The 144,179-nt window shown below is 39.5% G+C and overlaps 6 protein-coding genes and 1 pseudogene across 9 annotated transcripts; 4 read left to right on the top strand and 3 right to left on the bottom strand.

Annotated features, from left to right (window-relative positions):
- Window positions 1-29,659: 29,659 nt before the first annotated feature.
- On the bottom strand, window positions 29,660-31,140 carry LOC131682411 (uncharacterized protein DDB_G0290685-like). The gene is made up of 2 exons (XM_058963855.1): window positions 30,265-31,140; window positions 29,660-30,204 (listed from the first exon to the last, which is right to left on the bottom strand). Exons 1-2 carry the CDS (start codon window positions 31,040-31,042, stop codon window positions 29,978-29,980), a joined length of 1,005 nt encoding a protein of 334 aa, XP_058819838.1. The 5' UTR covers window positions 31,043-31,140; the 3' UTR covers window positions 29,660-29,977.
- A 16,531-nt stretch (window positions 31,141-47,671) lies between these two features.
- Window positions 47,672-80,099, bottom strand: LOC131682408 (fibrous sheath CABYR-binding protein-like). Of its 3 annotated transcripts, none has more exons than XR_009304080.1 (3): window positions 79,823-80,099; window positions 48,178-49,855; window positions 47,672-48,029 (listed from the first exon to the last, which is right to left on the bottom strand). XR_009304080.1 is itself a non-coding variant. In XM_058963852.1 (3 exons), the coding sequence occupies exons 2-3, from the start codon at window positions 49,851-49,853 to the stop codon at window positions 48,026-48,028; spliced, it is 1,608 nt and encodes a 535-aa protein (XP_058819835.1). In that variant the 5' UTR covers window positions 49,854-49,855; window positions 79,823-80,099; the 3' UTR covers window positions 47,672-48,025. The 3 variants fall into 3 exon arrangements, 2 of the variants coding, with proteins under 2 accessions (XP_058819835.1, XP_058819833.1); XM_058963852.1 differs by having other exon boundaries at window positions 48,250-49,855; XM_058963850.1 differs by having other exon boundaries at window positions 48,275-49,855.
- Window positions 80,100-101,074: 20,975 nt separating this feature from the next.
- Window positions 101,075-102,299, top strand: LOC131679937 (putative nuclease HARBI1; annotated as a pseudogene).
- Window positions 102,300-104,656: 2,357 nt separating this feature from the next.
- On the bottom strand, window positions 104,657-109,142 carry LOC131682405 (SWI/SNF-related matrix-associated actin-dependent regulator of chromatin subfamily A containing DEAD/H box 1 homolog). The gene is made up of 8 exons (XM_058963847.1): window positions 108,701-109,142; window positions 106,906-108,413; window positions 106,711-106,842; window positions 106,494-106,651; window positions 105,947-106,094; window positions 105,559-105,873; window positions 105,311-105,494; window positions 104,657-105,252 (listed from the first exon to the last, which is right to left on the bottom strand). Exons 1-8 carry the CDS (start codon window positions 108,771-108,773, stop codon window positions 105,119-105,121), a joined length of 2,652 nt encoding a protein of 883 aa, XP_058819830.1. The 5' UTR covers window positions 108,774-109,142; the 3' UTR covers window positions 104,657-105,118.
- Window positions 109,143-118,529: 9,387 nt separating this feature from the next.
- On the top strand, window positions 118,530-122,664 carry LOC131679936 (uncharacterized). Its single transcript, XM_058960681.1, has 4 exons — window positions 118,530-119,309; window positions 119,453-120,707; window positions 120,754-121,681; window positions 121,749-122,664. The coding sequence occupies exons 1-4, from the start codon at window positions 118,530-118,532 to the stop codon at window positions 122,662-122,664; spliced, it is 3,879 nt and encodes a 1,292-aa protein (XP_058816664.1).
- A 106-nt stretch (window positions 122,665-122,770) lies between these two features.
- LOC131679935 (uncharacterized) lies at window positions 122,771-124,372 on the top strand. Its single transcript, XM_058960680.1, has one exon. It carries the CDS (start codon window positions 122,771-122,773, stop codon window positions 124,370-124,372), a length of 1,602 nt encoding a protein of 533 aa, XP_058816663.1.
- A 1,909-nt stretch (window positions 124,373-126,281) lies between these two features.
- On the top strand, window positions 126,282-143,638 carry LOC131682404 (glycoprotein-N-acetylgalactosamine 3-beta-galactosyltransferase 1-like). Of its 2 annotated transcripts, XM_058963846.1 has the most exons (8): window positions 126,282-126,611; window positions 126,860-126,988; window positions 127,321-128,170; window positions 141,785-142,186; window positions 142,246-142,384; window positions 142,565-142,785; window positions 142,845-143,002; window positions 143,066-143,638. In XM_058963846.1, the coding sequence occupies exons 3-8, from the start codon at window positions 128,152-128,154 to the stop codon at window positions 143,357-143,359; spliced, it is 1,233 nt and encodes a 410-aa protein (XP_058819829.1). In that variant the 5' UTR covers window positions 126,282-126,611; window positions 126,860-126,988; window positions 127,321-128,151; the 3' UTR covers window positions 143,360-143,638. The 2 variants fall into 2 exon arrangements, with proteins under 2 accessions (XP_058819829.1, XP_058819828.1); XM_058963845.1 differs by lacking the exon at window positions 126,860-126,988.
- Window positions 143,639-144,179: the final 541 nt, after the last annotated feature.

The raw sequence follows: 144,179 nt of genomic DNA, 5'->3' as shown, positions 1-144,179 counted from the left end.
TTTGGCTTCTCTGGGGTGTAATTCATCCCGCTCTGCTCTTGCTGTTGTTGCTGCTGCTTTTCTTTTCCTGCTCTTGCTGAATGACTTTCGCTGCTACTGGTGGACCTTACCAATCCACCTCTGGAGAACGGATTGTTTCTTGTTCTTTTTCCTATTCGAAACACCTGGCTGCTATCTACACTCGTTGTACTTAGTCGCCTCTCGTGATCCCGTGATTATCTATGAAGCAGGGAGGTCATACGAGGGTTGACACTATCATTCATGGGGAGTAGTGTTCAGAGCCGGATCGACATAAAATCGGGAATGCTCCAACCGAACCTAGTACTACCAACTAAACGGTGACAAGTTTTGAACATACCCGGAGACCTGCCAGGGTTTTGTCAAGACGGAGGCAGCCATGCTGTTAGCCCACTTGCCATTTCAAGTCGGAGTCATCCTTCATTACTCAGAGAGTAGAACAGCACGCCCGTCAGCAATTCAACCACCTACGTCATGAGATACTGATTATGTTCAAAAATGTTAGCCAAGCAGAATCATTTGCTTCGCAGAATAACTTAAAACACTTTGTTGAATGTAATGTCATTTATCCAGCATTCCAGCATACATAGACAATGACACTATTGAAGTTAAGCTACATGGCCTAGCACCGCGTACTACTGCTGGAATTATCAAGCAACACCGTTAAGAAATCTATCTATCTAAACAAAAAAGCACATTCGACCTTCAACAACGTGAATGCAGTACCGATGGCGACATGAACGTGAACGATACCTCGAGACAAAGCGGACTGAATGACCTCATAGTTGCGTCAGACAACACAGCCAATGTTTCACCGCCAAGTAAGAGGATCTCAACACGCAGCAACAAGCTGCTTCAACAAGCCGTGTTAAATGAACAACAGATGAAAAACCTGTTTTAATCCACCTAGTGGTGCAATTGTGCCTTTCTCATTTGTCCAAACTACGATTCCATGGCTGGTTATGTTTAATACAATGATGGAAATGTATCTTACATATTCAGTACGATTTGCACATACATACAATGGATCGACAGGCAAGATCTTGAGATACTATGTGTCGACAATGAAACATCGCTTAAAACCAGCGGCGGATCAATGAGGAAGATTCGGTGGTCCGGACCACGCCGAAAATTTTCAACTTGTTAAGAAATTTTAAACTAGTTTTAAATTTAAAGTAGCAACCCCTCATCGCATACTCCTACCTAAGCCTTTATAGGTCAAATTTTTTTTTGGCCCTTTGGCCGGGATTAGGTTGACGATTTTTAGAGTGATTGCATAATCTTTCTATATGAGAAAGGCATAAAATGCCAAAGTCCAAAAAAGTCAATTTTTGTAAAAAATTTTTTCGATATTTCATCAAATCTCAATGTTTCATGCATTTTTAAGTCATTTGGCATCAAAAATGCAAATTCGATTATGAAATTTTCCTTTACTCCCCCCTTTGAGAATTTTTCATTTCAGTTTATATGGGAATTAGCTGTGTGGATGCACTCTTCAACCCGTAACTCTGGAACCGGAAGTCCAATCAATAAAAAAAAAACCAATTACAGCCGATGGGAAGGTTGTACCTTTCATTTGAGACTAAGTTTGTGGTCCATCCATCTCTGAGAAACAGAGGTGACATTTTTTTTCCACATACACACATGCACACATACACACACAGACATTTTCCGATCTTGACGATCTGAATCGAATGGCATATCGTCGCTGTTGTGCTATCTTATGACAAACGCCATTTTGGGGTAAACTGAGTTAGATATGCCACATTACTTCACTAAAAAATCTCTACAAAGTGGCGTTTACAGAATTTTGACATTCTGCTTGGTTACTGAGATATAGCGAGAAACGTGCTGAGAATATTCTATTTTTTTTATCTTGATGTATAAGATGTTTTTATTTGTAAAACTATCTGAGAAAAACAATGGCATAATCATTTTTAAAACAAAAATATACGAATTGTGAGAAAAATACATTTTAATTTTTGAACTGGAAATATAGCATATTTGGCAACACTGTAACCAAAAATAACATCCTTCAAAATGCATCTCGCCGATTCTTTATAGACCAACTGAAGCCAAAGATATAAATAAAAGTTAATTATTGATGATTTATTTCTATGGAAAATTTCCCATGCACGATTATGGCACGCCATACAAATTTTGTCATCAATACACAGTATTACACACCTATGACACGTGTAAGTGCGACTTTTGTTTACATTTATTGTAAAAACTCGTAACATAATCAACTGATCCTCGTAATATTTGGGAAATTAATACAGAATAGATAGAAGCATCAATTGTCTTCTTTGAATTGTTTATACCATTTATAAGTTTCGAGATATTCATTATCAAACTTTAAAAATCGTTTTTCTCGTAATGTGCAAAATGGCGCTTGTCATAAGATAGCACAACAGCGACGATATGACATTCGGCCCTCCGGGCCTGGATTGCCGATTTTTAGAGTGATTGCATAACCTTTCTATATGAGAAAGGCAAAAACGAGCGGATCACAACTGTATACCAAATTTGCTGTCAGTTTATACCTGGTACATTCTCTATTCAATTATTTCAATATTCAAAGACTAATTATCATTTCTTAATTGGACAGCCTGAACATTTGATGAACTTATGAGTTTTCTCGGTGGTTTTTTGCGATGGATTAAGTAGGTTTAGTCCCAGATTTTCATAACTTTTACATAGTTGTTGCTAATCTAGGACGAGATGTCTCTTTATTAGATCTCAATATCGCTCGACAGGACGTTACTCCAGGCAGGCGCATATAGTCTCCATTCACTTTATACCTTCCCAAAACATTCTTGGCGTAGTTACACGATGACAAATCAGATCAGCACAGCGAATTTGTGAATAGTAACACACGTTTCTGCAGGCATTCTTTATGGTAAATTTCTTTCTTTACCATTCCCGTTCTTATGAAGCCTTTTATTGCTCGACCACAGCTGCATATAGCTTGCAGAACTAAATATTTTTGGGAAGCTTTTCCTCCGGCCTGAAGCGGTCTGCCATGTCATTCTGGTGATATTGTGAACTTTGCAAAACTTACAAGGTATCCGATTATATATAGTAGCAAAGTCTCGTTCGAATTGGAGATGGTTGAGTTTTATGGTTTTCTGCTTTTTGATGGAATCCCCAAATATTCCCATCAATTGTGTTACTAATGCAATGCAATGAGCAGAATTGAAAGGAATATCTCGTTGCAACTTAGAAACGTATGTATTTTTTAAACCAGAGAAATCATTCCCTTTTTATTACTTCGTTTATTTGACACGGCTCATAGCGGTAGCTTAACGGAGCCATGTTTACAATACCTGTAAAAATACCTGTAAAATAAAATCCAAACTAGAATTATTGTAGTATTATTGGATCTCGCGCGCGCAACTTTTTATTGCGAGCGGAGACCTTCTCTCGCGAGGTCTGTTGGCAAACAGCGTCAGGGGGGTCATTAAATTCTCTCTTGTTTTTCACGTCCCGGTCGAAGCTGGCTTGGTGTCCGGGATCAGATGTTCTCCCCTGCTTCTTGCACTTATTGTTGATCAGTTTAAATCCGTTGTCATTGTTACTATATTCGTTGCCGATGTTGCTTACAGTTGCTTTTGGGGCGCTGGATGCTTCTTTTGTGGTTGTCATTATGGTCTGTGCAACTGCTGCCACAAATTTGGCCACCGTTTGTGGTTCAGGCATTGGTATTGAAAACTCTGTTTTGGGTTGGTTTGCCGTAGATGAGTCGGCAGTCGGTTGAGATGCGTCTTCCTCTGCATCTTCCGCGCAAGGTTGTCCATGCTGAGCTGTCTGATTACAATACTTGCACGTAGGAGTTTGCCCCTCATGGGTGCATAGCGTAGTTTGCATAATTGTAGTTCCGTGAGTTTTGAGTTTTATTGTCAAGTAGGAGGGTATGGGCCTTTCAACCCGCATCACTACAAAAACGCTGTTAGGAGTACCCGGGAAGAAGTTTCTCCAAGTATCAGGTGTAACGGATTCTACTTCTCCGTATTGCGACATGCATTTTGCAATTGTCTCAGGAGGGGTACGAGGTGATAGGTCATATAACCTTACATCTATATAATCATTCTCAATATATACGGGAATCTTAATTCCAACGTTGTCACTTTCAACCACGTGTTTTAAGTTGTTCTTCAAAACGAAACGCTCGGCTTGTGCTAACGTGTTGAATGATATTAACACTGCGCTGCGAAGATGATGATACTGAAGGTCAGGCCCGTCGAAAGGGGGGGTTCAGGGGGGGCAACTACCCTGGGGCCCGGGTCTGTTTTGGGGGCCCGCATTTTTAACCGAATTAAATTTATTTTAATTTAAATGTTGAAGTTTATTGTTTCTGTTGACACTGCAAATATATTACAATCAAATACGTTCCAATGGTTTTCTGAAGTAGGTGAACGTAACCCAATCAGATTCATTTAACAGTGCAATTGAACCATTCTGGTTTCATTTATCGCAAGTGTTTTTCAAAGTGTGCAGTATGAAGTGGTATACAATTTATCATATTCCTAGCTAACTGTCACTAATAAAAGTTTGATATTCTCGGAATTGGATTGATGAGTAGATGACGAAAATCAATGTATTTTGAAAATCAAGATGGCGAATTCCAGTTAAGACATCATTATAACCTAAAATATTGACGTTTTCGAAATAAGATAATCATATAATCGATATAGGTATAGTGATTTGTGATGCGAATGATATGATTATAGAAAACTTTTCTCAACCAGAAGACGCTATATTGGCCTTCAAAAGGGCATCGCTCATCTACTCATCAAACCCGCTTAAAAATACCCTCATAGTTTATACAGATATTGTTCGAAATAGCTCCAAGCTACCGTTTCTATCATCTACTCGTCAAGCCCTTTTCAAAAATTCCCAAATTGTTAGGGTTTTCCGAGATTATTGTTCAATCGGAAGTCTCCATCCTGGATTTCAAAAAGGTGCCAAATATCCATTTTCATCATGTACTTGTCAAGCCCGTTCCGGAAATACCCATATTGTTAGGGTTATCGATAATATTGCTCAACCAACGAATTTTAATAAGAATGTGAAGCGAACTTTTTTTACGATCTAAATCCCAAAAAACGAACTAATTTAATTTACAAACCCTTGGCTTGATTCGTAAATGGAGGTTGCAGTGTACACATTTGATGCAGAAAATATGGGAATTTAACTAGATACTTATTCTACCCATTAGTTTCCACCAAAAGTTGAAATTCTTTCTCTCACAACTCTCTGTCTCAGTCTTTTAACAGCAGATTTCGCTGTTGGATCCCAGTCATCGCATTCGGAATGTTTTCTCTCTGAATGTCAGCGCAAATGTAACAACTGATTCCAAAACCGATTTCCAATGGGTGACATACAATTTCATCTCAGTCCAGATTATCGTACGAAAGTTAGCTTCAGGGCAAAAGAGATTATGCATAAAATTGCTGCCTTCACCACAGTCTGAAATATTTGAAAATATCCAGCCGGTTAATGCACCCATTGGAAAATCATTCAATATCAGTGTTAACCTTTCGGTAGACGCACTAGTACACAGAGTGCGCGTCACTCAGGAAATCAAGCGAAAGCGTCTTTGAACACCAGCGCCTACTCGTTCAGTGAGCCATGCACGCGACTTCAGGAAGGCCAGACATAAAGGAAGGCCAGACATAAAGTGTATAACTTTTGAACGGGTGCTTATGGACAAAGAATTTTACCTTTGTTTTGTAGGTGAAACCTAGTCCTATTAGAATAATTGATAGTATAATTACAATTTTTGCCGATAGTGAAGTCACACGGGTTCAAAAACAGGCCAAAATTAAATCAAAATCAGTTATAAGTCTTTACACAGCATTCACAGCTATCTAGTCTCTTCGGAAAAGTTGTGTGTTTTATGATGATAAAAAATACCTTAGAACATTGTTAATGCGAAAAATTAGAAATAAAAAAGTTATGAGTAAAAATAGGAAATGATAAGGAGTTCACCATAGAGAACTTCTCATAACTCGATTACTATGAGTGACAGAGACAACATGTCTTCTGCAAAATTTATGAAAATACTCTCCTCTTCAACTTTGTCGAAGACAGCCAAGTGCTATCTCTTTCGGTTCAAAAGTTAAATTTTCTATAGCCTACTATGATCATTTTTTTAAAAAGATAATATCACCAAAAGATGGCGCTTTTTACACACACAAACATAGTAGGATATGTGAAATCACTAATATGGACAGTTTTGACTCCAGTGAATTAAGTACCTCAAAACGCTGTTTTGAGCCACTGTGCAAAGTGGCGTTTACAGAATTTTGACAACCTGCTTGGTTACTGAGATATAGCGAGAAACGTGCTGAGAAATTTTTCATTTTTTACTTCAATTGACTGTGTCTAGGGATTGGCTCAAATTATCTTGATGTAAAAGATGTTTTTATATGTAAAACTATCTGAGAAACACAATGGCATACTCATTTTCAAAACAAAAATGCACGAATTGTGAGAAAAATGCAAGTTAAGTTTTAAACTGGAAATGTAGCATATTTGGCAACACTGTAACCAAAAATAACTATTTTTTCTAAATTCCCTCACTCATTTCCTTCAAAATGCATCTCATCGATTGTTCATAGACCAAATGAAGCCAAAGATATGAATAAAAGTTAATAATTGCTGATTTTTTTCTATGGAAAATTTTCCATGCACGATTATGACACCCTACAAATTTTGTTATCAATACACGCCTTGCCTATGGCACGTGTAAGTGTGACTTTTGTTCACATTTATAGTGAAAACTCGCAACATAGTCAACCGATCTTCGTAATATTTGAGAGATTAATACAGAATAGATAGAAGCATCAATTGCCTTCTTTGAATTGTTTGTGCAATTTCTAAGTTTCAAGATATTCAATCTCAAACTTTAAAAATCGTTTTTCTCGAAATGTGCTAAATGGCGCTTGTCATAAGATAGCACAACAGTGACGAGCTAGCATAGAAACAAGATTCAGTTTGCTCCTGAAACCGAACATATGCGAACATGAATGCGTTGTACCGAAAAGCAAAGGACGTGGGAAACAAACCAAACATTCGATTCATCGCGGCGGGCATGAATTGAATTTTGTTTCTCTTTCAAGCTCACGAAGGGATGTCAATTTTTCTAAGCTCTGATTCTGGGCAGCATTATTGTGCGTCAAGGGAGCATGAACAATGCCGATATGGACTGTATGGCAATGCCACAAAAAAGGTTTCCAATTGGAATGGTAAATCGGACGCAAGTCATTCTAATGGCCAGACACAAATATTCCTTTATTAATTTTTATTTTTTCCATCTATTACATGTTTAAAATACTGACGACTCTGTTAAGCTAACGCGTTGAATCGTGTCAAATAAACAATTTTCATAACAAATAGTTTAATTGAAACGGTTGCATCCGTATAGTTTCTCTAATCGATATTGAAATAAGAAGTCATATATGGTAGGGCCCGTCAGTACTTCAAACCCCGGAGCCCGGCGCGGCTCTCGACGGCCCTGCTGAAGGTACAACACTTCCGTAAGTCTAATTTGCATTTTTTTCCTTCAGAAGGTATTCCACTTCACTAAAACTCGGTCGTTTTAAACAAAATTTAAAGTCAACGACCGCAGCGTTGGGTCGGAGTAGAGCTTTTTCGTCAACTTTACTCATGATGACAAGAATAATCCGATGTTTCCTTTGTTCGCGAGACGATGTACACTAGATCGAGAGGCCTGTTGTTCACTTGGCTCGATTGTACGTCTGACTGCGGCAGAAGTAGAAAGTAGACTGAAAAATCATTCACTTCTTCATTTTAAAATTAGCAGAAATGCACTTTATAATATCTCATTCTTAAATAATTGAAAAATGAATTAGATTAGAAATTATAAAGACGGATTTTTTCTACAAACTAATGATTTATGCTTTAGTTAATTTCATCCAAGACTCAATCAATGAATCTACTGAAATTCGATTGAACCAAAATAGATTACAAGCGACGCTGTAGTTCGGCTGAGATCCAACCGGTCTGGGTGTAAGCGAAACATTTTAGTGGGTACATCCAAATCGAGCATTCCTGGGACTTACATCTTCCGGCATTGGCGGCACCAGTCCGGCAAATCACGATAATCGAGAACTACGCAATGTGTGCAACATCTGAATTTTTTCTTCCATTGCTGGTTTCCACTTTTCTGTTGTTTTCTTCTCACAATCTCCACTTTGGAAAAAGTAGGTGGTAAGCATCTTATTAAGCATATAGTCAGGTCATGGTTTTTACCTAGTCAACACACCTCGAGATATTCGTTGGAGAAGGTAAAATGTAGAGCTCATTTCAGCAATGCAGTTTTATTAATTCCAAAATGTTAGGTCAAATACGTTTTTAAGTATTTGTGTATTTATGTATTTATATATTTATGTATTTATGTATTTATGTATTTATGTATTTATGTATTTATGTATTTATGTATTTATGTATTTATGTATTTATGTATTTATGTATTTATGTATTTATGTATTTATGTATTTATGTATTTATGTATTTATGTATTTATGTATTTATGTATTTATGTATTTATGTATTTATGTATTTATGTATTTATGTATTTATGTATTTATGTATTTATGTATTTATGTATTTATGTATTTATGTATTTATGTATTTATGTATTTATGTATTTATGTATTTATTTATTTATGTATTTATCTATTTATGTATTTATGTATTTATGTCTTCATGTATTTGAACAATTTAAATCCAACTGACACTGATCCTTAATCAACTAAACTACATAAAAATAACCTACCTAAATGGGAACAGTGGTTCGGAAACTGTGCAGAACTAATGACGAAGTCGAAGATGTCGGTAAAATCGATGAAGCGACTGATCATTGCTAATATCGGACTGTTGGGTGCGTAGGAGTTAATTTGTGATTGGAGATCGGGACATCATATTCAGCCCGAAGAAGCTTAAACACGAAGGTAGCTTGCGACACGTGTCTACGATCTTCTAAAGTGTGTAGTCCTAATAATCTAAGCCGTGACACACTGAATAATCCAATGGATTAAAAAACGGGGCTAGGTGGTAACTACGTATTTTTGCGGATATTGCCAGATGATCTTGCCACCACATTTCGATTACGGTTCGAGGTGTGGCACGAGGACAATATTTTTAGTGATTAACCTTCCGGAAGTCGCGCTAGTGCACTGAGTGCACGCTGATCTGAAAATCTAGCGAAATCGTCTTAGCGCACCAGCGACTGCTCGTTCAGTAGGCCATTTGCGCGACTTCCAGTTTTACTAGATCCTCAGAGTATCGAAAAATCCTAAAACAGCTGTTGAAAGTTTCTTTAAAGAATTATGAAAAGTTGATGATATGCTAGTTTGACATAAACATTAATCACGAATGTTTTCTCGAGTTTTGAGGGTGTATTTATTTCTCAAACATGGTGCAAACATTATGACGCATACGATACCTACCATATCTATCGAATAAAATCGATAAACACATGAGAAACGATTGCACAAACGAACGACATCAAAACACAAAAACAACTGTACACATATTAATCAAACCGAAAGATCCCTCACACAAGGAAAAGCAGAACAATATCATTTAAAATGCACTGTGCTCAAACTGTGAAGGATGTTATGTTGGTATGACAACCAACAAATTGAAAACCAGAATCAGCGATCATCAAGCTTCAGGAATCAAGAATCAGTAGTGTCTGGCTCAAATGGCACGTTCCCCATGTTGATCGGAGATTTGTGCCTTGCCAAGAATCGTCTTTTCATCATTTTCCTGATGGGAAGGATTGGGGAAGTGGTAAGGTTAGGGGTAAGGAAAACAACGACACATAACAATTAAAACAGAACATTCTGCACCCCCGGAGTGATGCTGAACGATCTGCAGGTGCTACAACAGCAGGAATAAAACTTCCAACCCCCGGAGGGATTTAGAACCTCTACTCAAACAGTGAGCGGATATATCAACACCCTCGAGGGGATATTGAGATAACAGAACGACAACACCCCCGAAGAGATATTGTCATTCAAATACGGCTAAAAAACTATAGCTCTTTACCACACTGGGTTAGGAACAAAAGCATATCCTTAAATTTCAGCTCTCTGTACATAGGTTCATCTATGTATGGAGAACCAAAAATCCGGATGCGCAATTGCATTAATACAGGGCAATTGCATATCAACAGATTTCTACTACGAGTAACTTTTTGGGCTTGCTTTGGATTCTAGAACAACTGGTCAAAATCTAAGATCGATCGGTGAAACTATATTTTTGCACCCATGGTATAAACTTTACATGGGAAGTGGAAATTGACTTGCATAATTAATTCTCCAGGTGTCACCAATTGATCTCTAAAACTAAATCGACATGTGTTATTTATAGAAAATTTAATATAGCAATAAAGACCGCGAAACGATCCGATACTTGTAGAAAAAGTTATAAGAGCGAATGCAGCTTTGACGAATGGTAAAATATACAAATTTTCTAGCACCGCTACTGCTAGTGGTCAAAGTATATGCAAATTGTAGAACTTTCTCTTATTGTGTCCAAACTATTGATCGGTGCTCTTTTGTGTCTTTCCAAGTTTTTTTAGGGATAAGCTTCTAACGAAGTTTCGACCATATTCCAAACATCACTGCAAAGACGCTGTAAAACAAACTTTTTAATTAGAAGAAATACAAAGTTAACAAGAATTTCAAAAGAATTAATATTCAGCATCTTTCTTGTAAGGATCAAATTTTTATCGCTTATAGCTCAGAAGATGTGGTAGTTTTAAATTTTTGTGATTTATATTTCTTGTGGTAAAAAACATCAATTTTCTGACAATTGTCAACTCAACTTGATTGATTCTATTACCAGCGATGGGCAAAATTCCTACATCGTAAAAATAACTGCCACCCTACTCCTCACCCTATACCACGAATCGAATTAATCCTCAAAATTTGTAACACAGTAACGAGTTCATTTCCACGGTTCCTTTACTTTCAAGGCTTAATTACTTTATTCATGGTTCCGTACTTTCCCACAGTCTGTGCTGGAAGAAATCAACTTTGAATTGGGGTGCACCACCTTCAAGGCATTCCTTCCTTTTCGCTGTCTGGTGTTCGCTCCTTCATCTGTTACCGCCCGTTCGACGGCCTAGCTAAGAAATCCTTCGCACAGGTGGCTTGATCAACGAAATCCTCCTTTTATCTCACTCTTTGACTTCGGTTTCGGGTTGCAATGGTGCTGAGAATGGAAAAGCTAACAAAAGCAGGCTGCCTGAAAAGGTAAAATAATAAAAATAATAATATTAATAGTGAACGATTCACCACAGCAAACGTTATAGATTACACAAATCATAAAATTATACGGCAACGGTCCAAGTTTTGGGTCCAGCAAAATAAAAGGATCACAAGCTTTCTCACAGCGTTTGGCTTGGAGTTATGTCTTTTTTATTCCATCAAGTTTTTCGTAGAATAAGGTGAAATTAGTAATATTGTCAACGTACGTGAATTTGATAATTTTGAAAGATGACCACTTTTCTGGGGCACTTCCAGAACCGTCCATGGTGGGAAATGCGATCAACGAGACATCGGTTGACCGTCAGTAACCTAGAATTGCAAATGCAAGTTATTTGGCGACCATTTCAGAATTTTTTGTTGCCTTTTTCCATTCATCACTGTATGTGTTTGACACTCCACAACCCGTAGCTCCGGAGCCGGAAGTCAGATCGAGATGAAATTTATTATCAATTTCCGGGGACGCAGCACCTTTCATTTGAGACTAAGTTGATCAAATCACCATCTCCGTCAACTCCAAGAAGCCGATTTAACCGTTATCCTGAACTTGAATACTTCCGTCGGGGTTTCCTGATCCGTCGATGGTGGCCAATGTGGCCAAAGAGACTTTAAATGACTGTTAGTGACCTAGATTTACAAATCCAAGCAGTTGTGGTCACATTTTAAACAGAATTTTTTTATATATTCATCGCAGAATTCGTTAGAATCGTGATCGTACTTAACACCCTGTAATTCAGGAACTTGGATCCACACAAAGATCAATAGCAGCCGATGGAAACGTTTTATCTTTCATTTAAAACCAAGGTTACCAAAACCAGGCAAACCAGGGAGGAGGTGAAGATGTTGACGGCAGAGACAATAGACATCGTGGAAACCCGGATGGCTGAAGTCAAATTGCAGCTGGCTCATCACAAGACTGAGGTAGTGCTGGTCAGCAACTGTAAAAAAATCCAGCGCGTCGAGATCAGCGTCGGGGGACAGTCCATCCCATCGATGCGTGCGTTGAAGCAGCTAGGTGTTATGGTCGACGATCGATTAAATTACAACAGCCATGTCGACTATGTATGTGAGAAGGTTGCGAGGATAACTAACGCATTGGCAAGGATCATGCCGAATCACGGAGGAGCAAGAGGCAGCACGAGACGTCTCCTGGCGGGTGTCTCATCCTCAAAACTGAGGTATGGAGTACCGGCCTGGGCTGCTGCGCTGAGCTCAAAGCGGAACCGGACGAAGTCGACAAGTACGTTTCGCCTAATGGCTGTTCGTGTCGCGAGTACGTACAGAACGATATCGTCGGAGGCGGTATGCGTAATTGCTGGGACGATTCCCATCTGCATCACTCTGGCTGAGGACGTGGAATGCTACCAGCGGAGAAATGCACGTAATACAAAGAGACTGGTTCGAGTGGACTCGTTGGCTAAGTGGCAGCAAGAGTGGGATAACGTGGAGAAAGGAAGGTGGACCCACCGACTCATCCCAAATGTGTCTGCTTGGGTACATAGGAAGAATGAAGAGGTTAACTTCCATTTGACGCAGTTTTTGTCCGGGCATGGATGCTTCCGGAAATACCTACATTGGTTTGGACACGCTTCGTCACTTCTTTGCCCGGAGTGTGTGAACGTGCCAGAGACACCGGAACACGTGGTCTTCGAATACCCTAGATTCAAAGAAGTCCGAAGGGGTATGCCTGATATAACAATGGACAATATCGTCGAAGAGATGTGCCGCGACGAGCGTAGCTGGGATGCTGTCAACAGAGTGGTTAAGAGTATACTCTCCGATCTGCAAAGGAAGTGGCGAAGGGACCAACAAAGTAACGTCATTGGTTAGAACGCTGCCGTGGGACCACAAATTGGGTTTCGGGAGAAATTCCGCTGCCGGGAAACGCACTGACGGTGTAGACTGGGTCCACCGCCGGGGACCAGCTGAGTAGTACGCGATGTAGCATCGGGCTCGGGTCATCGTGGCGCGAGCGAACCGGACGTCAGGCTTCACCGGAATCGCCGGACCAACCTCGACACTCTACCGGGTAGCTCGTGAGTAGGCTAGATCCACCACCGGGGATTAGACCGAGTAGACCGCGTCGAATAGCCAGAAGTGGGTCGTTGGGGCGCCAGTGAACCAGAAACTACGCTCCACCCAGAATCGCTGGATAGACCTCAGCACCTACTGGCTGGCCCGTTAAGTAGGCTAGGTCCACCGCCGGGGACTAGACCGTGTAGACGAAGCGGTGAGCCTAATGGCTTACAGAAACGTAAATCAGTATCGAGAGCAATCTACCGCCGGGGAATTCACGATAGGGTAGATTCGGCAGTATCGTGATGAAAAGGGAAGCTAATTGGCTCACGAAACAAACACCGGGAACGAAAGAAATTCCGTTATCGGGGAACTCTCAGTCGGAGTAGTATAATATCTGAGTTAATTTCGGTAATGCTGGGAGCTAAATAGAAGCGGGTATCGGTGTCGTGGGAAATTCTTCCGTCGGGGAACTTTCGGTCGAAGTAGGGTAAGTTCACCGTTGAGCACTATCCAAGCAGGTCGTGATAGGGCCGGGAGCTGAATAACTCACAGAAACATGACCTAAATGGCTCAGGGAATCAGCACCTAAACGGCTCACCACGGGGACGAGAACTAAACGGCTACGTAATAGATGGAGACAAGAAGCAAGAGAAAAGTCGAGAGTTGAATCAAAGCTCATAGGTCGTGTCACTCCATGGTTCCGAGATAGAGCAGAAGAAAGAGGTGCTACGAAAACACAACGAACACCCCCACGAAGTAATACGATGACGTAGCTCCATGGGGAAGAAGGGCGTAAATAGTAAGGAATGACGACAGGAGGTAGGGGGTCATGTCATGCTACATACCTTTTTTAAAGGCGAATAGGAGTTGACCTGATGTCACGACAATCTTACCAGTTTCATTTAACTAAAATCGTTTTTTATTTTTTTTTTATTTTTTAACCTTACAAGGGGGGATGGTTACCGTCAAGCTACGTAATTACCAGGGGTATTTCGAGGTTTGTGTCGAAATGCTACGACTGGGGAGGGGGGTGTTGAAAATCACTCAAAAATGATACGTCATTTATGGATGTAGCCTTATACGTTTTTGAAATTGAAAAGTGTTGCATGTAACCCCGTTTGACGGTACCTTTTTACATAGGTAAGGCAAATTAAATGTATCATCGATGCTTATCAAAGAATGTGACAATCCTACAGGAATTTGGATCTGTGTGGTAACAATTGTCGAATTTACCTCACAGCCAAAGCAGACACGTTTTTTTTTTTAAATTCTGATTCAATCTTCCTTCTATGGATCATTCCGGGGCAACCAAGGCAAACCCTACCGAAATCTTGAACGCCCATCTGGCTGATGATCTCAATGGAGGGTTGAATTTTACCTCCGACATAATGCCAACCCTCTTATTCTGGTTCTGGTGATGCAATAACAATAACAAGTTAGAAAGAATTTCTCTGCAGCGCGAGAAGATCTTCATGATCGGGTGACCGGGAAACATATCCTAGCCTCGGACGAAGATCGGATCGGGGGTGCGAGAGAAAAAGTAGAGAGAAAAAACAGGATGAAATAAATAAACCACGTTGACGAGAATGAAAAAGTCCAATCGGATACGGTTAGCTGGAATCAAAAAGGCGATAAAATAAAGCTTGTATGGTGGTGATGATGTTTGATAAGTCTTACGTCGAAGCATTTGGTAGAGAAGTAAAATATATCAAGTGAAATTGGTATCTAAATATTATTGTAGGACACAGTTTTGCTTTCGCATCAACTTTTTTCGCTATAACTGATGAGTATAAATCGCATTTTCGATCTTAGGCCATGTCCATTTCGTTGTACTCCCAAAATTCTGGAATCTGTTAAAAATAACCTAACCTTCTAATTGATTGTGCAACCTTCCGTATTTTTTTGTTATTCACCTTCTAAGCTCCGCTAGTTTCCTTTCGGGATTCAAGCTCCCACAGTACGATAATCGGTCGTTCGGAAAGTTACACCTGCGCAAAGTTCTCATGCCATGCTGATTGATGAAGGAAAAAGAACACAACACAAATCTGAGAAGAATAGGTTGGGATAGAAAATATGTTCCCGTTTTGTTGTTCTTCGTCACTTTATTTCTTACTTGTTGGTTATTACCACACTGGTACTATAAGAAAAGGATTCCCTTTTGCTCATCAGGTGGCACGAATTTATTTCGGATCGGAATTGAATTATGTACAGCGCGTTCCCAACGGATGAGGGTGATGATTTCAATCGCAAGATGTTGCCGGAACGATTTCAGCGAATTTATGTATTTTAAATTCAACGGATTTTTAACGTTCACTACACTGTTTCCTGTAGAATCTTTTCACTAATGCAAAGAATAGTGATGACTGACGTCATGAACATCGATGTGGCCTTCTGCGTGCTCGAGATGATGATGGTGGGGAAAATGCGGAAGATACTCCTCGAGGTAATGCGGGTAATGCTCGTGGTGGTGATGATGCGGATAATGATGCTCATAATGATGCGGATAGTGATGCTCATGATGATGTGGATAGTGATGATGGTACGGGTGATGATGCTCATGGTGACCGTAGTGATGATGTCCAATTTCTAAAACTTACAATCAGATAGATTTATTTCCACTAATTAATTCTATTATAGGTTACTTACTGGCATCCAGCAAACTTCGAACTATTCGTTGACCTATGTGGGGAACTTCCGTGCGACTATGGTCATCGGTTTCAGCCTCATGAATGGCTCTTCGATTCATATAGCGAGATTCACTGAGCTGGAAGCGATGGACAAGACAAACAGCTACCAGTAAGATAGTAAATTTTGTCATTATTGTTAACACTGACTGTACTTTCATCTCAGCTAGATGAATACGACTGAAAAGTTGACCCTGAAAGTTATCACGCTTTTATAGACTTTGTTATATTGCAAACCATCGCACATTTTCAGTTATGGAGGGGTAGCAGCGAGCTTGCACTCCATGAGGCCGTGGTAAATTATGTGTTAATGTCGTGTGGAATAAACGCACGATACCCGGTAATCAGTTTACTTTGTGCAAGTTACCCATCAGTAAGACATTAAGATCCATTTATCATGTTTCCATTGTGATTTCTTTGTAGCGAAATCGGAATAGATGATAATTTTGAGATATCAATTTGTGCTATCGCATCGCAGGCTCCTTACTCACCTTTGGTGATGATATACAACTTTAATTTCAATCCTAATGCTTATGTTATAGTTATTACAGGCGGGTTGAAGTATCTCAGCCAAGAATGGATCCACTGGGTTTCTGTTCCCATGTCGTAAGAGGCGACTGAAAATATTAGTCCTCAAGTCAAGGTTTTCTCCGTACCGAGGATTGAACGACTACTGTGTCAAGCGAATCTCTAACACAGTGAACATTTATCTCTTCGCAAATCGTGGCTGGCGGATAGCATGGGTAGTATGGGTAGTACTAGCCACTCGAAAATAACCGTTGGACCTTTTCATAAATTTGCAATCTGTCACGTGTGAATCTCGGGCACACATTCCAAAATATCGATGTAAGACAATTCCATTTGCACAAACACACCGCAAGTGATTTAATGTAAATGTATCTATTGCGAAAATGAGACAAATCCCTATTCAATTACCCTCACCCTATGCTTACTACCCACTCGGGCTAAAAGTGCGACGCCGGCCCTGAATACAAGCGGCCCTTGGATGATCTTTTTTCCGGACCAAAGTAAGGCATTAACTAAATAACATTCGGGCGTACGAATAAGTATTTCCGCTCCGAGAAGAAATGCTAAAGAGCCTACCGGCCACGACTAGTATTTACGCTCAATTGTTCACTAAAGAGCGAGATTCTCACAATCCCATTGAGGGAACATCTTCTAATGTACCTATAAATTATCGAAAGAGGAGAATCAGCTTCTTCGTAAAGGCCTGAGAGAATCCCAAAGGTATCAACAAACCTTGGTTAAAGGGAATGGATGAAGGTCATGACTTCCTTCGGGTGTTATCTCTTGAGTCACGTTCAATCATTGTACGTTGAATGCACATTTTCGGCGTATTGGGGCCGTAGAGAACGGTATCTGCGCTTGTGGTGATAGTTATCACAAAATTAAACATGTTGTCTAGCCGCGTGTCAAGTGTTCTAGCGCCGGATTTTCGTTTCGTTGATGTTCTGACAGTGATCTTCCGTTTGTCATAGAGCTGCAAGTTTAATTTCATTTTTCCTGGTCATTGTTGTCTCTTCACTTTCCCTGATACGATCTCTGCTACTGATGTTGGAATCAATCCTTCTTGTGCATGTCTTTTATCTCCTGTTGCGTTGCGTTGTATTGTGACGATGATTTTGGCAGATTGCCCACTGACTCAATCATGTTTGATTGCTGATTGTCTAATAAGAGTTATTTAGGAAATGGTAAGTAGGAACTCATATCAATCCGACCCATATTAAAACCTCAACAGCATGCTAGCCATCACTGCCGGCGACCCCCATCTTCATCGTTCACGAGGAAGGATAAAAGATAGGGCAGACGGGAAGTGTTGATACTCCACCCACTTAACGGAAGGACGTCGACTCATCAGACTTTTCCATAGGCGTCGCGGAGTTGGAGATTTAGAAGGGTATATGGTCTACATCCGTTAGGTCAATTGGTTTCATTGAATTCATTTAATTTATTTCACTAAATTTTAATTTTTTTTGTAAGTTTTCACATTTAAAAAAAAACTTATTTTAGTATTTTCTCCATCCGCATTTTTTCCATATTTTTCATTATCTATCTCTCATTTTCTAAAAAAATCGTTTTTTTTTCGTTTTAATTTTTTATTTGGTTATGAATTTTTCTGTTCTCTATTTATCAGTTTTGAAATTTATGCTCTTCTTTTGCATGGATTTTTTTTTAATATTCGTCAATTTTTCTTTATTGTTCCAATACCTTTAGCACTTTCCTTTTTTCCCATTTAAACAATTTTGTATTTCATGTTTTTTATCTTGTTTATTTTCCTATTTAAACATTCTCCCAAATATTTTATTTTGATCTTTTGTTTTGTGTGTTTTCTGTTTTTCATTTGGTCGGTGTTAAGTCAGACCGGATTAAGTGACAAAATATTGATATCGAGAAAAACGAGTATAAAGTTTCAATCGCAGCATCCTTTACATTATGATTGAAAATTTATTTTTGCCATAATTCTTGTTTATTGTTACATATTTCAAATCTGGCAAAAGTCGAATGTAGCTGACGATATTCTTTATCCAGAGCTATCATTATCTCATTTTTTGATGTTTTGCGACTTAGTCCGGTCAGACTTAACACCGACCATTTCATCTAGTTTAAAGCTCTATGCTACATGAATTTATTTATTGTTTAAGCTATTTATTTTTTTAATTTTCTCTTATTTTTGCTTCTTTGTATTATTGCTGTTTTTCCCATTTCATCTAGCATTTACATTTTTGCTCATTCAAACCATTTTGATTTTTCATGTTTTCTATGATTTACTTTTGCCTGTTATGAGCTATTTCTACTTGTTTCTGTTTTATATTTTTTGTCTTAATCTATTCTGTCCAATTGTTGCTAATTATTTCTATTTCTATCATTCCATTACACTTATTCAGTTCCAAATTAGTTCATTTTAAAATAAAATTGGTAATTTTTTCTGTAGCTATTTCATTTTTATTTATTTATTTTTCCCATTTTCCTGCTTTTATTCTCTCCATTTTTTATCTTGTTACCAATTTTTATATTTGAAATATTTTATATTGTTGTTATTTTACTTACTGAGTTAAACTGGTGGATCCATTTTGTTCATTTCTTTATGTGATTACTTTTTACTATTTTTAATATATTCATTTTTCTTCCTTTTGTCGTTTTTTCCTGTTTTCCATGCTTATTTTTCATTTTATCGATTACCCGTTTTTCATTATTTGTATCATTTTGCAATATTTTTCTATTTCTTGAATTTAAGACCAATTTCTTTTTTTTTAAATTGATTGTTTCAATTATTCGATTTAATTTGTGCTGCTATTTATTCATTTTTTTCAACTTTTCAATTGTCTGAATTTTGTTTATTTTTTTTCTTTTAATTGAGTTCATGTATTTTCTAGGCACAATGCGTTAAATTGGCGATGACTTCATTTTCTGTTGTTTCTTCGCTTCGGATTTTTTAAATTTTGGATATTGATAGGTTTTTGACTGTTTGCATGTTTTAATCTTTTTCCATTATTTTAAATGCAGTGGAGACCCGATTTTATCAGCACGCGATTTTATCTGCTCCCGATTTTATCAGCTTTTTGACCCGATTTTATCAGATTCATATGAAATTTGATAGCTGGTAGATTGATGGGCTCTAGCAGACGAACCAAGTTGAATTCGAGTAAATGCTTTCTTGGACATATATTTCTTATCTTTGAGATCCCAAAAATGCAAAAATAAAAATATTATTTTTTTAATTTTGCGCTGTCAGACCCCCTTAAGGGGAACTTAAAGTAAATAATCAGAAAAGGTTGCATATATAAGGAACAAAGAAGAATATTTTAAGAGCTTCGGTTTATTAAAATAACAGAAAAATATATGTCCCGATTTTATCAATGTCTCTGTTTTATCAGCTTAAAGTTCGTCAAGGGGCGGATAAAAACGGGTCTTTACTGTTTAATTTTTCATCTTTCTCGTTTTGTTCCATATTATCTATTATTGTTTTCTTTATTTATTTTTTGTTTCTCTCTCTCTCTGCTTAAATTTTCCCTCCATTGAATGTTCTTTTGGCTTTTTTTAAATATTGCTTTTCTATTTTGCTACTATTTTTTCAAATTACACAAGTTTGCAAATTTGAGTATCTTAATAATATTGTACCAAGTATTTAAATGAAGGACACGCATAAATCAATTTTCCCCGAAACTAAAGAAAGTCAGCTACAATATCGAGCAAATGAGATGTCGTATTTTCAGCGCTGGCAATGCTGTACCGTACCGACCTGACCGAATGTGTTTTTTCTTTAACAAATTCTAGGTGAAACTGGCCAAAGATACGAAAAAATCCATGCAATACCGACAGCTGAATAAATATGAATTATTGATAAATCGGCTCCTTTCAAAACTACTAAAAATTTAGCAGATATTTAAAAGGTTTTGCGACTTAAACTTGACGCATTTCTTTGCGCGATATTCAAAAAGACTTGAAAAGCCACATTTGCCTGTGTGCAGAGAGATACCTGTTGTTTTTGTTTGATTTTGATATTTGCTCTTCAGCTATGTAAATATCGTCCAAGCAAGATGAGCAACACAGTGAAATTTTGCTCGCGTATCGCCTGAATCCGAACTACTTAGACGCCGATTTAGCGAAATCGTTAAAAGTAGCCAGATCAACTGCCATCAGCGTAATGTCAACCAGAAGGGAAAAGTGGACGATCTTATTAAACATTTGAAGCTATCAAAATCAGATATTTCTGTAGGAACTTCGGTTCATACAGAAATATCTGATTTTGCAGGCTTTCTGTATTTGTGGTTTGCAAAGTGACATTTTTATTGCAACCGAGACCTTCAATTAAGAAATTTACGCGAAAGAGTGCATGATAAAACGTTCGCTACCTTTCATGAAGCAACATGGTCGTTCTAAGCTATTTTGGCCGGATTTGGAATCCTTCCATTACGGAAAAAGGTGGCGTCCAAGGACAAGAATCCTCCCTACACACTAGAGTATGACCCAACCGCGGACTATTAGTCCATCGTCAAACGGAATCTGATGAAGACCCAAAACCGTTGAGTAAACTGCCTGTGGCGAACAAACTGGACGAGGTGGCTGTATAGAATTTGATGGCAGTAGTCGCTCAACCGACTACAGTAAAGACCCGTTTTATCAGCCCCTTGGCGAACTTTAAGCTGATAAAACAGGGTCATTGATAAAATCATATCTTTAAACCGAAGCTCTTAAAATATTCTTCTTTGTTCGTTATATATAACCTTGCAACTTTTTCTGATTATTTACTTTAAGTTCCCCTTAAGGGGGTCTGACAGCGAATCTCAAAGATAAGAAATATATGTCCAAGAAAGCATTTACTCGAATTCAAGTTGGTTCGTCTGCTAGAGCCCATCAAACTACCAACTATCAATTTTCATATGAAACTGATAAAATCGGGTCAAAAAGCTGATAAAATCGGGCGTGGATAAAATCGGGGGCTGATAAAATCGGGTGCTTATAAAATCGGGTCTCCACAGTATATATATATTTCAATAGTTTTCGAGCTTAACCATTTCTGTATTCGAAAAATCTACAATGCAGGACCCCCGGGCCCACAATTTCTCTCTACAGTCCTGGTCACAGATATCACTTTAAATCGCTTATTACCGTTGACACTTTATTATTTCGTTGAACGATAATGTAATACTACATTAACTTATCGATACTTCACAACGAACGCAATAAAAGACTGTGGCAACTCAAAATTCAAAAATGTTCAAGACACAGCGGATGCGAGCAGCAATCTCGTACAACGGTCAAACAGAAACTGTTCCTACAGAATGTCATTGAAATCGATATTAAATTTGCAAAAGGGCGAATAAGATTTGTAAAAAAAAAAAATTAATTTTGATGGTTTCTCTTAATTTACTATAATTTCAAAGCAGAAAACAATTGAAATTACATTTTTTTTCATAAACGATATAAACTACTGCAACAAAAAATGAACAAAGTGAAATCCCAGTGGAATCAAGTTCCTTTGAAGTGATTCACAAAGCTTATTTGAATTCTAAATACTAAATTTATAACTAAGTGATAACGTTTGTGGTTACGAACAAAGACGAAAATTAGAATAGGTTAAATAATATTAAAAGAATAAAAAGTAGGAAAAAACTAGCAGGAGCCAGAAAAACCTACACACTTCGATGGTTGACACACTTACAAGATATATTCGTTTACGTTTCGTATCATATGTTGCTTAAGCTTGCTTTTAAAGAGGATGTTATTTGTTGCGGTTTTCAAGGCAATAGGAAGTGCGTTAAATTTGGAAGGTCCGTGGATTGAGATGCGCGTTAAACCTATGTTTGTGCATGCACTGCTTCTCAGTAGCTCGTTTGCGCTTCTAGTATTCTGAAGGTTTACTCTAGCTGAGAATACAGTGTTGTGAAGAAATTTTGGGTTGTATAAAATATTGTGTACATATATAATAGTTTGAGTATCTCGTGAACCAACAACGGGGATAATTCTGTGGCGTAAACTGGTATATAACAAAACCGTTGAAAATAAGGGAGGCAAATTAAAGATTACTTTGATACATCTATTTTGCAATATTTGAATCCCTTTCAGATTCGATTTGGCAGCGTGATTAACATTAACGCATATTTTTCATGAAATTCCACTCTGCAGCGGACTAATGAACGAAACAAGTTTGTTTACAAAAAACTCTTTGGCTCTTTTGACGAATTAACATTGAAATGATATGCATAATAATAATAATGCATAATATAATGCACAACAGCTTTGATTAATTCGCTTCACCAAAATTTGTAAAAAAAAAATCGCAAAAAAGTGTTTTTTCTCACGCTGAAACTCTTATCCACCTCCCCCCACCATACTTACACGCTGCACAGAGGAGTAACTGGGGTCAAATCCTGGCAAAAATTATTTGTTGTTGATATTGCTTTTATTATGCCTTAATATGAACAAAAAATAGAAAAAAAAAACAAGTTTTATGAATAATTTGGCATCTATCCACCTACCAGTGCAGAGGTCAATTTTTTAAATCCTTTCGAATACTTGTAATGTCGAGGTGAGCTTTGTGAATACATTCGTTTTTCCAGTTGCACAAACAGTTGATTAGTGGAAAAGGGGGAAGAAAAGGGACGCTTGAGCATATTTTCATAGAGATACATTTTGAAAATCATAGTATTTGGCCCTACAGCATTTCGGTGTACCTCAATTTACTAAAAATTTCAATATTTTCAAATCGCTTGGAATTTGTGGATCGGACAAGATCGGCAGAGTTCTTATGTTTTTCGAATAGCTGGAATCTGGTTTTGTAATACTGCTTCAGCAACTTTGCCGGATCTCGCCGTATAATGTAACTTTTTCATCATACAAGTTTGGCATAAAATGTTTAAAAAACGTATTTTTTAAAGTTAGTGCAATGCACAGCAACACTAATACTTTCAGTTAGTTTTAGGCTGAAGTTATAGTTATGGTTGTGTTCAACTACGTTTGCAATAATATTGTCTTACTTAATACAGTCATCATTATTAGAAAGCGATATTGCTGGATATATAATTAAAATGATTAAAAAACTTTTAAAATATCACCATTTTACATCCATGCAAAAAATCTTTAACGATTTTTGCCACACTCCTAATTTTGCCACATTATTCAGCAGGTTTTTAGGTATGTAAAAAAAATATAACGAAATAGAAAACCATAAAAAATATTTTGGTTATTGGCCAGGAATTTATTCTAGTTACTCCTCTGTGCGCTGTCGTGGTATAGGAAAGCTAAATTGCTTTCCTACCACCTAAATCCTTTTTGGCCATTCAAACAGTGGCTTGTGATTATGGTCAGTGGGTATTACTTGATCAAATTGTAGTGAAAGGAATGCTCAGCGCTATGGGCGGTGGTTAGATAATAATATGCTAGTCTCATTACCTATCTAAATGTGCTACTAATCTAATTAGATTTTGTTGAATATTTCACTTCCATGCGACGGTTCTTTACACACCACTAGTCCCCGCTTTCTGTAACTAGTCTGACCAAAAGAACACGCCTTTATTTATGCAATTTGGAATCCACAACAAAAAAAATCTGAGGTGAATACAATTTTCTTATTGGCAGTATACCAATAGGCGTAAAATAGTAAAAAACGTGCGTTAGAAGCGTTAGTTGTATATCCAACCGTGTCTGCAGAAGCGTATATGTTGAAGAGCTTTATTGTGATTCGTTGTTACCATGCCAGTTCATTTCGCATGCATTCCAGTGAGATATTTTTACGTGGCTATCAATCGAGTACCAAAGTTAATGTTCGGCGGAACTGCAGTGGAATATACAGTGAAGAACCGATTTTATCTGCCCCTTTATGAGTTTTAGGCTGATAAATGATCAAATCGGGACATACATATTTCTCTCTTTTTGATAAACCGAAGCTCATATAATATTCTTCTTTAGGCCCTAGATATAGCCTCATAACCCTACTTGATTATTTAGTTTCCTTTAAGGGGGTTTGACAGAGCGAAATTAAAAAAAAATTAAGATTTTATTTTTGCATATTTCGGATCTCTAAGATAAGAAAAGTATGCCCAAGAAAGGATTTACTAGAATTCAACTTGGTTCATCTGCTAGAGCCCATCAAACTACCAACTATCAATTTTCAGATGAGGCTGACAAATTCGCGACAAAAGCTGACAAAATCGGAGGTAGACAAAATCGGGTCTTCACTGTATTTCGTTTTCTTCGCTATAAAACAGATAATTTGGAGTAACATTGTTGAAGATACTATTTACCTATAAATTCATACTTGCAATATACATCTATGATTTAGTGAGATGCATTAAGGAGGGAGAGGTTCCAGTGTAAAAAAAACTTTTTTTGCGATTTTTTTGATTTTTGGGTCAAGCGAATTGATTAAAACTTTTGTGCATTATACTGTATCATTTCAATAACATTCGGTAATTTTTCTATGGAAGCGACTGGGTGCCGAAGCTTTTCGTAGAACGTCACTGGACAAAACACGATTTGCGGTGTTAACTGTCATTAAAAAACTACTTAACCGATTTATTTCAAACTTTGCATACATATTCTATGTAAAAACAGATTTAATCCACCTAGCAGTGAGATAAGACATTTCTTACACATATCACTGTTGGATAATTCATTAGTTTGCAGAACTCTTGCGAAGCAGGTACCCAACTAGAGATGGGATGAAAACAGTTTCTAGTCCTGCACGAATAAAATCTCGAATTAACTAAATAAATGATAGCAAATCATTAAAACGAACGAAATAAAAAAATAAAGCAAAAAATGAAATAAAAGGTGTTCAAATTCATAAAATGAGTAGAGTGATTAATGTAAATTAATATTATAATACACACGAATTAAATTATATTAGCTTAATTGATGAAAATTTGGACTATATTTAAAAATAGTTATAAGAATTAATAGAATAAATTGACTCAAACTAACAAATTAAATGCAATAAGCAAAAGGAATGACTAAACATGAAATTAATAAAATTAAAGATATAAACCAAATGAATTGAATGAATCAAACGATTAAAATGAATCAGCTGAATCAAATGAATCACATGATTCAAAAGAATCAAATGAATCAAATGAATCAAATGAATCAAAAGAATCAAATGTATCAAATGAATCAAATGAATAAAAAAAATGGAATGCACAAAGAAAATAAAATGTATAAAAAATATATGAAATAAATAAATAAAACAAGCGAATCAAATAAACAAAATGAGCTGAATTGATAAAATGAATAAAAAAGAAGAAAATGAGCAGAATAAAATGCATTGATTGAAATGAAAAATTAATGGATGTTGAAAGGTTATAAATTAATAGAAAAAAATGAATTGTGTCCAATAAATTATTTGGATGAAATGAATAAAACTGAAAAAAATACTCAGATTAATAAAATGAAGAGAAAATGTATGAACTGGAAAAAATGAATAGAATGCATTGAATGAAAACAGGGAATAAAATAAGTTAAATGAATGATATGAGTAAAATGCACAAAAAGAATAAACTGATCAAAGTGAATCCAAATGATGAAAAGAATAAAGTAGATAAAATGAACGCAGATGAACAAAATGAATAAAAAGATGCTGAATGAAATAATTAATTAAAATGCAATGATCATTTAAAGTTTAAAATTAAAAAAAAATTTTTGAAGATAGATAATAAATCTTGAATTTAAGAACCATTGCATCAGAAAGTTTTGAAATGTTTTTGAAAATCTTATCTTCTGAGAAAAGGCCAATTAATATACAACGGGCTTTCGGGCTTCCATCCCTTTTTTGTTTTAGTCTTTTCGTTTTCACGCTTCTTTACTTGACGGCGTCGTTTTAAGATTATCTGGTGTTTCTAACTTATTGATGGACTTTCATTAATTATCAGGAACACGTAACGTTCAATTAGCTTTGGAATTCAAAGTTTACTTTTTGGTCACATATTCCCGAAAAAATTGTGCTGAATAGAATTTGCTGGTCCAGTATTTTAAGGCGCAATTGACTATAGTAAAGTGAGACCAGGTCACATGTGCTTTCAAGCCCCTTGAACAGAGAGCGAAAGAGGAAGAATGCGATTCGTGAAAGAGACAAGTAGATATTTCAAAGTTTTCATTTGTCCTATACAAACCAATACTGTGAAAAAGAAATGGATTAAACTATCAGGATGGCAAAAATTTAGTCAAATCAACTACTGTCCAATGCATAAACTCTGATTGTAATCCTTGCTAATTGACTTGTACAATATAAAAAACTCGAATGAAACGTGTGCTGAATTATCCAATGCCTTACTACTAATTGTGATTGCCATTGAAACATCAATTGAAGTGTACTCAGCATAGAGCAGATATGGACGACGATACGTTAGAAGATATATTGTACTTGCATCCCCTATCTAGAGTGGGGACTTTGGGAGACTTCTTTTCCCGGATCTAATTCGTGGATAGTTTTGCGCTTTGATCCGTTATTTTTCATGAAAGTTCATACCAATAAAACGTATGTGCATTTTCAATAATATCATCATGAAAAAGGTGCTCTTAGTTTTCACATGACATGTTTGAGCATATGTTTCATTCAAAATTCAATAGAGATACGAAGAGTTGAAATATCGCACGTGGAATGTTTCTTTTGAAAAATTTCATCGTCAAACATCCATATTACCCAGTTAAGCCACATATTTTTCTGAGAAAGCCATGAATTTCCTTAATTATAGTGTATATACAAGCTTTGAATAGAACGGAATTAAATTTGAGTTGAGGTAGTTTTTGATGGTCACCTGTCTACCCATAGTGCAACGTTTCTCAGGACTGCAAATATTTTATTTGCCATTTAGGATGTATTACTAGACTTGTTTCCGCGAGTCTCTTTTACACTAAAATGCAAAGAAAATAATGGGTTAACAGCAGACAAAAAATAGTTTTGTTTTCTCAAACCTTCACAATTACATCGCAGACTTCATGTTTAGCTAGAATATTAATTAAGATTAGCAGAGGATCTTATCACACAAGAGAAATAGCAAGATAGATGTGAGTCGTGACAGTTGCCCCGAACACGAAGAGAGAGAGAGAGAAAGAGAGATAGAGAGAGAGAGAAAGGGAGAGAGAGAGAGAGAGAGAGAGAGAGAGAGAGTGATAGTGTGATAGAAATGGGAGGGGGGGCATGTGAGGAATAGCAAATGATGGTTCATGCCGAGACCTTATTTTTATAGGTATATTATGCGATATATTGATTCCTTACATCCTTATTATACATAATATAAGTAGTAATTTTTGCGTCATAACCAATATAACCTTGCAAAGACTCAAATTTTCGCCAGAGTTTTTGGGATTCAGATATCAGAAATCTTTTATGTCACTACTAGGTGAATTACTTGATAATCTGTTTATTAATATACCATCCAACATTTATTTCACGATTGAACGCAACGCCTAATTCAAGGGATAAATACATGAACTCCAGAAAAAATTTCACTATGAATACATTATTTTGTTTTTGAAGTGAACTTACATATTGATTTTTGAGAAATAGTTCAGTTATTATAGAGGTAATTCACAAAATGATTTCAAAATCGAATTCCTTCAATCACGTAGATGTGTTTTCATACCCTGATATTCAAAATCGGTTTAGTTTTGCCCCTGAAACACCAGTAAACCAATACTCTGTATGAAGCGGTCTCCTTTTTAATTAGTGGAAATTGGTCAGCGAGGAATAAAAATACAAAATGTTTAATATCTCCATCGCTCGTTAACGGATTTTGACAATATATAGCTTGTTCGAAAGGTATTTTCACAGGGTTTCTAATTATGTGCAGGTTGTGGTGACTATATTGCTTTGTTCGAAAGTTATTCACTAAAAACCTGTAATGTTTTGATAAAAGGACCCATATCTCAGAAAGTAAAGAACATATCGAAACACAAAAATAATAGTGTCAAATGGCAACGTTAGGCTTTTTATTTGAAACTAGTTTCATTTGGATCGGTTCAGCCATTGCTGAGATAATTACATGACATTTTGTACATACATACATACACACATACACACACACACATACAGACATTGTCTCAATTTGTCGAGCTGAATCGGTTGGTATATGAAACTCGGCCCTCCGGGCCTCGGAAAAAGTTTTAAAATTTTTAGCGAATCCTATACATTTCTTTTGTAAGAAATGTAAAAATACCTATGTCGTACGTTTCGAGATAATTTTCAATGAATGGGTTTTTACTCATTTCAAAAAATGCTATTTTCACGAAATATTCCGCCTTTTTATGAGTAAAAAACCCCCTTACCCCTTTATTATCTCAAAAACTCATTATTTTTTTACAGAGAATGTGTATGCAAAGTTTGAAATAAATCGGTTAAGTAGTTTTTGAATGGCAGTTATCCCGAGCAAACGTAAAGGCCATAATACCCCCATACTCATGGGGTTGGGCATGGGCGTTTGAAATGGGTTCAACCCTCGAAAACACCATCGTCATGGTCCGGTAGATCCCATAGAAAAACCATACGTTGGTATATTTATGGGTTTTTGAGACCATTTTATGGTGTTTTAATGGTTGTGAAAGTGGGCACGGACCATGTTCATGGTCTTTTCAAGGGGCTGTGTAGTGTTTGAGCCCATGAGTATTTGCTCGGGATCACCGCAAAACGTGTTTTCCAGAGACATACTACAAAAGGCTTTGTCACCGAGTCGCTTGTCAAAATTTATGCATGGAAAATTACAGTATGTTATTGAAATAGTATATTTTAATGTACAAAAGTTTTGATCAATTCGCTTCAACCAAATAACAAAAAAATTCGCGAAAAAAATTGTTTTTCCTCACGTTGAAAGGAACACTCCACCCCCCCCCCCCCCCCCTCCCCTCCCTAAATGAAATGTTTTACGCAGTGGGGAAACATCACCAGGTGGGTTACAAATTTGTATCTTGCGAAATCTACAAAACATATGTTTTTAACACAACCTCAGTACATATCAGCACAACAAATGACTAATCAAAACAAACTACGGCAACCCAGTGCACAGCAATAGACCTATCGAAATAAGACGCGGAAAGGCCTTGCATCGTTACCGAACCAAATCACACACAGAACCACCGACGATGGAATGTCGAGCAATGCGAAGAGACAAAAATACTATATATTTGTCACGGTTGGCTAGTAGTGAATTCTACAACTCGTTCAATTTATTGACCAGTCGAGCTTGCCCAACGGCGTGCGTTCTTCCACTAACTCAAACTGAACCTGCATTGCAACAAAACAGAGGAGCAGAAGAATTTCATTATATCTTCCGGTTTCCAATTGAACCGGTTTGCCAATTTAATCCTATAAGCGACTAATGAATTACTAATTCAGATGATCAATAAACAGATACACTGATGTGTCAATTTGACAAGGTGTACGTACAAATATCTAACTCCTAGTTAGTCAACAATTTTAATCTAGTTTTAGCGTGTCGCCTAGTGCCATTTCCATGGGCCACCCCGATGGAATCCATGGCCGTGGAATTGGTTTTCGTAATCATTCTGATCATGATTGTGACCTCGATGACCATGACCATGGTTATGATCATGATCGTGATCGTCACCATGATGATGCCAGTGAGCCCATGGTGGAGGCATTCCGTGGAAATGAGTTCCATGCTCATGGTCCTGGAAATCAAATTTTGGGTGCCATCCTCCGGATCCTAAAAAGTAAGTAATTAATTAGCAATAGTTGGTAAAGTACGAAACAATCTTCAACTTACCAGATCCATGATCGTCATGCCAATTTTTCACATTAAAAGGTGTTGTTGTCTGGAGGTTCGCCTCCTGACCAGTAGCAGCAATGGTGCTTCGATCGAACACCAAAGTACCGTGATTGAAAAGTTGATCAGGTTGAACTTGAACGTCTTGAGCATCGTTTATGGCACCGACTCCAGAATTTGTTTCAATCACTGGCTCCACGCTTTGTTGAGATTCCTTTGTTTGCGAATTGTCGAATTCCTTTTGGTAGCTATCTATCACTCGATCGTTATGTTGATAAATATCTTTCTCTTGTTCTGCTTGATCCTGATATTGTTGAAGATCTTTTTCGTTATTCGTATTTTCGTCCTCATCATATACTCGAATTGTGGTATCTTCTTTAGAAACTTTCTCGTTCGTATCACCAGTTTCTGGTCCGGTATGCCGTTCATCACTATCCTGGCCGTTTTCAACACTCAACTCCTCCTGTTCATCATATTCATTCTTATCAACGTCTGGTTGGTTGACACTTGTCCTAGAGTCTCCTTGAGATTCACGAACATCCGCCTGTTCTATAAAATCTTCTTCCTGCCCGGTTGGTGCCGATGTCGAAGCGGTACCCGTACTGGCGGCCACCTGTGCCGCTGACAAAGGCTTCACAGAAGCCTTAACTTCCCTATCGCTAACCAGCACATCCTGATTTAAATCCAACAGGAAATCAATCGGTTGTTTTTGTTGAGGAGCCGGCGCAGGAGCAGCCAACGCAAGCGTCCCAAAGCACAGGACAATTAGCAACTTCATTGTAACTGAAATGATTCAGAACTGACCTCTTCCGAACGCACTGAGCTCACTTTCTGACTAGCACAAACGCGTAAACAAGATTGACTGACCGTTCGAACTATACTTGTTAGTTTATATACTAAGCGTACATGCACTGTTGCAGCACCATTAATAATACTTTTATATCTAGTTTGGCTACTCATCGACCGGTTGACGATTCAGATGAGTTTAGCTAGAAGGAAGTCAAAGCCATTTCAGCTATATGATTTAGAATATGAATCTTAATAAGTGCGAAATTGCATGTTTCTTTAGAAGATTGGTTCTTTATGCTGTATAACTCATTTCGTGCATCAAAACATGCTTCAAGCACAAAGCAACATAAGACGCCACTTTACTTCTCCCGTTCGGCGCGCGGTGGGAATTTCCTTGTTGCGTGCCGTGAACCCCATAGTAAAACCGCAAAACCCGTCCAGTTGTTTTTGGAACCTGTAAAATGACAACTAATTACCGATACTAGGGGTTTCTGATATTGTTTTCCCATTGGTAACAGGTTTGGTCGCGTATGCAGGCGCGTAATTTCTTGAAGAAGCTTCTAGGGTAAAAGGGTATAATACGCCTATTTTTCTATAAGCCAATTAGAAAGAGTCGGGTTTGATAGAACTATTTCAAGTTGCTTATTATAATATTAAAGTACCTATCTTAGTTTTCAGAATGACTTGAAATTATGTGTGCATGTGCATTATTCATGTTTTATCAACAGCTCATCACCGCCCTGGATAGTATTCCCCATTATTAGCACAACAGCAAAGTATTTAATCAATTTTGTATTTTAAATAACAGTAATACTGATTTTTTAAAAGTAGTTTCAAAGTTTCATACATTGTGTGACATTTTTTTCAGCATGATTAAAATTTCAATGAGTCGATTGGGGCATATATACCTCACTGTTGTGGGCCATACTCACCGTTTACTGTGGGTCATACTATCCTTTCGTTGTGGGGAATATTAGACTGTAAACTAGGGCGTCTTGCCCTGGGTGAAAGAAGAAACTAGAATTTGAGCATCTTTGAAAAATGTGTATTAATACTTCTTGTAGGATGCTTTTAATAAAAAATGAACCCGGAACTAATTTCGAACTTATATAAAGTAAAGTCATGTCAAGTGATCTTCGAATTTTTCGCAAAATCACTGATCTTCATGAGGTAAATTTTATTGTATAGTGATTATGATGAATAGCCTCTAGTATAAATATTTCGTTAAAACTCCTTTTTTTCTTTAAGATATTAACCTTTAAACTTTATTGCATGATAAATTTGTAAATTTTTCATCTCGAAAACTACTGAAGGTAATCGAATGAAATTTTGTACACTTATGGGATGATGTTTACAAGACGGCGCCGGTGGTTGAGTGGTAAGCTTGACCGCCACTTATTCCAATTGGCCTGGGTTCAGTTCCAGCTGAGTTCATTGAGATTTTTCTGAGGTGAAAAAATCTGTGGTCACGTCTTCCTTCAGAAGGGAAGTAAAGCCGTTGGTCCCCGGTCTATGAGTTTGGTGGATCGATATCTAGATCTAGATCGATAGATAGTGAAGTCACCTCTCTGGCGTCGGTAAAGAAGAAGAAGATCCCAACTTCTATACTCTTACTAACAAAAATATCCTCCTCCTGCGTTTCTTGTGGAGTGCGCAGTAGTCTATACGGCCTCTACCAAAAGCAAGTATCGGACTAACCATTCCTTCCCTTTCCTTCCGCGATCTACGTTCGGGCCTGACCGACGCTGTTATTGATCAATAAACACTTCAGGATTACCAGGTGGGGGTGGGCGTAGCGTAGTTGGTAAATCAATTGCTTTGTACGCAGCGCACCTGGGTTCGAGTCCCGACCCCGCACATAGGGTTAGAAATTTTTCATAAGAGATTTTTCTAATCCGAAGAGGCGAATGACCTTAAGGTTAAAACCTCTATAATCGAAATAAAAAAAAGGATTACCAGGAGTTGCCCATTGAAATATGTTTCGCTACTCCCAAGCATAATTATTAGACCGGCAACAATTTTGACTTTTTTCGGAACACTGCTAATTCGAATGGTAATTGGTAATGATAATCATATGCAAAATATGAGCTGTTTCCGATAGCTCTAGTTCACCCACAAGAGGTTTCAAGTTTCTATAGGAATATATAAGGAAACTCGGAAATAAAAACTTAAATTGCACTAAAAAAATTCTTAGTAACTCTGCGTACCTCAAAACTTCACATAGTTTATTTTATAACGAATAACTTTGTTGAAGATTGCATATTGATTGGAGATTCCCCTAAAAAGTTATTTAACTTTGAAGATCAACCAATTTTTTTTTGAAATTTCCTATTCTAAGCATGTGAGAGAAAGAGAGGCAACACATAACTTTATATGAGAATATCTTTTTACTGCAAAATCGGATCAATTTGCAGTTTTCGGCAATGTTGATCCTTAAACCTTAAGCATATAATTATATCTGCGGATTTTACTGGATGATACTGGCATTTTGCACTGAATTTATTGTTCCAATTGCCTATTTTTCGTATATTTTCACATACAAACTTGAAAATTCTTGTGAGTGAAATAGAGTTTTCGAAAAACACTCATATTTGACAAGTGGTATGTGTGGCCAATTACCGTTTGATTTAACAGTGTTCCGACAAAAGTCAAAATTATTGCCGGTCTAATAATTATCTTCTTATTCTCTGTGCAACTTCAGCTAGTCCAGATCGATAACGGAGTAGCAGCCAGGGGTGGTCGCACAAGCTCAAGCTCATTTATGGGATGATGTTTACATTATCTTACAAAAATATTTTTGATGTATAATTGTGTGAATAACGGTAATGGATGATTTTGTAACGGTGCGTTCCATCGACGTACGGCTCACTTTGATGCAGCCCGCGAGAACTTACATATTGGCAACGCAGCACGTGCTACGTCCTAATGCGCATCGCTTCGGAAGAGCGTATCTCGAGTCCAAAATTGCCATCTCTGATATTGAAACAAAAAGACAAGCTTTTCTTTATGGATTATTGAAGGTTAATGTTTTCCAAGTAATTTTCATGCTTTTTAGCGTTATTATAGTGTTCAGGAGTTATTCAATTTTTTTGTCATAAAGAAAACACACCAATGTCAATACGATAAAACCTGTTTTAATCCACCTAGTAGTGCAATTGTACCTTTGTCATTTGTCCAAACTACAATTCCATGGCTGGTTATGTTCAATACAATAATGGAAATGTATATTACATATTCAGTACGATTTGCACATACATACAATGGATCGACAGCCAAGATCTTGAGATACTATGTGTCGACACTGAAACATCGCTTGACACCAGCGGCGGATTCGGAGGGTCCGGACCCTGTCAAAAATTTTCAACTTGTTAAGAAATTTTAAACCAGTTTTAATTTTAAAGTAGCAACCCCTCATTGCATACCCCTACCTAAGCCTTTATAGGTCAAAAAATTTGTTGGCCGGGATTAGGTTGACGATTTTTAGAGTGATTGCATAACCCTTCTATATGAGAAAGGCAAAAATATGGCAAAGTTAAAAAAGTCAATTTTGTTAAAAAAAAATTCTTCGAGATTTCATCAAATCTCAACGTTTCATGCATTTTAAAGTCATTTGGCATCAAAAATGCAAATTTGATTGTGAAATTTACCCTTACTCCCCTCTTTAAGAATTTTTCATTTCAGTTTATATGGGAATTTGCTGTGTGGTTGCACTCTTCAACCCGTAACTCCGAAATTGGAAGTTCAATCAATAAAAAATTCAATGGCAGCCAATGGGAAAGTTGTACCTTTCATTTGAGACTAAGTTTGTGCAAATCGGTTCAGCTATCTCTGAGAAACAGAGGTCACATTTTTTTACTCATACACACATACATACACACAGACATTTTCCGATCCCGACGAACTGAGTCGAATATATGACGGTATATGACACACGGGTCTACGGGCCGGGATTAGGTTGACGATTTTTAGAGTGATTGCACAACCTTTCTATATGAGAAAGGCAAAAAACAGATTCAACGTAAACTTCTTGTCAAAAGACACATCGTTATTTAAAAGTAATAGCACTCAGTGAAAATACAACCGTGAAGTAAAATTCTGTTGTCATAAGAGGTTACATTTATTAATTTTTAAAGTATTTATTAAACAACTATATTTTTGTTGTGTAATGGGACAAAAAATAATTTAAAAGTGTATCAATATTTCGGGAAAACATTCTCCTTCGACAATCCGTATAGAAACGTTTGTCTTTTTGGACAATTCGAGAGATGTGATTTCCTTTAGTCATACGATGTACACTTACAATGCGATGCTCATTCCTACGTTGCTATTTGTGGCGTTGCCAATATGTAAGTTCTCGCGGGCTGCTTTGAAGTGGGCCGTGCGTCGATGGAACACACCGTTACAAAAACATCCATAACTCTCGACCGGAACAAAAATGAAAAATTACAGATATTGAAGATGAAAGATTGCCGTGTAATTTGACATAATTTTTGAAAATTTTTAGCGTGAATAACACATGAAAAAACACAACTGAAATTTTTAAACAGATGCAATGTACCGTTATTCACACAATTATACAGTAGTGATACTTTAATGAGATAGTGAAAATATCATTGAGTTGCTTTTGAGATATAAAATTTAGAATTTTATCATGCAATAAAGTTTAAGGGTTAATACCTTAAAGAAAAAAAAAGGAAACGAAATATTTTACCAAAAGCTATCGATCATAATCCCTATGCAATAAAATATATTTCATGAAGATCGGTGATTTTGTGAAAAATTCGAGGGTCACTTGACATGGCTTTACTCATAGCAATAAATTAGAGTAGTTGGAGCGCAGATCATAGTGTCCATCGTTGAAATATAGCTATTTTTGCTTAAGGGAGCGTACCTGTTCACCCTAATAGGAAAGTAGTCTTTAAGAGATATCTTTGGCCTTTTTGGTGATCAGCTTCCAATGTAGAAAGTCGCAAAAGGTGTACTTTGTGTGGTTTTGAATAACAAAATATCTCCCCAAATTAATCAGTGATGGCATCACGAATTACGTTTGCATAGGAGTTTTCAATCTACGGGAAGTCAACTCTTTTCTAGTCAGAGGCATTAACACTAGAAATTTTTATCTGCTAAAGTATTTTCGATTATCCTAAAATTCCTAGAAAAAAATATTTTAATATTTTTAGTAAAAGTAAGATATAATTTTTAACAGTAATTTTGATATAAAGAGGTCACATAAATGATAATTTTCAACAAATATATTGGGTACAATGATTAACCCAAGCTCATCCTGGATAAGGAATTTTCTGGATTGCCGTGGACTAGAAATCGGCATTCCCGCTGAACTCATCAAATTCCACCGTTGAAGGTGGCAACCGCAATTTATTTTAGAGAAATTTCCTGAAAACGTATTATTTATTTATTGAAAACTTGCTTAATCCACCTAGCAGTGAGATGAAACATTTCATACATATATCACTGCTGAATCATTCGTTATTGTGCAGAACACTTGCAAAGTAAACTAAAGATGGACACAGTTTCGAGTTCTGCATGAATAAATCTTCGAATAAACTAAATAAATTCTATTAAACCAATAAAACAAATTAAATTAAAAACTTTATAAGGAAAAAACCTGTTTTATTGTACCTAGTGGTGCAATTGTGCCTTTCTCATTTATACAAACTACGATTCCATGACTGATTATGTTCAATACAATGGTGGAAGTGTATATTACATATTCAGTACGATTTGCGCTTGAAACTAGCGGCTAATCAAGAAGGAGGATCCGGGAGGTTCGGACCCCGCTGAAAATTTTCAACTAAACTAGTTTCAGTTTTAAAGTAGTTCCCGAAATAAAATCACTTCAAACCGAATTTTTCACTGGTTTTCATTAAATGAAGTTATTTCTTATTGCGCAATGTGTTCATTTCGAAATCGAAATTTCAGACCCACTAGGAAATTTTATTCTGAATCCGCCCCTGTTTGAAACAAAGGTACACTCAGATTTGAAATAGAATACTTCTATCTTTTCACTATGGGGGCTGTAGCGTTTCAAAATATCGGCTGTGGCAGTCGCGTCAGATTTTGAACGTTAATAACTTCCATCATACTTAATAGAATGATTTGAGGTTTAAGGCAATTTTATCGAAAAAATGTTCCGCAATATAGTATTAAAATTGAGAGTATGTATAACATGCATTAATACCAATAATACTGTGTTTAAAAAAAATCTTTCAAAAACTTCCGAAAATGCTGAAAATTTTCAGCTCATCTCGGTCAGAGCCGGTGCACCAACCGAACACTTAAATGATGAAAAGTTTTAAATATAGGTCCGCTACAGATTTGTTCCTATCAACATTCGTATTTGGTTGCTTGGCACGAACGGATAGCTGTATAATACCGAGAAATATTTGTGAGCTGTACACGACTGGTGGATGAATCAGTTTGCGTCGATACGTGCTACTAGCAGAGGCCATCATTTTCATTTCTGATGGATGTAAGATAGCATACACACATACGCGCGCACGAAGAGCCGATTTCAAATCATCTGACTGAAGCTCGTTCCTGATTGGTTGCAAATCTTGATCAGAAAGAATTGTCATTTCAGTCGGTTTCAGCAAGTCCACTTGTTAGATGTCCGCAGACTGTGTGTCAACACCGGGAGAGAAGGTGATTATTAGGAATCATCTCCGTGGATTAATTTATGCTGCTCCGTGTTAGAAAGCAGAAACAATTGTAACAAAATGGAAAAATAAGATTATTGCGCTCTCTGATTAGAAATATGTACAACCATTTTGTATCCAATTCTGTAAGAAGTACAATTACTAAAAATAACGGAAATAATGGATTTTTTGAAATTAGTAATTATCTGATCCTTGATTGGTCGGTACAATTTGCTCAAGTAGCAAGCATTGCTAGGACTGCCTCTTTTCCATCGAATGAGCTACGACACGTATAAAAAGGGAACATAAGAAAAAGTCGTTAGTTTGTGTTCTGACGTTGTAAGTGTAGCAGCTGCTGCGTTTCATGTCAGCTCGCATTCTTCGGTGGTAGGTGATACATCACATGACTGTCGCCAGGCGCTGTTGATGGCATTCCATTCTAATGATTCACGGGAGTGCCAGTTTCATGCATACACGGAAGATACAATTATGACACACCACAGAAAAAGCAGAAAGCTCTTTCTTTTGGAGCTGAATAAATGGATTGGCGATGGGGTAATTTGGTGAGAGAACCGCGCTCTCTTGCTCTGTAAATTATATGTGGCGTTAGGTGCGTGTGCAGATAAATTCACCACGGCGCGCGTTTTAGAGTGCGCTGTGGTGTATACAATGAAGTTGTAACTAGCGTGTGCTCTTTGGTATGTTTTCCTATGGCAAGCGGTAGTGCGATTGCGATTAACGATTAGATAAGCAGTGGTTGTTTCGTTGTGTAAAGGAGGTAGTATTGGCATATTGGATGCTGATATTATGATTTTCTGTTGATAATTTGATACAAGATACTTCGGAAAGTTTAATTAGAAGTTTATGGAGCATTTTTACACATCTGAATAAAATATGTGAACCGGAAAAGTGCATCAAATGAATTAAATAAATAAGGTGAATTGTATGAATAAATTGAATAAAATTAACAAAATTACAACAAATATTCAAAATAATAAAATTAATGAAATAATTAGATAAAATCAATAAAATGGATAAAATGAATAATATGAATGCAAAACAAACAAAATAAAAATTAATTTAATAATATGGATAAAATTAGTAAAATTAATAAAATAAATAGAATCAATAAAACAAAATGAATAGTAAGATCGAGGATGTGAAATCTACAGATCAGAAAACTAGAAGTGGCAGCGTCATTAGAAATAGGCTTTAAATCTTACGGACTAATCCTTTGTCTTCTGCTGATAGAAGTCGAGCTTAGGTACTACGAATCGCTCAAGTCTACCAACATGTCTCATGGCAAAGGCAGACTTGCTCCTCCATGGGACCAGACGGTGAACAAAATGAAGAAAAAGAAGACTGAATGAAACAAATTATTAGAGTGAAATGATCATATATTTAAAATTGGTCAAATATTCAAAATGAGTAAAACAAACAAAACGTACAAATTCATGATATTAATCAACTGAAAAAATAGGTATTTGGTATGAAATTTAAAACAAAAATGCTTAAAGTAAAGCAAAAAAACGAATTTGAGAACCATTGGTTCAGAAAGTTCACTGTTTGAGAAAACTTAGGGTGACCATATCAGACGAGTAAAAAACCAGAACAGTCGAAAGAGGACTGCCTCCCCCATTACTTCTCCATCAACTGTGCATTCTCCGTAGATTTTCGGAAGTTAAAATGTTCTGAGATATGGTAGGCCAGAAAGTCCATTAGAATTCAATCACCGGCTACTTTTCGGATTTACACACACCCAGTTCTCGCTACACCACCTTCAACGAAGGTTTCATGCTATTTTTGGAAAAATCGGCAATCCTGAATTAAGCGGATGATACAAAATATTTTAAGATTGTCTGTGTTGAACCCGTGGAGTTTTCAGCACTAAATGCACGTCATTGAAGTAAAGCAGAAATATCAACGGTCTTAAGTAGCTTCCATCCGCTATTCCTGATGTAAAAATAAGTACTTGGCAATCTCTATCTCTCGATCGGAGAGCTAGGACAGGAACAGCTACAAATCCACCGTTTATTCCAAATTTTTTTTTCGATTGATATCAAACAGGGTATAAGTTGGTGTAATTAAAATCAGTTTGAGAGCGACATTTAGGTACTACTTGCATTGATCCTGAAGTTCCATTCCACGCTAAATATTGATGTTTCACCATTTCCTGTTTTAACCCATTCATGCCCATGTTGTTTGTGGACAACAACGTTTTTAAACAGCTATAATTTTTGAATTAGGTGAGATTTGCTCACAAAAACAAGTAAGGCTTATTAATGTGATTGTTGTCTTTAATTTAAGTATTAACGGTTACAAGGATCAGCTCTAGAACTGAAGTTATTGCAATTAGTCTGATTGGATTCCGATGGAGCAGTGCTGCCAGGGACAGTTTACGTTGACGACCGAAAATGATTTTTTCATATATCTTCGTTATGGTGCAATATTATTGAAAACTGATAAAACTTATCAATTTAGACCGTCGTTGGTTACGTTTTCCACGTAATTGGACTATTGTAATTATTCTAGGAATATTACAAGGTAAAAATTGACCAGCTTCTAGCACTGCCATGGAAGCACCTATCTTTATGAAAATAGGCTTTCCGTATTTCTTGACCCCACCGTTTTCAAGGAAAAATGGTTTTGAAACCCTACATGCACTAGAAAAAAGTTGGGCATGAAAGGGTTAAAGATTGGAAGCATATTCGCGGATTTCTAGCAAAGACGAAAAATGCTACTGTCCAGATTCTAGCAAAAGACGAGTCACCAAAACGTCGATGTGTCTTCTCAGAGACCAAAGGAAATTCTTCAGGTCCCAGATTGAAGGACGAATTAAACTGAGAAGAAGCTCGTTTCATCGACATTGATATCGGCCAGAGTTTGGTCCACAACTGGAATCGGTTGGATTTATTAGGTTGTCAAATATCATTGCAATTTCTATGTACGAAAAGGAAGTTGAAAAGAGAAATAAAGAGGCATTTTTGAAGGATTAAAAAAAAGAATCGAATACTATAATTGGGACATTCGAGTGTATTAAGCTTTGTTTGTCGTATTCTGGTCGGTCGTAACTGCGAGCTGGACAAGAGTGAATACAGCGTAGACTCAATATTGATAAATATTTTAGGCTTACAGGAGAAAAACCAGGACAAATCAAGCATTTTTCTTAACTTTCCAGGACATCAGGACAGTCAGTGAAAAACCAGGACATGTCCTGGGAAACCAGGACGTATGGTCACCCTAAAAACTTCATTATTTGAAGAACGGTTTATAAATATACAATACTTTCAATTATTTCCGTTCTTTTTTGTTTTCACATTGTCAATGTCGTTCTGCTTTTCTTGACCGCGTCGTTTAAGATTAGCTGATATTTCTACTTTATTGATCTAGATTAGTCAGGATCGTTCAATTAGTTTTGGAGTTCAAGGATGCCTTTTTGGTCACAGATATCTGGAAAAAATATGAGTCTACTTTCTACTTCTGCCGCAGTCAGACGTACAATCGAGCCAAGTGAACAACAGGCCTCTCGATCTAGTGTGCATTGTCTCGAGAACAAAGGAAATATCGGATTATTCTTGTTATCATGAGTAAAGTTGACGAAAAAGCTCTACTCCGACCCAACGCAGCGGTCGTTGACTTTAAATTTTGTTTAAAACGACCGAGTTTTAGTGAAGTGGAATACCTTCTGAAGGTAAAAATGCAACTTAGGCTTGCGGATGTCTTGTACCTTCAGTATCATCATCTTCGCAATGTAGTGTTAATATCATTCAACACGTTAGCACATGCCGAGCGTTTCGTTTTGAAGAACAACTTAAAACACGTGGTTGAAAGTGACAACGTTGGAATTAAGATTCCCGTATACATTGAGAATGATTATATAGATGTAAGGTTATATGACCTATCACCTCGTACCCCTCCTGAGCCAATTGCAAAATGCATGTCGCAATACGGAGAAGTAGAATCCGTTACACCTGATACTTGGAGAAACTTCTTCCCGGGTACTCCAAACGGCGTTTTTGTAGTGAGGATGCGGGTTGAAAGGCCTATACCCTCCTACTTGGCAATAAAACTCAATACTCACGGAACTACAATTATGCAAACTACGCTATGCACCCATGAGGGGCAAACTCCTACGTGCAAGTATTGTAATCTGACAGCTCATCATGGACAACCTTGCGCGGAAGATGCAGAGGAAAATGCATCTCAAACGATTGCCAACTCATCTACGGCAAACCAACCTAAAACAGAGTTTTCAATACCAATGCCTGAACCACAAACGCTGGCCAAATTTGTGGCAGCTGTTCAGACCATAATGACAGCCGCAAAAGAATCATCCAGCACCCCAAAAGCAACTGTAAGCAACATCGGCAACGAATGCAGTAACAATGACGACGGATTTACAGTGATCAACAATAAGTGCAAGAAGCAAGGGAGAACATCTGATCCCGGACACCAAGCCAGCTTCGACCGGGACGTGAAAATCATGACAGAATTAAATGACCCCCCTGACGCTGTTTGCCAACAGACCTCGCGAAAAAAGGTCTCCGCTCGCAATAAAAAGTTGCGCGCACGAGATCCAACTAATTAATTCTTGTTTGTATTTTTATTTTTACATGTATTGTAAACGTATAAAAGATCCACGGCTCCGTTAAGCTACCGCTATGAGCCGTGTCAAATAAACGAATAAAAAAAAAATCTGGAAAAAATATTCATTTTGCGTCAAATGGCCTACGCACTATGGGAAATTTTAATACAAATAGGTGACTAAAATTATTTTTTTCTCATATACTTGCAAAACGTGTTTGAAAGGATAATATTGTGGGACACTCATAAATGGATTTTTAAACAAAACAAACACTTATGTTTACGACTTTTGTACAGAATAGAATTTTGAAGTCAGGTATTTTGCACATAATTGGAAATATTGAACAGAAGCTAGCAGATCCTGCTCTAACCAATGGTGTGGAGCAGGATCTGCTCGTGTAGATAGGGTGATGATAGAAACCTGACGAAAATAGGATCTTTACCTTGAGGAATCTCTGCTAGGACGCATATATGACGATCTGTGTATTCATATACCATCGAACATCAAACTCTGGATTGATCGTAATGCCTAATGCAAGGGGCAAACACCTTAACTTTGAAAAAAGTTTGCTCTTAATCGTTGTGGTAAACTTACCTATTATTTTTGAGAAATATCTAATTCAATATTGAGTAAATTCACAAAATGTAGAGTTCTTTGAGTCACGTAGATATGTTTCTATACCACGATATTCAAAATCGGTTTAGTGTTGCCCTCAAAACCCCCAGTTAACCAATACCAATGCATATTATTAAGGAAAAAAATATTTCTATCCCAAAATTAACATCAATGTGTTCAGAAAAAATTTATAATTTGTTTGTGTCTGAAACCTAATTGATTCATACGTAGAGAAAACGTCTAGAGTAAAGGTGTTCCAAATTACTGCTCCAGTATAAAAAAAATAATTTGTTGAATGAAAAAATTCTTCAAAAGATAAACTACTCACATATGGTCGGTGTTAAGTCAGACCGGACTAAGTCGCAAAACGTCAAAAAAATGAGATAACTATAGCATTGGATAAAGAATTTCGTCAGCTACATTCGACTCTTGCCAGATTTGAAAAATGTAACAATAAACAAGAATTATGGAAAAAATTAATTTCCAATCATAATGTAAAGGATGCTGCGATTCAAACTTTAAACTTGTTTTTCTCGAAATCAATATTTTGTCACTTAGTCCGGTCTGACTTAACACCGACCATATTTAGATGAGTTATAAAGTTTCTAGAAACATGATCGAAAGTCACTAAATTATTTTGCCCACCCTTTTAGATTGGGGACCATTTTAAACAAAATATTACAGCATCGACCATTTTTGAGTTGTTGAGCAGAAAAATCTCATCAAAAAGTAACTTGATGCCAATAAATAAGTGATGCCTATAGGCTCACATGTAAATAGGAGATGCCCAACGTGCTCAACGTAGTAATCGAAGGCCTGGAAATGAATGGATATGTGTTCCAATTGTTTGCCTTGATTTGTTGTTCATGATCCGCGGCACAAACAGGTGAACAGATCCGGCAAAGGTCGCCCGATAAGAGTCAGAGTTGACATGTTTTCTTCCCGTCAGCTGTGACTGCTGCTAAATGCAATCGTTGGCTGAAACTTGGTGTCTTCAAACAGCCAATCCAGTGTTCCAGATCCGCACAATTCAAACTCGAATCGGAAACGACCCCATCTGTTTCGACCTGGTTAGCTGGTAGATATATTGGTACATATACTGTTTTTGATTTATAAAAGGCTCGTAGCCGGTAAAATCATCTGCCTGATTCAAACTATTTTCCACCAGAAGTCAAGAAATCTGCAATAAATTCTGCTGTATCCGGCCGACACGAACTGCGTCACGATGACGGACTTCTTCGCTCCTGGGTGGAGTGGGTGGTGAACCATGGAACCAGCAAACAATCGTACTATAAAATTAGTAATAACTAGGGCAAGCAACGCCATCCTTTTATGCAGGCTGTAGAAGCCAAAAAAATACGTCGTGCAGTACAATTGCGTATGTCGTTGACCTTGAATAACCGAAAAATTGAATTATATGCCTTGTATTACATGCTGATTGCATTCTATGCATTTTTTCTCAATGTCGTAGACATTTTGAGGTTACTATTGCTTACTGGACAGAAACAGCTATTGATTTCGCCACCAGGATTTTAAGAAGGCGTACGATTCAGGGAAATTAAAGAAACTACGGCATGCAAAGCTTGATGTACAGCCTTATTCTGCACTACAACGGATCGCTTTTTTGAACCATTCGTTCAAAAAAGCGATCCGCCCGAAATTTGCATTCTCAATAACGACAGCAAAATCAAACGGGAATCTACTTCGATTGAACCATATTCGTTCGAAAACGCGATCCGTCGCAATGCAAAATAAGGCACATAGTTTTCCAACAAAAACTAATTTGTATGATGCTGGATAGGACAAGCGTCAGGCGTTAAAATAGCTAGATAAATTGAAGCAGGGTGTCACACTCTCTAGTCTATTGTTCAACATAGCGCTCGAAAGTGTGATACAAAGATCTGATGTGCAACGGAACCATCACTAAGGGATCTCACATGCTTTTTGGCTTCATGGATGACGTCGACATCATCGGCATTGATCGAATAGCAGTGGAAGAGACATTTTTGCCTTTTACTGACTGACAGTCAAGATAAAGTATATGACAGCTGGTAGAAAACGAGGCAGTCCGAACAGTGTTGTTTCCGAGGTGGAAACCGATTAAGTACGTTACAAGGTTGTCGATGAATTCATAAAGTTTGGAGCACTAGTGTCATATCGTCGCTGTTGTGCTATCTTATGACAAACGCCATTTTGGGGTAAACTGAGTTAGATATGCCACATTACTTGTTTGAAAAATCTCTACAAAGTGGCGTTTTCAGAATTTAGAAATTCTACTTGGTTACTTAGATATAGCTAGAAACATGATGAGAAATTGTGAATTTTTCTGCTTCAAATCACTATATCTAGAGATATTAGGCTCAAGTTATATTGAAGTTTTAGACGGTTTTATGTTTGAAAATGTCTGAGGAACACAATGGCAGTTTTAGTTTTGAACTGGAAATAAAAGATATTTGGCAACACTGTAATCAAGAATAACCATTATTTCTAGGTTCCCTGACTCATTTCCTTTAAAATGCATTTCACCGAATGTTTATAGACCATATGAACCTAAAGATATGAATAAAAGTTAAAAAGTGATGTTTTTTTTCTATGGAAAATTTTCCATGCACGATTATGACACGTCATAAAATTTTGTCATCAATACACGCCTATGACACGTGTGAGTGCGACTTTTGTTTACATTCATAGTAAAAACTCGCAACATAGTCAACCGATCTTCGTAATATTTGAGAGATTAATGCAGAATAAATAGAAACATCAATTGTCTTCTTTGGATTGTTTATACCATTTATAAGTTTCAAGATATTCAATCTCAAACTTTAAAAATCGTTTTTCTCGAAATGTGCTAAATGGCGCTTGTCATAAGATAGCACAACAGCGACGATATGATACCGATAGGCGAATAGGACTTTCTATGGTTTACGTAGTCAGCTAAAGTTATGAGCCTACAGAAGCGCACAAAACTAGCTCCATATAAATCTCTGATATTCCCTGCTGCTGCATGGGCGTTGAAAGAAGCAGGCTATCGAGTGCTCAGTATGTTTTAGAGAAGAATTCTGCTTCAATAGTCGGCGGTACCCCGTCTGCTTCATACGCTTGTGCTGTTCACAAGCAAAAAATACTACCCGCGCCGCTCCGCTACGTGTGAAATATAGAACAGCAAATTCCCGTTGACCTAAGCTGCGAGTAAAATGAGTGAATCACAAAATCATTTCGGGAAAACCCAACTGCTTTTCGTAGACCCTTCTCACACCTACAGTGCAACGAGGTGGAACAGGTGATCAAGGTGAAAATGAATCTTGCACTTACAGAAGTGTACACACAACTACATCATACGAGACAAGTAGTACTAATAAATTTCAACACCTTAGCCGAGGCAGAAAACTTCGTAGCCAATAACAATATGCAAATTGACGTCGAATATGAACACTTCAAAACCAAGATCGCCGTGTGTACCTTGATCTGAAGGAACATCGCCTACACGATTTAGCAGCGCGCATTAGTACAGATCATATTGAAAGATTCATACCAAAGTATGGAGAACTGGAATCCGTCACAAACGACATTTGAAGAAACTTTTTGCATGGAATTCTCAACGGCGTTCATGTCATGCGAATGCGGCTGAGCCAACGTATACCTTCTTATAGAGATGAAAAGTTACTAGTTGTGGCTAAACACCGAATATGTAAACTAAACAATATAACTTTTTTCCCTTTTTTATTAGCGACTATTGAGTCAATTACGTTTGTCCGGACATGCCGCAGACTCATACACACTTCATTTTTTCTGTCGAATCTCAGCTTTTTTCGCATCTTTTGCCGAAATCTCAACAGCGCAGATGTAAGCAAACAATTTGGCTGAGATCTCAGTAAAAGTGACGTTTCATAGCTGATAGTCGCTGATAATATTGAAAATCGATTCTGTATAGGGGAACCGACCAATTTATTTATTTGTGCTCCAGATGGTCAAACCAAGAACATTGTCTATCCGCGAGAATTACAATAAGATTCTACGATGAACCAAAAATATTTGCTATTTTTGTTGTATTATATTTAAACTATTTCGTTTAGGTAGCCCCTATGGGTGTAGCGAAGCGCACTGAATTACAGCTAGTAATCAAATACAAAATAAAATATAAAAAAAATACCTACTCGAATCCATCTAATTTGCACACACTCGTTCGTATGTGCAAAGTTTACCATTGTAGAGAAAAGCGCCCGAAAAGTTTTTCAAAAAGCTAGCAAACAGATACATTTGGTACTGGCACCCGAAAAATATGTACTCGGTGTAAATATACATGAAGCTATGCTATTACTACCGAAGATCTTTTCCTGTACGGTCTGCATGTTTCAAGGCACACCCCACATGTTGCTCTTTCGACAATCAAGTAACGAATGGTATAAAATGAGCAAGTAATGGAAATTTGATTTTTTGTGAGCTTTGCGATGTTTCCTATTTTTTAATAGCCTACTTTTAGGGTTTAGATAATAAATTATTACCAGGTGTTTCTGAAGCGGCTGTAGTTTAAATTATTAAATCCATCGACTAACAGGGAAGATTTACATAGTTTCATTACACAGGAGATATATTGGATTTTAGAATGACACCTAGCCCCAAATAGTTGAGTAAGACATTAGGTACCGTGCTGTGAATTGGTTTAATAATTTTTCCCCAATTAGGGGTAAATTGTGCACGATGGGAATGTATTTATTTCTATTGTGTAAAATAGTGTGGTCATCCAAATAAAAATTATGCAAACTATTTTCATAGAATTGATTCTTCCTTTTTAGCCTAGCTTAAGCAGATTATAATACTATAATTCGCATTAACCGTATTGGTTGATAGTTCGATTTCATTCAACTTGCCAGTAAGGAAACCAGCTAATGACAACATAAATTCAAATGCGTAAAACTAACTTATTGTACGAGCATAGAGGTAAGCCTTAAAACGAAGCTCAATCCCGTCTACAGGATCAACCACGTGTCTTACTGGCGAACTAATTCGAATTGCAGTCCACAATAAGCAAATAATTCAGCCAGTAAGTATTCAAATCCTCATCGAACGTTACGCCCTATGCTGTTCCTGCTGTAGACGCTTCCGATACCCTCGAATGTTAGCTGGAAAGAAGATAATTGCTCGAATTATTGCATTACTATTATAAAGATCTGATTTTGCGAAAGGCGGGTTAGATTGCTACTGAAGCCCAACGTGATTAGCGAACAAACAAACTATGCTTAGGTTATGTTATCAAAAAACAATGTTCACCTCTTAGGATTAATTGTTAGCATTTGAAAATACAGCAAGGCTAGTACAATTGATTCAATTCATCTCATTTACATCGTATTTTGTTTTTTGTTCGAACCTGGCAACTTCTTCTTCCCCTTGCTCTTGCCTTCGGCCTTTACTGGGGCTGGTGCAGTCTCAGCAGTCGGTGTGTCGAGTGTTTTTTCTTGTTCGGTCGTCACATGCTTAACTTCTTCCGAAGATTTAACGGCAGAATTGTCACCGTCACCCTTATCTTCAACTTTTTGCGTTGAGACTTTAGTTGAACTCCCATCCACCTGTTCAATCGGCTCAGCAGTTTTCACTTTAGTCTCCTCTATAGGGGTTTCTACTGCGGGTTCTGTTTTTGGAGCCTCATTGACCTTCTCAGCAGGAATTGCGGCAGTGGCTGGTACTGTTTTCACCGAAATTGCTTGAATAATTTCAGGTTCAACCTTTGAAATTTCCTCGATCTTTGCCACCGGTGTCACTTCGACTATGAATACTTTGGGCTCATCCTTGTCTGATTTGATTGAATCGCGTTTATCAACGGTAGTTTCCGATTGAACAATATCCAAACTGAATGGATCTTCAACCAACTTTGTGGATTTTAGTTCAACAGGTACGGCCACTGGTGCTTCCTTGATCGACTCAGCTTCCTTTATTTCTACAACTTCAGTTTGGGGTTCGTTCACTTTCACTGCTGCTTTAGTTTCTTCAATAACTTTTGGTTCTTCTACAGCTTTCACAACTGGCTCGGACTTCTCTACCGTTTCAATTTTGGCTTCGTCTTTCTTTGGCTCATCCTCCACAACTGCCACCGGAATAGTCTTATACGCTGGTTCAGCTTCAACCTTAGTGTATTCCTTTGGTAATTCTTCAACTATCGGTACAACTTTTTCCCCGTCATCACTCCTCAGGGTTTCCTTAATCGCAGTTTCAATGCTTGGTTTGACGTCTTCCGGTGTCGTTTTTACTTCCTCGCTTTTCAAGGAATCTTCTACTGCTTTTTGTAGAGTGATTACAGGTACAGCCCTGGTTGGTGCCTCGGGAATCACACTAGCTTTAGGCTCTTCACTCGAAACGGATTCATCAGATGGCTTAACATCATCTTTCGATGATTCGGCAACAACGGGGACTATCTTCACCTCTTCCTTTACCTCTTGTATAATTTTCTCTGGTTCCGAAGCAACGACTTCCGACTTAGCAACTATCGTGTCAGCAGCAGTCGAAGTTTCTTTAACAACCTGGTCAACTATTGCTGGAGCAGACTTTGTTACTTCGGGAATACTTTCAACTTTCTCCACTGCATCTACAACCACTTTAGCTGGAACAACAGCCGCTACTTCTGATTTTTCGTTTACTTCCACAGCTTTTACAGCTTCCACCGGTTTCTCTTTTGGTTCATCAATTTCGGTAACCTGTACCACGGCAGGCGAGCTAACTGGAACTGCTTTAACCTCAACGTTAATTGGAATCTGATCGATTTCCTTAGTTTCTGCATCCTTCTGCTCGGTCAACTTCTTTACAGGCGCTTCATCTACAACCGGGACAGGTTTGTTTTCCACCGCAGGTGCGTCTGCCGGAGGTATTTCCGCCTTCACTACATCTTGTGGGGTAGGAAAAGCGTGTGAGATAGCGATAACCGTCGCTAGCACAGCGATTCGAAGGAGTTGCATAGCTGAAATGAGAAGATGTGCTGAATTAGTTATGTGAGTTATTTGGAGTCTCATTTCAATTTATCTATGGCTTAAGTTGTGATTGTAATTGTGATTTTATGGAATACAATATCCTGTCAGTCTACACCAAGTTTTAGAACAAGGAAAGCTATTCAAAATAAATATCATCGTAAGCTCTGATAATTAACAACCAGCTTCATAATTGCGTGTTGATTCTAGTTTGATTTGAATAAGATAAGAACAACAATAGCAAGGAAAAAACCCGATCCAATCCATCTTCCTTTTTTTATATTACAATTATATACATTACATATTATTGATTTTTGAAACAATGGAAGTTTGCATGATCGTACAACTAAAACAAAGTAGAGTGAAATAAATGCATAAATAGAATAAAGTGATTTAAATGCAGTTGATCCAGTAATCATAGTAGGCTATAGAAAATCAGCTTTTTAAACGAAAAGAGATAGCGCATGGATGTCTTCAAGGAAGTTATAAAGGAAAATATTTTCTATTTCTGTCGCATATATATAATGTACTCCATAAACTTAAATTTTTAAAACAAGCATTTTTGTTTCTGATATCTCGTTATTAAAATGTACAGGAACATTTTTTATTGACACACTATACATAACTTTTCTGAAGATTTTGTATTCATTTTTCACACACACTCGAGTTCAAAATATTTTTCCCGCTGCGAAATATCACAGAATTAGTTAATTTTGTGTACCGCAAAGATTCGCCCTTCTGTTTGTGAAGTGCAACATGTGTTTCGACAAAAAATGTGGATTAGTTCCTGTGTCCTGCGAGAATATGGTATCGATTCCATTCAGGAAGCTAGCTACCGCAGATATCTTCATTCGTCATACACTAAAACAATAAATTGAGATCTCCATTTATTTGGACGATAGCACAATGGAACTAAGACTACACGACTGATCACCGCATACTATCGAAGATACGAAGAGAGGTGCATTCCGTTACAAATGAAATATAGAGAATTTTCTTTCTGGTCATTGACAGCAGAGTTCGTGTGGTGTAAATAACTGTTCAGCTCGGCCTCTTCAAAGAAAAATATATCAATTGAATGATAAAATCAACACAGAATTAAATGTTGCCATCAAATAACTGGTTGCATTAATCCCTCGGAAGGATCATTTCCTCGCTCGATATCAGTCACGCGGAACTTATCTGCCCGGCCTCCGCAATCTGACATTAATAAACGTTAAGGTAAAAGGGTATAATACGCCCCACCGTAAAAAGTATAAATGACTGATAGCATTATCGTTTCATGAAATCAACGTACTAAGTTAGTTTGGTATTTTTAATATGTTGCAAAACAACAATGTACACAAAAGTTTCAAAAGAGCTACTTTGATGTAAGATCCACCTTTTTCCAATAGCATTACAACCAATTACAAACAGTCGGATTTGATAGAACTATTTCAAGTAGCTTACTAGAATATTATAGTTACTATCTTAGTTTTTAACTTGGCTTAAAACTATGTGTGCTTGTAGAATTATTCATGCATTCACAACAGCTCATCACCGGCTAAAACGCCTCACCTATTCTTGTGGGACATACTCACTGACTTACTCATTGATTGCTGTGGGGCATACCATCCTCTTGTTGCGGGGCATATTACACTGTAACCAGGGGCATTTTGCCCTGGGTGAAAAAAAAACTAGAATTAAGGCATCTTTGAAAAATATTTAATAATACTTGTATCAGGATGTTTTTAATAAAAAATGAAACGGGTACTGATTTCTAACTAATTCAACAATAAATTAGAGTAGTTGGTGCGGAGATCATAGTGTTGAATGTTGAAGTATAGCTATTTTTTATTTTTTATATTAGACCTGTTTACCCTATACGCTACTTCCGGTGATAGTTTTGCATGAGTGCGGAATACTGTCTCTCGATCAGTAGTGCGAAAAACAAGTGATACGGATGATTCGTTTCCATGCGCTTGGTCGAGACACAAGTGTTTTGTTGCCAGTCCGTGCAGCGTATAGCGACAAAGAATAATGCTAATCCGCGTTCAAGGTTACCTTGCGTACTCTTCGCCTCGTCTAGGTTTCAGTTTTTTCCCTTCTTTTGTGTTTCTGTTTCTGATTACCGTTAGCCGGTCAGTGACCAGTAAAGCAGTGTTCTTCTAGTAAGCCGAGTTTATACCGTTACATACACAAGTTAAGTATTATTTTACGTTCCCCATTCTTGGTTCTTTTACTAACGTGCACTGGGCAATAGGCCCATGTAAAAATGATTTCCCCTGACGGTGGTTCATCTCAAGGTGAGATGGATGTCCAAACAAAATCGGCTACCCGGGTCAAAGTATATCCAAGCTCGGCCACCGGGCCCTTCGTGATCTTCTTCCGGACCAACGACAAAGTGTGTGAATCTGTTGCAGATTTCTCGAGTTTTCACGGACCGGTTTTCGGCCGTGACAAAAATATCGAAAATTCGCCCTGATAAGTTTCGGGTGGTTGCAAACAGTTTTAATCAGTCAAATGTTATTGCAGGGTTGAAGTCTGTGGGGTAGTTTCTGATTCCAGTCTGAGTTGCGAGGATCTACTGAAACATGGGACTGACTGTTTCAAAGACCCCATGCTTAAGCCAGTGAACATACTGGAGGGGGATAGGTGTAGCGTATTGGTAAATCGATTGCCTTGTACGCAGCGCACATTGTTTCGAGTCGCGACCCCGCACATAGGGTTAGAAATTTTTCATAAGAGATTTTTCTAATCCGAAGAGGCGAATGACCTTAAGGTTAAAACCTCTATAATAGAACCGCGCCTCTTTGTGCCGCGGGTGATGAACTGTACTAATTATAAACAACTGGGACACACAGCCTCCCATTGTTGCAATAGGGCCCGTTGGGGGAAATGCGGTGGGAATCATGCGGATGATTCCTGTGGAAGGGATGTCGAAAAGTGTCCCTACTGTGGGGGAAACTCACATGATTTCCCGGCATGTTCCGCGTACAAATAGCGCGAGGAGAATCTTAAGCGTTAATGCTTAAGATAGCTACGCCACCGGCCTCTACGAATATCTATACTGTTTCCTACTGACGAAGGCGACTGTGATGAACCCTAGGTTGGAACATCTTCTGCTGTGCCTAGAAGCAATAGAAAAAGGAGGAACATCTCTTCTCCCAAGCTTCGTCGTAAAGGCCAAAAGGTGTCTCTTCATAGCCCCCTAAAATAACTACTCAAGGAAGTACTGGTGCAAAACCGAAGCAAGTCGCTCATGGTCTCAGAAACCTTAGCTCAGAATTATTATTGGCCAGAGCCAGAGAAAGAATCCGCTGGCATAATAAATTTCTCTGACATTGTGGACCGTATTTTTACAGCACTAAATTTATCTGACCCTCCTGAAAGCATCTTGATTAGCTTTCTCCCCGCAGTTAAAACACTACGAAATGGCCCCTCCTTTCAGCGATTATATCCTTTAATGGTTAATTCATCGAACGAGGTCACAGATTTAATAACTGGTCTACAGTGGAATTGCAGAAGCATTATTCCGAAAATCGCTTTCTTCAAAATTTCACTAAATAACTTGAAATGCGATGTATTTGCACTATGCGAGACATGGCTTACTTCAGAAATAGACGTACACTTCCACGATTTTAATATTATTCGCATGAAATAAAGGCAAAACACTTTGCATTGCTTCCACCTACATCCCCCCTAAAGCCTCAGTTAGTCACCGACGGCTTTGCGATATAGCGGAACACCTCCCCGCACCGAGGCTAGTTTTAGATTTTTTCAAATCCCGCGGTACGGCATGGGCTTGCCTTCACGATGATAATCGATCTACCTTACTCCATCGGCTTTGCAAAAACTTCAATATGATCATTTTGAATACGAGTGAAATGACACGGATTGCTGCCCCTCCAGCGCGTCCGAGCGCCTTAGACCTATCCCTCTGCTCGACATCGCTGTGGTTAGATTGCAAGGGGAAGGTAGTCTCTGATCTCCACGGCAGTGACCATCTGCCAATCGTAATTAATATTGCTAACGGTTCAGAGCCACCGAATACAATCAATGTTTCTTATACCTTCACACGAAATTTTGATTGGAAGAGCTACGCGTCCGCGATATCCGACAAAATCGAGTCCACTCAGGAGCTTCCTCTGGAAGAAGAGTGCGGGTTCCTGGCTGGCTTGATTCTCGATACCGCGATTCAAGCTCAGACTCCCAACCCATGATGGGACATAGAGTGCTCAAACTTGTATACGGAGAAGGCCGCCGCCTATAAGACCTTCCGTGACGACGGGCTGCCGACAGTACGCGATGGCAGAAACGCGCATGAAGAATTTGATGAAAGCTAACAAACGTAGCTACTGGTGCCGGTTCGTCAACGGGCTAACGAGAGAAATATCGATGAGCACTCTTTGGGGCACGGCCCGGCGCTTACGAAACCGAAACAGTACTAAGAAGTGGAATATCCAAACCGTTAGCTATTCGATTCTGCCAGGAAGGTTTGTCCGGATTCCGCTCCGGTACAGAAGGTCTACCGCACCGCGTCCTCTCACGATAACGCGAACGAAACACCGTTTTCGATGGTTAAGTTGTCACTTGTTCTCTTGTCATGTAGCAATAAAGCCCCAGGGCCAGACATAATCAAATTTAACTTGTTAAAGCATCTGACAGACTCTGCCAAGAGATGCTTGTTGAATTTATTTAATAAGTTTCTTGAGGGTACTATTGTCAGGCCCGTAGCCAGGATTTTGTTTCGGGAGGGGCTTAAAAATTATTGCATAAATGTATTAATTCTGATGACTTGAAACAATCACTGGAAACTGAACGTAATTATGAAAAGTTCTTAGTGAAAACAATTCCAAAAATAAGACAATAGACACTAAAAACTCTAATAATATGTTGCCTGTTACAAGAAAGGCTATAGTGCATCGACGAATTAAATTTGATTATTTTTGATTTACAAGTTAGAAATTTCTCTAGTTACAAAAATGAATAGTCAAGAGCTCAAAGTATTAAGGGCTGCTTGAAAATGCTACGCTGCATGCTACGCTGCTTGAAAATGCTACACATTCGATACACCTTTACAATTTGTAGAAGACGCTAAATTGGAATGAGTAGAAAAATATCCAAAAACCCGTCTCATGAAACTTTACACGCATTTGCTAATCAGAAGAACGAAACCAACGTCAAGGTTGTCCCCATGAATAGGAATATATCAGTGTGAAATCAAAGTTTACCGTTGCAAAGAATGTCCGAACAAAGTGAATGTCGAAATTTGCTTCAAATCTTCTGATAAGGCAGGCGATTTGTAGATGCAGAAAATAGGTTCAACCTATTTTCATGATCAGGTTTCTTTCTACTATTACTAGCTCTTTGACTTCATCCGAAGTTTGCGTTAACTCGACTTTATGAAATTTTCAATTTAAATGATACTGATCATGTCGTAATCAAAACAATCCTGAAAAAAACACATGTTTTTTTTTCATTTGACTCTCATAGGTAATGGGTTAAAGACTATCTTCGACAACATTATCAGGCAACTCAGAATAACTATCTTTTTATCTATTTAAGTTGATTCTTTTTAGGTACTTTTTATATCATTGTACTTATGAATTAAAAATATCGTAGACTGATTTTCCTAGATCCCTAAAACTATAGTAAAAGTCAAAATGTAAAGTGAGTGCAAAAACTACTGATTTCACTACAAAGCAAGAATGCCTTAGCTCTATTGACTTTTGACAATCTTGTAAAACCGTTGTAACTTGAGAAGATTACCTAGATTAAGTAAATATTATATTTGAACATTTTGGTTTTATTTATTTATTTGAAGGTTTTATTTCGGAATTCGTGGGGTTTTGGACAATGTCAAATATATATTTCAATGATTTAATCTACTAATGGAAACTACCCAGAATTTAATCTACTGAGCGAAACTGCTCAGAATCTATTCACAAATCGAAAGAAAATTACTTAGCACTGATTACTCAATGCTTCTAATTTACATAAAATTTGGTAAATATAACATTGATGACACCACCAAAATAACTAGAGACTATAAACATAGACAATAATTTCAGCATCACTTGCTTCCGACACATGGAAGAGAACACATCGCACTTGCACCTAATTTGCCGAGGCTTTCTTTTAGAGTTGTCTGTTTTAAATTACAGCCAATTATCCGTTTCCTGTAAAACTTTTGCAAAACTCTTTGCCAATTCATTAAACAAATATGAACACTAATCTGTTTAGTAATAGGTTTGTTTGTGAATAAAAATAATTAGCTCTTGATTTTTTTCAATCATCATCAAGATTGGAAGAGATGTATGATTTCTTGAAGAAAGTTGTAATGTTTGTCTGATTACATGTTTGTTTTATCACTATTTGGGAAAAAGTTTCAATTAAAGTTGTTGCACCTAACGCAACGAAGACGAAATGAGAAGATCAGAGCGCAATTCGGAAAGAACTCGTGTTGAGTGTATAGTAAAGATAGAAGAGTTATCTTGAGTCGATTTAGATTGGTTGATTTTTTCCTCTCTTTGCTCTCTTATTTAAGATTATCTCTCTCATTTTATTCCATGACGAGCAAAAACGGAACGAAAGACTGTCACATACATAAGACATGAAATCGAAACTGTTATCCCAACTTATTGACTTATAGATTCAATCAGTCCCAACATTTTAGTCCCTCTTCGTGATTGCCTATTATTTTACCACTTTTTGCCCGGTCCACTTTTAAAAGAATTTTTTTTGCACGTTTGTCGAAGATATCACGGATTTACGGATTAACAGTGTATTAGTACGGAACGAATTACTCGTAACAATGAAATGAAGCGTTAATAAAAATGGTATTGCGTTAAAATGACGCGAAATGAAAATTCTATTCTCGTCTCAATCGTTCTCAGATAAATTGAAATACTTTTTGTGTAGCGCAGAGTAGTGTACAGAGAACAGAGTGTACAGTGTGCACTGACCTAATACAGAAATTCAAAATTGTGTGCAATTCAAAAACTTATCATTTAAAAATAACAAACTGGGTCGTGGGTCTTTTATATATTTCCTTATGTAAACAATAAAAATAATATAACGAGTTTATGTGGTTGTCCTACAGATCTCGCGCAAGCGCTTAGCCATTGCACGTGGAAACCTGTTTACGAGGCGAGGAAATATTTTTTTCCTCACCAACTATGTCTTGGGGGGGAGTAGTTCATTTCTATCTCGCTATTGTACATTTCCGTGTCATCATCGTAGTTGCTGCTTTTATGTTCGCGAATATCTTCCTTGCTTTTCGCCCTCAATAATTGCCCTTCCAAATAGATTTCATTTCTCCCAAATATGACATTAATCTGCGAGTAAGCGGTATCCGATCTTGTAGCGGAACATTCATTTTCTCATAGTCCATATACAGAAGGATCTTAATTATAGCATTGTCACACACAACCTTGTGCTTTAAGTTGTGCGAAATGAATGGTTTCGTCTGCACTAATTTGTTGAGCGCTAAATGCCTGCCATGGTAGAACTGGATAGAGCCGGTTTCCGAAAGTCTAATCTCTATTTACACCTCCAGGATGCGAATGATCAATAATTTTATAATCACCGCATTTGGCTGGAGCACCAATTCTTGCTTCTGCTAATCACTAATCTTGACAGATTATTACAGCTACAATTAAAGTAACAGTCTCTTGTATTCTTCAGACAAGGCACACAATATAAAAGTTACTTTTTTGTTGTTCGCTTCGCACTGGCTCGAGCAAAAGCATAAAGCACACTGAATTTCGTGACCATTGCCTTCGGTGGTTAGAAATAGCCTTCTTTAACTTTTTCTCAATAATTTGTTCAAACCAAATAAGCAACAAGTTTTGTTAAAAGTCACCGGTTTTTTAAATTTATTTTTGAAAAATTTCGAAAGTCGTTCAAGAAAATGATCTTGTTTCGTCTCGACAATTGAGTTGAAGCAAATGGTTTACTGTCAGATACACAATTTGGTTTCCGCCAAGGCAAGGAGACGAACGATTGGCTTGCGTTGCTCTCAACTTTTTATTTTGGGGTTTACATGTTTGAAAATGAAAATGAAAACCGTATCCCTTTAAATTAGTTACACTGTCTACATTATGGCCTTAGCGCAATCGCTAAGGAAATATGCATACAGGGCTGCCAGGACAAGCGTTCTATTTTATTATTTTGCAGGCATATGAAGCACCAGAAAAAAATTATTTTTTCGCTGTCGGTATGGAGCATATATGTATTATATGTATTATATGTTTTATATGTTCAATTATTTTAAAAAGCCTGCTTCTGCAATTTGACAAATCTTTCAGAGTGCGCGGAATTCAAAACGGCGCGAAATTATGTGCCTTCACGGTATATTGTTCACTGTCGATAATTCCGAAAGGTGAGGGTTTCAGGCATATTCCAGAACTAAAGCCCTTTCGGTGATGACTGAACCAATTTTCACTAACCTAGTCTCAAATGGAAGGTATAATATGCAGTTTGATGTTGGACTCCCATTACCCCTCTCACCCCCCCCCCCCCCCTCCGTTCAGACCAACCCCACACCTGCATTCCCTTCATCCACTCCGTATACCAAAATAAGTCAGGTGGTTCCCGACACATCCTTCCCATTACACTAATTATACCCCTTCCCTTCCCAACCACCCCACATTTCAAAATATCTTAACATGGAGACAACATTGAACACACGCTGATTAAGCTAATTAAATATTACATTTTTGATTGTTTCAATTGTTTTATCGTCGGTATGTTACTTATCAGGCTCGCGTCAGTTGTGCACATACATATGTTTATCAAGTGTAATAAGAATGTAATAAACATTTCCACAATGTTATATTCAACGTAATCAGGTATTAAATCATAGTTTGGATAAATGAGAAATGCACAATTGCACCACTAGGTGGATTAAAACAGGTTTTTTGGAAACGCAGCGGTTAACTTGAATTCATATTCAAGAACAAGTAAATATATGCATCGAACACAATGTCACAGGCTTCTCAACAGAGTTGATATCAAAAGAAGTTCAATATTTTATTTTACATTTCAAAACATATAGTTCTGTTATCGGACGGAAAAATACTTCGCATTGTTATTGTCAAATATTTTTTTTTTATTTTTATGTGATATAAATATTTAACCAATTTAAAACTAGCAAAGTTTTGAAAATGAGATAATGCACATTTTTGAAATCACAAATTTCTTTTATTTTATTCGCATGAACAGCTTTTTAAATATTGAGCATAAATAAAATTCAGTAGTTACAGTTCATAAAAGTACCTAATCTATAATTATCAAAACTAACGATATGTCATACGCCCACAAATATTTGAAATAGTTTTGAAATTCCTTTATTATGCGCTTCATTAGAAGGGTATGTATAAATATAAAGTTAAATTCTTTTAATTCGAACATACAGGTTACCTTCTGAAGAGGAATTTACTCTAAAAAAAAAGAAATGTAACTAAGAAATGATATTTGGGCAGTATTGATTTTTCATGAAAGAGAAAACTATGTCCCGCTTTTGTCAGTGCACCGATGCTGTAAGCCTGTAAGCCTACAGATGTGTCAATGAATTACAACAATTTCGTGCCCAATCCGTAATATGGTTCAAAAGTATACCAAAACTGGTTTTAGACTACAATTTCCCGCACAAAGTTAAATCCACTCTACTAAGAATCAGTTCAAGGACACCGGCTTGTCAGCAAGTTGTATACCATCGCCCAAATCTACTGCGAAAAGAATCAAATTCAAATTCTGATTAGCTATTCGGATTCAAAATGATCCCAAAAAAAGAACAGCAGTAAACATCCGGATGTCATTCATTTCAGTTGAAGCTCGGTTGAAAGATTTAATCAGTCTGCTTATGGCTGCAAATTGGTGTGCTAATAACAGACCAATGCTTCAACTCAAAAAAAAAATTATAATTCAACAGCGTTCCTCATTTTCCAAACCCAGATGTCTTGCTGTTTCGATACTCAAGTTCAAAGTCTTAATGATGGCCGAGCCACACCAACGTTTGAAGGTGATCGTTTGCGAGATCCTTTGTGTTTTTGTTTAGTTAAAAGTCTGCATGAAGATTCCCATAGTTTGTGGATAAAAAAATCCCAATCCATGAACCACTGACTGACCCGCGATTCCGAACGGCCTTGAAGGACGTTTGTGACGATGACGTTTTAATGCGTCTCGACTTTCAGTTTAATGGTAGGCTCTTTGTTTATCACTTCGACTGCAACTCTATGTTTCTATAAATGGTTCGCCGCGAGGCTGTTAAAATTTTTCTTGCTTTTGCCTTTTTTGCTGCATACCAGCGCTACTGAGAAAAGCGAGAGCCAAATTTGCCAGGCATACGCATTATCTGCAGCATTATATCATACCGGCTCATCACATCGCATCAAATCAAATCACGAGGAACAGGTACGGCCGTGTGATGTGTGACTGATAACCCACATCATAGGCGGCCGCCATCGATTGGAAATTGTCTTTGATTTGAATAATTTTTATATTGACTTAATCTGACCAACGTACAGTTGGATTGAAATTAAGGAAAACTATTTTTATATTTTTATCAATGAGGTTCAGATCACGCGCGCGGTTTGCTGCATAAGAACAACAGAACGAAGATGACTTGTGTTGCCAGCAGGGCGGAATCGCTGCGAAACGAGCCCGGTATTCTCGAAAAGACTTTTTTTTAACTGGCGGGCGGGTTTCAAAAACTATTTTTTTCAATTATTTGTTTTATTTGTTAGCTTTAAAAAATGGGAATTTTTTTTATTTTGAGACAATTTCGGCATATGTTACAGAAACTCTATGAAACTTTAACCCTCTGGCGTTCGCGCGAATGGCTCCCCGAATGAGCAGCCGCTGGTGCTGAAAGAAGATTTCGCTAGAGTTTCGGAAGGTGTTGCACAAAATACAACGGTGCGAGTACCGGAGGGTTAAAGCAGCGAACTTCAGCAAAATATATCGAACTGTGGTAAAACAATAAGTGCTTACAACAACTTATGTATTACAGAAATTTTAGCATATTTGACAAAATTCTACGGATTTTGAGAGCGACCAGCAAATTTAAGGAGATTGCTAATTTTAGTGATACCCTTGTCATTTGTTAAACTACAGAGTGTCAATAGAAACTATGGGGAAGGCTTTGGAGTCTCTTCGAAACCCTACATACTGCAGGATAGATGATCTCAAGAAAGATGTACAACACTTAGGAAAGCCCTGTGTTAGAAAATTTCTATCTACTCTAACAAATTCTATGAACTACGGAGTATTCACTAACTTCAGCCATATTTTACCGGAGAGTAGTTGTTCAAACTTCATTAAAGTTTGCTGAACTTTAGAAACATCTTATGACCTTTATGGCAATCTTAAAAATCACTGACGAGGTTTAACGATATTCGATGGAATTCTAGAGTCCCTCAAATCACCAAGTTTCTCAAAACTCCTTCCAACTTCAAAAGAAATACTAATAAATTTTGAGGAAACTTTAAGAAACTCACCGTTTTTCAACGAAAGCTAATGAAATAAGAAAACTCAACAACATTGTAAAACTTCTCCATGTTTTAAGAACGACATGTCACACAAGATCCAAAAACTTCATATCAACTTCAATAAAACTTCCAATGGAGACTATACTATAGGCCCATTATCTTTGCTGGACTGTAGGGCATTATCTTTGCTATGTTGTTGCAGAGGTCGCTCAACTTGTGTGAATTAGATACACGGTAATGTACATCGTTTACGACTGCCATTTCGGCTGCTAACATGGATCTGCTGTATTAGTTACGGCGTCATTTATGTGTTCGCGTGTTATGCTGCAAGAACGCATTATCTTTCATCCTCTGCACAGTACATTTAATATATGTCAAAAATGTCAAGTGAGTTTTTTCTTGCGAAAAATTTAATGCTCAACACGAGTTTTGGTTTTTCCATATTTTAGTTCTTTGAAAAAAAAAACCGACATCAACATGAAACATACGCTTGAAGGCATAATAGATACTACTGATCGTCTCACAGCTAACCAACCGCGTGACCCGGAATGAACAACTTCAATTCCACACTCTGGCTACGACGAGGACACGCTAAAAAATCATTCGCAAGTACAAAGCCAGACGCAGCTGCCGAAACAGCATGTTTTTTAAACATTTTCTTTCAACCGACTCGTTAGTCGGATGAACGACGGTTGTTATAGGAGGAGATTTTAACGCTTGGGAGTAGGGTAGTAGGCTGACCAACGCAAGAGGTTACAACCTATTGGAAGCACTGGCAAAGCTCGACGACATTCCGTAAAGACGGCCGGGAATCCATCATCGACGTAACATTCTGCAGCGCGACGCTGAAGGATAACATGAATTGGCGAGTTAGTGAGCAGTACACATATAGTGACCACCAAGCGATCCACTACACAATTGGTTGACAAAATTATACGGTAACGCCGAGGACTGGCGAGCGGAAGTAGAAAATAAAGGACTTTGACAAGGACCTTTTTGTGGAAGCACTTCGTGCTGACAGCGTCACTCTAATTCCGAGTGTCGATGAGCTGTCAGAAACAGGGCATGTGATATATAACAATTCCGAGGAAAATGGAGCCGAGAAAGCTTAGCATCCTGCCTAAAAACCAGAAGACGCGTTCATAGAGCCAAACCTTAGGTAGTCAGAGAAGAGTGTAAGGCAATATTCCGAGCGACCTGTGCCGCTTTTCAATGCGAGATAGTGCCAAGCAAGTCCACCTGCTACAAGGAGCTGTGGAGAGAAGTAGGTGCTAACCGCTGGGACAATGCTTACCATGTCGTTATGGCCAGGATCAAGGGTCCAATGACGCCAGTCGAAATATACGCCGACAAACTGAAAATTATCGTGGAGGGCCTTTTCCGGAAGCACAACCCAACCGCATGGGTGCCTACACCGTACGTTGATGCAGATGGTGAAAATGCAGATGACAATCGAGTTTCCAACGACGAGCTCCTTATAGTAGCAACAAGGCTGAAAGCGAAGAAAGCTCCTGGACCAGATGATATCCCCAACGTGGTACTGAAGGCTACGTCCTGGCATTTCCGGACATGTTCAGGATAGTCCTACAGAAATGCTTGGACGATGTCTACTTCCCGGATAGGTGGAAGATCCAGAAGATGGTTTATTTATTTATTTACATTTGGTCGGCCACCAGCTCTACGAGGGCTATATGGGTCGTTGGTTTATAATATTACTACATAATTACATGATATATACACAAAATAAATATAAATATAGCGAGTATAACAATTTAGATTATATACAAGGAGGTATTTAGACATATTTTACATAAAGAGCTCTAGGCAGATTATTAATATGTTTGGTTCAAATTAGTTTATATAAATCAGTTTGTTTGACGAAACTTAATACATTTCTGATATTAACTAAGTCATCCTTGAGCGTATCTGTACCTTGAATGAAAAATTTGTTACTCATAGCAGAGTATTTGGAGCAATGTTCGAATATATGCTTAATAGATATGATTTGTTTACAAGCATCACAAATTGGAGGGTTTTCTATAGACATTAAGTGCGAGTGGGTGTAATGAGTATGGCCTAGTCGTAATCTTGTTAGAACTACCGCATCTTTTTTCCCAAGGAGATTAACACACTGCCAATGAGAAGTTGATTCACGTATTTGCCGGTATTTGTTGTTCTCAGTAGTAATCCAGATATTTTCCCAAGACTGGAAAACTTTTATTTTTGCATAGTTTTTAAAGTCTCTGGCCAATAGTTCACCTTGTGGTGTTGACTCAAATAATGCATCTTATATAATCTATATAATTTTTTTCAAAAATGTTTTGTATTAACGGATGGTTTGAGAAAGGATCAGAGAGTGCTAGTAGAGCACTTAAGGAGTCAGATATTATGATGTATTTGTCAAAGCTGCTACTTAAAATTTGGTCTATTGCCTGTTGAATTGCTGATAATTCAGCATTGTAAATTGAACAGTTGTGCGGAAGTCTTAAGCTCCTCATTTTTTTGCACTTTCATCAAAGATTCCACAAGAGGTAACAGAGTTACATTTTGATCCATCAGTATACACAAAACGATAAGCAGTGTGTTCATGAGCCATTTGACGAAACATAGTTTTATACACAGCTGGACAAGTTTTTAGGGAAAGCGCTTTGTTCAATATTTATGTCAGGTTTAGGAAGCAGCCAAGGGGCGGTTTTGCTATAGTTTTCCGTTTTTATTTTTGGCAATTCAAGATTTAATCTATTCAATATTCTAGAACACTTCGAAGGAAATGTTTGGTTTTTATCTGCACTGTTTATAGGCAATTGTAGTATTGATTTCCTCATTGGATGGATCGGGTTTCGGAGGATTCTGGACATTTTGAGTAAGATATGCTTATCTCTTCTAGCGTTTAATGGGAGGGAATCGGTGTCAACTAAGATGCTCATTACCGGAGAGGAACGAAATGCTCCGCTTGCTAAACGTAAGACCTGGTGGTGGACGGATTCCAAAGTTTTTAGAAATCTATAAGATGCTGATGAGTATACACAGTCCCCATACTCCAAACGTGATAGTATAAGGGTATAATGTAACTTAATCAATGTTTTTCGGTCAGAGCCCCACTTGTTGTTCGATAGTGTTTTGATGATATTCATAGCTTTTAGAGATCTTTTCTTTGCTTGCTCGATATGAGTCCGCCACAGCAATCTTTTATCAAAAATCATGCCGAGGAACCGCACTTCTTCCACTTCCTGGATATTTTCGTCGTTTACTTTAAATAAAAAGGTTGTGCTATGCTTCTTCCTTCTACAGAAGTGCATGCAAGAGGTTTTAGCTATTGATATTCTAAATCCGTGGTCGGATAGCCACTTATGCATTTTGTTGATTGACAATTGAATTCGTTTCTTAATTGAAGGAAGTTTGATGACATGTATAGTACAATATCATCGGCGTAAAGCAAAATTTTACACTTAGGATCAATTTGCTTAGTGATGTCATCAATTGCTAGGAGGAAAAGTGTTACACTGAGAACGGCACCTTGGGGGATCCCATTCTCTAATTCGTGTGTAGATGAAAGTGTGTTTCCTTGTAGAACCCGAAATTTACGATCTTCAATGAAATTCTTTATAAAACTAAGCATGTAGCCATCTATTTCGATCGATTTCAATTTGTTTAAAATTTGGCGGCGCCACGTTAGGTCATACGCTTTCTCTAAATCGAAGAATATTGCATAGGTGTGTTGTTTTCTTAGAAAAGCCTCTTGTATATCAGACTCAAAGATAGATAAAGTGTCAATCGTAGAACGACCGCGGCGAAAGCCGAATTGATTGGATAGAATGTTGTTAGTTTCAATGTACCAGATCAACCTTTTGTTTATTATTCGTTCAAAGAGCTTACAAAGGCAGCTTGTTAGGGATATTGGACGATAACTGGATGCTATAGAAGGGTCTTTGCCAGGTTTTACGATAGGGATCAATATAGCAAAGCGCCATTCGGCGGGAAAAACTTGTTTTATCCATATACGGTCGTAGAATTGCAGTAATTAGGTTTTAGCATCTTGAGACAAGTGCTTAAGCATTTCATAATGGATCATGTCTATTCCTGGTGAAGAGCCTTTAGTCGAATTAAGGGCTGCTTGGAACTCAAGTGAGGTAAATGATTTATTATAGGTTTTACAGTTATTTGTGATTATTAGTGGAGTTTTTTCAGTCATTGCTTTATGTCGTCGGAACGATGAAGTGTAATTTTCGGATGAAGATACATTGGAGAAGTGTTCTGTCATTAGCTCTATGATATCGAGCGGGCTCGAGTTAATCGATTTTTTTTATTTTAAGGATGAAATGACATTTGTTTAATGTCTCCCACTAATACTCCGGATTTGTTTCCAAATTCGAGATTGCGGAATATTTGAGTTGATTAAGGTTACCATTTTTCTCCATGATTGTTTGCTATGGTATCGCATTAGAGCCCTGGTTTTAGATTTAAGTATTTTGTAACGCTTTTCATTATCAGAGGTTGGGTGTTTTTTGAAAAAATTTAAACTATGATTTCTATTTTTCAATGCTTGTGATATGGAACTGTTCCACCATGGCACGGATTTGCGTCCGATTTTAGAAGAAGATTTTCTAATAGTTTGGTTTGCAGCATTGATTATCGTGCTAACAATGTGGGTATTTTGATCGTCGATTGATTTGTAAAAGAAAATTTCGTCAAATTGAACGAGATCAGAGAATTTTTCCCAGTCAGCTGTCTTTAGAATCCAGTGAGGTCGTTTTTCATCTACTACGCGAGAATTAAGCGGAGTTATGAAAATAGGGTAGTGGTCGCTATTACAAACGTCGTCATGGACGTTCCACGAGAAAAAGGTGCTCATATAAGCTGAACAGATGGCCAAATCAATACATGTTTCACTGCTGTTAGTTGGATTCAAACGTGTTCCTTTCCCGTTATTGAAAACATTGAGGTCGAAATTTGAAATTAATTTTGCTATCATTTTTCCTCGGGTTGAAGTGAATTTCGATCCCCAAATATAATGATGAGCATTAAAATCTCCGAGAATAATGAACGGTTCGGGCAATTGTTTTATTAGATTAGCGAGGTCGTCAAAGAAAATGTTTTCATTTGGAGGAAGATAAATGTTACATAAAGTGAATTTATATGGATATAATAACTCTACAACTATAGCTTGCAATCGTGTATCCACTCGCACATTGCGTGAAACAAATTGAGATCTAACCAACGTCAATACACCACCGCGTGCTCTATCGTTTTCAGATACAAAATCACGTCTGTAAAGATCGAAATTTTTAAAAGAAGCTTGGTTTCTACACACCTAGAAAAAGTAGTGTAAATTTACGTCTCCTGACCCTGACATATACGAGCATCAAAAATGACTTAGTTTAACGTATGATTTTAATTTTACATGACGTTTAATTTCGTAAATCATGTAATTTTACTCACAATACAGCGTTTGTTCTGAATGGTAGGAAGTGTAATTTTATGTCATTGCGCATGTAAAGTATATGTTCCATGTAAAATTAAACGGAACACGGTAATGTTCCGTCATTTCGTAAATTACGGTTTGTTGAATTGTGTCATGTTTGCAGTTACGTCAACGATAAAATTCAGATTTTTTTTGGTGTGTATGCTTTAAATGTGATTCTTGTATGCAAATTATCATTGGCTTATATTGTGCATCCAAAAGTATAATTTCTTGAAAACTATTAAAAAATCCATTGCAATTCCACTGCAAAATTGAGTTTTCATAATCCATTACTAGAGAGAGAAGCTCCATCAGCAGATACAATACTACTACCACTCAAGGATGATTGGGTGTTTCTCATCCTTTTGATATCATATTCATACTCGTTGAGATCACCCGTATCTGGTGATAGGGGACGAGAAATCTTTGCTATTTGATAGTCCATGCTAGTTGCTCTATTGTTATCATCGACAACTGGACCAGAGTCCATTATACTAGTCGATGCAGACTGAGTGTCCATTTGTTGTAGTGGTAAGAGGGGATTTAAAGATGGAACTACTGGCATGTCATCTGTACATTTAACATTTGAGTTCTTTTCCTGGCTGTTGCTGACTACTTCACTGTATGTGCTGGTGTGATTGGGGAATCTGATTTTATACAACTGACGAGCTTCCCTGACACTCACGTTTTCGGTTACCTTAATTCTCGTGATCTCCTGTTCGGTTTCAAAAACCTTGCATTTAAGGGACCATGATGCATGTTCTGAAGATCCACAGTTTCGACACAGTGTTCCTCCTGAGCAATGATCGGATGTGTGACCTACCTTACAACAGTTACTACATACCTCTTCTTTTGAGCAGCGGTCGGGGAATAAAAAGACGAACACTCAGAACGAGATATCCGACTTTCACGCTTTCAGGGATTCCATTGGACTTAAATGTGAGAACATAGCTGTTTGTAGATATTAATATACCGTCCTTCTTCCGCTTCATGACTTCTACATTGCATATTCCTTGTTCTTGCAGTTCTTCCAGGATTTCCTCTTCTGTTGCGTAGTTTAGATCAGCACACGTGACAATCCCTTTTGTCTGATTTAATTTGATGTTTTCTTCGATTGTAATCTCCATTTCGAACATCATCTTGCAGCGAAGAAGTTGGTTGGCCTGGTTTACATTTTTGATTTTTACTATCAGCGTTCCGCCCCTTAGTTTGATGGTATTTAGTGGTTCTCCGCAGATGGTTTTGATCCCTTTAGGAATGATGATTGGACTGACCTTTTCGAAAGATCCATCCACGCGTTTGAGGATTATGAACTTTGGACCTTCACGGTGACCCTCAAGCTTTGGAAGTAAATCATTTGGTTTTTTCTTCCGTCCCTTTGGAGGAGCCATTTTGTTTCAACCAATCCTCTTCGGTAAGGTTGGTAATATACACAATACCACCGAAAAAAAATACAATAGTCTTTTGTGATTACGAGAAAAGACGATAAAACTGTCGACTATTTTGAAGAGCACACTTTATAGACGTCCTACTCGAACGAGAGATAAACTGCGAATGTCCAGAAGATGGTGTTGCTGCCAAAACCAGGGAAACCACCAGTAGATCTAGCATCGTATCGGCCTATATGCCCACTGGATACTCTCGGTAAGCTCCTGGAAAGGGTCATCCTCAACGGGCTGACGACCTACGCTAAAAGTGAGAACGGACTATCGCAGAGGCAGTTCGGGTTCCGGAAAGGGATATCGACGGTGGACGCTATCCGCACAGTCATCGCGAACGCGGAAAAAGCATTGAAGCTAAAGAGAAGGGGTAATCGCTACTGCGCCGTAGTAACGATAGACGTGAAGAACACGTTCAATAGTACTAGCTGGGGGGCAATCTCCGTAGCGCTGCACAAAATGCGGGTTCTGGACTATCTGTGCAATGTTCCAGAACCGAGTAATGGTCTACAAAACGAACAAGGGGCAGAGGTCGATCAGGGTCACGGCGGGAGTACCTCAGAGCTCCATACTCGGCCCAACGCTCTGGAATATAATGTACAATGGAGTGCTAACACTGGGACTGCCCAGGGAAGTGGATATCGTTGACTGTGCAGATGATGTTGTCCTTACGATAACGAGCTAGACCCTTGAGGAGGTGGAGATGTTGACAACAGATATAATAGCCATCGTGGAAACCTGGATGGCTGACGTCAAGTTGCAGCTGGCTCACCACAAGACCGAGGCAGTACTGGTCAGCAACCGTACAAAAATACATAGTGTCGAGATCAGCGTCTGGAGGACAATCCATCCCATCGATACGTGCGCTGAAGCATCTGGCTGTAATGGTCGACGATCGGATAAATTGCAACAGCTATGTCGACTATGTATGTGAAAAGGCTGCGAGGACAACTAACGCATTGGCAAGGATCATTCCGAATCACGGAGGAGCAAGAGGCAGCACGAGATGTCTCCTGGAGGGTGTCTCATCCTCAATACTGAGGTATGGCGTACTGTCCTGGGCTGCTGCGCTGAACTCAAAGCGGTACAGGACGAAGGTGATAAGCACGTTTCGCCGTTCGTGTCTTGAGTGGGTACAGAACGGTATCGTCGGAAGCGGTATGTGTAATTGCCGGGATGATTCCCATCCACATCACTCTGGCTGAGGACGTGGAATGCTACCAACGGAGAAATGCACGTAATGCAAGAAGACTGGTCCGAGCGGACTCGTTGGCAAAATGGCAGCAAGAGTGGGACAACGCTGAGAAAGGAAGGTCCGTCGGGCTAGGATGAGTTCACCGTTGGGGATTATCCAATTAAATCGTGATGAAGCGGGAAGCTGAATGAAACATGTGCTAAATGCCTCAAGGAATCAGCACCTAAACGGCTCACGGGGACGAGAGCTAAACGGCGACGTAATAGATGAGAACAAGAAGCAAGAGACAAGCCGAGGGTTAAATCAAAGCTCATAGTGTGAGCCACTCCATTATCCCGTTGCGGCATCGAGATAGAAAGAGAGAGAAGGAGCGACGAAAGCACAACGATCCCCCGCGAAGTAATGTCTTGACGTAGTTCTGTGGGGAAGCAGGGTGAAAAGTAAGGATTGTTTTTAGTGGTTAGGCACGAACGTGTATCGTGGGTCCCACACAGTGCCAATACACTACAGGTCAGGCTTTTGAAGCTTTTAAACTTTACCATAAAACATAGTGAGGGTGATTACATAGCCTTTCTATAGGCGAAAGACAAAATCGTTGAGAAATATGCTTTATTAGTTTCAAATATTGAATTTTCCACCATTACTATTTCAATGTGAATTTCTTTTTCAACAGGTACTATTATCAACCATAATATTGATTAATACAAACAGCTCTGCTTGTTCAAGAGGTTAATATGCGAGTAATCGTCATAATGCAATGGAAATTATCTCCGAACCATCTTCCAAAGGTTATTTTATAATTGGTACTACAACAACGCCTAATGAAAAAAAAACAAATTGTATACCCTGGCTACCGTGAGACCCTCACCACGACCAAACTATTGTAAAGGTCTTTCACCGGGACATTCGTCCATACCGATTATCTCAGCAGTTGGTTAGCTGATACTGGTTTGACCTTGACCATTACGGTTGAATCGTCCATTGAATCGTTTTTAGTAGCCAATGATGCTCCTCTTTGGAACGAGCCCGCTCGTTTATAGGATAGTTTCTTTCGAATGACTCTTTTTGTACGAACGAAGCAACGCGTTTTTGGTCAAAAATCTTCAAATCTCGTTTTGCAGCATCGAGACTGGTCCGACCAGTTTCATAAATCTCACAAGTTCTTAATCGAAAACGTGTGGCCAAAAGATTATTTCTCGAACAACTTCGTTCAACAAAAGCAACAACTTGAACTGAATGGATTAAATTACAGCGCAAGCTACTACTCAAAGAACTCGTAACACACATTTAACCTGCAGTGGTTTTGTTGTGTTTCCAAATTCAATCGCCTATTCGCCTATTGGCCTAAACAGCGACGTCAGAGCCAAAAGCCAAGCCTTCGTGTGCTTAATGACCACCTGAACGTCGCATAAAAACTCAATATTCGTTCGATGCAGTTTGCACTTTATTGATGCTGTTCTTTGTGTATAGGCCAAGAGTCGATTACGAGAGGTTTGCATGAAAGAAAAACAGACATTTATTTAGCTCCGTTTTTCATGTTCCAGCGGTCGGGGGCTCTCGAACGCCATCGGTCTTCGTGTCTATAGCTTTCATTCACAAGATTTTGTTTTGAACTTCAGACGGCTCTGATTGCTATTTAGTAAACGGGTTATTACTATATTATTGTGTATTCGGTACATAAATGGTAGTATAGATCAATTTGTTCTCTACTGAACCAGTTTGACTGCCATATGCTAATTAGAGCTACTTAGAATGCCTGCCTTCGATTTTAGCTGGAAAAAATGCTGAGAATGTTTTGATCTGTCGACTGGTTAAAGGTGGTTTTTATTCACTGACACGAACGCACGCGGGGGGCAATCACTTCCCATTCGAATTTGGGAAATCCAAATTGATATTCGTCTTATTTTATTGTGATTTTTGAAGGTCTCGTCGATAAAAAATACCACCCGATGAAAAGCTACATTTACGCGTGACGGTCATTTGAAGCATATTTTTTAATTCCATTCCCTCGCGATGCTTCGGAATGTAGGTCGGCTTTGAGAGAATTTTGGGATTGGCTATGAGTACAACATCTCTGATTGATTGATTGATTATCACAAAATTAGAAGTAGACAATTTGGTCTTTGCTAATGCATTGTTTGATTATCTAATTGAGTGTTCGCCGGTTTGCAGTTTTCAATTATTACCGATGAAGTTCACGATTTGTGTGACCTGCTTTTCACGCTGATGCGAATGACTTTAAGAGCAATATGGTACATATCAATTAGCAGCACGTTGTTTTTATTTGTCTTGCCTTTTATCATCAATTCGGGCTGCAAGCGAAATTTATCCGTTAGTCGATTTGCAGATTTAGCATACTTTGCCAAATAATCGGATCGCCGACTGTAGCCCACAATTAAAGTCCTATATTTTATTAAAGAAAAAGGGTAGGGCATATTTTTAACCCTTAACCCTTTATAAGGCCCAGAGTTTGGGGCAATTTATGGATGTTATATTAATAGAAACACGGTTTTTTTCACTTAGTTTAGAATATATTTACATTAATTTCGTAATAAAATAATGTTTTGAAAATATACTTGGTACCGCCAGTACCGCCGTTAGAAAACGTCAGTCTTCGTAATGTTTGATGAATTTCCAACGAGATTGGTGGAAATATAAAGACAAATTGAGCTGGATCGGAAATTCAGAAAGAAATAAGTTGAAAAATGAGACCACAGATTACAGACGTTCATTTATTCATTTAATTTTTTTCTTTGTAATTTTTACCACTCATAAACCAAAATTTCCGATTTAAAAAAAATTGTTCTTACAAATTTGCATCACCAACTTATAGGGTCTGGAGTATTTTTTTCAAAATCGAGTTAATTTTATTATCCAAAAGGAAATCGCCGTATTTTTTTCAAAAAACTCTTCACCAATCCGACACTTTTCACTGTATCTCAATAAAATGTAGTAAGAAGAGTTGTAAGACTCCTAACAAGTAGATTTAATAAGATTGGAACACTAGATTTAATAAGATTGGAACACTTCTAACTATTTCTGTGTTATGAACGAAACGAAAAGGTGGCAATATAGTTGCCACTGCCTTATAAAGGGTTAAATGCGCTATGTTGTTTAAAAATTATTTCAAAATTATCGCAGCTATGAAGCTACGAGATAATTCGAACAAAAAATGATTTGCGCCTTTAAGCGTTAAAGATTTTTTGTGAAATGTTGGATAAACAAGTGATTCTAACGTTACTGAATTATTCATTTAAACAATTCATATTACAAAATATTCAAAAAATGTGAACGGCCTAGTATTTTCCATGGTCGTAGCGTAGTACCGTGGTGGGAGGGTTGGGGACAAAATTCCCCCCACACCCGAAATATTTTGAAGAAATTTGAAAAAATGCAATATGTTCAACAAAATATGCCTAATATTTTAAATGGAGTTCTCAAAGTTTCATTTGCAAAAGTTATCTTGTGAAAATATTTCCTTGTAGTAAAAATTGGCGACAGACCTCGACACCTACCGGTTGGCTCGTTGTAGAGGCTAGATCCACCGCCGAGGACTACAACGGCGAAGCGGGGAGATAAATGGCTCCTGGTATCGTGACAAAACTGGGGGTTCACGAAACGGACATGTGAACCGAGGGAAATCCACCACATTCTTTAGTTATTGACTGACGGCGAACATGGACTGGAGAGTGTGCGAGAAGTATCCCCATAGCGGCCACCAGGCGATTCGCTACCGCATCGGCCAATGGAACCCTGCTGCAGCTCGGTGAAGGAAGAGTGGCAAGCAAAAGTGGAAGACGAGTCTTTAAAAAAACCTCCTTGTTGAGTAACTTCGGCGAACAACGGAATCAAGTACGTTGATGCGGCTGATCTAACAAGAAGAATTGTGACGGCTTGTGACGTTACAATGCAACGAAAACTGGAGCCTTTCAGTACACTGCGTGCAGCTTACTGGTTAAATGAGTAGCTCAGTACGCTACAAGCTGCTTGTCTTAGAGCCAGAAGGGCTTCGAGAGCAAGATCGGAGAGTGAGAGAGGAGCGCAAGTGACGTTTCGATAAGATAAACTCTTTAAAACGGGAGATCAAGCTTAGCAAGCCAATTGCCAAAAGTAGCTGTGCTCAGAAATAGACGCCAATTCCTGGGGGATGCGTACTGAGTCGTCATGATGAAGATGAGGGCCCGTCGACACCTGCTGAAATATGCCCGGGTAAGCTAAAGATAATCGTTGAGGGACTCTTCCCGAAGCACGATTCTACTACCTGGTCACCGACATTGTAAGGCGAAGAAGGAGGAGGCAACACAGCCGAGTGACAAGCGACTAACGACGAGCTCAAAGAAGCGTCGATGTGACTGAAATCAAAGAAAACCCCCAGTTCGAATGGAATACCAACCGTGGCGCTGATAGCTGAGATCCTGGCATATCCGGACATGCTCAGGATGCTACTGCTGAAGTCTTTAGATGATGGCACTTTCCCCGAAATTAGGAAGGTATAGAAGCTGATGTTGCTGCCAAAGTCAGGGAAATCACCGTGCCATCCAGCCTCGTATAGACCAATGCCGCAGCGCTGCACAGAAGAATGAACCATATCCTGAAGAGCTACTTCCAGAGTAGAGTACTGCTGCACCAAACGAACAAAGGGAAGAAGGCAATGCGAGTCGCAGCGGGTGTTCCTCAGGGCTTTATTCTCTGTCCTCTGGTCTCTTTGGAACGGGATGTACGATGGGGTCTTAACAGTGCAGCTGCCCGGGAAAGTGAAAATCGTGAGTTTTGTGGACGACGTGTCACTAACGGTGATGAGTGAGACACTTGAAGAAATGGAGGTGTCGGTGACGGAGACAATAGACAATAGATGCATGAACGGGGTCAAGCTGCAAATAGCTCATTACAAGACGGATGTGTTGTTGGTCAGCAACTGTGAGTTGCGATTGCGTACCGGAGGAAGTATGCGTTGTCGCCGAGATGATCCCCCATCTGCATCACACTGGTCGAGGATATCAAGTGCTACAATCAATGAAACGTCAGGAACGTGAGGAAGATGATAAGAATCGATTCGGTAGTGACGTGACAGCAGGAATGGGACAATACGGAGAAAGGTAAGTGGACACACCAGCTCATCCAAACCTTTCGACGTGGGTCAATAGAAAGCACGGAGAGATTATTTTTCTACCTGAAACAGCTCCTACCGAGCCACGGCTGCTTTAGGAAGTATCTTCATCGGTTCGGGTACGCAACGTCACCACTGCACCCGGAGTGTGAGAACGTCGAGGAGACACCGGAGCATGTGGTCTTTGAATGTCCGAGGTTTAAAAAGATGTGCAGGGAGCTACTTCCGGGAGGACCGGACATCAACCCGAATAATGTAGCCTACAGAATGACAAGCGACGTAAAGACGTGGAACGCAGTCAACAGAGTTATTATGTAGATCATGACCGTCTTACAACGGAAACGGCGTGATGAACATCGAGTAATGGATTCGGGAGAGCAATTACCACCAGGGAACTCTCCGCAGGAATAGACTAGATCCACCGCCGAGGACTAGTCGAGTAGACGCAACAGAGCACCGAGTATGAGTCGTCGAAACGCCAGCAAACTGGACGTCACATTCCATCCGGAACCACCAGACCGACCACGGTACCCCTCCGGTTGTTCTGATAGAAAAATAGCGAAAACCGAAGAAGGATCGGTATTGGGAGAACTTCTTGCACCAGGGAACTCTCCGTCAGCATAAGACACCATCAGTCGCGGCTCATCGGGGCACCAGTGAACCGGACGCCCTGCTTCATCGGAATCGTCGAAATCTCTGTCGGAGTAGGTCAGGTCCATTGTCGGGGACTAGACCGAGTAGTTCGCGAAACAGTCGGAAGCTCAACGAGAAAGTGGTACTAAATGGCACAAGGGAACTGAAGGGCTCAGTAAATTAGACAGTCTAAAGTTTGCCGCTCAGATTGGCCTCGTAGCACTAATTCTAGATCCACAGCTAGCTTTTCTACTACCATACAGAAATTACAACGTTGTTTGGATGGTCGAAAACTGGTAGTGTGTCGAGGATGGGTTCTGTAACCCTATTGAAGAACTAGTTGGATAGGAGTACTGTGCATATAAATTTTTTTTCCCGAAGTAATGCCGTAAGATAATGCCGGGGATGAATCAGGTTCCGTGCAAGATTAGTTGAATTAGCGGGTCGGGTGACTACCCAAACCCGTTCCCTGAGTTGTTGGTTTTTCTACATTTTTTTCCTGCTCAGAATGTTTTTGAACATTTTTTCATATATATTCATACCCCACGGAAAAATTTTCTTACTACGCCACTGGCTGGAAATACCCGTGCTGGAAACAGAGTGGGAGAGGATTATACTCAAACTCAACAGGATAGTCCTCTCCAATATTTACGGAGGGCGCACACGATTTATCGAAGAAAGAAGTCCTATTCCGGAGACTTGCTGTCAAAAGAAGATACGATTCGGACAATAATCGAAAGAGTCGGGACGGCACTTGAACAAAGGAAAGAAGGCTTCGTAATATCCGATGAGGTGGCAGAAGAGGTGAAAATTTTCCCAATAGAGGCGTTCGATATGATACGAACTTGAATGCAAGAAGAGGAGATGCAGATAGTTCAACAACTGATGTGCTTCTGTCAGCAAGCGAGCAGAACTGAACATATCTAAACGTGTGCCGGAACAGCTAGGTGTGATGATCGAAGACCGACTCTGGGTCAAACTGTAGCAAGAAGCGTATTCTGGTTAGCATATCCTCGGCGACACTGAGATCAGGAGGATCCGTCGGGGTTGCAGCGCTGGAGGCACAGCGGAATCGAGAGAAATAAAGAATAAACTTCTGGTTTATAGTCATGCGAGTCGCGGTCAGGTACTGAGCCACCCCATCGGAGGCAGTCCGCATTATCGCAGGAATGTTCCTACAAGCTATCGCTTGCCGATTTTTCATTCAGTTGTTTGCCACCTAAGGGTGGGTCCACCGAGAAAAATGTTGACAGCTCTATCGGTTTGTTTACGGTAGCACTGGCAGAGCTAATGGAGCCTGTCAATTTCTATCCCTTTCCCAATTAACAGAGTTATGACGGGCGAGAGCCTGCCGTGGTACTTACGACAAATCCAATCAATAAATTAAGATCTGATTTTTCCAGTATTTGTTGTGCTTTTCTTGCACCTTGATTTGTTTACAAAGTGGTATGCCCGTTTTGCCCGTTTAAAAGTTATCTGCATTGGAAAAGAGCTGTTTTCAATAAAAAAAAAAGTGAATATCTCCACACATACTAGCGATAGCAAGTTTCCGTCTTCAGCAAAGTAATGCAGTTTAATAGTCCAAACAATGTTCTAGAACATTCATATAATGGAAAAAAATCTAGAAGAAAACTTATGATGAAAAAACTGTTTTTAAGGGGCCTTTTACAAATAATGTCCCATATCTCAAAAAGCATAAAAGATACAGAGTTGAAGTAAGTAAAATGTTTGTAACGAGTTTCTCTAAAACTTTGCTGAAATAAGTATTCGTCTATCTGAATCATTGTAGAAAATAAATTTCGTAACTCACTATAAGGGGGATTAATCATCAATCCAATAAGATAGAAAGAAGGGGAGTTCTACTCCAAGAAATTTTCTCAAAGACACCATATTGCTAAAGTCAACAGTTTTGACGCAATCTAAAAAAAACCCTTTTTTGCTCTTTGGGACCACTGTGCAGTGGCACGATTTGAACCTGTAACCTGCGGGATTCCGGCCCAACGCACAAATCCTTATGATATGACTAGGCTATGATGACATATCAAGAACACATGATTATTGCATTAGCAAAAGTGATCCTACCACTGTCTCTACCGGCGATTGTGTGTGAGCTCGCTTTAGCAGCAGCGGTACGATCACTGTCTCCAATGCGATAATTATGTATTCTTCCTTGGACGTCATCATAGTCCAGGGATAGCACAAGGGTTTGTGCATTGAGCCAGACTCCCAAGGGTTGTTGGTTCGAATCATGTCTCTGGGGTGATTTTTCCTTTCGTTTAACTTATTATTCCGAGAAAACCTCCGCTGCATACCGCTAAAAAGTGTTAACAGCATGTCATTTGACGTTCCGTTTGTATTAGCTTCATTCTTAGAAATCCCCCAAAAAATGCATTTCCAGAACTGGCAAGCTCTTACACAAAAATTCTACTTGCTCTAAACAAATGTATTGTGAAACTGAAGAGCAAACCCGGCATTGCAAATATTAATGCACCTTAGCCTAAGTATTATTGGTTGACCACAATCATCCGTTCAATACATATTCGATATGTTTTGTAAACCAAAATCTTTGTATTACACCAAGACGTGGTAGTATATCGAAACATTGCATATTGCATGAAAAATATAGCAGCAATGCTCATCTGGTTAATACCGTCAACGACCTGAAAACGTTTCTGACTGACCAGTATTTTGGATCGCTCTATTAATATCAAATTCTAAAGATCATTCAAGAAATCTTAGAACCAATCCAATAACCGAATCATCCAAAATCTTGTAACCAATAAAAATCGAAGATCCAAAGACACCAGAATCCAAATATTCATAGCTAGAAAAATCGAAAAATGCATAAGAAGATTAATGAATTGAAATTCCAAAGATATAAACATTAAATGCAACAACGAATCAAAGATAAAACATTAAAAAACACTAAGCTCCAAAAATCCAAATACGCAGAAAAAACTGAAATATCTGAATTGAAAGATTGGATCTAATACTGATTTCGGTTTTAGATCAGAGTCGCCCTTGGTTTGCTCTAATATTTACAAAATCCATACAAAAGTGACAGCTCAGAGCGAGCTTAGAGTGACTCGGCTCTAAAAACGAAATCAGCATAAGAAGAAACAACCCAAAACCCGCTTTTGCAAAGATATAAAATTCCAACGATTCGAAAACGTTAATTCCAATGGTTAAAAAATAAAAAAAATCCAAATATGTATAGCTAAAATAATCGAAAAATTCAAGAGAAAAATAAAGATCTAAAAATTTAGATACTACATTAACCAAAATTCCATAATTAAATATTATTGTAAATACCAAGATAAGATCAACTGATCTAAAAATCCAATAATTCTAAGCTTCTACGATCAAAAGATCCTAAGACTGAAGCACAACTAGATAGAAGGCATAGACTGATACAAACACTGAAGAAGATTACAAGTAGTAATCGAAATACCGGTATCTGTTAAATAGTGAAGTGCAAGTGCATCTAACTAAAAAAACATAGTGGAATTAAATGGAAGAAAATCTTTGAAACATTAGATAGAAGGATCCAACGATTAGAAATTCCAAAGTGGTATGGATGAAAAAATTCAAAGATATAAGTTTTCGAAAACCGAATTATCTGATGATCCAAATCGGGCAATACCTAATTCCAAAGATCTGAAAATCAAAAGATCCGAATTCCATATTTTGGGATTCCCAGATGAAAGGATGTAGATGTAGGATGCACCTCAATCCAAAATCCGAAAAAGCCGAATGATAGCCCCAAGACATAAAGATTCAAAAATTCTATGTTCCGATTCTATTCTATCCGAAGATTCCAAGGTCTAAACATTCAAAACTGAAAAGATACCAAAAAATCCAAGGTTTATTAATGTGAAAACACAAAACCAAAGGTTCAGAGGGCAGCAGATCCAAGCCAATGATACAAAGAGTCGATAGATTAAATGATCTAACAATCCAAGGGTCTCAGGTCCCAAAATTAAAAATAAAATTTTAAAGTTACAACAATAACAAAACAGAACCGTTTCAAGATTCCAAGGTTTATGATTATAAAGCCTCAAAAATGATTAACTATAGATACACCAAGTTTTGCTTAATTTTTTTTCAGTTCCTAAATTGATAAAGAATAAGCTAAAAAAACTTTTCATGTCTAAAACCATAAATGCGCTCAGAATTTATAGTTCGATTATTTTTTTAAGGAAAAAATTCTTTATTTTCTTAGTTGAAAACAATCCGTTCAACTGCTCGAGAGACTCTAACATCAAACAAATTTTTTTCGTTTTTTCTAAAAATGATGGTTTAGAATGTCATATTCAGAACATAACCATGACAGTGGTAGGGATGCGCTAGTCCGGAATCAGTGATTTCAATGAAGGACTATGATGAAACCTGCTGCAGGATATAGAAAGTTTAGTTGCATTTACCAATATTTATTTTTGTCTGAATTGATTAATTTCATCGTATTGGACAGCTTTCACAATATAATTGTTTTGATCCTTATCTGTCCATACCGGAAAAGTAAATTGCATAGCTCCATTATAATCACACTAAATTTCTTTCACGAATAAACATTTACACACAAACGATATAAACTGATACAATTATTCAACTTCAAAAGTCAACTTCATATGCTAAATCGACAAATCCTTACCGCAAGCGAAGAGTCCTCGTTTCGATGAAAAAACTAAACTGCCGCGAAGATGCTGCTTACTGGACTCGTTTTCCTTCTGCTTCTCGTTTTCCTCAGATCAAGTTTTTCCCGTTTGACGCCCACACACACAGTCGTTTCGTTGCGACTTTAGGTCCCCACTCGAACCACCTAAATATCAACCAACTTCACAAAGAGGCTCACTTTAGAACAAAAACGAGCAAATTCTAGCGCACCCACCGTTCGGAAAGGCACCAGCCAACTCTTGACTTCGCGATCAACTTCGTGCGACTAAACTTGGCAATCGTCTTGAGCGCACTTTTATAGATACTCACCTTGACAGCGGACTCGGCGGCTGGCAATGGTCCGAGAGACCACTACTGTTGCTGCTGCTGTGCTGCTGATTGTCTCGTGTGTACTGCTGTTCATAGGGGACCTGTGCTGATAAAGCGAACAGCAGTGTGTCGGAAGACCACTGACTGCTCACAGCCTCACAGGACAACGCGGTACATATCACGAGCCCATTTGGTATTTGGTTTGGTTGGATGAAGCAAAATTTGATAGGACCTACAACGGATAACATACAAAGAATGCACGGTATGAACAAACGTTTCTCTGATTACCTGATCAAACTAAATTGGACACAATTCACCATTCTTAATCTTGATAAATCATTGGATATGCTGTCCTGCTACTCGTACAATATGATCGTACGAAAAATGCTGTGGCAGTTGTGTCATTAGCGTTTGGAAAAAATGGAGCTTGAAGGAGCTCATGAAAGTAATTATAAATTTATTACGACGCTCACACATGTAAAGTATATAAGTTCAAACTTTCAAGACATTTTACGAGGCTCGACGGACCGAGTGTTATATACCAACCGACTCAGCTCAACGAATCGGGAAAACGTATGTATGCGTATGTATGTTTGTAGTATGCACACTAGTGTCTTGAAATTATCTCAGCAAAATGTGAAGCCGATCTTAGCGAAACTACACTGAGAAACAAAAATATGCATAGTTAGCATACTTTCTATTCCCGTCTCTTTTCTTCTGCTTTCATTTTTATGCATTTTCATGCATAAACTTCTAATAAGCATTCAATGAGTGCACCCAAAACGAATCTTTGAGAGCGGAATTGATTCTGTTTTTTTCGCTCTCGAACTGTGAGCGAAAAGCTCCAAATCGATGCATTAGTGTTTAACCATTGTGTGTCCGACGCGGTACCCGGGTACCTTTTTAAGTTTCAATTAATTAAATTTCTATGTTTTATCCATAGCTGGAAATTGAAACTTTGTGACATCTTAGAACTTCATTAAGTCAAGCTTTTGGGTTAATAATATTGTTGATATAGTAAGGGTAAGAGTGAAGAGGGGCTCCTGAATTTTTTACTACGTAACAGGCCGACGTGGGTACCCGGGTACCCACAAAACTAAAATGCCCGTAACTAAGGTAATATCCAACCGATTTCGATACTTTTGGCCGTTTTGGATTCAGGAACTCATCCACTTTTGGACTTGGTAAAAATGAATCGGGTTACTTCATTCGGTTCTCGGGAATACGGGTTTCCGGAAGTAGGTTCCAGTGCTGGGGTACTATTTGCGAACTTCAATGGAATACTAGCAATATGGGTATCAAAATTTTTGGGATTGCATCAGTAGGCTGTATCTCGTGGTTTTGGAACCATTTGGTAATTTGACTCCGGAACGGACATTCTGGAGCAGGTGCCCGTGGGGCCATGAGTGGCCATTCTATTCCAATTCCATTTTTCAAATTGCCATAGGGTCCCGTAATAATAAAATAACAGACTTCCGAGACAATTTGAAGAGTTTTGATACTCATATTGCTAGTACATTATTAAAATTTACAAATCATACCCTAGTACTGGAACATTACTCCGGAAAATCCGGATTACCAAAAACCAGATCCATTATTCCGGTTCTATTGTACAGAATCAAAAAGTGGACGAGTTCCTGAATCCAAAATATCTAAAAGTGTCCAAATCGGTCCATAGTTATGAGCATTTCAATTTATGGGTACCCGGGTACCCTCGTTGGCTTGTTAAAGGTGTTTTTTTTTTGTTGGACACATAACTGTTAACCAACCGCATACTCAATATCGTACCCCATAGCTACTTGCTGTTGGCTCATGCAGTGCAGGGATAACTTTAATAAGGGCCATGCATAAATGACGTAGCATTTTTGGGGATAAGGGGGGGGGGTATACTAAAGGTGTGACGAAGTGTGACGAGGGGGAGGGTAGGGTCAGAAGTTGCGCGACGTAGCATTAAGATTTTTTTACGGGTATTAAAACCCATTGATTAGAAAAATCAATTTGATGTTCCTGCATTCCCAAGAGAAATAAATTTAAATTCATACAAGTTACTTTTCATGAAATTTTATTTGTGGTAAGTTTGCGTGTATGCGGATTTAACTTGCTACATTAGTTAGCTAATCTTGCTAACTAATAGACTTAGTTTGTTAGCTGAATTAAGTTATCTCTTCGGGTTCAACCAAACAAAATTTAGTAATTTTGTTGAATGTATGCTTCTTAGAATCATGGGCAGCTGCAGCATCGTGAACTGAGAAATCTTTTGTTTAAATAATTTAAATCATATATATGTCATGAAACATAAATATGTTTCATGACATATATATTCAAAACAAAATTATTAACGCGGTATTTGTCATGAAATGGGCTTATTTTGTTCGCAATTGCTATTAAAATAAAAATGTAGATAAATGACGTCAAACATTTTGTAAATGCATGTATTTAAAAGAATTGTAAAACATATTTAATTTTTTTTCATCCCCCTGGTCACGTTGTGAAGGGGGGGGGGTATTTTCAGAAATGCTACGTTATTTACAAGGGGGAGATTAGAGTTTTGTGACAAAATGCTACGAAGGGGGAGGGAGGGGTCGAAAAACGCAAAAAAAAGCTACGTCATTTGTGTACGGCCCCTAACACATACCATCGTCTCCATGCTGTCCCATTTGTGATCGATGCTGTAATGATGCGAAGTTTATATAGCTCATTCTAACGACTACTCATTATGTATTGTTATGGCCTAAGGTGTAAAGTAGGCGTTTTAGCGAGTAGATGTTTGTCGGTTCCAGTCCTGATGCTACCCGTTAATTTTTTTCCAGTAAGGCTTAGTTCCTAACACATACATACGAACGAAATATTAATAACAGCTTTTGGGAATGAGATTGTGAGCCCAAAAACAGAAAATCTGAGCGCGCCGTTTTGGGTGGATCCATGGATAGACCGAATATATCCAATGCATAAAATTTACAGCAGAAGAAACGAGAGGCAGACAGAAAAGTATGCTATCGATGCATAAATAAAATTCTGCATGTAGGTTCCCATGCCATTTGTTTTGGGTTATATACATATTGTTTAGATTCTACAATCAAACAAAACAAATAATGTTTGCTATGTAGGGTACTGTGTGATGTGATGTGATGTGTGTTACTACCACCTATTGTAGCAGGATCACCGCCCATAGTACTGAACAGTCCTTGCACAACAATTGATCAATGGTCAAGCATTACTCACTGACCCTGGTTAGCATCCCAACAAACATTAGGAGCTGAACTATAAGACTACTTGTCTGATTAAAAGCAGATTAAAGGCTATGAAAGCTGAATAAAACTTTCGTTGAACTATCTAAACATTAACAGTTTATTCAGCTTATTTAAACTCCAGTACTCGCCGGTTCAAACTAGGCTCAACTATACTACTGACAAATGTAGCAGCAGCAATATTAATGCTTTTATTCAACCATCCCAATTAGGCTGAATTACGAGTTGAACCAAAACCTCTGGCTGTGCTAGATAAATCTGGCATAATGGCATCTCTGAGGGAATCGAACAGTTGAGATCTGACAGAACAGTACTCGGCGCATGCCCAGACAATATGTTCGATCTCGTGATAACCATTACACAAGCGCAGATATCGCTATCCGCGAGCTAAATAAGTCGGAGATGAGCGTCGAGCGTGTAGTGATTGGACATGAGCTGAGACAGTACGCGAATGAAATCCCGACCCACATCCATCCCCTGAACCAAGGTCTCGTCGACACGTTAGGGATGATCGAATGTAGCCACCTTCGTAGTTCACTATTGCTCCACGAAGTTTGCTAACTTTTGAGGGTTCTCTGCTGTGTAATACTGAAAAATTCATTGAAGCAGAATGGTCTTTCGTAGATGTCACCTTCAACAGTGCCTACCTTAGCTAAAAAATCCGCTTCTTCATTACCTGGAATGGAGCAATTCGAGGCAACCAAAACTAAGGTAATCTTGTACGATCTTACAGACAAAGCACGAAGGGCTCACACACAGATTTCATTGAACAGGTAGCTTCTCTTGAGCTAAGGCTATTCGAGACAGTAAAGTAATGATCGGCAGGCAAAGTATCAATAATCTCAAGGGTATACTGAATAGTAGCAAGTTCTACGACGTAAACTGAAGCAAGATCATTGAGTTTGAATGAGGCGGTGAGGTTTGACCTATCGGTGTAAAACATCTTGTTGCAATCGACTTCTCCAAATTTACTATGAAAGATGCTTGGGTTCACTTGCAGACGTATGCGATTCGCGATTCCACCAATCTCGTCTTTCATGGATGTGTCGAAGAATACAGTTGAATCAGAAGCATGAGGGAGATTGACACGGTTGGGATAATATGAAGAAGGATTGATATTTTGTGCCACGTAATCGAAGTACAAGGACATAAATCGGGTTTGAGCGGAAGGACACCCACCATCACTTCTAGACTCATCGTATGAGTCGAGTGCATGTAACCCAAAGTAATACGCAAACAACAATATTGGATTCGCTGTAGTTTGATGAAATGTATGTTCGCAGCGGAGCGGAAACAGAAACTCTCGTACTCCATCACCGACCATATTGTTGTTTGGTTCATCCTGATGAGGTCTCCTTGGTTGGCACCCCCTCATGTTCCGGTTATTGTACAGAGAAAGTTGATCCTTCTTTGGCACTTCTATTCGAGATACTTAATGTAACATCGCCAGGTATATTGATAGTCGACCCAGACACCGATATATTTGATAGTTAAAACCTGAGCAATAGGTTGACTCATTAATTGAAGCTGTAGTTGCGCCGGTTCACGCATCCTTGAAAATGCATGTGTTTTTCAAATAACAAGCTTAACGAAAAGTTGTTGAAAATCGCTGAAAGACCATACTGGTACACCTGTTCATAGAAACTGAATCAAAAGCACACTTAATATAATATAATTAATGTTGATGCCATCTACTCTTTACTACATAGGCCATTTGAATTTCTGTTGAGAGCACCGCTAGACAATCGTTCATCCCTCTTCCTTTGCGAAAGCCAAATAGTGTATCTGACAGTAAGCCATTTTCTTCGATCCAATTGCCGAGGCGGAATAGGACCATTTTCTCAAACAACTTCCGGATACAAGGCAGCATTGTAATTGGTCGATACGAATTGTGGTCGGAGGCTAGTATTTCTGGTTTTTGGATGGCGATGAGGGACGATGTAACCCTCAAGAAACTTATTAAATATTTTCAACAAGCGTCTCTTGGCAGAATCCAAGCTTTATTGTTACATGGTAAGAGGGCAAGTGAGAACTCCACCGTCGAAAAAAATATTTCATTCACGCTATCGTGAGGGGACGCGGCGCAGTAGATGTTCTATTCCGGGGCGGAGTTCGGACAAACCTTCTTGGCGAAATCGAATATTCAACGGTTTGAATATTCCTCGCTCTCGTTAGTATTGTTTCGGTTTCGCATATGGCGGGCCATACCAAAGAAAGAGCCTATCGATGTTTCTCTCGTTAATCTGTCAACGAATCGACGCCAGTAACTCCGTTTCTTAGCTTTAATCAAACTTTTCATATGGGTTTTTTATTCTTTCTTTCTTCTTCTTCTTTCTTTTGTATACTGTCGATAGCTAGCGGATAGCCCGTTGTCCCGGAAGGTCTTATACGCGGCGGCCTTCTCCACGTATACGTCTGAGCACTCTTTGTCCCACCATGGGTTGGGAAACCGTCCTAGACAGTTTGCGTTTGATATGCGACTGAACAACTTAAATCGCGTTGTCAAGAATAAAGTCAGCCTAAAAGTCGTACTTTTCCCCCAAAGAGAGCACTCGATTTTGTCGAATATCGCGGACGCGTAGGTCTTTCAATCAATATTTCATGTGAGGTCATGAGAAACATTGATTGTATTCGGTGGCCCTGAACCGTTGGCAATAGCAATTACGATTGACAGATGTTCGCTGCCGTGGGGATGCAATCTAACCACAGCAATGTCTAGCAGAGAGACAAGTCTTAAATGATCGAACGCGCTGGGGAAGTAGGAATCCGCGTCATTTCACTCGTGTTCAAAATGGTAATTGACGTTCTCGCAAAGCTCGTGGAGTGAGGTAGATAGAATATCATCAGGAAGACAACCCCATGTCGTGGAAGTTAAAATCATCTAAAACTAACCTCGGTGCTGAAAGGAGTTCCGCAATGTCGCAAAGCCTTCGGTTGCCAACTGAGGCCTAGGTGGGAGTTATGCATAGGTATTTGCCTCTTATTCTAGTTTGGCAAGCGACAACTTCAATGTTTGGTGTCAGGGGAGGTCGATTCGATTAAGAGAATAGCACATTTTGATCCTCAAAAGTTATCCTCCGTAAGAGTCTTTTCGATCCTAGCGAATAATATTGAAATCAAGGAAATTGAGATCTATTTCTGGAGTAAGCCATGTTTCGCATAATGCAAATATATCGAATTTCAAATTATTTATCAAACTTTTAAAGGAATCGAGCTATGGTTTCTGAGACCAAGAGCTGCTTGCTTCGGTTTTGCACCAGTACTTCTTACAGCTGTTATTTTTGGAGGATTTTGAACAGCCACCTTGACCTTTACAACGAAGCTTAGTAGAGGAAATGTTCCTCCTTTTTCTATTGCTTCTAGGCGCAGCAGATATTCACTCCTGCGGTTTATCCGAGTCACCTTCGTTAGAAAACACGTTAGTGTAGATATTTGTAGAGATCGGTGGCGTAGCTATCTTTAGCATGTCTACGAAAGATAGCTTAGATCATCCCTGAAGTGAACGCTACAGTTTCTAATCGCGCTACTTGTACGCGGGACATGTCGGGAGATCATGTGGGTTTCCCCTACAGTAGAGACACGTTTCGACATTCCTTCCGCAGGAGTCGTCCCCTTGGTTCTCCCACATTTCCTATAACGAACCTTACAGCTACAATGGGAGGCTGTGTGCCCCAGATGTTTGCATTTTGTGCAAACAATACCGGCTGCACAAAAAGGTGAACAGGTAGACGAACCTTGCTAAAGTGGAGGTAGGGCAAACCTGGCGAAGGTCACCGGATAAGAGTCTGAATTGACGTATGTTCTCTTCCCATCAGCTGCTACTGACACTGAATGCAAACATTTTCAGTCCAGTATCTTCACTGGCTGAAGCATGAGGACTTTAAAACAGATCCACGCAATTCAAACTCAAATCGCAGACGACCCCGTCACACTCAACCCGATTTCATGGTACATATACTCTATGCTCCTTCGTAAAAGGCCCGTAACCAGCAATATCATTTGCCTGCTTCAAACTATTTACCACCACTCGAAGTTTATCAGGACGAATTTTCGATTCTGTCACAGCCGATTTACGCTCCGACAGAACTCGAGAAATCTGCAATAGATTCACACATTTCTTGTCCTTGGCCCGGAAAAGAGCACAAATGGCCCGATTGTGTAAGAATGGTACAATGTCAGTCGGGGGGAGATGTTATTTCTACATCCACCTCAAGGTGAGATGAGGCAAATCATTATCAGGGGAAGTCATTTTTGCACGGGCCTATTGCCCAGTGCAAGCTGGGATTATAGACAAGAATGGAGAATGTAATATTATGCGGTACTTAACTTCTATATATAACAGAGTGCTAACACCATATTTTATGAAACGAGCTCTAGAAAAAAAATTGGGGTTGAGTCGGTTCAAGAAGTTGACTCAGAGAAACTCAAAAAATCCCATTTTACAAAAAAATTAATAGGGTAGACGAGCCCTTAGTCATCTCATTAGTCAGGATGTCATACTATTTCGTTGATAACTCGACTTAGAGTGACCGAATTGCGCTTAAATAGGTTTCATCATCTTTGCTTCGTTTCTAAGAAGCAGTACAGTTAAAAATTTTGCCTGGAAAATGCAAAATGCTCGCGTTTGAGCGAAGCAAAAAGTCGACTACGACGTACCCTTATTCATCCTACCATTTGAGTTAATGCGTTGAATATAGATAGCAGATACTGCTCTAATGTATTCAAATGGGTGGGATGGATAGAGGTGCTAAGATGAATTAGGGAGCAGTAACCCTAAGTTTTGCAATTTTTGTTCCGGTTCAAACAATCAAGCGCTTATTTTCATTGGTTGTTAGCAAGCTTTAAGTTTCCATAAAAAGTATTATTTTTTGAATTGCTTTATTTTACCGAAAATCTTGACAGCCTTATATTCTTTTAAAAAATGAGGAAACATTTAACAAAGTTCTACAAACTCATAAATAACGTCAGAATTATTAGTTACACTAAAACAAATTGTTCAGAAGAGTAAAGTACATTTCTTTATGTTTAATTTAACATTTAACGGTGCGCTATAACCGAAGACATTTGGATTTTACTAAACGTATTTTTTATTTTTAAAGAAAAATTCTTCTTTTTACTATATCTCGAAAATTGTTCTACTTAATTTTTTTGGACTTCATTTTCGAATTCAGCACACAATTCTACATAAAACATTGAAGTTCAGATTTTTTGTATTTTGTAAACTAGTGATAACAGAAACAATAATAATGGGTACTGTGAAAAGTTTCAACAGGTAGGTATATACGCATATCTATTAAGTAACAAACTTTACAAATCCTTGATCTCTCTAGAGTGTTATTGGAATGGCATCATTTTTTCATATTCCTTCGCCAAGTTATTTTTAGAATAAAGCTTCGTCTTATTCATTTTTCGATTTGTTTACTTATTGTACATTACCCAAAAAACTCCTGAAAGCAGCCGTAAACCTCCGTATTTTAAGCCTCTTCCAGAATGGCGAACCGCTACAACTGTGTCGGAGCTCACACATCTGTTAATGTCCATACTTTTATAACTGACGTACAATTTGGAATCTTCCACACACTTTTGAAACGAATAACCCCGATCAAATAAAACATGCAGGTAAACGACAACCTGCGGATCGGAGCCGCAGAATCTTTTTATTACAATTTATGATACTCTTCCTGAGCGAGCGCATTTTTTACAACAAATGTTCTTAATTAAGAAGGCAAGCAAGAGTCCAGATAATCGGCAAACGACACACAGCGTTTTGCAAGAATTGGTCCGAAAAAAATAAGAAAAAACGGATACAGAAAAGGAATTTCAGCAGAATGAAAGGAAATCGATAAATTCTATCTCCAACAATCAACTAATGTTGAGACCCATGGCTCGACATTTTCAGAAACGCAGAAACAGTTCGAATCGAAGAAGTTAATTGGATTGTCATGCCAGTTCAGCAAAGGTGGGTGAAGACAACTGTGATTCGTTTGCATATTCAACCAACCTAAGCGAAATAAGCTCAAGATAAACCGGATACTTATTGGTGCCTTGATTTTTCCAACTGGTCGAAATTGGCTTTCTTCGGTTTTCGGACCCAATTCTAGTATCGACATCATAAGTCAATGACCTCACCGGCGTATGGACTGAATTGATTAGATTGTGAAAGTAGTTATTTACAACATAGATTTTTAGTTCGCTCTTATTATAGAGACTAGACCAGAGTTCATTTACCTTTTTTGGATTAGGCTCATCTAGTTCAATGTGCGGGGATCGGGAATCAAACCTATGTCGGCTGCGTGCCATGAAGATGTCTTATTAATCACACTATGTCACGCTGACAACACAGATTAATAAATATTAGCAGACTTGAGTCTCCAATGTGTATCTTAATCATGTCATATTGCACAAATGTAAATTATTTGTTACTTGATAGTGAACATAAATTAGTCTCAATTGTCAGATTTGGACAAATACCATTAGGTTACAGACATCTCATACATACATGTTGCTCAACGAATCTCAATCTGTTCTTCCGACAAATATATGAGATGTGATAGTCAGGGTAGCGTAGCGTGGTCTTCTGGTACCTATGGCCAAGTTTCAGTTTCGTGGCCCTTAGGTGTTTACTTTGGCTTTCTTTCTCAGTGCGGGTTTCAAACAATAACTTAGTGTGTGCATGAAAATGGCATACGTATTCTAACTTATTTTATAGGATATGTTTACTTAGTTTGTAAAGCAGCTCAAAATTTCAGCGATGACGCCCTTGGTTGGGGTCAATAGCATACCTTCGGGACTACGCAGTGTTTGTAAGATAATGCATCCGATAAGTAATATACAAATATATATATATATATATATATATATATATATATATATATATATATATATATATATATATATATATATATATATATATATATATATATATATATATATATATATATATATATATATATATATATATATATATATATATATATATATATATATATATATATATATATATATATATATATATATATATATATATATATATATATATATATATATATATATATATATATATATATATATATATATATATATATATATATATATATATATATATATATTACAATGTCCCTAAAGACAGTTTTCAGTTGTATAACATTGACATATAACTTATGTCAGTAAACAGCGTGCTGTTTACTGACATAAGAAGTGTTGCAGATTTGATACGGCAGTTTAGGTTAAAAATTGTTGGGACTAATGTCCCTAGCAGAGTCCATGGTTTATTATTTGCAAATCGGGCGAAAATCACCGATAGAAAATTTAACAGAAATTTTAACAGAATTAACACACCACTCGGAGAAACCAATTTCCTCTCCACTTCCAAGTAGTACACACTTAAATTTTTTTGCCGAAGTCAGCAAAACAAAATGCCGAGAATCAAACAGCCGACTGTTCAGCAATAGTCTCGGTAAATGAAAACTCACATCTATATAACTGAAATCTCGGTAATATGATTTTATTCAGAACTGTCAAACTTTGCCGAAGGCTCAGTTTAATTTCAACTGATATTTACGGTAAATCTCAAATGAAAATGTTTACTATGTTTGGCTATTGCTTGTGGCACTAAAAACTGGATTCTAACCGCACTGCGCACTTATCATTCTTCCATTAAATTCTTCTCATAGACCGTTAGTTCGACTGGTCTGTCTATGAAAGTACCATCTCTATCACTTAAAATACATGTTTTTTGACAGCTCGCAGTTTTGAGATCACTCGCACTTTAAAAGTGCGGAGTCCAGGTTGGTGGGAAGTGCGCAATATTGAATATTTTTCTTTAAAATCTAATACCGACTTTCGGAATTTAAACAATAGCATCGAGCACTTTTTATTTCCACTGTTGGTTATTTTTTATTAAGAACTCAAGGCATCAATCAAATCATCACCAACATCGTTGAACTGAGACCACGATATGAAGCACTTTCTGCCATTCTCGAGTCTCTCTCCTCCTACGACAGGGTTATGCTATCTTTGCGGCCGTCAGTTTCACTGGATATCTAAAAATTAAGAAAGTATGGATAGTTAACTTACTCAATAATTGGAGAATACGGCTCTTTATTGACTCCTCCTCGATTTCCAAGTGCTGTATAACACGGTCCATCTTTGAACTGTCAATTTTTAAACACACTTTCAAGAACACTTACGTCGCGTATGAAACGAAAAAAAAAAATATGGCGGATCCTAATGAATGACAAGCAGTATACCGTTTTACGGCAATGAGGTATGCTGACCTCGGTTCTTGACAAAAATTACTGGTGTTCTCGGTATTTAAGTTTCCGAATTCTCGTTAAAATGCTTTAGATGACGATCGTTCGGTAAAATCAATTAACGATTTTCGGAAATATCCAGAAAATACTGAAATGTCAGCAATTTTTGGTATTACTGACATATCTCAGCTAAATTATTTGCCGAGCTAGGAAGATGCAATTGAGTGTGTGCCACTTCTACATGCCCGATCACATAGTTGAAATCAACGGTGTGGTCACCGATTGGAGTTGGTTATGCATGAACTTACTGAGGTTCGGAGTTGACTGTTTCGTGGACCTCTTGCTTCAGTGAGTAAAAATTTATAACACTAATCGCACAACGGTGACAAAATTGTATTTTCCTTCAAGTTCATAACTTTTAGCGGGACTGCTTTGCCTAGTTACATCTACTTCGATAAGATTCGTCTGCATGTTTGGAGGTTTGTACCGCGCGTGTTTTGCAATAAAAAACAATCAAACAAATAATTGTAGCAATTGGTTCGGTGTGGCAAGTGTGCAGAGAATCACGACGACACAAAATGTTGGTAAAAATATTAGTTTTTCGTACTTAGCAAAAAAATCAATCGGTACATCAGCATTCCAATACAGGTCGGACTCAATTATCCGTGATTCAATTATCCGAGTGTTTTGAAAAAAATTAAATTCCAATTCGAATGTCGAATTATAGTTCTAATTCGATTATTGCTGCCGCAAGAACTTTTTTTCGGGGAATGAGAGATCTAGGGTTAACCTTCTCTCAAATTTTGGCCTGCCTCAAAAATAGCTAGAAGTCGTAGGCTTAAAATCCTACCGGCTAATCTTTTGTCTTCTGTTGGTAGGGGTCGAGCTCAGGCAGCATAACTAAGAGTCACTCAAGTCTACCAACTTCTGGTAAAGACAGTCGGTTCTCACGGTCGTTGATTTTTGGAGGATTTGTTAAACAAATCTAGAAAAATACTAAGTTTTAACGCCAGTGTTGTCACACACCGGTTACTTTAGGCCTTTTGGACTCATAAAATATCATTATAGTACCTACTTTGCTAGGTCGGTTTTTGGCACTCACTTGGGATAATAATGACATGCTTCACAGTATTGAATTTGGATACTTTTCAGGGTTCTGATGGAAGTATTTCTACGGTTTTTTGCTGAATTTTTATGCAGGGCTCTAGAGAAAAGCTTCTTAGATGTCTGGTGGAATGCTTCGACCGAAGATTGTGATTTATTCAAGATGCTGATAGAATCATATTCCTATTTTCAATAAAATCCGGTGTAAAATTCTGATGAATATCCTGCTCTGAGTTTCAGTGGACCTTTGACACAATATTGCTCTTCTCCCATTATCCCCTTCAACAATTGATTCCTGCTCAGAATGCGAATGACGTCTTCAACCCCTTCAAGTCCATGTGTTTAATTTTTTTGCCTTCAACTACCTTTTTCATACAATTGGAGTAGATCGGAAGCTAAATATTGAGCAGCTTGTAGCCTTGCGGAAGAAGCACCTATCTTTATTAAACCAGGTTTTTCGTGTTTCATAACGCCAACAGTTCTTAGGAAAAATAGTTTTGGAGCCGGTAGAAAAAAGTTGATCAAGAAAAGGTTAACAAGACCCGACAGTCAGTGGCACAGGAGGCGATTTCTATTCTTCGATAGCTCAAGCAAAGATGGATGTTAGGCTATGTAAAGAGGGCGCCATCAGTACTTCTTGCAAAGCCGGCCGGGAACCCATGATCTGCGAAACCTTTGGTAGTCCTTCGGTGATGACCAACCTGAGTGGGAGAGTTTACGAAGACTACATGCGTAGTGATCACCTAACAATCCAGTATGGCATTGGTCAACTAAATGATGCTACAAGGACAAGGACACCGGGTAATAGAGTTTGACCTGTATGGCAGAAGACACACCTTATTAAAAAGTGTGCCTTAAAATTTTTACACAAATACCTAAAAACAATTATCGCCCTAGTGAGAAATTTTGGTGTTTACCCAATTCTCCTCCTTAGGGTGATATATAGCATAGGACCTAAAAACAACTTAATACATACCGTCAGTGCTAAGCTTCATCACAGTATTGATCGCAAATCTACTAGACAAATGAGAATGAAACGGTTAGCCGTCAAAATAGTAAGCGATGCTTACATTTAGTTCTTGTTCTCACTCCAATGAGTTGGCAACAGTAAAACGGTTCTCCCGTGAATCTCTCACTTGTTGGAATCATCATTGAGAGGAATTGAAAATGACCATTAAGTTATTTCCAGCACAAATGCGGTTATGACGGTCATCTTATTACCAACAATGAACTAGTATTAACAAATGTGTGGTTTCCTACAAACAGTATTGTATAAAAGAAACAGGAAAATAAAGAAAAACCCCAACAAAGCGCCGCATGTTGCCTGAACACAATACGCTAATAGTATTTTGCTTATCACCTCAATACAAAATAGATGGCACTCAACCTACCTGTCATTTCGATGCGCTCTCTCTCTTTCTCTCTCACACACACGGGTTCTGTGAAGGATGGTTCACTGAAACACTATGTAAAGAAAATGGAAATGAAATGACGGTCATTTGCGGTGTGATACGGTCATTTCATATATACCGTCGCAATTCAAAGACCATCCTAAGATTGAACAGCACTGCATACAAGAGGGTGAATGTTTTGACGTTTCTTTGAAAACTTGAAACGTTTCTTAGAGAACCACCGGTCTAATCAGTGTGTTATACATGGCGCATTTCGTGCGGTGGTGAAGCTTCCTGGATCTCAAAGTTTTGTGTTGCCCATAGTAAGCACGACTTCCAGAGATAATAGACGTTCTGATCTCCTGGTTGTCCGCAGTCACTAATGAGCCTAGATAGATGAACTCGCCAACCACTTCGAACTCGTCGCCGTCGATCGTAATACTACTGCCCAAGCGTTCCCTATCGCGATCGGTTCTGCCAGCCAGCATGTACTTCGTCTTAGACACATTTATCTTCAGTCCTACTCGTGCTGCTTCGCGCTTCAATCGAGTATACAGATCTGATACCGTCTCCTTGTTTCTACCGATTATGTCCACGCCGTCAGTGAAGCACACACACTGTCTGGACCTCGTGAAAATCGTGCCCCGTATATTGAACCCCGCTCTTCGCATTACACCTTCCAGCGCTATATTGAACAGCAGGCAGGACAACCCATCGCCTTGTCTTAGTCCCTGAGTGTTTCAAATGGACCCGAGAGGCCGCCCGAAATTTAGACATAACACCTTACACCATCCATCGTAGCCTTAATCAGTCTTGTCAACTTCCCAGGGAAGCCGTTCTCGTCCATCATTTTCTATAGCTCTACACGGTTCACCGTGTCATATGCGGCTTTAAAATCGATGAACAGGTGATGTGTCGGGAGCTGGTATTCACGGAATATTTGGAGAATTTGCCATATAGTAAAGATTTGGTCCTTTGTTGATCTACCGTTGATGAAACCGGCCTGATAACTCCCGACAAATCCATTTACCAGCGCCCGCGTTTCCTGAGAGCGATTTGTAAGCGGCATTTGTCACCGTGATCGCTCTGTAGTTTTCACAGTCCAATTTGTCGCCTTTCTTGTATATCGGGGTGATGACCCCTTCCTTCCACTCCTCCGGTAGCTGTTCCCTGTCCCAGATTCTTTCGATTATTCGGTGCATGCATTCCGTCAGTTTCTCCGGACCCACCTTGAAGAGTTCCGCTCCTAGACCATCCTTACCAGCTGCCTTGTTGTTCTTGAGCGGTTGAATAGCCTCGTTAACCTTATTCATAGTGGGCGCCGGTACATCCCCGTCGGCTGTGACACTGACATAATCGTCCTCCTCGAACGCCGGATCGTCCGCCTGCGCATCATTCAGATGTTCATTGTAGTACTGCCTCCACCTTTCAACCACCTCACGTTCGTCCATCACGATGCCACCTTCCTTGTCTCTACACATTTCGGCCCGCGGCACAAAATCGTTGCGAGAATCATTCAGCTTCTTGAAGAACGCCCGCGTTTCCTGAGAGCGATACAGCAGCTCCATCTCCTCTCTCTCTCAGACTCTTCCAGGCGGCGCTTTTTGTCCTGAAAAAGACGAGTCTGCTGATTTCGTTTCCGTCGATATGACTCCACGTTCTGACGAGTGGCTTGAAGCAACATCGCTGCGCGTACTGCATTCTGCTCGTCCCTCGGTTTCCCTCAGTCGGTCCAGGTTATACCGCGGCGGGCGCCGGTATCTTACACTGTTCACTACGGATAGTTTTGGACGCAGTTTAACCATCACCAGATAGTGGTCCGAGTAGATGCTAGCGCCCCGATAGATCCTTACATCGATAATGTCCGAGAAGTGCCGTCCATCAATCAGAACATGATCAATTTGCGTCTCTGTTTGTTGCGGTGATCTCCAGGTGTATCGGTGCAGGGGGCGGTGCTGGAAGAAGGTGCTCTTTATGGCCATGTTCTTGGAGGTGGCGAATTCGATTAGTCTTAGGCCGTTCTCGTCCGTCTGCTGGTTGGCGCTGAGCCTTCCGAATACCGGTCTGTATTCCACCTCCTGGCCAACCTGAGCATTAAGGTCGCCGAAGACGATCTTGACATCATGTCGATCGTATACACGCTCCAGCTGCACGTAGAATTCTCATCATCGCTACTTCCGAGGTGGGGAATATGCACGTTAATTATGCTGAAGAACCGGCCCTTGATTCTCAACCTGCACCATCCGATCACACGCTTATGCATCTCCCCCACCACTATAAAACCTGTTCCCAGCTCGTGTGTATTGACGCAGCTCTGGTAGATGGTGTGGTTCCCGCGAAAGACCCGCACCGTAGACCCCTTCCAACACACCTCCTGCAGCGCCACAATGTCGAGCTTGCGGTCTTTCACTATATCGGCAAGTATGCGAGTGCTCCCGATAAAGTTAAGCGACCTACAGTTCCATGCCCTAAGTTTTCAGTCTCTTGTCCGTTTCCGTTGCGTATGTCTGTGCCAATTTTGTCCATCCGAAATTGCTTGTTGAACTTCCTGAGCATGCTATTTTTATGGGCGGCTAGCTAGGCCTGGCCTACCTTGCAGTAACGGGATCACGGGAGGAGAGAGATTTGGGCTAAGCGCTTATTTAAAGGCGGCGCTGGCTCGCCTTGTCAGGGCTGCTTTAGGGCATGTGGTATTTAGGCCTAGAACGTGTAGGGCCCACTACATCGTCCTACCACACCCGCAGTCGGCCCCCGCTACTGGTTCGGGTCGCGAATCACAACTAGTTGCTATCGCGACTAAACATTATCCACCACCTATGACCCGCCCGGTTGCTTGCAGCATAGCTTCCCACATAGCGTTCCTCCACCACCACGAAAAATGAGTGAAGCCAACATAAGCTGGCTTTCTGGCTCGGCTAGTTGCTAAAATTGACAACGAACGCGCTTAAAGTAACGTTCATATTGCTGCGAGCCAATGTTGCTAACTCGACCTGAAACTTGTCGAATGCAAACAAACTTCATTTTGATGGGCTTAACTGGTATCCAAGCGTTCAGGTTTTATGGGGAAAAGGCGATGCAAAAAAAAGTGTGATTTCTCATACATTGTTAATAATTAACTATTTTGAATTCCACTTTTAGACAGTGTTGTATAGTTCATGTGTACAGACTTTAAACGTTTGAAACGTAGCTAGCCCCACTGGCATTTGGTGGCAGCTTGAAGCAACAAACAGTGGTCATGGGGCTGACTGCATACCGTTAACTCGTTACCAATATAGAGTTACTGTGCCCTAATTCATCTTAGCTCCTCTATTCATCTCACTCATTTGAACACATTAGTTAGAGCTATCTGCTATCTCTATTCAACGCATTAGCTCAAACGGTAGGATGAAAAAGGGTGCATTGTACTCTGCTTTTCGCTTCGCTATAATGCGAGTATTTTACATTTTCTTATCCGGAGTTTTTATTGATCTGCTTCTTATGAACGAAGCAAAGATGTTGATACCAATTTAGGCGCAATTCAATCGGTGTAAGCTGAGTTATCAGCGAAATAGTGTGACATCATGACTAATGAGATGAATAAGGGCACGTCTACCCTAAATTAAGAATGGAAACTGTGCGGTGTAGATTTACCTCAGTTTCGTACCCCTCAGTCTCTTACTCAACAGTGTCCTACACCGCCAATAATTCCTAGCTAGTTGTGCTGGCACCGCTGCCACTGCAAAGCGCCAACATCCGCCACGATAGTCCTTTGCCACCGTCATTGTGCATCAGATTCTCGTGGAGGTAAGTCATATACAAAGGAGGCATCTACGTGTCGAGTGATTTCCTCAGTGATAATAATAAATGGCGTCCTATAACATCCTGCGCGATACGCGACATTTACAGAAACCAACTGAAAATACAAATCATATCTTGAAATTCTAAAAAATCGACAATGGCCAAAATAGGTACATATACATTTACCATACTAGGGAAATTTACCCTGATCATTTTATTTCAAATTTTTTCGCGAATGAAGCTTAAATTCATAAAGTTTGACTCGATTATCCGGGGTGAGATTTTTTTGAGATCCCCGGATAATCAAATCCGACCTCTACAAATTGAAATGACCGAAATCACTATGGATTATCCTAAAGATGAAAAGAAAAGATTTGTGTATTACCTAAATGAAAAAATGCCTGTAATTAAAATTCCAAAAAGGCAAATAAAAATCATTTGAAGAATGAAGAAAGAAATTTTGGGAGATCGTCTTTCAAACTGTCATTTTGTGTGTTTCCTAGAATTTTTTAATGAGATCAAACATATCTCTAAATATACGCAAAAAACAACAACGTGTCGGGTTGTTTTATCCAAAAAAATTAACGTGGGTTCCGGGTTGAGTGATGGCCTAAAGAGTAGATACCTCAATAGCGAACTAGCTTCGAAATGTCTAGTGTAATGGGCAAAAAATCGACTTCTTTTTTATTTGCTTAATTGTTAGTAATGAACCATTAGAAAAGTCTCCCGCAATCTCGGTGGCCACGCTGAACTTCTTTTGTTTTAACCCTTAAATGCGCAATGTTGTTTTAAAACAACATTGCGAAAACCATCCCAAATTTATTGCAATAACGTATTGAAGCTGTGATACATTTTTTACAAAATTCGGGTGTTCAATAAAAAATAAGAATTTTTTCAGTCATGTAGCCAAAAAACAAAAAAAAAGTTCAGCGAGTTCTGTATAAAAATTAAAAACATAATGTTTATTCTTCAAAAAAACGTCAATAAATATTGGGCCCTGGTCAACCTTTCGACGCAACTTAGTCACGATACTCTCACAAGAGCACTGGACGGCACTGACGTCTATCTTCCGGATACAATTCCGGATCCTGGTGGTAAACTGCTTCGTATCCTTGGCCCGCCAATTATTTTTGTACACTAAGGCACTGAGAGAGCTGAAAAAATCCTCAATGGGACGGCACTGGGGCAAGTTGGTCGGGTTTTTTTTTTATTTCGATTATAAAGTTTTAACCTTAAGATCATTCGCCTCTTCGGGTTAGAAAAAAATCTTATGAAAAATTTCTAACCCTATGTGCGGGGTCGGGACTCGAACTCAGGTGCGCTGCGCACAAGGCTATCGATTTACCATCTACGCTACGGCAGTGAACTATGGCTTTGAAATCCCTTATGCTTAAACTTATATTTTACTTCGGGGGATGTGGCCGACTTGTCGCTGGAATAGTAGCTGTCATTTCCTGGAATACGGGTCTTCAAAAGCGGAAAGTAACTTTCGTCATCTACCACGAACGACGTCCCGCGGTAGATCTTCGTCATCCACCGGCTCTTCAATTTCACGATCATTCGTGTACTCGGGGGACCGAGTGTTTTTCCGACAGATGATGTCCTCCATCTTGAGGTTTCGGTGAATCACGATATGCGAGCAGTGGTTTTTTTGCGGTCGGTGTCACGCAATTCAATTCCGTCATTGTTGTCGAACAGCTTTTTCAACGCTTCCTTCTTCTTCTTCGTCATACGAACTGCTGCTTCCGGCTCCCGAAAGAACGCTTGCTTTCGGAGAAATGTTAAAGAAAGCTAAGCCACCACCCTCAACGAACCTCTATGTTCTCTTGCCTACCAACGATCGACAAGTGGAAACATCTACTAGAGTACCTAGAAGTTATAGGAAGAGAAGATACATTCCCTCTCCTAAACTTCCTTGTAATGGCCAGAAGACGTCCGTTGAAGGGACTCCGAAAGTGATATCTCTTGGAAATGTAACCAAACACTGAAGCAAGCAGGTCCTGGTCTCGGAGGATTAAGATCAGAGAATGAGTTCCCAGCACTTCCCGGAATACCAAACACTCCAAGTGTATCTTACTTCAGATTGAGAATAATCGCGGCACTGGTGTTATCTAACTTTCGGACATTGGGAAATGGATAATAAAAATTTCCAACATCACTAATCCTGGTGAAAGTCTGTTGTTAGCTTTTCTACCGACAGTAAGAACATTTTTGAAGCAGTCCAATGTTTTGAATATTCCAGCACCAAAGAGGGTGGAATATTCAAAACATATTGGATTTCGCCAAGTTTTGCCCGGATTCTGCCCCTGCACCTAAGACCTACCGCACCACGTCCCCTCCCGATACCGCGAACGAAACACTCTTTCCAATGGTGCAGTTCTCACTCGCTTTCTTATCATGTAACAATAAAGCCCCAGATCAAACAGAATCAAATTCAGCTTGTTGAAAAATCTACAAGACTCTGCTAAAAGACGCTTGTTAAGCTTTTTTAATGAGTTTCTTGAGTCATCGCTATCCAAAAACCAGAAAAACCAGCCTCCAACTACAACTCATATCGTCCGATTGCAATGTTGTCATGTACCCGGAAATTGTTCGAAAAAATGAACCTGTTTCGTCTAGACAATTGGGTCAAGGCTTACTGTTAGATACACAATTTATTGAGTGCTTTATCTGATCAATTTTTCCAGATTACCTTGGTGTGGGTACCCTCTCATCGCTCCATTCCGGGCAATGAGAAGGTGGACTCTTTAGCTATGGTGGGTACTCTAGAAGGAGACATTTATGAAAGACTTTGCTTCAAATAATTTTTCAGTATTACTCAGCAGAGAATCCTCGAAAGTTGACCAACTTCGTTAAACAATGGGAACTAGGTAGGTTGCCACATTTGATAGTCCCTAAGGTATTGACAAAACCTTGGCCCTTATTACGGTTCTCACTTCCATGTTCACTTTCCCTTCACTCTCACATGACTTCACTTTTTTCACCTATTACCGCTGTCACGTACAGTGAAGTGATAAAAATGAACTCCGTGAAGTGACAGTGACAGTGATGTGACATTCGGAATAGCCCTGGTTTTCGTGTCGTTCAAATTTGTTTTTGTAAATCGAAGGATTAGTTAGTTTTGCTATCAAAATTCCTTTTTCTGAAGATGTGTGTAGAACTATGGTTCGATACAGACAGTGAAGACGAGGAGGAGTATGCCAATCTTGCGGTAGAGCGTCGGCGCATCAGAGATAACTCTAATCCGTTGTATCAAACAGAAAAATCTTATATATTTGAAAACAAAATTCTAACTAAAATCTGAAAGTGTAGATAGAAGTTACATACTTCACACCCATCTTCAGTTTTATTCGTTTGTTCAGGATATCCAAAGAGATTTTTAAATACCTACTGGATATAAGCGATTCGAAAATCAATCCAGTCCAACTATCTACATCAGTTCCTCCGACGATCATGCTGGCAGCTTCCTTGAGATTTTTCGCGGAAGGCAACTACCAGAAAGGCGTAGGAAATGATAGATTTCTCGGATTGGTGCAACCAACGATGTCAAATGTGTTGCAGCTCATTTTGGACATTATTGAAACTGAAGTATGTCCAGTTGTAATCCAGTTTCCATCCGAAAACCGAGAAATAAATGCGATTAAACTTGGTTTCTATGCCAAAACCGGATTTCCAGGAGTAATCGGATGCGTCGATGGAACTCACGTAAGCATCATACCTCCAGCTCGCGACAAGCATCTGTTTTACAATCGTAAAGGGTTTTACAGTCTAAATGTTATGCTGGTAAAGTTGAAATAAGGTTTTAGGACCATTCATTTTACTAATTCAGATATTGAACAATTTTACAGGTTTGTGACAATAACCTAATGATTCGATATCTTGATGCAAATTACTCAGGCTCCTCCCACGATTCTTTTGTATGGAATGGTAGTTCTCTGAATCAGCACCTATCACAAAGATACGAAAACGGTGAGAGGAACTCCTGCTTACTAGGTGAGCATAAAGTTAATGAGCATATTCAAATGTCATTAAGATTCAACTTAGTGTTGTTCGATTTCATTAATCTTGCATTTGTTTTCAGTTTAACTATTTACATCTATAACAGGTGATGCCGGCTACCCTTTGACGCCATTTCTTATTACCTCCTTTCGTACCGGTACAAGTACCACTGATCGACAGACAAGATTCAATGAAGCACATTCCAAAACTCGCATCACAGTGGAGAGATCGATTGGAGTGGCTAAGAATACTTTTCGATGATTATTAGGAGCGAGGCAGCTTTATTATAAGCCTGAAAAGCCACGCAAATAGTAAATGTTTGTGTTGCCCTAAATAGCAGGCAAGTTGTTTTATGCAGTAATAAAACTAAATGAATAAATGTTGTTTTATTAAATGACATACGACTAACTTAAAGCGATGAAATTTATTTCAAGTTCAATCTTCAAAACAATGACGTTTATACTGATATTTTTGGAAAGTTCACTATAAATTAATCGTCACTATCATCTTGGTCTATGTCATGAACATCCTACGCATCAATATTAGCTGTTGTTCTCTGTCCCATTTCAAAATTAAGCTTATGCTTTTTGTATTGAAGCAGTTGCAACTGGCATTGTAGCTGCTGGCTTTTATACTTTTGCTTCTCCAGTAGCATCTACTTCTTGAAAAAAAATTCTCCTCCAACTGCAACCGCTTGTTCTCCAGCTCAAATCGCATTCCATGCAAATCGTAGGACTTACGAGAATATCACGCGCAGTCCTAAACATGTCGCTTCATTTTACTGAGATCATCTCAGTCTGCTTTTCAAGCAGAGCTTTTCGGTAATTCCGTTTACTCATTCGTCCACGACCGCGCGTTGCTGGTTGATCCTTCCTAGTTGCATCATCATGTGTTGTATTATCACGGGTAGACTCATCGCCCGGGGCATTCGGTTCCTCGTTTGCGTCTTCCTCACAAGGCACACATGCTTGGCGTTCATCAGCAGGTGCACTAGGTGGTAGTTGCATTTCAAAAACAGATCCTACATTTAATTAATGTTATTTATGGTAGTAAATTTAGTAATAGTCAAAATGTACCTTCGTGGTTCACCGTTCTCTCTAATGAAAGGGGACGAACAAAGGTTTCTTCCACGTCGTTGAACGAATGTAAAGTGTTTGGCTCACCAGTTTTAGTTGCAGCTTTTTGTCGGTCCAAACCTACAAATAGTAAGCAGAAATTTAGAATGATTAATGAAAGTGTAACTATTAGAAAAGTAGAGGTAAGTACAGGAAGATTCCGATATTTATTTGTTTAAAAAATCCGTTTCTAACAAATAACTGCATGCATTGAATTATACAATTGAAAGCCCAAAACTAAAATGCCTTTTGCCATGCTGCCACGGAACGAGCGGGAGGACCCAAACTACTCAGCGAATCCGTCACTGTCCACCATAGAGAAGTAACAGATTCCCGTGACTGGACAAACTTACTTCCTCTGGCTACTTCGGGATTCTTCTCCATGAAGGCTACGAGACAGGCAAATTGTCGCTTATTTGTCTTTTTCTTCCTAAACAAGTATAAAATTGTCAAAACATTAGTAAAAAGGCAAAAAAGAACGAACATTTAAACTTACTCCATTTTACGTGACTGCTTTACACATTCGAAAACGGCGATGAAAAAAATTCACGAGAAGTGTCATTTTTTCGATAAAATGGCGGTGACGTGGTACTCATAATAACACTGTGTTCATCTAAGTTGTCACTTCGCATGAACTCTTCTATATTTTATCACTAGGGTGACTCCCGTAATAGCATTATTGTCACTTCACTTTGTTTTCACCGTGAAGTGATACTCTTAATAAGGGCCTTATTCTACATTACGATTAATTGATTTTTTTTAGCGAATATGTTTCGTTCGATTCCGATATTGAAACTTATTGCGCTTAGTATCCGAACTCCTGATTATTTCTGTTGCAGCACCACTATTTGGAAAGTTATAATATAAATCGCTGTAGGAAAATATACGTATTTCAGTGCTGAAAATTTCGTCTTGATACGATCAATAACAAGTTGTGCAAGATGGAAGACAAAAATAGAAAATTCATCCTACAAACTCTCTCGTTGACAACCCGTTTCTACATAATCCCGGACAAAAGTATCATCTGGATACAGCATGGAATCCCCCCAAAAAATGAAGTTTGTTGTGGCAGATAAATTTACTTAGAAATTTATGATCTGGCAAGGATTTTGCAGCTGCGGAATCAAAACCAAACAATGCACAAATTACTGAACAATATGCCGCTTAGATTAACAGATCAGAGTACGGCTTTCCACGTGAGAGGGCAGGATTAATTTTCTTTTCTCATCTTCTAAATTGCACAACTTGTATCGAGGCGAAACTTTCACCACTAAAAAACGTGCACTTTACAAGCAAATCACTCACAACATTCTAATTCCGATCACTAGAAGTGCTGCTACGTCCTAAATAAACAGTCCAAGTTCTAAGTGAAACAGACGCTTCCCAAAACCGTCGAAATTAAGGGCATGACTAGTAAAATAAGTGCTGTTAGTAACACTACACTTAGGACGACGCATAGACTGAAACCAGCTGATACTTACCTACATTATTAATTTGTCGTTGTCATCAGTTAGCACGGCATACAGTTTTTCCTAGTTCCGGCAACCAAAACCTAAACCAAGAGTCTACAAGGGAATAAAAAACTGATATATTCGAATATAAAAAAATACTTCATATACAGTAATAAAACTACATTTATCACTTACTTTCTTAATGCATAGGATTTTCTTATAATAAATTTAAATATTTGTATCTGGATTCTAACGAGAGTATGCCTCACTGGAACTATATATAATTTTCCCCCGGTAATCATGAGTTGTATCCTACACGGTCCCACTCTTGCTGAAAGGGTATCCAAAAGAAAAACAGAAAGAAAGAGCGCAGTTTAAAACTAAATACATCCTAACAGTTTAGTATAATAGTAACAAAACAGCGCATATTTTCTCGTTTCAGTAATTTCGCCGTGTTGGTTTGTCACCGGGCAACTGCTTAGTTTCCACAATTCGGAAGTAGCTCAAAAAGAATCGGCAAGAGGTATACAATTATAAACAAATGAGAAGTTGACAAAGTTGATGACATCACTTTATATCAGCAGCTCTCGATCCCGTGCTACCGCAAACATAATTGACGAACACAATTTAAAACTCATCTTCCTCGCGTTGTTTTTGGGGCGAATCATTCTTTAGTATGGTTTCCGCTTTGTTTTCATCTAGACCGAGTGCCATCGTCAGTAGTCGAACCATGCATTTGTGCTCTTCTTTCTTGTCGGCGCCTGTGGTAAAATAAAATTGAATGTACAAAATATACCGATAAATCAAACTAAGTCATACCTTCATTCGTCACATCCTTCTCGAGCTGCAGTTTATCCTGAGCGATCATCAGCATTCCTTCTTCTATAGTTTTATCCGAGATCAACTTGTAGATCGTCACCGGTTTCGTCTGACCCATTCGGTGGCTTCTGTCCTCTGCTTGTTTGTCGTTGTACGGATTAAAGTCTATGTCATGGATGATAACCTGTCGTTCGAAAAGTAAAATATTATACGCACCACCGTATCCGGCAAAATAAACCGAAACTTACAGTATCTGCCGCAGTTAAATTAATACCCAAACCGCCAGCTCGCGTGGAAAGAAGGAAAATAAAAATATTCGAATCTTGGGTGTACTGATCGATCATCTCCTGCCGTTCGGTGACAGCCGTTTGACCATCCAGCCGTAGGTAGCCGTGTTCTCGGATATCCAGGTACATTTGAATGATGTCCAGCATCATAACGAACTGACTGAAGATTAGCACTCGATGCCCTTCTCTCTTAAGTTTCGGCAGAAGCTCATCCAGCTGACGGAATTTACCCGAAGCTTCCACGAGCTTGTCGGGTATGTGAAGATCGTACAAACTCTACGGGAAACAGAAACGAAAATAAGTCGATGCGGAATTATAAAATGGCATTCTTAGTTTTATCTTAGCTTACAGTGTATTTTTTCTTAAGTTGATACAGCTTTAGATCGGACAGGTACGCGATATCCTGGAATACTTCGTCGATGTTGTTTCCCTTGTAGTATGCGTCACCGGCAAGCTTGCGGGCAATTGCTCGAACATCGTCATCGGAAAAATAGTATCTGTAAATGGACGGAGGATGTTTCGCTTAATCGCAATGACAAACAAATTGGAGATGACAAAAACAAAGCAATGCCTTGACAGTAAGATCCCTTGACGGAATTTTCGCCTTCTGTTTCAACAGACTTTGCCCGATTCTTAGCTTACAGAATCTTACGTGACTAGTGCTACGATCCTACTGGCACCGAGAAAACACTGTACTCAAAGCAACAGTTAGTAATTTGCTTAGTCTCACATGGTGGTTGACAATTTGCTCGATCAGTTAGTTTGTTATTGGTTTGAGCACTATTCACATAGAAAAAGTTGGAAGACAAGCGACAAATGTTGAAAATTTTTGCAGCAAACACTGCTCCGACCCGACATTTTGGAGTATAGGAATACTGAATTTTAAGAATACTCACCTCAACAGCAACGGATGATTTGCCAATTTCCGCATATCCATCATTATTGACATGCCGCTGATTTCGGTGGTGGGTTTAACCACACCGGTGGCATTCTGATACTCAGTAACCAACGCATGATACTTTTCTCTCTGAGAATCCAGCATGGGAACTTTGATCTAGAAAAAAGAGCCAGCTATCATACGAAAAAAGCAAACCAAATTAATCGTATCATTACAATGTGCTCCGTCTTCGGAGGTAGGAAGTTAAGCACGTCCTTCTTCAGCCGTCGCAAAATGAACGGTTTCATAATCTGCTTCGCACGTTCGATTTGATTCTTCTCAAACGTTGTTTGATCTTCGCCGCTTTTCTGAAAAATTTTGAAACATCCATTATTAGTGTTCACATTTTCCATAATCAGCACAAGACTTACAATCTTTCCTTGAAACAGCGTTTTGATATCCTCCAGCTTACCACCGAACAGCTTCGGCATAACGAAGCATAGCAGCGACATCAGTTCCAACAAATTGTTCTGCAGTGGCGTACCGGTAAGCAAAATTCGTCGCTCCGCCCGAATACGCAGCAGATTCTCGTATCTTTGGGAGGTCATGTTTTTCAGCATATGCGCCTCATCAAATATCACATATTGAAACTGTGTCACGCGCCACATTTTCTTTTCCTCACCGGAAGCACCCATCATATGGTATGTGGTCAGAACAACATCAACGTCCGAAATTCCGTTTTTGGCCCAATCAATCCGAATCATTCGTCGCTCCTCCTGATTTCCGTAGTATTTCATGACGATCAACTCCGGACACCATTTGCGCAGCTCATTATCCCAGTTGTCTAACGTGGACGAGGGAACGACTATCAGCTGCGGGTGGTCATTCAAGTCGTTCTCTTTCAAGTAAGCCAAAAAAGCAATTACTTGAATCGTCTTTCCCAAACCCATTTCGTCGGCGAGTATTCCATTCATATCGTTACGATGCATCACTGTCAACCAGTTTAATCCAACCATTTGATAATCGGCTAGCTTGAAACCTTCTGGAATGTTTGACGGTTGTTCCACAAGTCCCCCACCCACGGCAATAGCTGCCTCCAACTTTTGGACCATTTTTCGACACTTGTTCATAATGGTCACCAGATTATTTCTTCGTGACAAATATTCCTGAGTGTGATTCATGATATCCGTCCTAAGATATTTGTGCGATTTGATCTTATCTACTAACTCTTCCCAGCTTCTAAATGGTCGCATCTCAGTGAGCATCTCAACCTTTCTGAGGGATAACGTCTTCACCGTAGAAAGCTCATTTTCTGTCGCTTTATTCAGGAACTCAAAAACACCTTTGCGGTCTTTCGACATCGTATAGTTAGAGCTATCATCTTCGCTGTCGTCGTCACTATCGAAAACACGCTCCTGAGGTCGATCCGAATCATCATCGCTATCACTGCCAGCGTTGGCCCGCTGTATGCGACGTTTTTTCGCTGGATTTGGTTTTTGACCGCCACTATTCAAGAGAGCAGCCTTTTGTATCATTGCAGCAGCAGAGGGTGAAGTTTCCAATATACGTTTCTTTGTAGACGGAAGGCTTTTCAATTCTTCCAGTGATAGCTCCACGCTCCATTTATTGCGAACCAGGTAATCTTGTACGGTCATTGTATCCACATCTGGTCTCTCGGCGCGCACCCTTTGTAGGCACAGCTCTTTTTCTTTCACTGTCAACACAGGGGCAGGGGACGCTTTTGTCTCAACGCCATTCTGTGGGGAAGTTGTTGCACTACTGGGCGCTGTCACTGCTCCAACCGTTGGAATGGGAACGGGAGAAGTAATCAAAGGTGGCGCTTCTGAAACATTAACCGTAGGTGTTTCTCCCTCGCTTTCACTATCTGCCAGGGTTTGGATTCGCATTCTGCCTGGAGCTCGTTCCAATTTTGGAGAACCTGCGATAAAGGGCATTTTATTAAACCTATGGTAACCAAACCTATTGCAATCCTTCGTTAATTAGTGTGAAGTACTAAACGCAATGTTTTTTTTGTTTTAATGTTTTGATCGGAAAACCTAACCTAAACGGGAACCATGAAATCCAAACATAAACACATCGGCGCAAAACAGCTGCTAAACACAAACACAGCTAAAGGCCGATCGCAAACGTTAGAAACAAAAAGACGGATAAATTTGGTCAAAAGCAAGATGCGAAAACGGAGTGGAGGCAGTTGTGGAATCTTACCTTCGGTAGAAATAGAGGGAATGGCTCCATTTATTCCGCTGTGCGTCGGTTTCCGGTACTGGCGAAGCGACATTTTTTTGATAGAGAATATACTACCACGCTTTCTCAAACTCAGATTATTACCGTCGTTTTTAATAAAAATAACAGCGCTTGGGATGGATCAGGAAAATTCCCTTTCCAAGAAAGAACACGAATAAGACGCCGAGCTCAGCACGAACTGCTATCCACAAATTTTCAGCAAGATCACACAAAATTCCAACAAAAGCCGCATTCACTTTAATTCCGAAACTACAACACAACTTTTTACGATATTTTCTGAAGCTGCAAACACCATTAGTTCAGAAAACACAAAACTAAAAGGTGATTTCGCAACATGGACCATCAGCAAGTCGGAAAATGTTGCGAGCTGTCTCGAAAGTAAGACCACAAGAACGATGTCGAAGCAAACGGAGAAAGAGGAATAGAAAACATTTTGACAGTATATGGAAGGGGTTTGCCGAACAGATCGAACAAAATGTGTGCAGTACAAGCATATAATGACGATCAAGACGGATACAGGTGTGCACATTTTTTCTGTGTGTGAGTGCGGTTGTCATTTTTCTTTGATGAAGCCGAAAAAACAAGAGAATATGAAGAAGGAAAGCACAAACAAGTGACGTAGTGGGCCCTTCTGTTGCCATAAGTCTAAGAGAAGAGACGACAACAGGCTTCTTGCTCTTCTTAATTTTATCTACCAGGCCCTGTCGTAATTCGTTGCCAAATTCCATTTGCAAATTTTTCACAATTGCTGAAAATAATTGTACCTCAAATATCAAGCTCTGTCAAAAATTCACAATACTAGCTGCATTTAAAAATTGAATTTTATGTTTATTCGTGTCTCTCTTAACTTTACACGTAGTTATATCGTCATTCAGGGTATTTATTCAATTTGCATAAAATGTTCATCGGTATGAAAAGTAGCCAAAATAAATTCAGCAGCACTGTTTTTCATCCCGTTTGAAAATATTATGAACGCTCTTGGCTGGCAAAACGACCAATCAGAAGCTGGTTCAATATTGAGGTTAGGATTGGATCAAATTGGCTACGCGATTGTCTTCTCTTCTCTTAGCCATAAGTTATGTTTCGGTTCGGTCATAGTTAATTTAATCGGTTTTTTTCGAGGTAAAAAGTGTCCATAAATATTCTAATCGATAGTTCCGAAGTGAAGCTCAGCCTTTTCTCACTTTTCATCGTGCGCCAAAGAATCAGGATGCTCGTTCGGATGTTGATGTTTACTTCAAGGGCCCCGGCAGCCATGCTTAATTTTGCAAGTATAATACTAATGACTCAAAAGTATCAAATGTTCCCACCTTTCTCTCCATCTTGGATGACGATAATGTATAGCGATGCACAGAATAAGGTCACGACAGATAACACAGGGTGGCTCAGAAGAAAACGAAAACGAATGCATTTTGCAAACTATTGTTATGTATGTATAGCGCATTGCGCACATAATAAGTGCGACTAAAAGTGCGGAAACGCAAATAAAACTGCGCTTTCACATTTAATTGTCTTGGTGCACGCAAAAGAATTGTGCATGTTTGATTCTATAAATTATTTCTTCATTTTTAATCGATAAAAATTCTTTATTGTGAACCAAACAATTTATTAAACCAAACTTAAGTTTTTGGTTAGATCAACCAAAATATCTTTTGAATCAATCTTACAAGTTTTGTTATCTGTGCTTTTCGAAGATCGACAAAATTATTGTTTGTTCCAAACAAATCAGTGATTCTAACAAAAGCATGCAGCTAATTGATTCAAAAGGACTAAATGCATTACATCAACAGTCCTTGTTGAATTGAAACAGATAAATAATAAAAGTTGCTACGAAGAAGAAAACTTTTTCCACGTGCGTCAATGCTGGAGAAATTCGCTATTTTTAAATCAGGGAATTCAGATTTCGGTAAGTTCTTATAGTGCTCAGATTTTCCGGACTCGAAGGGCGCAAGTGCAGCTTGAAAATAATCATGATGTCGCACAAAGGTTAGTGAATAAATTAAGTCGAAACGCACACGGTGCGTTTTATGGTGCCTTCCTCTATTCCAGAACTCAAACAAAACACCCTGTGTGGCTTAAAAACGACAATCGCAGAACTGAAAACACGTCACCGCATCAGAGATAAATAATACCCGTTCGAGAGGGCAGTTTCCTGTACTTCACCATCTCTGGTCCAACAGGAAGACACAGCGTATTCGTGCGCCTTCTGCAATCTTTTTTTAAAAGCCGAGACTCTGAAGCACTATATTATAGCGCATATCTGGAATAAACCACGCGCACGGCCAAAGGTACTACATAAAGGGACGGTGACTGGAATCGTATGCGCTGCATGTAATAAAATTTCATTTCATTCCAAGCAAACCTACACCGGAACAGGTTTGGAATCCCTTACGGATTCTCGCTCAAATGCAACAAACGATTGAGTCGGAATCGGTTGTTGCCTTTGAGCTGGAACTCATAATGAATCCATTCAGAATTCCTAACCGATCCCGGAATGGGTTTGACTGGGCCATTCAGGATTCCGAAGCGGTTCCAGAATGATTTGACTGCGTAAAATTAATGCGTTTGTAGCCTGTTTTTAGAAAAAGGCCAATAAGTCAATGGCAAGTATTTACTTTGTGAGGTTCATTTGTACTGATGTTATCTTATGTCAGCGAGTAATGGTTTGTTCTAAATTTGACAGTTGGCCTTTGGTTCCTATTAAAGAATAGGCATATTTTATATACAATAAAATTGGTTTTGCTTCAATATTTGCTATGCATTGATTCAAATATTTGTTATGTTTAAAACAATAAAAGATATTATTTGATTTAACAAAAATGTTTTTTGTATTGAACATTTTACATGCATTGATCCAAATATTTTATTAGTTTTATTCAACAAAATGAGCCCATTGATTCAACAAAGTTGTTTGTTGTTTCGATTGTTGTTATGATAAAATCAATAAAAAATTTTGTTGGTCCAATTATTTTCCATGTTTGATCCAATAAATTCTTCAGAATTATTTCAACAATTGTTTTATTTATATAAACATGTATTTTTTATTGAACACAGAACAACTTGGTAAATTTATTATTTCAACCCTCATATTATTTGACATTAAAAATTATTTTTCTGCGTGAATATAATATGAGCGCATCCTGAGATATACCGTAAGATTCCTTGAACAATTCTCTTCAAAGCCATCTTGTGGATTGATTCTAGAGTAAATAGAACCGGAGATAAGATCAAAAGAAAATCAAGGGTTTTGGAAATTTGCCAAAACTGGGGGTGCTCCCATGACCCGAGGAATGGTTCAATTGTCACAAAAATTTGGGTTTTTATATATTGGCCCTAGATGAACAATTCCTCCAAATTTGGTTCAAATCTGTGAAGGTCGATTACACGTACCTTGATCACTTCGCATGGAATGACCCATCTAACAAATTTTATTTTGTTTCAATAATGTTTCTATTTAAAATGCAACCAGAAGTATTTGTTGAACTAAACCAAATACGTGCTTTCAAAAAACACCCATTTCAGTTTGAAACAGTCATTCGTCAAGTTTTAAATTCAACTAAACGTTTTGTTGTTTCAAAATGGCCTGATTCTTCTGCGTGATGTAATCAGTTTTTCCAACGACACGACCTGAAACTTCATGAAAAATTCCGAAGAAAAAGTGTCCAAAAAATTAACTGCCAGTTACCAGTACATTGAGCGACCCCTCGATAGTGGTGAAATATGAATTTTTCATGCAACACTGCCTCAATTTTCTTAATGTTTACTTGCATACCCTAGCAACAAAAATCCGTAACAGCTAGGAAAGAAAACATTCTGTTTCGCTTGCCGCAAGAATCGAATGCGAACCCGGAAGTTTTGTTGGATCCAGCAAGTAAGAGATTGATGATACCTTTTCTTATTACGGTACGCTAAGAAACGTTTGGGTTGCTCGGAATCCACCCAAGTTTTTATTTGTAGAATTTGAAGATACTCGGGACACAGATGATTCGGTGCGTGGTGCTGGAAAAACAATCTGCGGTCGTTGTGTTCGCGTCTAACTGTCTACCGGCAAGGGCGTGACAAATGAGGTCGGGGTAATTTCCATCCGGACGACAGATGCTGTGAGTAGAGGGCGAAGTCATTATACCCGGAAGTCATTTTACACGGGATTCCACATTCGCACTCTCGTGAGCTGTAAACTCATAGGAATATATACAGCCGAGCCGAACACCCCGTTCAGCGACCAGGTTACGCTTCAGATCGAATCGTCACAATGGCGGCGACTAACATCACGATTAATCGATTCGTTTTCAGGGCAGTGTCGACGCCGTTCTGCCACTAGCACTCTGTCCAAGGAACTACGGGAATGCTAGACCACCGGAAGCGATTACAGAAACTAAGACTTCAGAAACCACAAATTATATCGAGATGTCTAGTTAATGAAATTGTAAACGTCTTCTCGGAAATCCTCAGCGAAGTAAGTGTTTTAAACTTAAATGAATTACTATCTACTAAAACCTTCGATTTCAGGACAATATGAAAAATAGTCCAGCAAGTGCTGACCGTTATGACCAGCATGCAAGGACCAAATAATACACCCTGTGCAATACTGAATTTCTAGTTTCCCAGTTCTTTGAGCAGTTTCCCCGAGACATGGCATATTACGTCGTTTTATGCTGTTTTTGTTTTTGAATTCGAATCGGTGTAAATTCGTCTAAAAAGAGATTATAACTACTAAAGGGAGCGAAGCGCTACTGTCTCCATGTATTCACGGACTGAAACATGTGTTCTCGCTCTAGCATATTGTATCCCATTACTTTGACATGTGTGTACCCGGGGCAATATGTGTCAAACTAATGGGCCTAGCATATGTAGGAGCGAGATGATGACATCAGTGTTAACAGCGACATGCGACCTCTAATAGTTATAATCTCTCTTGTTCGAAACCTTCATTTTCGTAAATATGAGAGCGAACCTACTCTGACTCGGATGCAAAAACCAATTCTGCATCAATTTTTATAAGAGTGAGCAAATCTGTATTTAACCAATAAAAAATTATCCATAAATAACTACTCACGCACAACACTTTGTTGTAATTTTACTATTTTGTCCAACATAATCAACGGAAAAGAAGTAGAAACAAACTACAATGTATAAAATTTTCGATAAGGATGGCTTTGTCTGCCTTCTCTGGCCTTGATCAATCAACGTAATGTTCTACGTGATACGACTGGTAGCGTTATCCTAGCTGGTGATCCGGATTCAAATTCAGACTAGCAATGTACTTTCGAAATCTTCATCTGAGATACAATGGTCGATTCCAATGCTTTCGTGGTTTATTTTCCACTTTTTTAAAGTTTTCCTTGTTATCCTTCTCTTTCCCGACCGTTTCACAACATAACTTTTTCCATACTGCTCAGAATTATAGGGTTTCTAACATTCGGTTTTGCCGGGAAACTGGACAGCGATTCAGGCAAATTTTCGATGCTATAATTTGATTCAATATCCTGGTGAAGCTTTGTTCTTATTGTGATTTTTGTTGAGTCGAAACTTGATCTTTTTCAGCTATTGGGATAGCAACAGACTCAGTTTCAGTCTCAAATAAGAACAGTAGCAGGGGAAATCTGTTTATCCCAGTTTCTTCAGTAACTAATAACTGTTTATAGATTCTCTCCGTAACCAACGGCCAATGTATTGGACAGAGTTTTACAGTCCTACAGGGATTCATTGCGTAAAACATTGTTCACTTTAATCGCCGTGAAAAAAACCAATGGCAGGGGCAGATCCTTGAAACTAATTCTGTCGATTCAAATGTCTTTTATTTAAGGTGAAGAAGCCACGTTGCTAGGCACCGACTCGCTTGTTTACATTAGGAAAAACTGAAATCTGAAGTGAAAATTCAAACGCACAAATGAGAGTTTCCGAACATTTTCCTTTGGTCATCTGTATATTGGCAGAAAATTTGAAGTTTTGTTAGTAAACGATTAAGTTTTCGCGAGTGTTTTTGCAGTGGTGTGTGAAAAAAGTGCATTTGAAAAAGTGCAATGAAAACGAGAAAAAGAGTGTTTCGAAAGGAACCCCAAGTGAAGAGGGGTTATATTATCGCACAAAACAGGAGCTACAGATGGCATTCCGTCAAAAACTCGGATTGATTGCATAGGAAAATATTCTAGCTTCCTTAAGTAGTAGTTTCGTGGCACACCAGCAAGGTTAGTGTGTTGAAAAACGTATTTTTATATTTGCTCATGTCAGATACTTGGCTAGGCAGGGGAGAGGGGTGTGTGTGGCGTAGGAGCAATGTTGTGGCTCGCATGTATAATGTCCTTAATAATCTCTCTGTTAAATATTCAACAAACTCACGTGGAAACACAAGATGCCCGTGCTAGTAAATTGGTCACATACATGACTAAAGTGACTTGGAACCGTTTCTTTGCCAAATAGTGAACTTTATCACCGCACTACTTTGTATACTTTCCGACGGATCCAGTGCCTGCATAAGGATACCTTCGAGAAATGGAGCAACACTCCCGATCCAACTATCATTTCCTATCGGTTATACATGACACTTACGGCACAGCACTTCCCAGGACACCTGCTTGAATATTCCGTTCCCCAATTTGTAGCATATCCTGATTATGTGGAAGGGCCTATTACGAAGAGCACCCTTTATGAGCAATTGCCTATCAGGTGACAATTTCAAGCGATGAGCTGTGCTGCACAAGAAGATTTTAGATGCTCCGTCAGAACTAATAGTTTGATTTGTTGTTGTTACATTGGTTTTCCCTGTGTAACCAAGGGTTGCGATGGTTACTATAGGCTATTTGAGAAAAATAACAACAGATTCACCGATGTTGCTAGTTTCATGGATTTTCTGATCAAATATCAAATTTGACAGTACCAGTTACCTGAGTCACTGAGGGGTAGTCATATTTGCGATACAGTTTTGGAATGCAGTGTCTAGTCGTGTCGTTGGTTTTTCTCTCCTTTTACACTACACCGATGTAGCACAAGGTAAACAGGAAAACGCTATTGGGCAAGTAGAAACAACTGACTTCTTTCTTTTCTTATTCTCATACGGCCGATTTCTCCACTTATCTGAAAACTAGTTTTCAGTCAAACCCGGTTTTCGTGTGGTTTTCGTAAAAACCGGATTTGGAAAATAATGATAACTATTTATATTTCTTCACCAAATTTTCTATTGTAGTCGCAGCAAAGATAAACTCAAGATTACCATGTTCCATATAAAACAGTCACAAGTCATGATCCACGCAGTGTGAATCAAGTAATAGCAAGCGTATTCTAGTCCCTTGAATATAAGCAAATACAAATATGTTAATACGGAATGCTCTGATGATTTTTCGAGGACTCGTTTTAAGCTACCCTGTACCTGGAAAGGTACAGTGTCAAAGTGACAGCGCGCTTTGACGAATTATCTCGAAAACTGGCATCGCTGAAAGAAAAAATCTAATTTCGCGTTACCCTAGATACCATCCGTTTATTTTTTAAAAAATCTGAAAAATTAGACAGGTATAAATCGAAAACGTAACTGCATACAAGGCATTTAAAGCTGGACACCATAAAAGTGCGATTATACTTATAAATGTGCGCTTTTACATTGAATCGTTTTCATGTATGAGGCGCACTTATTCCTCGTTGGATAATACATAAGTGCGTAATAGACACACGCAGAAAAATAATTTTTAATGTCAAATAATATGAGGGTTGAAATAATAAATTTACCAAGTTGTTCTGTGTTCAATAAAAAATACATGTTTATATAAATAAAACAATTGTTGAAATAATTCTGAAGAATTTATTGGATCAAACATGGAAAATAGTTGGACCAACAAAATTTTTTATTGATTTTATCATAACAACAATCGAAACAACAAACAACTTTGTTGAATCAATGGGCTCATTTTGTTGAATAAAACTAATAAAATATTTGGATCAATGCATGTAAAATGTTCAATACAAAAAACATTTTTGTTAAATCAAATAATATCTTTTATTGTTTTAAACATAACAAATATTTGAATCAATGCATAGCAAATATTGAAGCAAAACCAATTTTATTGTATATAAAATATGCCTATTCTTTAATAGGAACCAAAGGCCAACTGTCAAATTTAGAACAAACCATTACTCGCTGACATAAGATAACATCAGTACAAATGAACCTCACAAAGTAAATACTTGCCATTGACTTATTGGCCTTTTTCTAAAAACAGGCTACAAACGCATTAATTTTACGCAGTCAAATCATTCTGGAACCGCTTCGGAATCCTGAATGGCCCAGTCAAACCCATTCCGGGATCGGTTAGGAATTCTGAATGGATTCATTATGAGTTCCAGCTCAAAGGCAACAACCGATTCCGACTCAATCGTTTGTTGCATTTGAGCGAGAATCCGTAAGGGATTCCAAACCTGTTCCGGTGTAGGTTTGCTTGGAATGAAATGAAATTTTATTACATGCAGCGCATACGATTCCAGTCACCGTCCCTTTATGTAGTACCTTTGGCCGTGCGCGTGGTTTATTCCAGATATGCGCTATAATATAGTGCTTCAGAGTCTCGGCTTTTAAAAAAAGATTGCAGAAGGCGCACGAATACGCTGTGTCTTCCTGTTGGACCAGAGATGGTGAAGTACAGGAAACTGCCCTCTCGAACGGGTATTATTTATCTCTGATGCGGTGACGTGTTTTCAGTTCTGCGATTGTCGTTTTTAAGCCACACAGGGTGTTTTGTTTGAGTTCTGGAATAGAGGAAGGCACCATAAAACGCACCGTGTGCGTTTCGACTTAATTTATTCACTAACCTTTGTGCGACATCATGATTATTTTCAAGCTGCACTTGCGCCCTTCGAGTCCGGAAAATCTGAGCACTATAAGAACTTACCGAAATCTGAATTCCCTGATTTAAAAATAGCGAATTTCTCCAGCATTGACGCACGTGGAAAAAGTTTTCTTCTTCGTAGCAACTTTTATTATTTATCTGTTTCAATTCAACAAGGACTGTTGATGTAATGCATTTAGTCCTTTTGAATCAATTAGCTGCATGCTTTTGTTAGAATCACTGATTTGTTTGGAACAAACAATAATTTTGTCGATCTTCGAAAAGCACAGATAACAAAACTTGTAAGATTGATTCAAAAGATATTTTGGTTGATCTAACCAAAAACTTAAGTTTGGTTTAATAAATTGTTTGGTTCACAATAAAGAATTTTTATCGATTAAAAATGAAGAAATAATTTATAGATTCAAACATGCACAATTCTTTTGCGTGTTGGGATGATAAGTGTTTGTTCTGGCATCACTGGCAGTTGCACCATTGCACCCGTGTCGAATTGACAGATGCAACAAATTTGTTGTCATGCTGACAGACGACGAAGTGCATCACGAATATAGTGCGAGGGAACTGTCAGACAACATAAGTAAACAAACAACATAAGAAGGAAAGTAGGATAGAAAAACACCATTTTGAAAGTGATAGTAGTAGAATAGTAAAATACGTTGGAAAGGAAATTATTCGGATAGTGGATAGATTAAAGATTAAGCTGTACTAAGATCCAGAATACATACGCGGAGGCAAACACTGGACAAATACGAACGGTACAGTTGAGATTATCAATTCCGAGATAAAACGAAATAAATTGCGATAGACAGCGATAGAGGAAGGAAAAGAGGAAGCTGTAAAGTAAGGAGAACAAACAATTTTTGATCTGCACAATAAAAAAGGGCGGATTTTCAAAAATCTTGTTTTCACCTGCCGTTCGAACAAAATCAAAAATTGTTTGTCGGATAGTGTGCAGGATGGCTTCTTCTCCTTCGAAGCAAGAAAAGTGTCTGTACTGCAAACTAGCGGAATCCGATGACATCGATTGGGTTCAATGCGAAGAATGTCAGTATTGGGCTCATTTCTCGTGCGCAGGTGTTAACCAAGAAGTGGCGAACGTTAGTTGGCGTTGTCCGCGATGCTCTCCGCAAAGCGCCCGGCGTCTTAAAGTTCCAGAGACTACGGCTAAGAATCGCGGGAAGAAGTCCGCCCCGAATAGCGATGCAGGGTCCGATCGTGGAGCTGGTTCCGTCTTAGACCTGACTGAGCAGCAGTTGGAAGAGGAACAGCTAGCAATGGAGATGGCCTTTGCAAAGCAGATCGAGTTGCGGAAACAGCGTCTTGCTAAGCAGCAGGCTTGGAACGAGAGGCGGATGAAGCTAGAGTGGGAGATGCGCGAGCAGGAGCTACGAGCGCAGCGTGAAATGGAGCAGCGGCAGCTAGAGCATGAGCAGAAAATGCTTGACTGCCAATTGGCCGCAGAACGTGAATTCTCGAAGAAGCGGGATGCTATTCGGAAACAGTTCGACGACAGCATTAATAAGGTCAACGCATTGAAGGGCCAATATGGAGCTGTCAGCGGTGCTTCTGCCTCCAAACCGGAACAGAAGGTGGATGACTGGATGCTGGATTATCGCGGAGCATATCCAAAGCCAGGATATCTGCAGACGGAAGATAAACTCGCGTGTCCGAAGAAGGTGCCGTTAGATAAGTCGTTCACCATCGAAGCCGGCCAATTCGAGCGAAGTAACGAAGATGTGAGTGACGGTGAAGTTTCGGAGGTCCCGCCGAGTAGATGCAGTCGAAGCAGCTTTCAAAGGTGCGGAGATGGAAACGGGTCGGGGTGTATCGTGAGTCGTATTACAAGAGATCAGCTAGCTGCTCGCAAACGGTCTCTCAGAACCTTCCCAAATTTAAAGGGGAAGCAGAAGTTTGGCCGTTGTTTATCAGCAGTTTCGAGTACACGACTGCAGCTTGCGGATTCTCAAACCTCGAGAATTTGAAGCGTTTGCAGGACTGTCTACAGGGTGACGCACTTGAGGCGGTCAGGAGTCGGCTAGTGCTACCGGACTCTGTTCCGGATGTGATCAGGGATCTTCGAAATCTGTTCGGAAAACCGGAGAAGCTGCTCAGAACGTTGCTGTCGAAGGTGAGGAACGCGCCGTCACCGAGAGCTGATCGTTTGGAGACGTTCATCAGCTTCGGGATAACGGTGAAGCAGTTATGCGACCACCTTGAAGCGTCAGGACTTTGTGACCACCTAAACAATCCGATGCTGGTGCAGGAGTTAGTTGACAAGTTGCCACCGAGCTACAAACTGGATTGGGTCCGGTATAAGCGAGGGAAGGTGGACAGTCCGTTGCGAATGTTCACGAACTTCACAAATGACATCGTTTCGGATGTGTCGGAGGTGACGGAGTTCTCGACATTGTCGCTAGGCGAGCGTGAGCCTTCGCGAATGGGGAAAGGAAATTCCCGAAAGAAGGAGTTTGTACATCTCCATGACGCGGACCAGGTTTCTGATGAAATTCAAAGAGAGACAGTAACTAAGCCGTGCTGGATCTGTAAACGAACGGATCATCTCATCAGGTGCTGTGAGGAGTTTAAGCGGATGAACATTGCCGCCAGGTTGAGAGAGGTTGAGCGACAAAACCTGTGTGGTCTTTGTTTGAACAAGCACGGAAACAGCAGATGCACCTCGAAGATTCGATGCTTCATGCAAAATTGTCGTGGAGGCCATCATCCACTTTTGCATCGAGTGGAGGAATCGGTGCGGCTGCAGAAGGTAGAATGCAATGCTACCGAAAAGGCAGATAGTGCGGTTATTTTCCGTATGATGCCGGTGACGCTTTACGTGGGCAAACGACAGTTCGATACTACTGCGTTCTTCGACGAAGGGTCGTCGGCTACGTTGGTAGATGATCTGGTGGCCAGGCGGCTGAAAGCAGAAGGTACTCTAGAGCCGTTGATAGTGACGTGGACGGGCAATATCAACCGCTTTGAGAACGATTCGAGGAAGGTCGAACTGATGATGTCGGCGAAGGGTTCGAAGGAGAAGTTTCCGCTGTTCAACACTCGAACGGTATCAGAGTTGGTGCTGCCGAAGCAGAACGTGCGATTCGCAGATGTGGTAAAAAAATCTTGCAGGCGTTCCGGTGAGAGATTACCCATCGGGAAAGCCGAGAATCCTACTCGGGCTAGATAACGTCCACTTATTTGCGCCGTTGGAGTCGCGGGTCGGTAAGCCAAACGAACCGATTGCCGTGCGGTCGAAGATTGGTTGGACAGTGTATGGTTCGGAGAACCGAAGACCGAGTGCGTACACCTACCTGAATCTGCACTCGATCGTTCCAGCAAGCAATCAAGGTCTCCATGACATGATGCGAGAGCAATACATGCTAGATGAGACAGCGATTGCGACGTTCGCTGTACCGGAGCCCGTGGAGGAGAAAAGAGCTCGAGAGATGCTTGAGACAACGACGAAGCGAGTGGGTGATCGCTTCGAAACGGGGTTGCTGTGGCGTGAGGACGCACAACGATTCCCTGACAGCTATCCGATGGCTGTACGCCGGATGAAGGCTCTGGACCGTAAGCTGAACAGGAATTCAGACTTGAAGAAAAACGTGTGCCAGCAGATCGAGGACTATCAAGTCAAACACTACGCGCACAAGGCGAGTGAAGCCGAACTGAAGGGTACGCCACAAACCGCTGTGTTTGGTTTGGTTTGGGATGCTGCAGCATCAGTGAACGGAGTCTCTCTTAACTCAGAGTTACTCAAAGGTCCGGATATGCTAGTTCCGCTTCCCAGAGTAATCTGCAATTTTCGGGAACGGCCAGTAGCATTCGGTGGTGACATTCAAGAAATGTACCATCAGATCCGGATCAGACCTGAGGATAGGCAAGCGCAACGGTTTTTGTTCCGAGCGAACAGTGAGGAAGCTCCGCAGGTGTACGTTATGGACGTTGCCACCTTTGGTTCCACGTGTTCGCCCTGCTCAGCTCAATTTGTGAAGAACTTGAATGCAGCAGATTTCTCGGAGAAGTACCCTGAAGCAGTAGAAGCCATCGTGAAGCGTCACTACGTAGATGACTACTACGACAGCGTGGATACTATCGAAGAAGCGAGCCAGTGAGGTGAGGTACATCCATTCGTGTGGAGGATTTCGGATCAGAAACTGGGTGTCGAACTCTGCTAGATTTCTCGAACAAATAGGAGAAAGGAGTGTCGATTCCGCAGTGCATTTCAACTGGGACAAGAACACCGAATACGAGCGTGTGCTAGGCGTCGTTTGGGACCCGGTTGGAGACGAGTTCCGTTTTGCGACCGAATGGAAAGCAGAGTACAACAAGGTTTTCCTAGAGGAAAAACGCCCGACGAAAAGAATTGTTCTGAGCATTGTGATGGCGCAATTCGATCCAGCAGGATTTCTTGCTCCAGTTACAATTCTCGGGAAAATGCTGGTTCAGGATCTGTGGCGGACAGGCTGCGACTGGGATGACGCAATCGATGAGCTGTCGTTCAGGAAGTGGTTGCGGTGGACCAACATTCTCGCAGACGTGCCAGTGTTTAAGCTACCTCGAAGCTATTTCGGAACTGCGAGATCAGATGAGGTCGAAGAAGTCCAGCTTCACATCTTTGCTGATGCCAGCGAGACGGCGTACGGATGTGTGGCATACTTCCGTGCAATCGTACGGGGTAAGGTGGTGTGTTCGCTAGTGATGAGTCGAGCGAAGGTAGCACCGTTGAAGCAGCTGTCGATTCCGCGGCTAGAACTCCTGGCAGCGGTTCTTGCGGCAAGGCTGGCACGAACGATCGAGCAGAATCACAACTTCACGATCAGTAGAGTGGTGTTCTGGATTGACGCAGAAGTGGTGCTGTCCTGGATTCGGTCGGATCAGCGCCGCTACAAGCAATTTGTTGGTTTTCGCATTGGCGAAATTCTTAGTTTGACTAAACTGACAGATTGGCGATGGGTTCCGACGAGATTGAACGTGGCGGATCTGGTAACCAAATGGGGTAAAGGTCTGGAGATACACCCCAACAGCCCGTGGGCAACAATTTTTGTACGACAGTGTGGAAAAGTGGCCGAAGAGAGAATTACCTCCAGCTAACACTACGGAGGAGCTTCGGGTTCACTTGATGCTGCACGACGTGCAAGTTGCACGGGCTATCGTGGACGCCAATCGCTTTTCTAAGTGGACAGTGCTGGTGAGGACGATGGCGTGCGTAATCCGGTTCGTGTCGAACTGTAGACGAAAGAGCAAAAAACAGCCGATTGAGACGCTAAAAGCAACGAGCAGACAGAGCAGAGTACTACAACCGACGGCAGCTGCGTCAGTACGTGTGGCGCTACAGCAAAGTGAGTACGAGAAGGCGGAACTATGGCTGATGAAGATGGCACAGGCGGAGTGTTTCATCGATGAGTTGAAGGTACTGGTCAGGAATAAGGATCGGCCGGTGAGCCAATGGCTGTCGATCGAGAAGTCCAGTGCACTCTACAAACTTACTCCGCTGATTGACGAAAACGGGCTGATTCGAATGGAGGGGAGAGCAGAGAAAGCAGAGTTGCTGTCATTCGATCTACGTTTTCCAACGATCCTGCCACATCTGCATAAAATCACGCAGCTGATTGTTCAGCATTACCACGAGAAGAGCGGTCACGGATATCGACAGGCGGTGAAGAACGAGCTGAAGCAGTTGTTCTACATTCCGCAGCTTGACGCAGTAGTCCGGAAGGTGTCGTCGTCTTGCGTATGGTGTAAGGTCCATCGAAGTCGGCCTCGAGTTCCACGAATGGCTCCGCTACCAGTGCAGCGGTTAACACCGAATCTTCGTCCCTTTAGTTACACAGGTGTGGATTATTTGGGCCCATTTGCTGTTACTGTAGGACGCCGAACGGAGAAGAGATGGGTCGCATTGTTCACCTGCTTGGCAACCCGCGCGGTGCACCTGGAGGTGGCTCACGGACTGACTACGCAGTCGTGCTTGATGGCGATTCACCGGTTCATTGGTCGGCGAGGTTGGCCGATGGAGTTTCTGTCCGACAATGGGACGAACTTCCTAGGAGCCAGTAAGGAACTGGAAGGAGTTGTTCGAGAAATAGGAGAAGATTGTGCGGATCAGCTGACTAGCGCGAGAACGAAGTGGACGTTCAACCCCCCTTTGGCTCCTCACATGGGAGGAGTATGGGAGCGTCTCGTTCGGTCGGTTAAGGAGGCATTCGTGGCGCTTGATGATGGGAGACGGTTGACGGACGAAATTTTGCAGACAGTAGTGGTGGAAGCGGAAGACATGATCAATTCTCGCCCGCTAACGTACGTGTCTCAAGAGTGTGACGAAGCGGAGGCACTCACTCCAAACCACTTTTTGCGGGGACTCTCCCCAAATCAGCCTAGCGTGAATCTTCCCCCACCTCATCCAGCAGCAGCACTTCGAGACGCGTTCCAGCGATCGCAGCAGTTGGCCAGAATTTTGTGGGAACGTTGGGTCAAGGAGTACATTCCTTCGCTGAACCAGAGGACAAAGTGGTTTGGTGAGTCGAGACCATTAAGAATAGGAGACTTAGTTTATGTGGTAGAAGGTAGCAACCGGAAGTGCTGGATCCGCGGGGTGATAGAGGAGGTCATCGTGTCCGGTGATGGACGAATTCGGCAGGCCTGGGTACGCACCAACAGTGGACGATATAGGCGAGCAACAGCAAAACTAGCCGTGATGGAGTTTGGTAACTCTGAACCGGATGCGAGCTCCGGTACAGGGTTACGGGCCGGGGAATGTTCTGGCATCACTGGCAGTTGCACCATTGCACCCGTGTCGAATTGACAGATGCAAAAAATTTGTTGTCATGCTGACAGACGACGAAGTGCATCACGAATGTAGTGCGAGGGAACTGTCAGACAACATAAGTAAACAAACAACATAAGAAGGAAAGTAGGATAGAAAAACACCATTTTGAAAGTGATAGTAGTAGAATAGTAAAATACGTTGGAATAAGAAATTAGAAGTTGTGAGCAAGGAAATTATTCGGATAGTGGATAGATTAAAGATTAAGCTGTACTAAGATCCAGAATACATACGCGGAGGCAAACACTGGACAAATACGAACGGTACAGTTGAGATTATCAATTCCGAGATAAAACGAAATAAATTGCGATAGACAGCGATAGAGGAAGGAAAAGAGGAAGCTGTAAAGTAAGGAGAACAAACAATTTTTGATCTGCACAGTAAAAAAAAGGGCGGATTTTCAAAAATCTTGTTTTCGCCTGCCGTCCGAACAGTGTTTTTTATATAAAAATGTCTGAGGAACGCGATGGCATTAAAATTTTCAAAATTAAAATATATGTATTGAGAGAAAAATTAACTTTTAATATTTAACTGAAAAAATCGCATAGTTGGCATCACTGCCGGCAAAAAATAATATTTTTTCTGGATTCCTTGAACAATTTTCTTCAAAAGCCATCTTGTGGTTTGATTCTAGAGTAAATAGAACCGGAGATATGATCAAAAGAAAATCAAGGGTTTTGGCAATTTGCCAAAACGGGGGTGCTCCCACGACCCGAGGGGTGGTTAAATTGACACAAAAATTTGGGTTTTCATATATTGGCCCTAGATGAACAATTCCTCCAAATTTGGTTCAAATCCGTGAATGTCGATTTCAAGTTTGCATCTTTTTTTGATCACTTCGCGTGGAATGACCCAGATCTAACTGTTCACTTTGTTAAAAACCAACCGAATCTTTGTTTGATTTCAACTAAATTTGAGTTGTTCTCTCCTTTGGTTAGTACTAAATATATTTTTTTGTTTCTTCGAATCTGGTAGTTAGGTTAAACTTATCATGATTTTGTTGATTCATACGAAATATTTGTTTTAACTATTGAAAAGCTAACAAATGAATTTGTTGGTAATTTCAAGCAACAGTATTGATTAAATCAAACCTGAATCTTGTTTGTCACGATCAAACGAGAAAATTGTTAATTAAAACCAATATTTGTTTATTCTTACTGATTCTTCTTCTGCGTGAAAGATAGTTTGAATGTAGCACCGATTACACTGATATACCTGAATCGAAATGTACTGAAACAAAACCATGATTTTCACTGTGACAGTGCTGTAATTTTACAATAACTAACAGTAAATTCTACTGTTATGCTGCATTACAAAAACAATAAACTTCCACAGTTAATTTCAATGTATTATCGACTTTTACAGTAAAAAAGGGTGGCGGTTATGCATCTTAATATTTAAAAAATCGATTTGTTTCCATACATTTTTTCTCGAGCATAGAAAAAAATTAATGTGAACTTAATGTTTCAGTTTTTTGCTGAACAGTAAAACTCTGCGGCGCACAATTACGCTGTGCACGCAGACGAAGTCGACATAAATAATAATTTTTACTGTGAGCTGTGTTTACCATCACTGCCATTAAACTGTGAAGCAATGTTTGTAAACACGTCACACAGTTAAAGTCAATTTATGTCGACCTGCTAATCGACTTCGTCAGCGTGTACAGACTAATGTTGAAACAGTAGTAACTAAGATATCTATTGTTCTATGATTGTAGGGTAAATGTTAGTGTAAAATTCTTTTCGGGTAGTGCACTGTCCAAAACGAAAATGACATTAGTTCAGATTTTCAGTGTAGTTCATACATTTCAATCTAGTACTACTTTTCGACTTTGGCTGTCGGTTTCCAACACAATTATCTGTCAGATTTTTTTTGTTCTGTTGATGATTATCAATCATTATTTTCCGTCCTATTTTTGCTATCAGTTTTTCGGGAGCTGATTGCTATCAACTGATCGTTCTATGGAGGTGCAAAAACTCTTATAAATTACAGCCGTATTTCGTGAAGCCGTTCTTGTTTGAAGTGCTCAATGTCACGTGCGGTGTACTCCGGATGTATTCTATACGAAGCGATGAAGTTTGTGCATGGAATCGTGCCGTTTTCATCGGTTTGAACAACTTCCGGTCATGATTCTGTACCTCTGGCTCGGCATCATCAATCTAGTTAGGTGCTAGCTGTTCGAACTTGCTAGCTTTGCTCTCGGATACAAACCAGATCTGTAAGTATTTTAAAAATATGCTGCATGATACATACCTAAACGCAATTTTAAATCGTAACCCAAGCCTGTTATCAAGATTAAAATTTGTGTTCTGAGTTTTTATGAAAAGATTCATTATGTTTAGTGGCTGAAGCCTTTAGTAATTGGCAAATGTTGGTGGATCATTGAACAGTTTTGTTGGATTTTGAACATGAGTAAATGGCCTAACTTCTCTAAGAACGTGTCTTATGCGTTGCATTTTGTTTCAGTGCCGTATACTATACATAGTTGAAGTACATATCATGTAGAATAATTATTGACAGATGCATTGAAGCTCTTCCGTTGTGTACCGTACAGTCTCGTTCTAAACAATCAGAAAAATATGAAGCATTAGATAGGTAAATATAAAAATTTGTAAAATGTAGAAAGTAAAGCAAAAAATTAGTGGTGAGAACATTCTCTAGTTAGAATAATGTTTTAGAAGATATCAGTTATTTCTCTTTATCTCATCGGCTTCTTAAATGCTAATTTGCGTAACAAATTTAATGCATAATTACGAAGTGGATCGTTTCAATAAATTCAGAAACACGACCATCCTAATTATTTTTTAGAAATTTGAGTTTGATTTTTAAAAGTTCAACACAAACATGGAAAACTTATGCACTAATAATATTTCGACGGAATAGTAAATTATCTTAGTAACTAATCAGTAAATATTCTGTTTTTTTAGGAAATTGAATAGTCTACTCACAAAAATACTCATTAGCCGATAAAAATTGCAACGAATTACAACGCGATACTCAACACTCTCTTCAGTGCGCTACTACAGGTGTACAATATGTACTACGGAAGGAACTGGTGAAAAACCCCAATGCATTTTGAATAACAATAGCAAACAGTAAACGATGTACTCGACTCAACATCACACCACCGCGCTGAGTGGATTCTTGCAGTCCCGAAATGGTAGCACCGGATCGCCAGTGGTAAACGAACCGTAACGTATCACCATTGCAGACAACACCAACAACAATGCGCCAAACAAAAGTAGAACAAAGAACCGCGAAAAGTGATTTATGATGAGAGTAATTGTAAAAAAAGCGAACAGTCCCAACTCATGATTTTCCTGTATGTACATGCAGTAATCGAAAGCAAAAGATAAGCTAAGTTTGGTCAGCACTGATTCGCTGACTTCCGGAACGGAAATAGTTTCGTTGTACGACTTGCGTCTCGACCACGTGACTATTCGGATGAGATTTAGCTCAAGCTGAAACGAACTTTTGAGAACCTCCTGTGCCACGGTACGCTATAAATTATATTTCAAGAGAAATCTTGGAAATAAACGACAATTTTGAGCAATCTCGATTATGAACCTCTTGCTCGGTGCAACTGTGAAAGAAATGTTAGTGATAGTCATAGAAATCTAAGTGAGATTTGTGTTGTGAACAAATGGAAACAAGATTTGAAGTGCGGGATACAATTCTAATTACTGTAATAGCTGTTCGTCGGTAAACAGCATCACACAAGCATCACAGCGGGAGACCGAGGAAACAACTCTGTAATCATGAAGCTAACAGAGATGGGTAAGTTGATTGGGACTATTGTGGGTTGTAGTTGCCGTCCGTTCGTTAGAAAATTAGTTATGTGGATAATTATTTGTTGAAATTTTGATGTGGTTGAACTCCGTTAATTTTAGTTTTCCTATTTCAGAATTTCCAACATAACTCTACATTTCGAATTTTTGTTTTAGTTTATTGAGGTTACTCTAAAATTCTATTCAGGAACAATGTTTGGATATTTTTCGATTCTTTACCCTCTACGGCCTACATTTTTTGCTTTGCTTGAAAAATGCCAGAAAGGTCAAAACAGAATGTCGCAGCTTATCTCGGTATGAGTTATGATGTGTGTTCGCTTTGTGTTTTAGTTGGTTGGCGTTTAAGAAGTTCACCCGGGAGCTGATCCACCTCCGCGGCTTTGTTGTTTTCGGCTTCATGATAGCTTTTCTAACCTCATCTCGTGTAGGCTGCTCCACAGCTTGTCCGTCATCGCTAATATTTATTATGTACTCCTTCGTTTCCACTGTTCAATAAAGTCTCAAAGTGATTCTTCCACCTGGCAGCCACTTTTGTTTTATCTGTCAGCAAATTACCTTCTTGGTCGTTGCACATGATGGGACATGGCGCTGTTTTTCTCCGCACGCCATTGACAGTTTCATAAAACCTCCGCATATCCGCATATGAAACTGTTCCATGCATTCTGGCGCCTCAGTAATAACTTGTTCTTCGTACTGTTTTTTTTTCTTTCTGTGGTGAGTTCGTTTCTCGGCTGCTCTTGCTTCCTTGTACCGTACTCTGTTAAACCGGGTACCTGATACCAACATTCTGCTTCTGGCGACGTTCTTTTCGTCTGTCAACTTCCGACACTCCATATTGAACTAACCAGCCCTAGGTCGTTTTTGCGCAGTGCCTATCTCTTCTCCTGCTGTTGTGCTCACCGCTCCATGTATTGACTCCCATAGATCGTTGATGTTATCACTCACGTTGATTTCACTAATCTGTTCATCTAGCTTTCGGCGGTATTCGGATGATACTCTTTTCGCTGACAATTGCTGAATATTGAAATGCATCGTTCGCTGTGATCTTTCGTTCATTAGTGTTGACAACTGTGCTCAAAACTTACTGACAACGAGATAGAGATCAGTGTCAAAGTTCGGACCTATGAATGTCCGCACATCGATAACATCCGAGAAATGCAGTCCATCCACCAGAACATGGTTTATCTGGTTGCAAATCACACCATTTGGGTGTCTCCAGGTGTGCTTTCGGATATTCTTTCGTGCAACTGGTTCAATAGCCGCAGGCCGTTGCCGTTGGTAGCGGAGTAAAGTTTTTCCCTACCTCTATACCGACTTTAGCATTAGCATCTCCAAATACTACTTTTACGTCATGCTTTGGGTCAAGGCACTCATAAAACGCTTTCTTCGTCATCGGAATTGAAGAATGTTCCCCCTATCCTCAATACACAGATCAAGCGCTAATGGGTTTCCACCTCATCAGTCTCTTCATCTGCTTGCCCATCACTACGAAGCCAACTCCATTCTCCGCTTTTTCGCCGCCACTGTGATAGATGTTATATTTGAATGCAATGTTCGTTGTGGGATCCACGGCTCTGAATTCACGTCCTCCGGTTCTAGGCCCCCGGGCTTTCTGAATTGCGGCCACGTTCAATCCAACCTTTTGCAGCTCACGAGGCAGAAGGCTCACTCGTCCAGGTTAATTTAAGGTCCTGACATTCCAGGTACCGAGCTTCCAATCATAGTCCTTATTTCGCTGCCGGATCGGTTGCCAAAAATAACGTTTTCTTTTTCTTTCTTCTCCAGTTTTAGTGGTAGTTCAAAACTGCAGTAAGCCACATTACCGGGGTTGCATTGCGTTGGTGGGACTGCCACCTTAGGTATAGCTGGCGCGATATAGTGTTTCGAGTTTCAGCCGCTGAATGCCAGGCAGATGCTGTTAGAGCCCCACCTCCTGGTGATCAGACGCTCGCGGTTTGCACCTCCTCACTCTTGCTAATGTCAGAATTACATCATTGCCCAGGTTGCGCCAGCAGCTAAGTACACAACTCAGCTGGCGGTCTTTTGTCACCGTTAGACCCGCGAAAGCATGAAGTCGCGACTTGTAAAGACCAGAGCCGTGTTGGTCGCCCCTTCCCTGTTGTCAACTCACCATTTCGCAGCCCTTGTGGTGCCAAAACAGTCCCGATCTGAAACCCTGTCCCGGAAGGTGCATCCGGTTTTGAGTTACCGGAGTACATCATGGTCACTTTTGCTGTTGGTCACCTGTATCGTCCGCTATCTGTGCGCAGCCTTACCGAATACGTCCATCTTCATACACGATGACATCCTCTGTCACTTCGCGGATCCTGCGATTTCGGTTTTTACCTTCGACTAGCCCTCCGATTTAGCAAAGAATAGTACTCCTTGATTCAACTACGCACACGCCTCGAAGCGCTACCACTGGATGAGGCATGAGAAGATTCACACTCGGCTGATACGAGAGTTTATCATGACTTGCGTCTCTTCAACTGCCATCTTCAGAATTTCATCCGTCAACTATCTTCTAAAAGAGCAAAACTGAGTTTGATTCGCCCAACATCTTGAACAACTCCCACTAGTTCCTCGCTGGTCCCTCGCAAGTTCGTTCCACTGTTAGACAGAAGCTCAATTGGTCAACCTCTGTGCCCAATAGACCAGTAAATTACCGTCTTACGCAATTGTGTAGTTAGTCCGTAAGCCAATGCACTGCACGGGTTACTAAGCCTTCGTCGTCCGATAGTGACATTATGTGCCCAAATAACATGAACCCGGGCGAAGATGCGATGGGGTTATTCGTACTACTCGATGTCGACTACGGTGAGCCTAACAGCATAGGTCAAACTACAACACCTGCCGGACTATTCCAAAATCGTTTGAAAATGTTGATCGAATGGCAGCACATCTGCTCTCTCGGCTCTGTCCTCCGTTCGAATCAGTCCGTTTTGATCAACCAGCGTGTAGAGCGGCCTTAACTTCCGAAGCACCAGCCATTGGTTCACTGGGAGATCCGTGCAACTCCAACTCATCGACAAACACTCCGCCTGTATCATCTTCACAAACCACAGTTCCGGCTTCTCGTAGGCGTTTTGCTATGCCCGCTCATTGCTCTTAACTGTCAATCGACTGTTTTCTGCTAAATTTTCATTTCGACTTCTCTTCAGAATCCGACCATAGCTTAGTGACAGGACTGAGCTAGCGCTGGATTGACGTTAGCTCCATAAAACATCATTTGTGTTTCTGAGCGAACCCCTACTTGTCCTGCGTGATGTCCCGCAAAAAAGGAGTTTTGATTAAGCTGATGAGTTAATGCAATATGCAGTTTGCTATACAGGGTGGCCAAACCTACGGATTTTTATGTCCTTTCTACGGATCTACGACTAACTCGTGGAATCTACGGAATTTTTACGACTTCTTCAGAAGTCTACGGAAGTTTAGTAAAAATAATACGTATTCGATTTTTTCTATCGAATTTACGTTTACATTACATTTCAGGAATACATCTTGCGAACTCCAAAAGCCAACATATATTGCATGTTTAGTTCAATTCGATTCTGATATCATTCGAGCCGGATTCGGTTGATGCATTTAAGTAGTAATAAGCCACAATTCCGAAAAATATTGGAATGGTATCCACTCTACCACTTTCAAATTAAACAGTTCAACAAAAATCTACAGGTCAACGTAACTTCGTAGAATGTACGGTGTAAGGTTGTCGCCAAGACAAATAGTAAAAGTTGATCAACCCGTTTTGAGCCAATCAAGCTATGTTTTCTCTTGGTTGCAAACGTATATAATTTCTTCATTGGTATAAACATTCCCAGGATATTGTCATATCCTATAACTGAACCACAGACAAATAGAAATAACACTATGAAGGAATTCTCTCAAAAAATATCGATCCGGCAATTTTTGCAGAACACTAGCTCCACCTTTTATTGACGGTCCCAAACACTCATTGGGTAGTGGGTTACCCCTCAGGTTTGGGAACAATTTTTCACTAGTGGTCTATCCCTCATATTCTTGTCGATATGTAAGTGGCGCCTTAATTGCAAATGTGGCCACAGTCCCAACTACAAATATATTTAAAATGACCGTTAAAACGAGCGAAGCATTGTTTTCGAGTGTTATGTCTGTTAGTCTGTGACTGAACTTTCTACTACCGATAACCGATTTAACCAACTCCGAACATTTGGAATATTTTCGAAGAAGTTGTCAGGATATCTATACTGAGCTATTCATGCAAATTGAAGTCAGATTTTCGTGCCAGAATCAGGTATTTCGAAGTTTAGAATATGGGTTTTCAATAGACATGCTGATTCGAATGATGCTAGATGAATAAAAATCAAGTATCAGAATAACCAGGGAGATATCCGACTCGGTTGTGACGTATGATGTGTTGAAGCAGAGCGCGGCAATTCCTGATTTGTTGTTTAAGAGCGCTCGCCGCTACAAAGATTTGGTATGCAAAGCAATGGTATTAGCATCTCAAATGCTTTTTGGCTTCCGGACGACATAGGACACCATTGGAGTTGAACGTTGTTGATTCCGAGGTAGAAATGTTTGCAGTATGAGGTTGCTGCCGAGTGCATATATTTGGAACACTGGTGACTTGGGTCCGGGTGACAGGCGATAACGATAATAACCGTTAGATAAAAGCGACTGCGTTGATAGTTGGTATGTACAAACATGCAAATGAAGTGTACAATCTTGCTGACATCGCAAGGCTGATAAAGAATTACAGATTATATTGGGCCAGATATTGAACTAAAAGAGAGAACAGCTAATGTTATGATCAAAAGAGGACCTGTACCGTTCATTTCGGTGCAGATCCCGAAATCGTTTTGCAAACGAAACGACGATTGTAATCCTTCGAATTGATGACTACCTAACTGTTTTGGTTATGTGGAATCGAAGTACAACAAACGAAAATGAAGAATATTCGAAGCGATAAACTTTAGACTTTGCGAGAAGAAATATTCGTAGTTCGTTGATATGCAGAAAATTAGGCGTGGCGTGCCGCCGGGAATTACACAATTGACTCATATTTGTTGACAATTCCTCAGGTGCACTAATTTCATTCAAAAATAATGCTCTTAGGCAAGGCAGAATCAAACTCAATTTGTTGAAAAACCTGTCTGGTGCTGCACAGAGTTGACACTTGAGTTTAGAGTTCAGATAAACCGGGATAATCAGCTTGCGACCACAATTCGTATCGGTCAATTGAAATATTTTACTAGATCTAACCAACTTAGGATAAAAAACGGCTTGTTATCAGAAATTTAATTTGTCTTTCGTTGAGGGCAAGAAGACGAACGGTTCCCTTGCGCTGTTGTTGTTGTCAGTACATACACTTTTCAGATAGCGATACAGCTGTTTCCGAATCGGCTGTATCGGTCTTCAAAGATGTTTTTGTTTAAGCCCTCTTGTTCACATTTTTTGCCGTGATTAGCGTTGATAAATATCTTGCCAACTCGAAACACGCTAATTATAGATGAAGACATTGTTTTGTCACTGAGTTAAAGATTTGCAAAACTTATTTCAAGGTTTCACTGAAAATTTTTGCGTTTGGGTTGTAAATCTGGGTATCGAGTCTTCCAAGGAGAATATCGAGCTAGTTTTCAAAGAAGCCTTGTTCAGCTTCTGCTAATGGGTTGAATGATTACTAAAGTTTTTGAACTTAATTTCTCTTGGATCAACTGGATAAGTGCCGTGTATCCGGCGGGCTGAAATCTCTCAAAGTATTTCAGCAACTGAATTGATCCGCTGGGTTTCTGTTGTTTCCTTGTCGTAAGAAATGATTAACAACAGATAAAGCTGTGGTCCGCTAGGAGATTGATAATATTAGCTATTAGCTTTCTCCGGACAAAATCGATTATCCCTTTTTAATTTGCAGTTATTTATGAATCGTCGAAAGTGATACGTGGCCTTCGAGGTGTTCCCGAATCCAAGTGTCAACAGGTGTTGTACAGATGGCTGATATTACTGGTAACTTTGATCTCCATAAATGTACTGTTTCCGGCCACAATCTGATGAGATTCGAGAAACCATTGAGGGCCACAACAAATTTCCGACAGTGGATGCCGGTAAAACACCTCGTGAAATGCAGTCAGCTGGATGGTCTGCGGTGGAAATGTGAAGCCAAGCAACGGATTCAGTAAGTTGTTGGATCTCCGCAGCACGGTTGGCTACAAAGCTGTGACGAAGGCTGACTCGAAATCAACTGGAGAGTGATCGTAGAATCAGACCAGGAATGAACCTCCAGACAGTCTACGACCTTTCTCTGCATATTTGCCAGGAGCAGCGTTGACCATAACTCTAGTCGAGCATGCATGGGCCGACGTTTTTCCAAGGGGGCAATTCGAGACTTAGCAGCCATCAAGCACGACGTTATCATACTGGAGCTGGAAACAGATCTCAAGTAGATGCAAGCGCCATAGGCAAGCTGCGATGCGTCAGTGAAATCATGTAATTGAAGGGATGCAACATTATTAGTGAGTACAAAACAAGGAGTTGTGAGAATTTTGAGAATAGGAAGCTGAAGAGCAATCTCAGTCCATTTATCGTGAAGATCGTGTGGTATCAGATTATCCCATCTAATGTTACGACCCCCAAAGTGTCTGGATAAGCATCTTAGCGAGAACTACTACTAGATCTATGAGTCCCAGCGGATCGAATAAGCTGCAAACGTGTGATAGAATAATTCACTTGGTCGATGTTGGTCGCTCAGGCCACTCTGGAATCTTGGAGAGAAACTCGCCGGATCCTGGCTTCCACTGTAAGCCGAGTGTCTTTACTGGCGCAGAGCGATCTAATTCTAGGATCGCTGACTTCTCTCGATAGTCATCGGGAAATGGTGCGAGCATGTCTGGGTGATTCGAAGACCATTGATAACGAACGAAACGTGCTGACGCTTGCTGCGAAAGCTGCTGTGCGACGTTTCATTAGATGCTTCTGTTGATTCCTCAGGAGAATCGAAACAGTAAATCATCGACGTAGAATTCGTTCTTGACTGCGGAACAGCAAGCGGAAAATCTTTGAGACTGCAACCCGAAGTGGTTTTGCAGGAACTGAATTTGTGAAGTTTCTTTTGTTGGCGCCGGCGGTATAACATGATGATGAGTTTTGTTCTATCACAGACCATGCGGTAGACTTGGGTGCAACGCTTAACTTCTACTTAGCAGAAGGCAAAGGATTCTTCATATTTTTTCGACCAAGTCCATATGGGCCTGCCTGGTCCTAGTTTCTGTTCTAAGTTTGTAACTGATTCGCTCTAGAATACCTATTCGTCTTTCAATTTCATTTCTTTCGTTTCTCTTAGTCTTAAGGTGAAGCGATGCCAAAATAACAACAAAGGTTCGGTTATGTTCGGCTATGTTCGGGTTACGTGCAGCATCTGTGTGCGGTTAGAAAGTACTCTACCGATATGAGATGGCACGCACACAAGCGTATCGTTCAGCAATCAGCTGACTGATTTTTGCACCACGTGTTTCATTTGTTTTGAAAAATAAAAAGGTACAAATTTCCCAAACGAATCAAAATTCCGTGAAGAGAATCTATTCATCAGCTTGTGCTAACATGCCTGCATACAGTGATACAATTTCTAAACAATCTGATATAAGACATTCAAGTTACAAAAGATTTTGCCTTGCGCGCCAATGCAATGTTTTGATTTTGACGATGAAATAAAAAGAAGAAGCAGAAACGACGGCGGCCATTTTAGCTGCCACCTGGCTCTGTTCAGCATGTCCTTAAATAGCCAAAGGAAGGCACAATACAGAAAGTCATAATTGCACCACTAGGTGGATTCAAACCGGTTTTGTACTAAATCTAATTTAACTTTTTATGCTGACGAAGTAGAAAGTTGGTGTCTTCAACAAAGTTTTAGAAATGCTCATAGTGAAGAAAACCTTCTTAGCTTTATTGTGCATGGTTTAGACAGTCAAAAACGTGCCTGTTCGTGCATTTTGGTTTGCACCTTACTTTCTTATATGTAGTTGAAGTTGGTGTAAAAAATGTAAAAATCCTTAATAACTTTGAAACCAATTAGTATTTTTAGATACAGTCTTCGTCAATATTATGTAGTTTTGATACCTACACATTTGTCTTGAACATATTTATTTATTTATTTATTTATTTATTTATTTATTTATTTATTTATTTATTAACAGATTAAGGCCGAAGTGGCCTGTGCCGTATACAAAAGATTTTTCCATTCCACTCGGTCCATGGCCGCGCGTCGCCAGCCACGCAGTCTGCGAAGGGTCCGCAAATCGTCTTCCACCTGGTCGATCCATCGTGCTCGCTGCGCGCCACGTCTTCTTGTACCGGTCGGATTGCAATTGAGAACCGTTTTCACCGGGCTATTGTCCGACATTCTGGCTACGTGCCCGGCCCACCGTAGTTGTCCGATTTTCGCGGAATGACAGATGGGCGGCTCCCCCAACAGCTGATGCAACTCATGGTTCATTCGCCGTCTCCATGTGCCGTCTTCCATCTGCACTCCACCGTAGATGGTACGCAGCACTTTCCGTTCGAAGACACCAAGTGCGCGTTGGTCCTCCACGAGCATGGTCCAGGTCTCGTGCCCGTAGAGAACTACCGGTCTAATCAGCGTCTTGTAGATGGTCAACTTCGTACGACGGCGAACTCTGTTCGACCGAAGTGTCTTGCGGAGGCCAAAGTAAGCACGATTTCCTGCCACGATGCGTCTACGAATCTCTCTGCTGGTATCATTGTCGGCGGTCACCAGTGAGCCCAAGTACACGAACTCTTCAACCACCTCGATTTCGTCGCCACCGATGCAAACTCGAAGCGGGCGGTTCTCATTCTCTTCTCGTGAACCTCTTCCTATCATGTACTTTGTCTTCGACGTGTTGATGGCAAGTCCGACGCGCTTGGCTTCTCTTTTCAGTCTGATGTAGGCTTACTCCATCTTCTCAAAGTTTCGTGCAATAATATCAACGTCATCGGCGAAGCCAAGTAGCTGAACGGACTTTGTGAAAATCGTACCACTCGTGTCGATACCTGCTCTTCTTATTACACCTTCCAGCGCGATGTTGAATGACAGACACGAGAGACCATCACCTTGCCGTAACCCTCTGCGTGATTCGAAGGGACTCGAGAGCGTCCCTGAGACACGTACTACGCACATCACCCGATCCATCATCGCCTTCACTAATCGCGTCAGTTTGTCCGGGAATCCGTACTCGTGCATAATCTGCCATAGCTGATCTCGATCGATAGTGTCGTATGCGGCTTTGAAGTCGATGAACAAATAATGTGTGGGCACATTGTACTCGCGGTATTTCTGCAGTACTTGACGAAGAGCGAACACCTGGTCCATGGTAGATCGTTCGCTCATGAAACCCGTCTGGTACTGCCACACGAACTGTCTTGCAATTGGTGATAGTCGACGGTATAGTATTTGGGAGAGTACCTTGTAGGCGGCGTTCAGCAGGGTGATTGCTCGGTAATTATAGCAATCCAGCTTGTCGCCCTTTTTGTAGATAGGACACACGACCCCTTCCATCCACTCCTCCGGTAAAATCTCCTCCTCCCAAATCTTGGTAATCACCCAGTGCAGCGCTTTAGCCAGTGGCTCGTCACCGTGTTTTAGTAGCTCGCTTGGTATTTGGTCAACCCCAGCGGCTTTATTATTTTTGAGCCGGCTAATCTCCTCCTGGATTTCTTGGAGATCCGGAGCCGGTAGTGTAATGTCTTCCGCGCGTGCTCCCAGGTGCGTTACCGTGCCATCCTCGTCGTCTGCTGCATCGCCGTTCAGGTGTTCTTCGTAGTGCTGCCGCCACCTCTGGATCACTGGTCCGTGAGAAGATTCCCGTTTGTATCTCTGCACATGTCGGCCTGTGGTACGTGTCTTGAACATAGTTTGCACGAAAAGTCACAATGAAAAAAGCTATATTTTAAAAACTAGATTTAACCCTCAAAAAGGCAACCGGGTCCCAGAGGCCCGGCACGTTACAATGTTTTAGTTACAAAAAAATGTGTATGCAGTATAAGCTTGGACATGGAAATTTTGATAAGTAGCTTTGAAATCTATAACAAAAATAAAGAATTGTGAAATTTTCATCGATGAAGTGATGCGCAGCTATGTTTGAATTTTTTACATGCACAAAAAGGCAAGCCGGGCCTGGTGTGCATGCAATATTTACTAGGAATACCACGGGTTTTATACATTAATATTTATCCGAAAAAAACATTTTGATGAGTTCATCTTCATATTAGCAGGAATTTTTTTCATGTTTTGATTGATTTTATCTTTTTACCTTTTCTTATAAGAAAAAAAACTTGAAAGTTTGAGCGAATTCTATACATTTCTTTTATAAGAAATGTAAAAATAGGATACGATAATGACGTGTGTCATATTTTTTGGGTAAATACTTTTATTTCACCCACTGTGGTCTACTTGACAATTATTTGGATACAACATAACCTAACTCTGTCGTTAAGCGGACCCTACACGAGCAGAAATATTGACAACAAACCAATTATTGATCAATATATTGATCGTGTAAGGACATTTTGAAAATATTGATTCTGTAGGATTCAAATGGGATTGACGTATTGAAGCTGTCTTGACAATATTTTTATTGACAATATTCTTGTCTCGTGTAGGGTCCGCTTTATTGTCTATTTTTGTTGTCTATTCTTTGTGTTATAGTTGTCGTAATTATTCAAATTGTAGGATCTAAAAGCAAAAAAATATTGAAATGGCTATAAAACGATATGCCCATGTTTTCAATCGTCTCAAAGAATCTGAAATAATGGAAGAAATTCGAGCAAATTCAACAGCAGACGATGCCGAAGCTGATATGCTAAGCGAGGAAGAAGATGCGAATGATATTGCTTCCGACAATGAATCTGATGCAGACTGGGGAGAAGAATCTAAATATGTACTCCGGTTATGCATCAGAAGAAATTAATAGCAACCCAGAAACATTTATTGGTCGTGTTCAAACGAAATGGAGCTCAGAACCAAATCGACAGTCGACGTGATCTTCCGAGTACTACCCTTTTGGAAAAAAATTGACCTTTTTACATCCATCGCCTTATACGCTGAAATCGGGATTTGCTGCGTGTTCGTACTCATCATCCTGTAATTCCGGAACCGGAAGTCGGATCAATTAGAAATTCAACAGCAACCAATGGGAATGCTGTACGTTTCATTTGAAACTAAGTTTGTAAAAATCGGTAAAGAATTCGCTGAGAAATAGGTATGACATTATCTTAGGAACTTGGTAAGTTCCCCCGAGGCATCAAGAACCACCATAGCTGGCCAATGTGGTCAAAGTGCCTTCGGTGGGTCATTAATGATCTAGACATGCAAAGTCAAGTAATGTTGCACATATTTTAATATATATTGCATCATTTGGACATCATGGTGGTATCAGTTTCTATGGAAATTTGCTGTGTGATTGTACTCTTCAAAACGTAACTCCAGAACCGAAAGTCGGATCAATAAAAAAAAATCAATAGCGACCGATGGGAAGGCTGCACCTTTCATTTGAGACTAAATTTGTACAAATCGGTCCATCAACCTCAGAGAAAAATCGGTGAGATTGTTTGCCACATACATGCATCCATACATACATACATACACACACACATACAGACATTTTACGATCTCGACGAACTGAGTCGAATGGTATAAGAGATTTGGTCCTACGGGTCTCGGTTAAAAAGTCGAAATTTCGACCGATTGCATAACCTTTCTATATGAGAACGGCAAAAAGAAGCTTAAATTTAGACGGGCCTGAGAGGCCCGGCTTGCCCTTTAATGTTAGGATTTTAGCTTGCCTTCACAAGGGTTAAGTGGGTTGCCATAGAAAACGCCTTATAAATCGATAACCTTTAATCCTACAAGCAAAATTTTTCACCATGAGCATTTCTAAAACTTTGTTGAAGACACCAACTTTCTACTTCGTCAATATAAAAAGTTAATTTTTTTACTTCGATCATGGTAAGCCATGCCTAACTTCAATTATTATCAGATTGTGGGGAACATTCATACGAACAACACCCTGTGAATATATTCGATGGTTCGGCCTCTAGTGAATTAAGTTCACGTTTTTGCGTTTCCGACCACTGTGCATTGCCTTCTGCTCGCGTGATCGTGAATCCGTCGCGTCCGAAGTCTCTATACTCGACCCTAGTAGCATCGGTCCATGCCAAACAGCTGAACAAATAAAAAACTGACGTTCATATACACTAAACAACATGTTCCATAGCGTCATGATTGGGAACTCTAGTGATATCGGAGAACTCAGAAACACGGTTATGAAATCGAATTTATACACACTAGCACACGCAACATACAAACGTCCACACGATCGAACACGTTAACTTGCAAACGCCCGAGCCCTTCGCGATGATACATACAGACGAACATGCAATTGCGATCGTCCACGCACAACTACGCCCAAGATTTCGCAAACACAAGAACGCTCTAATCATTTAATGAACGCTATAACACTTATAATATGGCGGTCTTAAGAGAGCGCAAAAAAAACGGTCAGTCCCACACGATCCTAAAGACCTAACCCGCATATCTGAACCGTACACTCAATATCGCAATCAGAATCACGGCCCGCTGAAATTGGTCTCAGGCAGTGTCTTAGTGGGTGACATTTTCCGTCTCGTTTGCAATTGTAGTGAGTGATTCTGACGGGAAGCCTTTCCGGGAACCAATTTCTGCAGCTCCAGTAGGATCAATCTCAAAAGATATAGGGTTCAACTCTCGATCGAGTTAGGATACTTTCGGATAGAAATATCCCTATATTGCCATGGGTTAGTTTTAGATAATTTTCAATAAAGGGATCTGATGTAGATGACATAACTCGATTGAGCTCTGTACTGTCACTACGCTCGCTGAAGGTGGCAGTATCGATACTTAGGTTGGGCGGGAGGAGTTTAGTATTATCGGAAATGGAAGGGGGGGGGGGGGTTCGTGTCGTATGCGATTTGCTCCATCGCCTTGCTTTCGGAAGATGCAAGTTACATCCCACTCTATTACCAGTTATCATTTTTGGTCGTTGTGCCACTAGCCTTTCACTTTTTCAGCTTTTGGCTACGAGTTTATCAAGGGGAAGGTACGATGCAGTTTGGCAATTTTACGGCAATCGATTTCACGGTTGGGAGTATTAGCCGCAGTTCTTAGGGCTCAATTGAACGGTTCTAAATATCCACTTTCACACGCTGCATTTTTGGACGAGTAGCCTTTGATTTTCAATAACATATCAATTTGAGTTAATGGTTTTCAATATTATTTGTTCTAGCCTAATTACAGGAATATATTTTGGAATCATTTTCTTACAAACAAAGTGGCGGTCTGGCTCTTTTTTCTCCTAAATTATGGACTGAAAAATATTGCAAATATGTGCTTTTGTATGATAGAAGCTGTCAATACTACATGTATGTAAGTGCAGTAGCGAATGAATTTTAAATGATCAGATAATTGAAATTGTGTACACAAGTTTATTGCTTCCCCACTGCTCAGAGCGAATTGACGTTATGCAAAAAATACAACCATATCGAGGTTCTAAATTGAAACCCATCATCGACTGATAATATTTTATTTTCTCTCCAGGTACTCGCAACCATGGCCACCCGCGAACACTGGTTACTCTTATTTTTGGGACGGTATTAGGCTTCATGTTCGCTACCTTCATCACCTCCAGTACTAGTCGAGCACCGTGGATTCCGGAGTATTATCACTCGTCGAAGGAAGCTCCGGCGGTAGTCAGTGATCCTCACACAGGTAATGAGCTGAGGGATGCGGCGGGCCCAGAGCAGGACGTTGGTTTCCATGGAGAACACGAAGAGGCTCACGCTCACGAAAACTCTTCGTTGGCACATCAGCTGCAACGAGAGGTGCGGGTTCTCTGTTGGATTATGACAAATCCTGGCAATCACAAGAAAAAAGCACTCCATGTCAAACGGACGTGGGGTTCACGGTGCAACAAGTTGCTGTTCATGAGCTCGAAAGAGGGTGTGTGATAGATTCAAATTTTAATGGGACATAATTTGACCTTTCGATTGTATTCACAGATCCTCTATTGAACTCTATCGCATTGCCGGTCAAGGAAGGGCGAAACAACCTGTGGGCTAAAACGAAGGAAGCATTTAAGTACATTTACCAGCATCACTTGGATGATGCCGACTGGTTCATTAAGGCTGATGATGACACGTAAGATCTTATGAGCTGCGGGCGGATCAACCATAAATAATTTCTTTCTGCGATGGTTTAAGATATTCCAATACCCACAGTTTCATAGATGAAGAGTAGACGTAAATTAACGTTATTTATGGATGGTTTGTCAGGGTCAAACGGTTACTATTAACGGGAACCATTTCTTTCATGATTTAGGTACGTCGTAGTAGAAAACCTCAGATATATGTTATACCCGTTCTCGCCGAGTTTCCCAATATATTTCGGGTGCAAATTCAAGCCATTCGTGAAGCAGGGTTACATGTCTGGCGGAGCTGGCTACGTACTGAGTAAAGTGGCCGTTAAACGCTTCGTCGAAGAGGCCATTCCTAACAAAAACTGTCGACAGGATAATGATGGCGCTGAAGATGTTGAAATGGGTAATTTAAAGAAACAATTTAAACATACCATAGATTAAAAATATATTTCTCTGCCGCAGGTAAATGCATGGAAGTGGTAAAAGTTCTGGCAGGTGATTCACGCGACTCTCTAGGCAGAGGGCGATTCTTTCCCTTTGTTCCCGAACATCATCTCATTCCCAATCATGTGGATAAAGATTTCTGGTATTGGAAATACATTTACTATAAAACTGACGAGGTAAATTAAATAGGGCAACACTTTTAAACATTAACAGCAATATTAACCTTACAATCTATTCAGGGTCTAGACTGCTGCTCGGATAACGCCATTTCCTTCCACTACGTCTCACCCAACCAAATGTATGTGCTGGATTATCTGCTCTATCACTTGCGACCATACGGCATTGTGTCCCACTCGCAACCTCTACCAAAGAAACTCTCCTTAGCGGACGTGGTCCTGTCAGATGATCGTAGTAAGACCACCGAGAATCCTGTCGGTTTAAAATCGAATGTCGCCAGTGAACTCGAAGAGCAGCAGAACCGACTGCTCAATACCAAAGATGAGCAAGAGTCGAACAACGTACTACTGGAGTAGTAGGAGTCCTAGTTTGTGTAGTAGTAGTTACGATGGAATAGCCAAACTACAAGCGTGCATGCATGTGATGAAGGATTTGCAAAGAGTGATATTGAGTTAGCTCGTACAAAACAGTGTTTGTAGGCATTTAAGAAACTAAAGTTCATGCGCCATATTAATTAAATGCTATTAGGGCAGATATACCAAAGTTTTTTTTGTCAGTGAGTATCGTGTAAAGCGACCCATTCCTTATATGATTATATCTAACGAATCTCAAAATAAAGTAACATTTCAATAACATTGAATGTCGTAGGTTCGTAATGATGACCTGATCCTGGCCAATGCAAGGAACAACGGATTAAAAATTTAAGGATGCTCCTAGTCGGGTTGTTCCGTTTTAGTCATAATATAGTTGTTTTGCTTTATTATTCAGCAGATTGTTATTTGTTAGGTATCACCTCATAAAACAATACCGATTAAACGGTGCCTTATGTTTCTAGTCACATCATCTAGTAGCTTTAATTGTTCTGGATTGGAAAGCAATTATTTATTGGTGAACTTTTTAACAGTAATCAAAACTATCAAGCTAATAAAATATTACCTAAAACAGCGAAACGGCGCACAGTGGGACGAAATAAAAAAACCGGACATTGATATTTGCGACGAAAATATTCGGCCTTATTCTGCGCGGCGTGTGACGTGAGACGACTAAACTCACCTCACTTAATGTGACTTTTCTCACCCGATTCTGAGAGTCGACTCGGGTGAGGTAAGATTCCCCATTGCGGTTAAATGGGCGTCTCACGTCACCCGAAGTGACTCTTCAGAATTGGGTGAGAAA

Source organism: Topomyia yanbarensis, chromosome 2 (genome assembly GCF_030247195.1).
Source record: "Topomyia yanbarensis strain Yona2022 chromosome 2, ASM3024719v1, whole genome shotgun sequence".
Classification (NCBI taxonomy): domain Eukaryota; kingdom Metazoa; phylum Arthropoda; class Insecta; order Diptera; family Culicidae; genus Topomyia; species Topomyia yanbarensis.
The sequence above is the reverse complement of the archived record's forward strand: the minus strand, read 5'-3'. Positions and strand labels throughout refer to the sequence as shown.

What these genes read in the sequence shown, in the direction of transcription:
- LOC131682411 (XM_058963855.1), bottom strand. Translation starts at nt 31,042, where the DNA reads ATGAAGTTGCTAATTGTCCTGTGCTTTGGGACGCTTGCGTTGGCTGCT. An exon ending in GCATGACGATCATGGATCTG is followed by an intron (nt 30,205 to 30,264) that starts GTAAGTTGAAGA and finishes CTTACTTTTTAG; the next exon opens with GATCCGGAGGATGGCACCCA.
- LOC131682408 (XM_058963850.1), bottom strand. Translation starts at nt 49,853, where the DNA reads ATGCAACTCCTTCGAATCGCTGTGCTAGCGACGGTTATCGCTATCTCA. An exon ending in GGGGAAGAAGAAGTTGCCAG is followed by an intron (nt 48,030 to 48,274) that starts GTTCGAACAAAA and finishes TCTTCTTTCCAG; the next exon opens with CTAACATTCGAGGGTATCGG.
- LOC131682405 (XM_058963847.1), bottom strand. Translation starts at nt 108,773, where the DNA reads ATGTCGCTTCGCCAGTACCGGAAACCGACGCACAGCGGAATAAATGGA. An exon ending in ATTTAACTGCGGCAGATACT is followed by an intron (nt 105,495 to 105,558) that starts GTAAGTTTCGGT and finishes TTCGAACGACAG; the next exon opens with GTTATCATCCATGACATAGA. An exon ending in GAAGGATGTGACGAATGAAG is followed by an intron (nt 105,253 to 105,310) that starts GTATGACTTAGT and finishes ATTTTACCACAG; the next exon opens with GCGCCGACAAGAAAGAAGAG.
- LOC131679936 (XM_058960681.1), top strand. Translation starts at nt 118,530, where the DNA reads ATGGCTTCTTCTCCTTCGAAGCAAGAAAAGTGTCTGTACTGCAAACTA. An exon ending in AAAATCTTGCAGGCGTTCCG is followed by an intron (nt 120,708 to 120,753) that starts GTGAGAGATTAC and finishes TACTCGGGCTAG; the next exon opens with ATAACGTCCACTTATTTGCG. An exon ending in ACTATCGAAGAAGCGAGCCA is followed by an intron (nt 121,682 to 121,748) that starts GTGAGGTGAGGT and finishes GAACTCTGCTAG; the next exon opens with ATTTCTCGAACAAATAGGAG.
- LOC131679935 (XM_058960680.1), top strand. Translation starts at nt 122,771, where the DNA reads ATGGCGTGCGTAATCCGGTTCGTGTCGAACTGTAGACGAAAGAGCAAA.
- LOC131682404 (XM_058963845.1), top strand. An exon ending in GTTCATGAGCTCGAAAGAGG is followed by an intron (nt 142,187 to 142,245) that starts GTGTGTGATAGA and finishes TTGTATTCACAG; the next exon opens with ATCCTCTATTGAACTCTATC. An exon ending in TTTACTATAAAACTGACGAG is followed by an intron (nt 143,003 to 143,065) that starts GTAAATTAAATA and finishes CAATCTATTCAG; the next exon opens with GGTCTAGACTGCTGCTCGGA.